Source organism: Natrix helvetica (genome assembly GCF_964273705.1).
Source record: "Natrix helvetica genome assembly, chromosome: 13".
In the NCBI taxonomy this organism is placed as follows: Eukaryota; Metazoa; Chordata; class Lepidosauria; order Squamata; family Natricidae; genus Natrix; species Natrix helvetica.
Window position 1 is genome coordinate 1,921,939 of NC_138557.1, and position 138,506 is coordinate 2,060,444.

The 138,506-nt window shown below is 48.1% G+C and overlaps 6 protein-coding genes and 1 long non-coding RNA gene across 22 annotated transcripts in view; 2 read left to right on the top strand and 5 right to left on the bottom strand.

Annotated features, from left to right (window-relative positions):
• The window catches only part of MICALL2 (MICAL like 2), a 20,082-nt gene extending 18,342 nt beyond the window's left edge, over positions 1-1,740 (bottom strand). Inside the window, exons 1-2 of one of the 2 annotated variants that reach the window (XM_081965862.1) lie at positions 1,464-1,740; positions 1,002-1,145 (exon numbers count right to left, since the gene is read on the bottom strand). In XM_081965862.1, the coding sequence (XP_081821988.1) occupies positions 1,002-1,145; positions 1,464-1,606 (287 nt within the window). In that variant the 5' untranslated portion in view covers positions 1,607-1,740. The remainder of the gene's footprint in view (positions 1-1,001; positions 1,146-1,463) is intronic. The other variant, XM_081965861.1, reaches the window with a different exon arrangement.
• A 7,671-nt stretch (positions 1,741-9,411) lies between these two features.
• On the bottom strand, positions 9,412-43,817 carry INTS1 (integrator complex subunit 1). Its single transcript, XM_081965313.1, has 47 exons — positions 43,591-43,817; positions 42,019-42,303; positions 41,305-41,501; positions 40,693-40,830; positions 40,440-40,599; positions 39,492-39,597; positions 39,117-39,303; positions 38,222-38,367; positions 37,226-37,367; positions 36,282-36,458; positions 36,037-36,145; positions 35,747-35,867; positions 35,539-35,616; positions 34,871-35,028; positions 34,148-34,244; positions 33,618-33,709; positions 33,079-33,139; positions 31,944-32,141; positions 31,729-31,858; positions 31,126-31,305; positions 29,754-29,903; positions 28,625-28,804; positions 27,775-27,879; positions 26,764-26,931; positions 25,959-26,070; positions 25,577-25,738; positions 24,954-25,100; positions 24,727-24,825; positions 23,575-23,699; positions 22,392-22,649; positions 21,890-22,049; positions 21,652-21,792; positions 21,359-21,539; positions 21,142-21,250; positions 20,575-20,693; positions 19,284-19,371; positions 18,200-18,426; positions 17,471-17,594; positions 16,290-16,423; positions 15,222-15,414; positions 13,810-13,937; positions 13,592-13,704; positions 12,606-12,719; positions 12,147-12,217; positions 11,205-11,296; positions 10,939-11,048; positions 9,412-10,087 (listed from the first exon to the last, which is right to left on the bottom strand). The coding sequence occupies exons 1-47, from the start codon at positions 43,646-43,648 to the stop codon at positions 9,972-9,974; spliced, it is 6,546 nt and encodes a 2,181-aa protein (XP_081821439.1). The 5' UTR covers positions 43,649-43,817; the 3' UTR covers positions 9,412-9,971.
• A 796-nt stretch (positions 43,818-44,613) lies between these two features.
• On the bottom strand, positions 44,614-68,585 carry LOC309398667 (lysosomal alpha-glucosidase-like). Of its 3 annotated transcripts, none has more exons than XM_081965764.1 (20): positions 68,425-68,585; positions 61,507-62,039; positions 60,830-60,975; positions 59,658-59,823; positions 59,242-59,338; positions 58,173-58,292; positions 57,312-57,430; positions 56,409-56,540; positions 55,886-55,996; positions 55,461-55,574; positions 54,438-54,522; positions 53,578-53,695; positions 53,055-53,188; positions 51,961-52,112; positions 51,335-51,483; positions 50,163-50,304; positions 49,924-50,022; positions 48,518-48,682; positions 48,144-48,290; positions 44,614-47,207 (listed from the first exon to the last, which is right to left on the bottom strand). In XM_081965764.1, the coding sequence occupies exons 2-20, from the start codon at positions 62,026-62,028 to the stop codon at positions 47,145-47,147; spliced, it is 2,781 nt and encodes a 926-aa protein (XP_081821890.1). In that variant the 5' UTR covers positions 62,029-62,039; positions 68,425-68,585; the 3' UTR covers positions 44,614-47,144. The 3 variants fall into 3 exon arrangements, with proteins under 3 accessions (XP_081821890.1, XP_081821892.1, XP_081821891.1); XM_081965766.1 differs by lacking the exon at positions 68,425-68,585 and adding an exon at positions 63,450-63,589; XM_081965765.1 differs by lacking the exon at positions 68,425-68,585 and adding an exon at positions 63,388-63,589.
• Positions 64,936-80,056, top strand: MAFK (MAF bZIP transcription factor K). Of its 3 annotated transcripts, none has more exons than XM_081965768.1 (3): positions 64,936-65,043; positions 73,685-73,764; positions 75,868-80,056. In XM_081965768.1, the coding sequence occupies exons 2-3, from the start codon at positions 73,729-73,731 to the stop codon at positions 76,300-76,302; spliced, it is 471 nt and encodes a 156-aa protein (XP_081821894.1). In that variant the 5' UTR covers positions 64,936-65,043; positions 73,685-73,728; the 3' UTR covers positions 76,303-80,056. The 3 variants fall into 3 exon arrangements, with proteins under 3 accessions (XP_081821894.1, XP_081821893.1, XP_081821895.1); XM_081965767.1 differs by lacking the exon at positions 64,936-65,043 and adding an exon at positions 70,088-70,389; XM_081965769.1 differs by lacking the exon at positions 64,936-65,043 and adding an exon at positions 72,322-72,345.
• A 1,649-nt stretch (positions 80,057-81,705) lies between these two features.
• On the bottom strand, positions 81,706-96,726 carry TMEM184A (transmembrane protein 184A). 10 transcript variants are annotated; one of them, XM_081965637.1, is made up of 10 exons: positions 96,272-96,726; positions 96,010-96,075; positions 89,109-89,366; positions 87,513-87,678; positions 86,760-86,850; positions 86,565-86,640; positions 85,446-85,537; positions 85,190-85,359; positions 84,213-84,410; positions 81,706-84,000 (listed from the first exon to the last, which is right to left on the bottom strand). In XM_081965637.1, the coding sequence occupies exons 3-10, from the start codon at positions 89,361-89,363 to the stop codon at positions 83,753-83,755; spliced, it is 1,296 nt and encodes a 431-aa protein (XP_081821763.1). In that variant the 5' UTR covers positions 89,364-89,366; positions 96,010-96,075; positions 96,272-96,726; the 3' UTR covers positions 81,706-83,752. The 10 variants fall into 10 exon arrangements, with proteins under 10 accessions (XP_081821763.1, XP_081821771.1, XP_081821766.1 ...); XM_081965645.1 differs by having other exon boundaries at positions 81,706-83,997; positions 96,043-96,075; positions 96,272-96,557; XM_081965640.1 differs by having other exon boundaries at positions 89,109-89,363; positions 96,043-96,075; positions 96,272-96,554.
• A 1,231-nt stretch (positions 96,727-97,957) lies between these two features.
• Positions 97,958-101,423, bottom strand: PSMG3 (proteasome assembly chaperone 3). 2 transcript variants are annotated; one of them, XM_081965661.1, is made up of 4 exons: positions 101,285-101,423; positions 99,957-100,192; positions 99,088-99,286; positions 97,958-98,195 (listed from the first exon to the last, which is right to left on the bottom strand). In XM_081965661.1, the coding sequence occupies exons 2-3, from the start codon at positions 100,170-100,172 to the stop codon at positions 99,134-99,136; spliced, it is 369 nt and encodes a 122-aa protein (XP_081821787.1). In that variant the 5' UTR covers positions 100,173-100,192; positions 101,285-101,423; the 3' UTR covers positions 97,958-98,195; positions 99,088-99,133. The 2 variants fall into 2 exon arrangements, with proteins under 2 accessions (XP_081821787.1, XP_081821786.1); XM_081965660.1 differs by lacking the exon at positions 97,958-98,195 and adding an exon at positions 98,261-98,700.
• Positions 101,424-101,948: 525 nt separating this feature from the next.
• On the top strand, positions 101,949-105,563 carry LOC309398601. Its single transcript, XR_014176422.1, has 3 exons — positions 101,949-102,631; positions 103,820-103,931; positions 104,288-105,563. It is a non-coding gene; the product is annotated as an uncharacterized lncRNA (long non-coding RNA).
• The last annotated feature ends 32,943 nt before the right edge of the window (positions 105,564-138,506 follow it).

Here is a 138,506-nt window from a genome sequence, read left to right on the forward strand (position 1 = left end):
CCATCCATCCATCCATTTATCTATCATATCTCTCTTTCTCACTCTCTCTAACTCTCTCCCTCTCTCTCTTTATCTATCTATCTATCTATCTATCTATCTATCTATCTATCTAACTATCTATCTATCTATCTATCTATCTATCTATCTATCTATCTATCCTATCTATCTATCAAATACAATCTTATTTTATATATCTATAACATCCACATATATAGAGTTCATCGTAGGTTGGGTCCGATAGGCCAATCCCAGTCTGCTTTATTAATTAATTTATTAATTATGTTTTTGCCAGAGAAAATGCTTCCACCGCACAGAGCAAGGTTCAAAGGTCAAGGATCACATGCATAAGGAACATAATTTATATATTGTAATAAACTGTTTATGGGACCTGACTTTTCACACGCAATATCTGAGCAGCTCCTCTCATCCTTGGCCGTCTCAGAAAGCAAAATAAAGCCAACGGAAACATGGATGCCACACATAGAAAGGACACCACCAAAAGTGCTCTGAGAACCCTTTGAGGAAAATGTCCAGGCAAACCTTTTCAATGCATCCTTTTCAAAAAATAATAAAGGCGAGACCCAAATAAAATGGAAGAGATGCATAAATCCAATGCAAACTCCTTCCTAAATACACCCTGCCCCCCCCCCCCCCAGACGGTTCTTTGGTGAAGCTATGTGGCATCAAACCACACCTAAACAAACACACACACACACACACACCTTTCTGCAAAGGTTTATCCCAAACTGGGAGCTCCCCCCACTGAATTCCGCAGGATTCCTCTGGGAGATGCCCAACAGCCTGGACATCGGTCCTGCCAAGACAGAGCATGACAGACCAAGGATCTCCAGCTTTTGAGGTTCTAGGGGTAGACTGCCTCGGGAGCTGGAAGCTCCCCTTAACTTCCACGTAGAAAAAAACGAGCGCTCCTCCTCCCCTCCTTCCCCTCTTCCCACCCTTCCCCTCCCAGGAAGGGGACACCCCCCCCCCGGGTTACTTACATGAGGTCCGGCCTGTGGCGGTGCAGGATGGCGCAAAAGGCCAGCCCGTCCCGGAACGAGGTGGTCATGTTGGTGATGGAGACGCCCTTGTAGCCCTCGCACTGTTGCTTGCACCAGAGTTGCAGCGCTTGGGTGGGCGACATCCTGAATTGCGATGGGGGGGAGGGGGTATTGGAGAGCGGGGGAAGGGGAGGGGTGAAAACGAGCAGGAAAGAGGGATGGGCAGAAAAGCAGGAAGGAAGAGAAGTGAGGGGGTCGAGCAGGAAAAGGGGATGGGGAGAAAAGCAGGAAGGAGGAGTGGGAACGAGGCAGCGAGAGGCGCCGGGCTGAATGGGAAAAGAGAGGAGGGGGCTGCGGCCTTTTCCCGGGGTTTCTCCCCCTTTCCCAAAAAGAAAGAAGAAGGGAAAAGAACAAGAAGAAGAACAAGAAGAAACTTTTCTCCGCGGGCAGCGCCAACTTTACTTTCCGCCCGCCGGGAGCTTCACACCTCCCTCCCGCAAGTCGCCGCCCCCGCCTGGCCTCGCCTCCTGGCCGGAGGGGCCGCCGCGCAGCTGGGAGCCTCCCCCGGGCCGGCCCCGCCCGCCATCCAGCCGCCCAGCGCGCATCTCCCCCGGCGGGAGGATCCCTTGCAGCCCGGGGCAGGAGAAAGCAGCGGCGTTCCACGGACAGCCAGAGCCGCGCGGAGCTCTCCAAACGCCCCGCCGGGCGCTGTCCAAGCCGAGCCCCGCAGGCTCCGGATCTGCGGGGAGGGAAGAGCCGCCAATGGCCGCGGCGGGGCGGGAGCGACCGGGGCCCGGCCGAGCAGCGCCGGCTCCGCCTTCCGACGCGGGGGAAAGGGCGCAGCAGGCGGGCGGGCCGCCTTCGCACTACCCGGACCCGACCTGGGTCAGCTAGAGGGCATCCAGACGAGCCCCGTCTTCTGAAGCCGGGCGGGGGGATGCCCGAGGAGGGACTTGTGGGGAGGGGTCGGGAAGGGCGGGGCAGACCAGTTTGCTGGAGCGCAGCTGTAAAAAAATGGCTTTGAAAAGTCCTGGGGCCAAAAGAGGCGGAGAGCCAGATTGGGGAGGGTCCCCTCGCCTCCACTAAGGGTCCGCCGCAAAGCACCTTGACCCACCACACACACCTCGAACGGAATACTTTGCAAAAAAGGATCCCGGAGCTTGCTTGTTTTCTTGGAGACCTTTCATGACCCAACTAGGGAACATGATCAGTTCTAGAAGGGAATGGGGATTGTGGAGAGAAAGAGGAGGAATAATAATAATATTGTGGGGTCCTTGATGCTCCCTGGGCTGGGTTGTTTTCTTCAAAACATTTCATGACCCAACTAGGTAACACTATCAGGGCTAGAAGGGAAAAGGGATTGTGGGGAGGAGTTAAAAAGATTTGGCCTTTGGATCCATATGCACCCCAATTCTCCGGTGGCTGAGCCCCAAGTGCACAAGGGGCTCCAGAGGAGGAACCGGGAATTTCTGGAAAGAAAGATTTGGGGAAGTTCACGCAAAGCTGCTATTTACTTATTATTTAGGATATATTGCTGGCACAGTCCACATCTTACTATGGGGGAGGAGGGGGGGGGAGAAAGAGGGGAGGAGGGGGGGGAGAAAGAAGGAGGGGTATGTGTGTGTGTGTATAATGTTGCATTTGTGCTGATAAATAAAGGGAGACTAGTATAGATCGATTTCAAGCTATTTAGCTCTCATTCGGCTAGCCATACCCTTGCTGGGATTCGAACCTGGGCTGTTTTTACATGTTAGGCAGTTGTATTAGCCTCTAAGCCACAAGCTCTCCTCCCTTATCAACTGAGCCAAGGAAATATTTGGGCATACCAGGTGCTTTGACGTAACACTTAAATATAAATACACACACACACCCAACATATAAATCAGCCAGCCGGAGTCTCTTGAGAGGCGCCATATAAGTTTAATAAATAAAAAACAATGTATGGAGAATAAGAAAAGGGGGCTCCTCTCCTTGGCTGGGAGCAGACAAGGAGCCAAGAGCCACAGCAATGGATCAAGAGGGGACGGAGACCCTGATTTTTCCCATTCAGAGCAAATGTCCGAAAAAGCCCAGAAGACGGTTGCAGGCCAGCCTCGCCTCCTGCCTGGGCCCTGTCCCCTCTTCCTTCCGAAGAGCGGCTGGCTATAAATTGGGTAGAAAGGATTAATAATACATGCCATATAATATATTCATGATGTTTCTATGGGCATGCTATGGATAATATGCATTAATATATAACCAGCCTTACAAATAATTCACCATCTTCTCTTCCTTCTAATTACTGGACACTGGGCAGCCTATTTACTTTAGGGTAAGGATTAGGAAAGGCCCCATCCCAAACTTCCTCCCTCCCTTCCTCTTCCCTCCCTTTTCTTTTCCTTCCTTCTTTCCCTTTCCTTCCTTCCCCTCTCCGTTTCTATTCCTCCCTTCCTTCCTCTTTCCTTTCTTCTCATATATCTTTTCTCTCTTCTCTCTCCCTTTTTCTCTTCCCACCCTCCTTCTATTTCTTTTCCTTTCTCCCTCCTTTTCCTACCTTCCTTTTTCCTTCCTTCCTCTCTTCGTTTTTCTTGGTTTTTCTTTTTTCTTTCCTCTCTCTTCCTTCCTTCCTTCCTTTTTTCTAGTAAAGCAGCCCCATTCATTGGATTATTAATGGATGCCCAAACAGTCCAGGCGCAAACAATGCGGCATGAATATTTGATAGGCCATCCCGAGCCGGCCCATTCATCATTTATAACAGGCTGCAAAAACACGATAAAACATTTATTATGTGTTTATAGATCACTTCATACCAAAGCAAAGTTGTGTTATAAATGCATTATTAATCCTCCACGCCGTTTATAGGAATCTCTTGTAATAAGGATTTACCATATGTTGCTCTACAACGGGGATAATAAATAGGATGTCGGCAGCTGACGGAAAATAGATGGGCAGCCAAGACTTTTTCCTTCTGGCCGAGGGAAGGAAGCCACTGTCACATCTGCCGGCGCTCAGATAAAACTCGGAAATCCAGAGAGCTGGGCAGAAGACCTGGGAGGAAAGCTCAACAGAGGTTTTAGCTCAGGACTGGCCTTAACCAATAAACCTTTGCAAGTTTTGGGCCGCCTTATAAGGCCAGCTCCAGCCTAGCATCGGCCCATTCGCTTATAAGTAACCTTGACTATTGCTAAGTGTTGTTATCTTATGATTCTTGATGAATGTATTCTATTTTATTTCTCTTTATGTGCACTGAGAGCATATGCACCAGAGACAAATTCCTTGTGTGTCCAATCACACTTGGCCAATAAAGAATTCTATTCTATGTTATGTTATGCTATTCTGTATTCTATTCTGTTCTGTTCAGTATTAAATTCTATTCTGCATTTCTATTCTATTCTATTCTATTATTCTTATTCCATTTTTCTATTCTATTCTCCCTTCTTCAAGATTGCCCCCGTCTCTGAAATTTGCGTTGCAAATCATGATCAAGGAAATGGCAATTAAAAACCTGTGTGTGTGTGTGTGTGTGTGTGTGTGTGTGTGTGTGTGTGTGTGTGTGTAAAATTGTGGGCCAGTAATAAACCAGAATCGTTATTTAGTGGATGCTTGGCTTCAGATCACCCTCAAATATGAACCAATTAACCTCTTCTGCTCTGATGCGGGAGCTAAATTAATATGATGAGGCCAAGCCGACTGGCAGCTGACAGCTTCTGCCAAAGACCAACCAAGGCTTTGTGAAAGGAAAAAGGTTGATTTGGGAGAAAATGTCACCCAGCTTGGCATCCAATTTTGAAAGTGCTACGGACAGGAGATTCTCCTTGGTCCCTTCCTGAGCCTCCAAAATAGACCAGAGTTTAGTTCCATTTGTTTTCTTTTAGCAAGAGAAAACCTCTTTGGGGTAGGTCGTTTAACTTTAAATTGAATTAATTTTTTTAAAAAAATATTTTTTTAAAGGGAATGAAGCCTTTAAAATGAGCAGAAGTCCCACTTGGAAATTGAGCCCCTTTCCCCTCCTAAAAACCAGAATTATTCTTATTAGACCTACTACCAGGGAAATACAATAAAATAATTATATTTTTCAATGTTACACGTAATAACAGCGGCTAGAATCACGTATGCACAAAATTGGGAACACGGAAGCACACCCACAGATGAAATGGTAATAAAGAAATTATTAGAATGTGCCAAAGTGGGCAGGTAAACGATGGGACTTAAAGGAGAAAGGAGAAAACTTACTCAATATGGGACTTATGGTAGAATTGGCGAGACAAACAGATGCAGAGGTTAGAAAATTAATAATGAAAGAAGTTGAACCAACTAGGAACACAGGAAATTGAGCCTCTACCCTTTGCTCCAAAATTCCAAAACTTTTAAAACTGGGCATCTGGTCTTGATTTCTCCAAATCAGTCTCTTTTACAAGGAGAATACGTTCAGCCCAACTTCCTGGTGTAAAGTAGGTGAAGTTTTAAAGCTACATTCATTTAAAAAGAAAAAAGGGAGGCTCCAGACCACAATTCCTAATTTTCTGGGCTTTAATTCTTACTGAGAAGGCTCAGTGTGTTTGGCTCCTTCGATTTTGTGGTTTGTTTTTTTTCTTCATAAGAATGGAGATTTTTTTCCCTTTTTTCTATGTTCTCTCTCCTTTTGGCTACAGTCTTCCTGCGCTCACAAGCCATAGCTGCTTTCATGTCCTATGTACATGTTTCAATACAGGCAGGTCCTTGACTTATTGTCAGGTTTCCGAAAGATGCCCTAATTGATTCATGAGCCTCGAGCCAAGTTTCAAAAGAAAACCAGTCATTTATTAGGAGCACCATTTCAGCAATACCCTAATGCAGCCAGATCTAAGCCTCAGTCTGTGTCAGAGACCACATTCTCCAACCAGAAGCCCCCTCACAAGCCTGCTGTAATAATCTGAGATCCAACTCTAGCTGAAGGTATGCGTGGAAGGTACTCCTCCCGCTTTCCTCACCATGGCAACTCTATGAGTTGACATTTGGCTCCCCTCATTTTCCAAAAGCGACCTGTGCGAAGCAAAAACAATTTGAGTACAGGTGTAGGACACTTATAACTGTTTGGTTCAGTGACCAAAGTTAGAACAGCACTGAGATTTGTGTGACTTGTGGCTTTTTTTTCACACTTAACGAACATTGCAGTATTCCCATGGTCACATGATCCAAATTTGGATGCTTGGCCACTGACTTGTATTTATGATGGCTGCATAAATGTCCTGGGGGGGGTCATGTGATCCCATTTAGCGACTTTCTGACGAGCAAAGACAATGGGGAAGTCACATTCGCCTAACAACCGTGTCCCTCGCTTAACACTGACCGTGATTCACTTAACGACTATGGCAAGAAAGGTAATAAATGGAGGAAAGCTCACTTAACAACGGTCTCGCTTAGCCTCCCTGAGCTCAGTTGTGCCTGTGAGTTGAGGAGTATTATTTAGCTGTGATTCTCAAAAGAGCAAAGCCTTTTCTTCAACTTGCACATGGGTTCAAATGGTGTGTAAGCTCCCTGCCCCTTTGCCCTAGATTTGTGGGCAAAAATCTCCATTCTCTTTCTTAAGGCTGTGGTTTTTCCCCCTCTCCTTCTCACCCCCTTTTTCTCTTCTTCCTCCACTCTCCTTCCTTCTCTTTTTCTCCTGCTCCTCTCCAGGAACCCGAGCCCTGGAAGGAAAAAAAAAAGCTAAATAAATGCCTAGCAACGATTAAGAATTTCATTATGATACAATAGGACAGTTATTACACCGGCATAATTATTAAGCCATAATTGCTAATTGTCTTATTAGCATTTAACAATTATGCAAATAAGGGCAAACAGGCTGTAATAGCAATAAAATGACTCCTTTTATTTTTACACTAATAAAAAGAGATTGCAGATTGCGGCTTGCGATGGCCGTTTTGCTCTTTGGGAGTTTTATTGGAAATTGCTTAGGAGCATCGGGCGGTCCCAGGGGGAAGGGGTGGGGGGCAGGGGGCTTTTGGGGGGATGGGAGAGCCAGGGTAAAAACAGCCACATTAAACCTCAGATGATCATGCGTTCGGGGTTTTCGCGGTGGGCCAGTTATCTGGAGCCTCGCTTCGTGCTCCAAAATCATGCCCAAATAAATGAAGCACCCCCCCACCCCCCCATCATCCTATCATATTCCTCTTCTGGAGGAAGCCAACTGATACCTTCTCCATGTTTTGGACTACAATTCCCATGTTCTTTTGATATCATTGCACCGAGAGAAAGTCACGTGGTGCAAGCATCCCAAAAGTCATGGGTCGTCCACTCTGGTCTTTAAATTATTGGCACTTTTTTTTTTTGGCACTAAGTTGCCTATTTGGAACAGACTTCTGTTCAACCTTTCTGGCTTCCCTGGGATTCCTCTCTTCAGCTTGGAGGCAGATGTTAAGCCTGCAGCCATCTTTTCTCTTGCATCTTTGGCCTGCCACACTTTCTATTATTCTCCTATGCATTTTCTATGGTGGGAAAATGGGAGGGGGGAATTGTACGGAGTTAGATGACATGTAGCCATAACAACATTCTTTCTAGAAAGCCAAGGTCATCATCCTTCGTCTTTGCACTTCTGCACCTGACCGGAACTGGATGGGTATAAGCGGCCAGCATGGCAGTGGATGATTGGACCATGGGATGGACTGGTGGGTGTGTGGGCAAGGTCATGAACTTTCAACTGGGTGGGGAAAACAGGGAAGCTTTCGGATTCAGGTTTTCCCAGATGTGCCAACATGGCTCTCTTCATCAATTGGAACTTTGAGCAATACTTTGCCTCGGACTCCAATTTAATTTTGGATGCTATTTGGAACCCTGACAGCAGAAGGATCTGCCCAAGAGGGTCCAAAAAGTCAAGATGGCTATCCCAAGATCATAACCGAAGCTCTGGCTGTTTTTGTGTGTGTCGCCAACAGTTATGAGTGGGTGAGGCTGCCTTTATGAGTCCCTCCGAATTCACTGTGCGCCCTGTTTCGCTTCAGCAAATAAATCAATACATTTGCAAAATAAATGTGCTAATAAAACCCTCTGAGGAAGCCATCTAATGCAGAGAGAGACTCCTTTCGTGTGGGGTTTCGCAGATGCAAATTCGTGTGAGCTGCAGGGGCCCAACACCCCCCCCAAACAACCCCCCCCATCACAGATGCAATACAAATCCTGGAAGACAAGTTCTGCAATGGGAATAAATTACGCCTGGGGAACTCTTGAAAGCCTTGCTACCTTACTTGAAATTCTACTCTTGATTCTTCTAAAGAATCAAAAATATTATAAATAATAAAGAATATAATAATATTCTAAATAATAAAAATATTCTGTTCCACTTCAGAATTGTGTTCTATTCTGAATTCTATTCCTATTCTATATTTTTCTTTATTCTATTCTATTCCTATTCTATTATTCTATCCTAATTATTCTATTCTATTTCTCTTATTATTCTTTTCTATTCTAGATTCTATTCTATTCCATTCCATATTCTATTCTATTCTATTCTATTTTCTATTCTACTCTCTATTTTCCCTAGGACTTCTGCAAAGAGGGGAGAGAAGATGGAAGGAATTAAATTCAAATTCCAATCCTGAAGAGCCATTTTTGCAATTGGTATCAATTAAGAAAACCCTGAATATATTTTTTTTACCATATTTGGAATTCTTCACCAATGCTTCCAACTTGGAACTATTTTCCCCAGGAATTCTTCAAAGGGGGTGGGGGGAAAGAGAGAGAAATGAAGCAGCTGAATTCCAGCTATTTCCCCCCCCCCCCACCTCCCCAATTTCTCAGAAAGCAAACCAAGCCAGGCGCCAAGAAAGCAGCTCTCACGAATCTGGCCGGTCCTTGGCCCGAGTCAGCGCTTAAAAGCCACTCGGTGGCTGGTAAGCCAAATTCATCATCCTTAAGCTGCCCGGGGAAACCACTCCGTGATTAGCCTCGGATTTCATTTCAGGCCCTCTGTGACCACTAAAGCCATGTGCCGAAGCCGAGGCGGCCGAATATAAACGGTTTGGTTTTTCTCTCCCTCTGGAGGCGGAAGCAATTTCCCAAATGAGGAAGGCTGGTGGCTTGAGGGGGATTTGAACGCACGCTTGGAATACGGCATCCAGTTTTGGTCACTGTGATTAAAAAAAGAAAGATGTGGAGACTGTAGAAAGAGTGCAGAGAAGAGCAACCAAAGAGGATTAGGGGACTGGAGGCTGAAACATACAATGAACTGGGTATGTCTAGTCTGATGAAAAGAAGGACCAGGGGAGACATGATGGAGTGTTCCAATATTTGAGGGGCTTCCCCAAAGAAGAGGGGGTCCCCCTAATGCAATCCTAAGTTGCACGAACAGAACTGAAATTTGGACTCGGCTGCGGTTGAGGAAGTTGAGGAATATCTGTATTATTTGGCCGCGATGAAGCAACCTCCCCCCCTCCCCAAAAAAACCCAACGGAAATCCAAAACGAAGATTTGTATATTTGGAAGGAACATGAAACACGACGTTTTAATTTAAAAAGGCTAAGAAAAACAGCTGAATTCGTTTCTCGGGAGGTGCTTTTTGACGTTCTACAGCCGAAGTGTCCGAGCTTGGCAACTTTAAGACCTTTGGATTTCAATTCCCTGAATTCTGGGAGTTTGAAGCCCAAAAGTCTTTAAAAGTTGCTAAGGTTTGATACCCCTGTTCAACCGGTTGGAATCTGATCCCCAGGAAGACTTTTAGGATACACCCACATTATTATTATTATTATTTTTTAGCTCTGTGTAGCTGAAAATAAAAGGACGGCTCCTGCTTTGCTTGTGCTGCACAGAGGAGGATGGAGAAATGTTTTCCTTCCCAATCAAACCAGGATCCCGGAATGGAATAAATCCCAGGATCCTTCAAGTCTCTTCTTCTATCAGAAATGTTCCGGCAGGTAGACTTTGGTCTCCTCCATCCATTTCTTTTCTTCTCCTCTCAAGAGTTGCTGGCCAGCCACCTTAGACAAGGTCCATCTTCGGATCTGTTGCTGCCACTCTTCACATCATGGCCTCCATGTGCAAAATCTTCAAGGCTTCCGAGATTTGGCTGCTGGTGTCCATCTGCCCGTACATGCCCACCAGGAAAGCTCTCTGCAACAGGGATGCCGCGTGTTCTGCGAGGGTGGGGTGGGGTGGAAAGGAAAGGTTAGGGAAATGCAGTGAAACGAAACACCTTCACGCTCCTCCTTAGTTGAAGAATGGCGCCTTAGGAAGTTTCCAGCTGCCTGGGATGGAAGCACTTCAATCGTTCGCTTCCTTAGATATCAAATTATAATGCATATCCCATTGCAATTCTATGGCTTCGTTTTGTGCTGATTTTATTATAAAGGTAAAGGTTCCCCTTGTACATACATGCTAGTTGTTCCCAACTCTAGGGGGCGGTCCTCATCCCCATTTCAAAGCCGAAGAGCCAGCACTGTCCGAAGACGTCTCCGTGGTCATGTGGCCAGCAGGACTCAATGCCGAAGGAGCACGGAACGCTGTTCCCTTCCCACCAAAGGTGGTTCCTATTTGTCTACTTGCATTTTTTATGTGCTTTCGAACTGCTAGATTGGCAGAAGCTGGGACAAGTCACGGGAGCTCACTCCGTTAGGCGGCACTAGGGATTCGAACCGCCAAACGGCCGACCTTTCTGATCGACAAGCTCAACATCTTAGTCACTGAGCCACAGCTTTTATCTTAATTTAATATTTTATCTCCTATGTTGTATTGCCCACATATTACATGCCTATCTCTCTCTCCTCTCTCTCTCTCTCGTCTGTCTGTCTGTCTATCATTTAATCCATTTTTCTCTCTATCTCTCTATTCACCCGAACAGGCAAGAAAAAAGTGCTTTAAAAAGTGGGGGGAAGTTGGCTGCGCTCACCCAGTCACATGACCCCCCCAAGCCACGCCCACAGAATCGGTGGGGGGGGGGAATGTAGATTTCACCACTGGTGCCAGGTCAGAGGAGTGTGGGACTCACCTTGGCAGAGGAGGGTGTATTCGGGCAGGTTTCTCAGGGCGGTCTGGACGACTTCGAAGTCGCAGCTGCCGAGACAGTACATGAAGGTGGGCAGGAAATCAGCCGCGATGCTGCAGGTTCGAAACAAAGGAAAGGAGGAGAGAAAGAGAAAGAACTGAGGAGGGTAAGAATCAACGGCGACCCAGATGATGTAGGGTTTAGGGGTCCTTCCACCACCCAGCTGGGTCCTGACCTCCTCTTAGCTCCTCCCCTCCGGGCCCCGGTACCTGGGATTATTCTGAATGGAGCGTAGCGCGAGGTTAAAAGCCAGATTCCGGCAAGTCTCCTCTTCAGAGTTCATCAGTTTTTGCAAGTGAGTCTGAGAAGGAGAGAAAGGGAAGGGAGGGGGAAACATCTGGTGAGCATTGCCAGGGACGGCATGTATAGGGAGTATTTGTGCTGAGTTTGATGCTTCGATTGTTTGCAGATGTTTCATGGCCCAACTAGGGAATGTCATCAGTGCTAGAAGGGAGGGAAGTTTGCAGAGAGGAGGAGGAGGAGGAGGAGGAGGAGGAGGAGGAGGAGGAGAAGGAGGAGGAGGAGGAGGAGGAGGAGGAGGAGGAGGAGGAGGAGGAGGAGGAGGAGGAGGAGGAGGAGAAGGACAACGACTGTTGGGGTTTGGGGAGTCTATGAGCTTCGTTGTTTTCTTGCAGACATTTCATTGCCCAGCTGCAGGGAGGAAGAGGAGGAGGAGGAGAAAGGGGAGGGGGAGACTACTGTGGGGTCTTTAGTATTCTTTGAACTTGGCTATTTTGTTACAAACATTTCATCCATCTAGGTGACATCATCAGTACTAAAAGGGAGTGGGCTTTAAGAGTTGGGGTGTGTGTGTGTGGTTTTCTCCATGGTAGTTTGACCAAATTCTGTTGGAAGTCAAGATATTAAACCGTCCCATAAACTACATTTACATGCCACTCAGCAGAGATGATAAAAAGCCAAAAAAGGGAACAAAAAGACCAGAACACATCTTATCCAGCAACCAACAGATAAGCAGGGATTGACCCCAGTCAAACAATCAAGCAGAATACAATCCTCTAATCAAGACGCTACCAAAGGGAAAACAACACCCCTACTTTTGGTAGGGGGGGGGAAATGCCACCGGAGAGACCCCCCACAACAACAACAACAACAACAAAAACAGAAGATGAGAAAGAGGAGAGTTAACCTACAGAAAAAAAAGCAAGGATTTCCGGCCTCCGCCGAGCCATCTCATCGATGTCGGTCAGCACCTCCAAGATATCTGAGAAACGGAAAGAGAGGAGGAGGGAACAATTTAAAACCAATTAAAAATAATGGCAGGGAGGGGGGGGGGCTGTCAATTCATAGACCTCTTTCTGATACTCAAAAAAAAAGTGCCATTTTACCATGGGGCTGCCCCATTAGTTGGCAGCTTTTATTGGCTGCAGATAGACTACATCGAGGCAGCCTTTTTCAACCTTGGCTGCCTTAAGAGGGGAGGGCTTTAACTCCAGAATGCCCAGCTGGCAGGGGAATTCTGGCAGTTGAAGCCCACCCCTCTTAAAGCAGCCCAGGTTGAAAAACACACAACATTAAGGGGGCCTGCAGGATACCCCAAAGATGAAGTGTTTCTGGGTGTACAATTTCCAGTGGGGCTGGCTTTGACTTACCCTCGATGTTCTGACCCCTGGATAGGCTCTTCATGTAGGGGGCCATTTCAGCGGGGGTGAGTGGCGTGAAGAGGGAGACGCTGACCAGGGGCAAAGATCCGGCTGCAGCCTCATCTGAAACCAGACAACGGTGTATAAGTCTAAGTGCTACTCCTATTGCAGGCTGACTCTGCTGACTGCCAGCAGTTCGATCCTGACCAGCTCAAGATTGACTCGGCTTTCCATTCTTCCGCAGTCGGTAAAACGAGGACCCGGATTGTTGGGGGCAAGAGGCTGACTCAGTAAACCGCTTAGAGAGGGCTGTAAAAGCGCTGTGAAGCGGTATATAAGTCTAAGAGCTACGGCTCTCTTTAAGAGCTGTGGTTGCCCAGTAATTAGAATGCAGTATTGCAGGCTAATTCTGCCCATAGCCAGCAGTTCGATTCTGACCAGATCAAGGTCTTACATCCTTCTGAGTCAGTAAAATGAAGACCCAGGTTGTTGGGGGCAAGAGCCTGACTTTGTAAACTGCTCAGAGAGGGCTGTAAAGAACTCTGAAGCGGTATATAAGTCTAAGTGCTATTGCTATTCCTTCCTTCCCTCCTTCCTTCCCTCCCTCCCTTAGAAGGCAATATTGCAGGCTAACTCTGCCCACTGCCAGTAGTTCGATCCTGACCGGCTCAAGGTTGACTCAGCTTTCCATTCTTCCACGGTCGGTAAAATGAGGACCCGGATTGTTGGAGGCAAGAGGCTGACTTTGTAAACTGCTCAGAGAGGGCTGTAAAGAACTCTGAAGCGGTATATAAGTCTAAGTGCTCTTGCTGGTGCTAGATACTTTCCAGAGCAACTAACTTCCACTCCATTGTTCTGTTGAGGGATCTGAATTGTTCACAAACCAAATGTCCTCCGATTATTCAAAAGTTCCACTGGCAAATCCACACCTGCTTTAGGCACCAATGAGGTGACTCACCTCCCAACCGTCTGCCAGCAAAGACACCGAGACTCACCGTTCTTTTCATCTTCAGCTCCCTGATCTGAAGCACCAGCCCGACTGGGCAAGCTGAGACCGGCCAGAAGAGATTTCAGCATCGCCAGGTCATTGCTGTCCGAGGAGAGGTCACTGCAGAGAAGCCAAAGGTGAGCGTGGAGGCCGTGGAAACCCTGACCCAGCTCTTGTGCTCGGCCATCAGCTCCCAACCGGGGGCCGAGACGGTCTGAGACTTACTGGAGGGGATCGGAGTGCTTCTGCAGGAAGGAGACGGCAGCCGGAGCATTGGAGGTGATGTACTTGTGAATGAACTGCACGAATTTGGTGATGAAGCAGGCCAGGTGGCGAGAAGACTTCCGGTAGCTCTGGAGAAAAAGAAGCGAGCACAGGTGAGGCCTCTGAAGCAGCCCAGGTGTCAGGGTTCCAAATAGCGTCCAAAATTAAATTGGAGTCCGAGACAAAGTTCCAATTCATTCATTGCTCAAAGTTCCAATTCATTAAGAGACATATGTTGGCACATCTGGGAAAACCCGAATCTGAAGGCTTCCCGGTTTTCCCCACCCAGTTGAAAGTTCACGATCTTGCCCCTACCCCCACAAGTCCATCCCATGTTCCTATCTCCCACTGCCATGCTGACAGTTCCTCCCATCCAGTTCCGGTCAGGTGCAGAGGTGCAAAAACAAAGGATGACCTTGGCTTCCTAGTAAGAATGTTGTTATGGCTACATAGCATCTAACTCCGTACAATCCCCCCCTCCCATTTTCCCACAATAGAAAACTGCCCAGTGGAATACTAGAAAGTGTGGCAGGCCAAAGATCCAAAAGAAAAGATGGCTGCAGGCCTGACACCGGGGAAAACACAACTTCTAGGCTCTTCCTAAGAGTGACATAGACAGACAACCTGGGTTTGGCCCAGACCACTTGTGAATCGTGGGGGATTTTAGTCGCCTGCAGAATGGGTTAAGGTTGAAACCCGTTTCTGCAAAGAGAGCTGTCGCCAAGTTCTGCTCAGAAGTAACCAGGATTCCCAGCTTCTATGATGGGAGCCTAAGACGTTGGAAGAACGGTGGGAGGCCAGGCCAGGCGTCATTCTGGGGAGCCCCAGGGTGCTCTCTCAGCTTGGTTCATGTCATTTCTATGCTCTACTATGGTGTTGCTTAGTAGGGTCATGAAACGTCTGCAAGAAAACCTCCAAGCTCAGATAGCATTAAGGATCCCACAGTCCTCCTTTTCCCCTTCTCCTCCTATCCTTTTCCTCTTCCTCCTCCTCACTCTTCTTCTTCTCCTTCTCCATCCACAAACCCACTCCCTTCTAGCACTGATGATGTTCCCTAGCTGGGTCACGAAACGTCTGCAAAGAAACCACCCAGCCTGAGAGACCCCCAAGGACCCCACAGTTCGACCTTGAGCACCAGAGCCTCTCTTCCAAACGTCCTTCTAGAATGGCAACCAGATATTCTGCCACTCGACTCTGCTGGAGACGATGCGACCTTCTTGGTGACGTCCTTATCTGAAGTCGACTCCTGGGGATGAACTCTTGGCTATCCTGGTGCGCACGTGTGTGTGTGTGTGTGTGTTGTACGTGTGAGTCTGTCTGTCTGCAGGACACATTTCCCCCCCCCTTCCCCAAAGCCGCAGCCCCTCCCCTACCAGAAGCAACTGAATGAAGGAAAGGAGACAGTCCCACAGCGCCCCCTGGTGCTCGTTCTGGAAAACCTGCGGCTGCAAAAGCTCCAGGATACCCAGCACGTGGAGGAAGAAGGCCAGGTGCTTCTGCTGGCGGAATTCCTGGAAGTTGAGGTGGACCCGGCCGTGCAGCAGAGCGGCGACCATCGGCAGGTGCCTGGGGAGGGACACAGGAGGAAGGGGAGCACCCTTAAGAGGGGTTTCTGGCCAGGAAGGCAGTGGAGTTGGGTGGATAAATAAGTTTGATAATTAAAAAAACAACCCTGCAATCTCAAAATACCAGGAGTGCCACTTGAACCAAAAACCCATCCACGTTTTGTCGGCATTGACAAAAACATCTTGCTTTCTTCTTCTATCTAAACATTTCTCTGTTAGACGTGAACAAATCTAACTAAGTTTCCAGTTTATGCTAACATTGTTAAGGATCTCTATCACATTTATCAAGTTTATATAATCCTCGTTATATTATACACCTTCTCTTTAGGGCTTCAGCTCTTGTCCATTTTAATCCAACTCACAAGAACCTTTTGGATGATCTCTCTGCGATGATACCTTTAGCCCCATCAAAACATCCCTATGGGCCGATCCCAGGCCCTCGGCAAGGACTTCGGGACGGGGATAAAAATATGCAAAATCCAGTCCAAACATCTGGCTGGCTGTGCAGCCACTTATAATAATACAACATGGAAGGGGGTGGGAGGGAGGAGGAGCTCCTTTTTTGAGCTTTGATGCTCTTTCACACCTTCCAAGGTCTGAGAAAAGGGGGAGGAGGGGGGGCTGGAGCAGAAAAGACAAAGTCTCTCTCTCCCTCTCTCTTTCTCTCTCTCTCTTTCTCTCATTCTCTCTCTCACTCTCTCTCTCTTTCTTTCTCTCACTCTCTCTCTCACACACACACACACCATCATCGTGCTAACAAGACTGAGTGATGGGTGTGACTCCAGAAGCAGAGCTAATGCCTCCCGGCCTTTGTGCAGCCAAAAACTCTTGAAACCCACTCTTTCCACCCCCCCAGGGAGCCAAGGGGCCACGCACCTGAGCAGGAGGATGGGGTGAGCCACGGCCAGCTTCCGACATGCCAAATTGGCGTCCCAGAGCCGACCTTCGTTCATCTTCACGTCGCCAGCATCAGCGAGGAGGGTGATGAACCGGTGGATCAGGCTGTCCAGCTGCAGAGAGACACAGACATACCTGAAACAGGTAACTCAGGGAGGTCCAACCTTGGTGACTTTGAAGGCTTGTGAACTTCGGCTCCCAGAATTCCCCAGCCGGCACGGAGAATTCTGGGAGTTGAAGTTTGCCAAGCCTTAAATAGTTGCTAAGGTTGGACGCTCCTCAGCTGACGGGAATTCTTTCTTGCAATTCCCATTAATTTATACATTAAGGGTGTTTTACCCCCACAGTATTTGTTTCCAGAGGGTAAGTCATCTGTGTACCAGGATTGGTTGAAATTGCACGAGGGGTTCCAGAGTTATGCTGGAACACACACAGCCATATATATGTAGGTAGGTCGGTGTGTGTGTGTGTGTGTGTGTGTGTATGTATTTGTGTTACAACCCCTGGTATGACTAAATATGGGAGGAAGGTCACTACTCCCTCCTTCTGTCCCTCGGCTTATCACAGAACACCATGCAGGCAGAAAACCATATTTTTATTTTTAATGTTGTCTTTTTATATTTGTGTTATCCCTTTATTTATTTATCAGTACAAATATAACACACACACACACACACACACACACACACACATATATATATATAAAAATATGCATACACATACAGGAGGAGGAGCAGGAGGAGGAGAAGGAGAGGAGGAGCAGGAGGAGCAGGAGGAGGAGGAGGAGAAGGAGAAGAAGAAGAAGAAGAAGAAGAAGAAGAAGAAGAAGAAGAAGAAGAAGAAGAAGAAGAAGAAGAAGAAGAAGAAGAAGAAGAAGAAGAAGAAGGAGGAGGAAGAAGAAGAAGAAGAAAAAGAAAAAGAAAAAGAAGAAATAATCTTTTGTGTACACCGAGAGCTTATGCACCTAAGACAAATTCCTCGTGCGTCCAATCATACTTGGCCAATAAATAATAAAGAAAGAATCAATAAATAAGAAAAACAGGAAATGGTGAATGAAGACACGAGCAGCTGTGGAGGAAACAGGGACTTCTTAACTTAGGATAGCAACGCAAAGTAGGAATCTGTTATGAACTTCTGGGCCAAGCCAGAGCAATATTCACCTTACAGGGGCTGCTGTCAGTGGCCCCTTCGCAGGACAAGAGAGTCTCGGGCATCGGCACCAAGAGCTCTGGCAGCTGAAGGTACATTTGTAGGAGGAGATCTCGGCAGTGTTTCCCCATGGAGCTGAAACAGAGATGAAGATTTGATGGAGCATTTCCGGCAAATCAAAAAGGAACCTTGCAGATTTTAGGGGTACCAGCATTCCCATCCAAGGTCAAGTTTTGCTACTGGGATTTGCAAAGCGCCACTTATTCCCTTGGATGCCAAAGAAGGGATCCCAGGGATTCTGAACGATGGACCACAGAAGAGTCAGAAAGCAGCTTTGGGATAAATGAGCTGCAGGCCAGAATAGGCCACCCCGGAAAGGATTTCACAGAGACAAGAGTTATGCAGAGAGTCACTAAGTCCAGATAACATTCAGAAGTATTTAGATAATACTAAGAAGAGGAGGACGGAAGGAGAAGGAGAGGGGAAGGAGGAGGAAGAAGGGGAGAAGGGGAGAAAGAGGAGGAAGAAGGGGAGAAGGGGAGAGAAAGAAGAGGAAGAAAGGGAGAGGAGGAAGGAACAACAACAGGAGATTCTTGCAGGAATCTGACTTGCAAGACTCAGTTACTGTTGCCCATCTCAAAAGTTTTCAACTTTCTGCAGGCCCGATTTCCTGTTCTGGTCTGCAAGAGCGTAAAAAATCCCTTTGTGTATTTATCGATCTCCCTTCTAGGCAGGCCCACCTCTTTCCCCACTTCTGGATGGAGGAGATCAGGTGCTCGGTGACCTTTTGGATCCTCTGCATGTTTCCATGGCAGCAGCTCAGGAGAAGAGGCAGCCGGGATTGGGTGACCAAACAGCTGGTCTCCTTGGCGTTGGGGGTCCTGCTTTCGGATTCCGCCAGGATGAGCCCCACCAAGCTCAGCAGCTCGGAGGTCTTCAGGCGCAGGACGAACTCTTCCCGGCGTTTCTGTCAGCGGTCAGAAGAGAGGGGTCAGGCAGGCGCAAAGGGGAAGGGATCTCAAGGGCCGGATCGGTTCGGAAGATCGAAACGGATCCAATGGAGCCTCAGCTCAGATCAAAGCAAGTCACTGAATCGGATCCAAATCTTTCAAAAGTAGGGTTTATGCAAAGAAACATCCGAATTGACTGGAAAAGATCAACTGCACAGATCTAGTTAGTTGGAGTCTTCTTCTGTTGGGGGTGTTACTTGGAACCCTGACATTGTTAGAATATTTATGATTGGCAGAGACATGGGAACGAGGTCAGCCAATGAACTAAGTCAGCCAATGGGAGCTTAAACAGATCTGAGTGTGTGCAGAGAGCTGAAACAGAAACTTAAGAAGAAAGCAGTCTGCTGCTCTGAGAAGTAAACTTAAGCAGTCTGCCGGGGCTTGTCTGCTGAAATGAATCTAACTGCTTGTGTTTGCCTGTAACTCTCCTGCCTTGGGTTCACTTGGAAGAACCAGCTGTTGGTGTTGTACATTTATTCATCTATCCTTATGGATATAAAGAAGTTAGTGAATCCAGCTGCATCAGTTATCTGTGTGTGCTTTCTGGATTTGAATTTATGCAACAAACTCTGACGGACATCTACAGTGTGGAATGGTGAAGAAGAATGTGGGACTGAAATTAGTTCTCCCGACCATACAAGGTTGAGAAGAAACATCACCTTTATTTCAAAATGTGTCTTCTTGTTGACTGGTGCAGTCCTACAACTTCTCCATTCCAACATGAGGGCCCGTCATAGAAAAGTCTCATATACGTGGCTGGGGAGATGCTTTTGAGGAACCCGTGATCCCATGATCTCGACGGGCACACACATACCTGTGGGATCCTTTGGTCCCTCCCTTGCCAGATGCGGGGCATATGAATGCAGGCCCACAAGAAATCCAAGGAAGCCGTTGGGTCAAAACTGTTTGGAGAGATCAAAGTGAGGATGCAGCATCCAAAAGAACCGTCTCTTTTGCCCACCTCCCACTTCCCAGACCCAATGCTGCACCGCCTTCCTCTTGGGAGACTCTTTGCTAAGAAAGAATAGGAGCCAGCTGTGTGCTGCAGCTGCCAAAAAAAGCCAACACAGTCCTAAGCTGCATTAATACAGGGATAGAATCAAGATCACGTGAAGTGATTCTTCCGCTTTATAAGGCCTTGGGAAGGCCACACTTGGAATACGGCATCCCGTTTTGATCGCCACAATACAAAAAAGATGTGGAGACTCTAGAATGAGTGCAGAGAAGAGCAACAAAGAGGATTGGGGGACTGGAGGCTGAAACATACAATGAACAATTGCAGGAACTGGGCATGGCTAGTTTAATGAAAAGGTGGACCAAGGGTGATATGATGGCAGGCTTCCAAAATTTGAAGGGCTGCCACCAAGAAGAGGGGATCAACCTATTCTCCAAAGCATCTCTGGGTAGAAGCAGCAGCAATGGGTAGAAACGAATCAAGGAGAGAGCCAACATAGAACTAATTTACTGACAGTGAGGACAATTAACCGGTGGAACGACTTCCTTTCAGAAATTGTGGCTACTCCAACACTGGAGGCTTTCAAGAAGAGACTGGACAGCCCCTTCTCTGAAATGTATAGTTTCCTGCTTGGGGTTGGACTAGAAGACCTCCAAGGTCCCTTCCAACTCTGTCATTCTGTTTAATAAAACCTCGGAAGGGCAGCTGGGAAGGGAACCCACAACTTCTCGTTTGCTCTCTCATTCATCCTCTTGTTAACCTGTCTTTCCCAAAAGTAGCCGTTGCTACAAATGTCAGTTGCAGAAAACTATCAAAGATCTGCTGGCACCTTCTGGATCAAGGCCTAAAGCGACGTCTATCGCAGGACAGCGAGTCACCCAAGCTTAGGGAGCGGCGCACAAAGTTTTCTCCAAACTTTGAGCTGCTCAGAAATCAAAGGTCAACTTGGAAAATGAAAGGGAAGAACACGGAACGAAGTTCAGAACCTGTCAGCTTTCCAACCTGGAACCAGGCCCTTCTTCGTGGTGACCCCTTCCCACCGGAGAGCAAATGTCAGCTAGAAGGTAGTGGAACTTTCTAAAAGCTCACTGGACCAGAACGTGCGTCGTTGGCTGGGTCTTCTACGAATAGGTGGCCCTGGCAGCCTTACCTGCACTCTTGGCTTCTGCAGAGCAGAGTCCTGATGCAAGAGTGGAGCGTGGACCAGCTGGACTGGTGGGTCAGGAGGGCCAGAAGGTACGGGCGGAAGGAGAGGGGCTCCGATTTACCCTACGGAGGGAAAAGGAGAGGCTGGGAAACGGGCAACAACAAGGCAAAGCAAATATGACATCTCTAGAACGGATCACAACGCAACACTCAAAATTGTTCCTGCACCTTCAGAGGGGTGGTGTGTGTGTGTGTGTGTATGTGCACAGAATGTGCATGCATACTTACCGCCTGCGACACTCCATGACGCCTCCGCAATGCTCCAGCTGCTTGGCGGAGCGTAGCGCAGGCGTCGTACGCTCTCTGCGCGGAAGCCCCGAAGAGCTCAAATACTGGTAAGGGGGGGAGCCCTCCGGAGCACTGTACCGGAACGGTACCCCGTGCTCCCGGCAATCACCAGTACGCCCGTACTGGGACATAGCGGTCGTAACCCACCACTGGTGTAGGGCTTCCCAGCTCTTGGAGGACGTCCCTTTCTCAACCTTGACCGATGTCCCAGGCCAACCCTCACCTTATCCCAGGAGAAGAGCAGTTTCTGCTGGAGATCAGGGCAGCTGCTGACGACTTCTGGGTCCAGCAACTCCAACCAGTCGATGAAGAGGCCCGAGGCGCTTTCGACACTGCAGGGGGAGGAAAAGAGCAGGGGGGGTGGAACCATGGAGCAAAGTTCCCAGAGGAGACGGGAAGGAACGGAAGACCAAGAAGCCAACCGGAAGAGTCAACCCAACCTGGAGGTCTCCGCTTCTTTCTTAATGCGACTTTCCTCTCGGCACTGGAGCAGCAGGGAAGTCACCACCGAGATGGGCCCGGAGGCAGGGAAATGGGGCGTCACCTCGGTGGCCACAGAGAAGAGGGTCGCCAACAACTCCTCCAGGTACGGTGAGCGCGTTTTGGTCAGGCCTTCGAGGACTGGAAGGGGCGGGGGGGGGGGAGAAACAAAACCGTGCTGAGACTCAGAGGAGAAGGACAGGCAGGACGGGAGAAATGGGAGGCGGGTGGGGGGGGAGGGGAACAAACCCACCTTTGCTGACAAGCTCTGGCTCCACATTCCATGTTTTGCTGGACTTCAAGGTGGCCACGATGGCGCGGACGGTGGAGCCGATGACTTCCGAGTTGTGGCAAAAGGCCAGCGCATCCGCCAGGTGCAAGAACCCCGCCTGGGCTGCAGTAACCGAAAGGAGAAAGGGCTGTGAAACGGCACGGAGGGAAGACGGGCTCCGCTTGGGAAGGGCCCCAAATTCTCTCCGCTTTCTTCCTACCATCGCTGATCCTGTGTTGGGATGAAAACTGAACCGCAAAGGACTTGAGCTGGCTCCTGAGGAGACTGTCCTCCACCTCTGGGCTCTCCAGCCACTGCAACATCTGCATGAGGACTTTGAAAAGGAGCGAGGAGAAGGCCTCGTCTTGGGGAGCGTGGCGCTGAGAGGAGGAGGAAGAGGAGGAGGAGGAGGAGTTGGGGTTACGGGCAGAACCGCCGGCCTCCAAAAAGGGGTGTTAAAAAGGCCTTGGAAGGAAGTTCTACCCCAGGGTGAATATGCCAACAGCTGAGGTGCCCCCATGATCAGGAAAGAATCCCCTTTATGACCCAAAGGGCTTTGAAACAGGAGCTTTGGTCACAGAGTTTCTGGGGAGTGAGGTGGGTGGCACAGACATTAAATAAAATAAAAATAAAATAGGTCGATAGATCGAAAACTCTTTATCTCTGGGTCTTCTCCTCCCCTTCCACCCCCCAGGATCTGACTTTGGGCCTGACAGCCTCACCTGGTGCTGCCACAGCAGGCGCAGGAGGGGGCACGACACGGGGTGGTTGTGGTGCATGGCCATCACCAGGGCTCCTCCATGGGGTGAGTTCAAGAGGGCGGCCAGGGCCTTTAGCAGGCGCGCTGCCATCTTGGGAGACGAGGGGCCCCCTCCATGGCGCAGGTGGGCCAACTCCTGGCCGAGGGTCTGCTGCAGCGCCAGGGCAAGGGGCCGTGGGTTTGAGTTTTGCCAGCGGGGGTCTGGAGCCAGTGGGAACAACTGAGCAGGCCGGAAGAAAGGAAGGAAGTCAGAAAGGTGGGACCTGTTTTGGCTCAAAACTGCTAAATTAGGGGTGCTCGTTTTTAAAGATCTATGCGCCTTCTCTGGAGTTCAGACGTAAGATCACTCCAGGGAATCGTTTCTGATGGGCAGTTATGACCATAATGGAGCCTTTATGGCTGTTAAGCAGGTGACCCACATGACTGATCTGACCGAGGCTTCCCAAGAGCCTGAAGAAAACTCCTGGTCCCGACAAAAAAACCCTTTTATTAATTGACTGTGAATTCTGCTCATTCACCTCCAGCAAAGTCTTTCGAGGGAGGATTTATGGTCACAGACCTTCTCTGGTTTGGAGAGCTGCCAGGCCGATCTCTGCAGAACTTGGCAAGGAGCCTCGGAGAGTCACGAACCAATGAAGTGAACTGATTGTCTCCTGCAAACTCCCCTCCCCTTGTGCTCCTCTTTTATTTCCTCTGGGAGGGGCCTTTCATCGTCCACCTGTGGCCTTCCTCCCAAGTCGACCCCTGTTCTTTAGCTCTTCCCTTCGTCTGGCAACTCTGCGCATGCGCACACTGGGAACAGGCTCCAGCTGTTCCTCTGCCTCACTGATGTCTGACTCCGAAGGCAGCTGATAACTGGCATACGTCTCTGGCCCCCTCTCTGCCTCCGACACAGAGCCCTCATCAGAGCCTTCCCCAGACTCCAGGACTGGCCCTTCTTCCTCCCCAACCTCCTCACTGTCTGAATCAGCTGCCAGCTTCACTGGCTGCTGGTGGGCCACAACAATGACCAAACCTCATTTTATTCATTGCTTTTTTTCTTTTGCAGGGATCATTAAGCAAATCACCGTGTCCTTTAAGTGAATCCATGGCCCAAGAAGAGAACTCCCATCACCCCAAAAGGAAAAAAGGCAAAAGCCCGTTACCTGGAGGAGGATACTCGCTAAGTCAGCCTCGGGATCGACAATCGGGAACTGGGCTAAAGTTCGGCTCCTGCCTTGCCCTTCTGGAACCTCAAGGCTGGATTTGATGCATGGGGCATCGTCGCCATCTAAAGAGAGAGAGAGAGAGAGAGAGAGAGAGAGAGATGAAATCTCGTCAGTTTCAAAGATACCCCCCCACTGTTTCCCCCAGAGCAATGTCTATGGAGATTCTCAACCATCCAGTTGTTCCAAAGGTGTTTTTTTCAAAAGGCAACTGGACTTCGTTTTTCTCTGTTTTGCTTGTCACTCAAGAAACTCCTTCAGTTCATGAATGTCCCAACCCTGTTAGGTAAAGGTTCCCCTCGCACAGATGTGCTAGTCGTTCCTAACTCTAGCGGGCGGTGCTTATCTCCATTTCCAACCCGAAGAGCCAGCGCTGTCCGAAGACGTCTCCGTGGTCATGTGGCCGGCATGACTCAGCACCAAAGGTGGACAGACCGCTGCTACCTTCCCACCAAAATGGTTCCTATTTTTCACAGCACATCATTGCCACAGCATATTGCCACCACCTCTGCACATCGCATTTTCGGCCTCCGTGTGTCGCATTTTCGGCCGGTTCCAGGCGGCAACCAAAAATTCTCTGCACAGAGGTCAAAACAGGGCCCTGGGCAGCAATGTGCTGTGGAGATCTCAGCAGCCTGGAACGGGTCTAAAACGGAGCCTGCAGAGGCTGGAAATGCAACATGCGGAGTCGGCGATGGGCTCTGGCGATCCCTGCAGCCTGGAAAAGCCGATTGACGGAATTCCGGGAGGCCGATGCAACCACCACCACTCAGCTGTTGGTGCTGAATCAGACTGCAATAACGTGGTGAAGCTGAGCAGGCTGTTTGCTGCAAGGACTCTAGCCAGATACTGAATACTGATGGAGGCTGGTCAGCAGAGGCAGATTTTTTTCTTCATCTTTTCCTCCCCCCCAAAAGGTAGGTGCGTCTTATAGTCCGAAAAATACAGTACGTAGGGTCTCCTGCTGGAGGTTGGACTAGAAGACCTCCTACGCCCCTTCCAACTCTACTAGTCCACGTTCTAGCTACTGAGATAGGCAGCTGTGGAAGTCAAAGGAGCAAATAAAGGACTGTCAAAAACTAAATACTGAACCTTGGTGAGATGGCAGGGAGGCGGTGAGGAGGGTGTGGAAGGTCTGCCCTCCCGTGGCTCCTCTCTCGTGCTGCACCTCCACAAGGTGGGCCATGTAATCTGTTAAGGGACAACACGGGAGGCCTCCATCAGAGGAGGGTCCTGTAGCTTCACAAGAATCCCAGAACGCCCGGAAGAGACTGGTGGGCGAGGGAGGGAGCAGAAGATCCGATCCGGAAACCTCTTACTCTTGTCCATGATGTTTTGCTCCAGGGTCTGAGGGTCGTGTGAAACAGTTTGATCCAGATACTGCAGGAGTTTGCTCATGCTGGAAACCGGGATGCCGAAGGACTGGACGAAGAGCAGCAGCTGCTGGGGTTCTAGATCTTGCAACGCTGGAATAAAAAGAAACGAGAAATACAAGTTTTAAAAACCATGGATTATAATAGGAAGAAAAATGTGCGTATGTAAAATCTGATTATAGGCGTTATACTATTCTACTACAGTGTAATTATGACATTAGTATTAAAATGGTTAAATTGTCCTTCTATTTTGCCCCATGTATAACGCAGAGAGATCCAAGTCACCGTCTCTTCTTGAAATCGTCCCTTCTAGACCTAATGGCTGCAATTTGTTTGCATATTGCCTTGGAGATGGCTTCTCATACATCACCTCTCAGGTTTCCAAATTTTTCTTAAGAGCTGTAACCATTAGAGAAGAACGCCGTAACTTCCCTTCGTTAACCTTCTGGTGACTGATTGCTATGATGCTACGATCAATTCTCTTATGTCCCTTTGTAGTACTTGTGTTTTTGGTCTGTGACCGTAAATAAATTTATATATATATATACATTCTTATCCTATATTCTTACCTGCATCCACCAACCGCGGCACCTCCGAGCGAATCATGCGCAGCTTCAGCCAATCGGGGAGCAGCAGGGCCTCTTCGGAGGTGTCCACCAGGAAAGCCGTGGGGAGAGACTTCTTCTCGGGGAACCAAATGTCCAGCAGGGCGTAGAAGTCGCTGTCGTCCGCTTGAAAGCAACGTGGAGAGTAGAGATGTCCAACTTTGGCCGCTTTGAAGACTTGGGGGACTTCAACGCCCAGAAGCTGGCTGGGGAATTCTGGGAGCTGAAGTCCACAAGACTTCCGAGTTGATGATGTGGGACGCTGCTGATCTAGAAGCACCTGCGACCCATCGAAACGCCCCCCCCAGCCCCCCCTGGGTCGCTTTCACAGCAAGCTTTCCTTCACCTTGAGGGGGTCCGAGGGTCAGAAGAATCACCATGGCGTGGACCACAAGGATGTGCATTGTGGCGGTTTCTCCACCGCTCCATCGAAGGAAGACTTGGTCCTGAGACTCCGACTAGAAGAGAGACGGGTCAAACGATCAGCAAGGAAGGGCGTTCGTGGCAGAAGCTTCTCCCCACCACTTAGTCCAACTCACTCCTCCTCGGGAAATAAGAATCTCCCTCCATCATGAATTTGTGGGTCGATGTCTACACCAGCTTCTAAAATGCTCCTTTTCTTTCAGATTCCACAGCTATCTTAACAGAATAACAGAGTTGGAAGGGAGCTTGGAGGTCTTCTAGTCCAACCCCTCGCTCAAGACGGAGAGCCTGTACTGTTCCCGACAAATGGCTCTCCAGTCTCTTCTTGAAAGCCTCCAGTGATGGAGCTCCCACAACTTCTGGAGGCAGGTTGTTCCACAGATTCTTGCTTTTAATTTTTTGCGTTCATACACTTCCATTCCAAACAGTTCCCCATTCAACTAAGACGCGCGGACTTCAACTCCCAGAATTCCCCATTCAACTAAGACGCATGGACTTCAACTCCCAGAATTCCCCATTCAACTAAGATGCACGGACTTCAACTCCCAGAATTCCCCATTCAACTAAGATGCATGCACTTTGACTCCCATAAACCCTCAAGCTTGTGTGCTGGGGAATTCTGGGAGTTGAAGTCCACCCTTCTTAAAGTTGCAGAGGTTGCGAAACCCCGGCCTAGAAGGCCAAGGGGGAAAGAGGGCTGAGAGGGAGGGGGAGAGAGGGACACCCACCCAGTTGTAAACCTCGTCGCCGTCTTTGCTCTGGCGCATCCGTTTGATGTAGCGCGAGAAGATGGAGAGCAGAGCCACCAACACGGAGTCGGACTCTGAGCAGTAGGAGAGCTTGGAGAAGAGGTGGGACATGATGGTGGAACGCTCCACAATCAGCCTGGCCACATCCTGCAGAGGAGAAGGGGAAGGAACAAGGAGCAGTTAGTCATGTGACGGGGGTGTGTGTCAATACAGAAACTCACTTTAACAACGTCTTGCTGGAGCAGGGGGCTGGACTAGATGACCTCCATTGTCCCTTCCAGCCCTGGATTGCTGTGCTCTTTCAAGGTATCCCCTGAAGCTACGTCTAGTGCCAGGTTTGTGGTCCTTCCTCCCTCTCCTTTTTCCCTCCCTCCCTTTCTTTCTCTTTCTTTTCTTTTTCTTTCTTTCTTTCTCCCTTCCCTCTTTTTTCTCCCCTCCCTCCTTCTTTCTTTCTTTCCTCCCTTTTTTCTCCCATCCCTCCATTTCTCTTTTCTTTTCTTTCTCCCTTCCCTCCCTTTTATATCCCCTCCCTCCCTTCCTTTCTTTCCCCCTTCCCTCTCTTTTTTTCTCATCCCTCGCTTTCCTTTCTTTTTCCTTTTCTTTTCTTTCTTTCTTTCCCCCTTTCATCCCTTTTTTTCTCCCTCCCTCTTTCTTAGCACCCCCCCCATGCCCCCTTTTTGGCCTAGCAGGAGACGGTGAGTTCCAGTTCTGCCTTAGGCATGAAAGCCTTTTTGGGCAAGTCCCTCTCTCTCAGCCCAACTCACCTCACAGGGTTGCTCTTGGGGGGGGGGAGGGGGAAGAGGAGGAGGAGGAAGGAGTATTCAGTATGTCCGCCACCTTGAGTTATTTATTAAAATTAATAAAGGTAGCATATCAACGAAGAATAAAGCAATTTTGGAGCACCAAGAGGAATGCTCTGCAGTCTGTCGGGAGGCGGAGTTTCCTTTGGCTGCTAAACGGACCCCCACCCAAACCCCTGACTTCTCTCACCAGAGCCAAGTCGTTGTGCTGGCCTTGCTCCTCCACTGGAGCATGCTGGGACAGATACACCAGGTAAGCACTGATGGTTTGAGGGTCCGTCTCCATGTGGATGGCCTGGAAGAGGAAGCCAAGAGAACGCAACGTTACCCAACCCAGGTCCTGGGTCAAAAGAGGCTTCCAGGTCTTGGACAGAAATTAAGACATGGTTGGAAGAGATGATACAACAACGTATTGAGCTCAAGCCAGAAACATTTCTGCTGGGAATTCTACCTGAAATTTATAACAAAGAGAATGTATATCTAATTGTTAAGGTATTAACTGTAGCTAGAATTGGATTTGCACAACATTGGAAAAGTGGAGAGATCCCTGTTGATGAGAAGGTGATCAGGAACATATTAGAATGTGCAGAAGTGAACAGATTAACATTAGCAATCAAGGGGAAAGAGCAAACGGAATATTATACGGTTTGGGAAGCATTTCACCAATGGATGGAGGAAACAAAAAGGAGTTTGGAAATGAAGAAAGCTAAAAAATAAGTAGACAATATCCTTAGATAAAGATATAAAACTGTTAGCATGTGTGTGATGAGAATAATGATGTTTAACGTTGATATATTATTACTAGAAGATGGTAAAAAGAAAAACGGAGAGTTTTATAACGTCTAGATGCTCAATGTATTTTAATACTACATTTAATGTTAATATGAATGTGGCAGATGTGGCAAAAGAGGAACGATGTGGCACAGAGATGTTTGTACCCAGACGACACACTGTTTAAGGAAAGATGGAATGTTTATTTTTGCAACCGAGAAATAATAAAACTTAAAAAAGAGAGGGGGGGGGGGCTTCTAGGGTTTCACCTGCTGCAAAGCCACCGCCGTGGTGGTCCGGACGCTGTCGAACAAGGGCAGCTTGGGGAGGTCCCGCAGGAGCCACTGGTAGCTCCGAAGCAGCTCGAAGTCCCAGGAGTCTTCCTCCATCGGGTGCTCCTTCTCCTCCTTCTCCGGGAGGGCTCCTTCGGAAAGCACCAAGGACAGGCCCTGCAGGGGGGAGGAAGACCCGGGGTGGGGGGTCGCATCCAGCCTGACCTGCTTCTCAGCTGGATGGGCAAAACGGTCGGCTTCTGAGCAATCTGGTGGCTGGGATTTTTTTTTTCCCCTACAAAAAGTTATTACGTTTCAAAAAATAGAATAAAAAATAAAGGAGAATAAAAGCAGAGTAGAGTAGAATAGAAAATAGAATAGAATAGAATAGAAAATAGAATAGAATAGGACAGGACAGGACGGGAAAGGACAGAACAGAATTCTTCAGTGGCCAAGTGTAATTGGACACACAAGGAATTTGTCTGGTGCATATGCTCTCAAAAAGAGACACACGTCACAAACCATAAGATACAGCACTTAATAATATAGTTATCAATAGTATAAAATACAAACAAGCAGAGAGAAAAAAGGAGTTGAAAAGAAAGAAAAAAGGGTAGAAGAAATGGGCAACTGCAAACAAACGAACAAAAAAGAAATAATAGAAAAAAAACACCCTTCTTCTATACAGATAAAAGCCTAAAAACCAGAATAAGCAAGAGTGTTTTGGAGGAGAGAGAGAGGGAGGGTGGGAGAGAGGGGGGGGGGACTTCTGGTGCAGATGGGAGTTTGCAGAAATAACAGGAAAAATACTTTAAAGAGAAACCTCTAGGCCCTCTCTCAAATCTAGCCCGATGAGGCTTAAGAGACGAATATGGATGTTTTCAAGCTTCAGGACTGAAGGAGTTGCAAGCAGGGGGGCAGAAACTCCAGGCTCGGAGCCCCCCAAAGCCCCCCACGCACACCCCTGAACAAAAACTTGATGGACCTCGGGGGGGAAGGACTGACGGTGCACCAAAAACGAGGTTGCATTGCGATATTTTATCCTGTGCTGCCTGGCTAAGAATTTGCCTTGTGCCCTTCCCTGCTCTAAAGCGGGGAGAGACGGAGGAGGCCTGGTCTTCCTTACCTTCATGGCCAGCACCCGAGAGGCCACCTGGGAGGAGCTGAGGCGCCTCAGGAAGTAGTCCAGCACCTCGCATGTGGTCTGCTCGTCGGCGGTGGGTCCGAGAAGCATGTCCTGCAGACGGCCGAGCAGCTGCCTCTGTTTTTGCTGCCTCTGCGGAGAAGCAGCACGAGGTTAGGCGCTTGGGGTACGCTTCCCTACTCGCTGTAAAAATGCACTCAGCAATTTTTTGGGGGGATGTTTGTGTGTTTGTATCTGAGTGCATCCTTCTCGTGGTGGTGGAATGGTTAGAATGTAGCATTGTAGGCAAACTCTGCACACTGTCGGCAGTTCGATCCTGACCAGCTCAAGGCTGACACAGCCTTCCATCTTTCCGAGTTTCATAAAATGAGGACCCGGATAGTTGGGGGAAAGAGGCTGGCTCTGTAAACTGCTTGGAGAGGACTGTAAAAGAACTGTGAAGCGGTATATAAGTCCAAGTGCCAGTGCTAAGGAAGCATTAAGGAAGGAAGGAAGGAAGGAAGGAAGGAAGGAAGGAAGGAAGGAAGGAAGGAAGGAAGGAAGGAAGGAAGGAGAAGGGAAGGAAGAGGAAAGGGAAGGGAAGGGAGGGAGGGAGGAAGAGCGGGCCATGGTGGCTCAGGGGTTTCAATACAGCAGTGCAGGCAAATTCTGCCCACGGCCAGCAGTTCGATCCTGACCAACTCAAGGTTGACTCAGCCTTCCGTCCTTCCGAGGTGGGTAAAGTGAGGAGCCAGATTGTTGGGGGAAAGAGGCTGACGCTGTAAACCGCTTAGAGAGGGCTGTAAAAACACCATGAAGCGGTATATAAATCTAAAGGCCAGGTGCTATCCGTGTAAGAATGATGAAACTCTTGTTCTTCAACATTCAGGTAACTCCTCGACTTACGACCACAATTGAGCCCAAATTTCGTTGCTAAGCAAGACAGTTGTTCGAGTTCTACCCGGTTTTACGACCGTTCTTGCCACAGCTCTGAAGTGAATCCCTGCGGTTGAAATGTTAGTAACATGGTTGTTATGTGAATCTGGCTTCCCCCTTGATTTTGCTTGTCGGAAGGAGATCATGTGACTCAGGGGACACCGCAACCGTCATAAACACGAGTCAGCTGTCTGAATTTTGATCACCTGACCGTGGAGATGTTGCAATGGCCGTAAGTGTGGGGAAACGGCCATAAGTCACTTTTTACAGTTGCCGTTGTAACTTCAGTCACTAAACGAATGGTTGTAAATCAAGAACTACCTGCAATGTTTGGGATGGGATGAAGTTCCCGGCGTGAGAGATATTCCGCCAAACCTCTTCCCAAATTGGCGGTTTTGCTTTGCAAATAATGGGAAACCAGGGGAAAAAAACCGCTTACCTGCCGTTTCTTGGCCCGTTGCTCTTTGCTTTCTCCTTCCTCTTCCTCCTCTCCAGAGGCCGACTCATCGGCCGCGTCGTGCAGGAGGAATTCGCAAAGGCACTGGACCGGGAGGACGTCCAGCGAGCCTTCGCTAGACTGGACGAGGTCCGCCAGCCACGGCATGGACTGCGAAGAAGCCTAGCGGTGACGAAGAGGAAGGAGACAGGAGTCGGTGGAGGAGGAAAGGCTAGGAGCGTAGGCTTTCCAAGCAGAGGGAAGACCTGCGGGAGTGCAAGGCCAGGGACAGGCGCCTGGAGGCTCAGTGGGCTGAGATGGTCAGCCAGTTCCAGGCCATGATGCAGCCCCACCGGAACGAGGCCCTCCGGCTCTTCGACACCAGCGGTGCTTCCCTCCAGCTTTCGCCCAAAGCCCCCCACCAGGAAGCTGAAGCAGACCCCAAGTCGGAATTTCTGCCCCCCTCCGACCCGCACAGAAAGACCCCAAAGGGGGAGACTCTCTGCAGCAACACAAGCGTTCATTGCACGTATCCGTCCCAGGGGTCGTAGCGCTCTAGGCAGAGACTACTCAAGGCAGAGCCTGCCAGCCCTTCGTGCCACTCACCTGCCTCTGGATGATGTTGAGCAGGAAGTCGGGGTGCCGGCTACGGCACAAGAGGTGCCCCAGGCGCAGGGACTGGTTGAGGCTTTTCACCTGATCCAGGACGGGCTGAGGGGGCCTGCGGGGAGGCCCTCTGCGAAAGGAGCAAAAAGGGTGAAGAAGCAAGCCTGCCCCAGCCTCAAGAGTCTCCCCCTCGGAAGGTCCCCAGGGATTCTTACTGGGGATCCAAGCTGGTCAGCTGGGACAGCAGGAGGCTGCTGCTCTCTGTGATGGTCTGCTTGGTGGAGGCCGCGGCCAGGTGGCCCTCAAAGGCCAGGATCTCCTGCTTCTCCCGCTGAGAGATCTGCAGTTCGCGGCTGATCATCTCCGTCCGGGTTTCTTCATCGGTCAGAGTGCAGGGAGGGTAGGAGTAATTGCTGGCAAACGGAAAGGGAAACCGAGGCTGTTTCATTGAGACAAGGGTTTGTGGCTTGACGTCATGCTGGGAGTGCCAGACCTGCAAGCCATCTTTTCCTTTTTAGGTTTCAGGCCTGCCACCCTTCCTACTGTGGGAAAATGGGAAGGGGGAAATTATACGGAGTTGGGTGATGTGTAGCCATAACAACATTCTTCTTAGAAAGCCAAGGTCATCTTTGTCTCTGCAATGGGCCAGGTGTGGATGGGAGGAATTTGTCTCCGTGGCAGTGGCGAATTGGACCGTGGGATGGACTTGTGGGTGTTGGGGCAAAATCTTGAACTTTCAACTGGGTGGGAAAACCTGGAAGCTTTCAGATTTGGGTTTTCCCAGATGTGCCAGCATGACATCTCTAATAAAGTGGGACAAGCCTTGGAGTTTTCTATCATGGGGAGTGTTTTTTGGAACCCTGACATTGAGGGGGAGGGGGAGTTCAAAATAACCTCAATGTCAGCATTCCAAGTAACACACCCATAGCAAACAGAACTCCAAGGCAGACAGATTCTGAGAGAACGGTTTTATTTGGAGATATCATTATTGGCACAGACTGGTGAAAACCGACTCTTGAGAATTCCCACGGTTTTCACCTGCTTAGAAGCAAAAGTTTCCCTTTCCCCCAAACAATCAGTCATATTGTCCAATCGAGGTGCCAGACGGTTGCCTGGTTACTTCTCTCCTCCTCCTCCTCTCTCCAGTCAGCTGTTGGAATGTCCTTGGTTTCCAGGAGAAAGTATTTTGTTTTGGCTACAAAAGCCCAGCTCTCTCTATTCCCCCCTCCCGATCCCTCAACTCCAGTGTGGCAATGATTGGGTCAGGCCAACTTCAGGGTCGTCACTCCCGCCTTTTAAGATGGGAAAGAGGAAGGAATTTGGGATGGACTCTCCCAAGTTTGAGCCTACTTGGTCATCACCATCTCCATCAGCATCTTTAGGGTGGGGTAGTCCTCCCAAGCCGTGAGACCTGCCAATCAAACCAGAGGAGGATGGGGGAGAAAAAAGCCCAATTCAGAAACATGGCATGCAGCAATCAAAGCGCCAACAATACCTTGAACAAAATCTCTGCAGAGTCACTGAAAGATCGTTAGGACAATTTTAAAGTAAAAAACACAGGGAGGGAAAACACGTACCATCAGTCCAATGGCAGGATTCAAAAATCTTCACTACCAGTTCTGTGGGCGTGGCTTGGTGGGTGTGGTTTGGTGGGCGTGGCAGGGGAAGGATACTGCAAAAATCCCCATTCCCTCCCGATCAGCTGGGACTCAGGAGGCAGAGAACAGATGGGGGCGTGGCCAGCCAGAGGTAGTATTTACCGGTTCTCCGAACTACTCAAAATTTCCGCTGCCGGTTCTCCAGAACTGGTCAGAACCTGCTGAATGCCACCTCTGCATCAGTCGTGCCTCCCTCTCCCTGCAGGGAAGGATTCCCGCTGTAAGACTCACCGATGTTTTCCGGATTGAACGCAGCCACCACGAGCAACAGAGGCCACGCCTTCCAGTAGAGGGTTGAAATAGCCAGATTTGGAGGCTGGTACCTGCAGGAGAGCCAAGGATATACAATAAGATCTTGTCATGTTTTCACAAAATAATGCAACATACAAAAACAAAAAACAAATCAGGACAGAGTGGGTGTTATTGTCCCATGTTTGCCGTTCAAAAGAGAAAAAGGAGGAGGAGGAGGAGGAGGAGGAGGAAGAAGAAGAAGGGGAAGGGGAAGAAGGAGAGTGATTATGGGGTCCTTGGTGCCAGTGGTGGGATTCAAATAATTTAACCCCCGGTTCTCTGCCTTAATGATTTCTTCCAACAACCAGTTCACCAAACTGCTCAGAAAGTTAACAACCGGTTCTTGCCAAGTGGGGCGAACTGGCCAAATCCCACCACTGCTTAGTGCTCTCCAACCAAGGAAAGACCCTCCCCGGGAGGAATGAAGGAGGAGGAGAAGAAAAAAGAAGGAAGAATCTCTCCACAATTACCCCGGAGGCAGCTGGATGTTCTCGGGATGGTGGTAGGTACAGAGGTTCAAAACAGCATCGATCAGTTGAATCCTCTCCACTCTCAGGACTTCGAGATCTGAAACCCACAATGGGAGGAGCAGGAAGGCATAAAAACAAATAGCCTGCAGGAGGTTGGGCTGGATTTCTACAGGGGTAGCTAACAGCCAACAGAGATGCTTGATTCAGGCAGCCCAGGGGACCAAGGGTGTGGGGGAGCTGCAGTGGTGAGAATGCAGGAGTGCAGGCTAATTCTGCCCACTGCAGTTCAATCCTGGTAGGCTCTAGGTTGACTCAGCCTTCCATCCTTCCGAGTTGAGTAAAATGAGGAGCCAGATTGTTGGGGGAAAGAGGCTGACTCTGTAAACCGCTTAGAGAGGGCTGTAAAAGCACTATGAAGCGGCATATGAGTCTAAGTGCTAAGTGGGAAGGAAGGAGGGACGGAAGGAAGGAAGGAAGGAAGGAAGGAAGGAAGGAAGGAAGGAAGGAGGGAGGGAGGGACAGAAGGAAGGAGGGAGGAACGGAAGGAAGGAAGGAAGGAAGGAAGGAGGGAGGGAGGGACGGAAGGAAGGACGGAAGGAAGGAAGGAGGGACAGAAGGAAGGAAGGAAGGAAGGAAGGAAGGAAGGAAGGAAGGAAGGAAGGAGGGACGGAAGGAAGGAAGGGCCACAGTGGTACAGTGGTTAGAATGAAGTAGGAGGCTCACCGTCCACCTGCACGGCCGCAGCCCGTTTCACCAGGTGATCGGCCAGCTCCATGGCGTCGGCGGGGCCGAGGGGAAGGTCCCGCGACAGACCAATGACCAGGATGCGCATGAGGGTATCCTCAAGGATGGGCACTTCGGAGCAAAGGCGGAGGAAGAAGCTGGCCAGGAAGAGAAGGAAGGGGGGGGGGGTGTGGAGATGCTTAGTGGATTCACACCCAGAACAACAGATCGATTTTCCCAACAGAAAAATAGACTAAAACTTTATGGTCACTTTGAGTCTACACTAATCAGCAAGATTTCATTGGACTCAGCTCTCAAAGGATAAACCGTTATGCACACAGCCAGATAAATTCTACCCCAAACCAAGGATGAAATCCAGCAGGTTCTGACCGGTTCTGGAGAACCGGTAGCGGAAATTTTGAGTAGTTCGGAGAACTGGCAAATGCCACCTCTGGCTGGCCCCACCCCCATCTATTCTCTGCCTCCCAAGTCCCAGCTGATTGGGAGGGAATGGGGATTTTTGTAGTATTCTTCCCCTGCCACGCCCACCAAGCCACGCCCACAGAACCGGTAGTGAAAAAAAATCGATTTCCACCATTTCCCCAAACCTTTGACGCCCCACCCCCACCACTGCAGGGTTCTAGGTCCAAGTCAGGCTCCAGATTTACTTGCGGTCGCTCTCTGGGGGCCAATTATCCCATTTGTAGTAGGTCTCGGGTTGCTCTGTGAACAGGACTTTGTGGAGGCTGTTTTAAAAAAAAGAGAGAGATGGGGCAGATGTGGATGAGGCAAGTTCTCGGGTCTCCCCCTTGCAAGGAGGGTTTCCCTGACACACACACACACACGCCCAGCCCCCCTCGGAGCCCCTTCCGTTACCAGTGTATGTATTCCTTGGGAGCCAGCTTGGTGATGGAGGGGACCACCGTGTGCAGCCACCAAACGGCGTCTCGCTGGATGGCTGCGATCTGGTTCTGGAAAGCCCGCAGCCCTTCCAAATCTGGGGAGAAACAGGAGGCCCAGCTCTTCTTAGGACTGAATCTGGGTTGGATTAACCCCAAATCGGAGTTCATCTCTCACACAGAAAGACCCCTTTCCATTCCCAAGATCCAGGGGGTGGGACTCTCAAACACCCCCACCCCCAACCCAGCCGTAAAGCGAAGCCTCACTTCTCTTCTCGCCTTTGTCCCAGGCCACGCCGGCTTCCTTCACCTGGGCGGTGATGCTGAGCATCATGGAGACGGCCAGCAGGTCTGTAATGTGGATTACGAAGCGGTCCTGAGACAGCGAGAAGGGGGGGGGGAGAGGGTTAAGACCCTCGTGGAGCCCTGACGGGAGCAGAACAGTGGGAGTGGGCCTCACGGGGACATGAAGCTGGGCGCTCCTCGTCTTAGGACTGTGCCGCGTTCCTCACCTTGAACTCCATGTCGGCGTACTGAGGCTCCTTCCGCTCCTGCATGAGCCCCAGGCAGAAAGCCTGGAAGTTGATCTCGTGCTTGGTCTGCTTGATGATCTCCCGCAGGAGAGCCCTGGAAGCTCTCAGGTAGTCGTCTTTGTTGGTCAGCAAGTCTTGGAAAACCATGGCCAGGAACTGAGGGGAGGGGAATGAGAGGGGAGGAGGGGGAGAGGTGAAGAAAGAAGAGGAAGAAAGAAGAGGGGGGGGAAGGGAAGGGAAGGAAGGGAAGAGAAGTGGAGGAGAAAAGAGAAGAGAAGGAGGGAAGGGAAGAGAAAGGAAGGGAAGGGCAGAGAAGAGAAGGAGGGAAGAGAAGGAGGGAAGGGAAGAGGAAGGAGGAGAGGAGAGAAGGGAAAAGAGAAAAGAGAGAAGGGAAAAGAGAAAAGAGAGAAGGGAAGAGAAGGAGGGAAGGGAAAAGAAAAAAAAGGAGGGAAGAGAAGGAGGCAAGGGAAGAGAAAGAAGGAGAGGAGAAAAATGTTTCATGGCAATCAGTGCCAAGACAAAATGCCCGATCAAGCAAGCGGATTTTCGATCACAGTGAGGGGATCATGCAATGAAAATCATCCAGAAGGGCTTTCAAAAAAAGGTTTCTTGCAAAAACTATAGCTCTCTTTTTATGACCAAGATGGAGAAGTCCTCCAGAGGGGTTGGCTGCTGGGACCCCATGGGACAAACCTGCCCTTTCCTCACAGGAACGCTGGCCCTGAGTTACCGCCAAATTCAACTGAGTGGGAACCCAGCGTGTCCCTCTACAGGCTCTCCCCAAACGCAGCGGTCAAGGGAGACCGGATGAGCGCAAAACCCCAGGAGTGTTGGAAGGGGAAGCCAGGGAGCCCTTCCCTCCCTTGGGGTTTGTCACCCCTCTCTTGGTGCTGGCTGAATCTGGGGCTGGGCATCCCACATACCTTTGGCGCCAGTTCCGGGCTGTGTTGAAGGACCGTATACAGGATCTGCATATTGTTGGGGTTTCTGGCGTTGGACAGTTCGTTGAAGATCACCGATTTGACCACAGTGCCCAAGTTGTCCCGGTGAGCGTTCAGCAGCTCCCTGGAAGATGCTCAGGCTCAGAAGAAGCACCCTACTTCCCCCCGCCCCAATCCCAGTCAGCGGCCTGATGGAAGATGGGCCTCCCTGTCCAACCTTAGCAACCTTTAAGACTTAGAATATAGAATAACAGAGTTGGAAGGGACCTTGGAGGTCTTCTAGCCCAACCCCCTGCTTAGGTAGGAAACCCTACACCACTTCAGACAAAGGGTTGTCCAACCTCTTCTTAAAAACGTCCAGTGTTGGAGCATTCACAACTTTGGTGGCAAGTTGTTCCATTGGTTAATTGTCCTCACTGTCAGGAACTTTCTCCTTAGTTCTAAGTTGCTTTTCTCCTTGATTGGTTAATTGTTCTAAGTTGCTTCTTTCCTTGGTTAGTTTCCACCCATTGCTTCTTGTTCTACCCTCAGGTGCCTTGGAGAATAGTTTGACTCCCTCTTCTTTATGGCAGCCCCTGAGATATTGGAAGGCTGCTATCATGTCTCCCCTAGTCCTTCTTTTCATCAAACTAGACATACCCAGTTCCTGCAACCGTTCTTCATATGTTTTAGCCTCCAGTCCCCTAATCCTCTTTCTTGCTCTTCTCTGCACTCTTTCCAGAGTCTCAGAACCTTTTGTTGTTGTGGACTTCGACTCCCAGAATTCCCCAACCAGCATGGTTTAGCTGGGGAATTCTGGGAACTGAAATCTTCAAAAGTTTCAAGATTGGACCGTCCTAGTGTAGAGAACCATGATGTGGTTCTCTAGCACCACCCATTAGGCCTTCTCCATGACGTAAGGTTCTCCTGCTTTGGCCTTGCCTGGAGCATTCATTCAATGACCCTTCGCGCCCCCCCGTCCCATTTCTGTCTGCCTACCTCACGCAGAGCATGTAGTGATTGAGAAGGACTTTGGGTTTCAGGCGGATCTTGATGAGGTTGGAGACCACTTCCACGTCCTCGGAGCTGTGCGTGTTGCAGTTCATGCAGACAGACATGAGCAGATCCTGGGCGGGTCGAGTGAGCTGCAAAAAAAAAGGCATTTGAGTGGGCTACACGACAACCCCCACCCGGGTAGGAGGGGGAAAAGCCACGTTAGTCCCTGCATGAGAAACCCGTCCGTTATTGAGTCATTTAGCTCAGCATTAATTTCTGAGTGATAATAATGTTCTAGGATCTCGGGAAAGGGAGTGAGATAGAATACAATACAATAGAATAGAAACAGAATAAGAATAAGAATAGAACAGAATACGAATAGAATAATAAATAGAATAGAAATAGGAATAGGAATTCTTTATTGACCAAGTGTGATTGGACACACAAGGAATTTGTCTTTCGTGCAGAGGCTCTCAGTGGACATAAAAAGACAAGATGCATTCTATAGAATAGAATAGAATAGAATAGAATGCAAAATAGAATAGAATAGAGAATGGAATGAAATACAGAGTAGAACAGAATAGAATAGAATTCTTTATTGGCCAAGTGTGGTTGGACACACAAGGAATTTATCTTTGGTGCAGATGCTCTCAGTGGACATAAAAAGACAAGATACATTCATCAAGAATCATAAGGCACAACACTTAATGATAGTTATTGGGTACAAAGAAGCAATCAGGAAACAATATCAATATAAATTGTAAGGACACAAGCAGCAAAGTTACAGTCCTGCAGTCGTAAGTGGGAGGAGACGGAGGATAGGAACGATGAGAAGACGACTAGTAATAGCAATGCAGCCTTAGGGAATAGTTTGAGACTGGTGATGGGCTTAATCTACCTTGGGGTTCTGCAGCCACATTTCCAGTCTCTGCACGGCCATCTGGCGAATCTCTTTGTAGCCACAGGTAGCGGTCAGAAGGCGCAAGAGATTCCGGGAGACGTTGTCCATCGGCTGGCGCCTGTTCAGCTGGTCCCGCAACATGTCCAGGACGTATTCCTCCACACTCTCAGCAAGGTCATCATACCTGGGCCAAAACAGTGGCACTTATTACAAATTCACCTGGTGCTTCTAGGACAGTGTTTCCCAACCTTGGCGACTTTAAGTCCTGTGGACTTCAACTCCCAGAATCCCCCAGCTGGCACCCTTTCTAACATCTGAACGGAGCTTTCCCTGGGGACACATGAAGACAAGCAGCAGAGGGTAAGGTGCTACCTGGGCATCAGGTGCGCCTCCTGCTCAGGGCTCATTTTGTCCTCCGCTATCAGCAATTCGCTCTGACTGTCTTCTTCCTCTGGAACGGAAGGATGAGGGCTGTTTCCTAGAAAGCCACAAGCGAGAAGGAGAGTCATCCCAGGGAAGCCCAGCCTGGAGGCCCACAAGGACCTGCACTTTGCCTGAAAACATGGCTTTCAACCCCTGTCCACCCACTCTCGGCGGGTAGAGTTGTAGGCTCCCGGAGGGCTTTGGCCCTGCCTCTTATTGGCCCCCGTTTAATGCTGCATCTATTCAATCAACTGTAGCAAAACGTTTAGCACCATGGTGTATGTCCCTAATATTGTTAAATCCTAAAGCAGTTGAATCCTCCAATCTTCCTTCCTCCTTTCCTTCCTCTTTTCCTCCCTTCACTCCTCTTTCACTCCTTCATCTCTCTCATTTTTACTTTTTCCTTCCTTCCTTCCTTCCTTCCTTTCACTCTCCTTCCTTTATCTCTCTCTCATTTTTACTTTCTCCTGCCTCCCTCCCCTTCCCCTCTCCTTCCTTCCTTCTCTCTCTGTTCCTCTTACACACTCTCCTTCCTTTATCTCTCTCTCTCATTTTTACTTTCTCCTTCCTCCCTCCCCTTCCCCTCTCCTTCCTTCCTTCTCTCTCTGTTCCTCTTACACACTCTCCTTCCTTTATCTCTCTCTCTCATTTTTACTTTCTCCTTCCTCCCTCCCCTTCCCCTCTCCTTCCTTCCTTCTCTCTCTGTTCCTCTTACACTCTCCTTCCTTTATCTCTCATTTTTACTTTCTCCTTCCTTCCCTTCCTCTTTCCCTCCCTCCCTTTGTTCCTCTTACACACTTTTTTCCTTTATCTCTCTCGTTTTTACTTTCTCCTTCCTCCCTCCCTCCCTTCTCGAAACCTACTGTATCTTCATCTGCTCTCCACAAGGCCTCTTACCAGCACTGAGGTCTCCTCCACCGCGTCCAACCTCCCCGTGAGACAAAATACTTTTGGGGGGCATCTTGGTGCCAAAAGCCGTCTGGATGTTTTCCACGAAGGTCTTGCAGTGGGGGCTGTCCACCCAGATCCGTTCCCCCAGCGAATCCTCCATGTAAACCTAGAGAAGAAGGAGGGCACCGTCACCTCTTCCCCGAAGTCTCCAGCGTTCCCTTCAGCCCTATATAAGAGCATCACCTCCGCATCAGCTCACCTTGACAAATATCTCGGGCCAGTTTTCGTCCTCCTCATAAGCCGCCATGAGAAGGTTGCAGGCCAAAACAGACACCAGGCTGTTCCCTTTGGCCTTGAAGTTGATGGAGGCATCTCGGCGGAGGAGGCTGCACAGCGCCTGGGGAAGCAAAGGGCCTGGACGGTTTAAGCAGTGTTGGGCCATGCTTGAACAGGTCTGGGTAGATTATATTTCCTTTTTTTTTTTTAAAGAATCTGCGTGGGGCTCAGGGATAAGAAACCTCTTGCAAGGTGGGGCTGCCACAGAGAAGAAGGGGGGGGGGGTGTCAACCTATTCTCCAAAGCACCACAGGGCAGGAGAAAGAAGCAACGGATGGAAACTAACCAAGGAGAGAAGCAACTTAGAACTGAGGAGAAACTTCCTGATTAAGTGAGGACAATTAATCAATGGAACGACTTGCCTCCAGAGGTTGTAAATGCCCCAACACTGGAAGTCTTTAAGAAGAGGTTTGGATAACCATTTGTCTGAAGTGTGGTGTAGGGTTTCCTGCCTAGGCAGGGGGCTGGACTAGAAGACCTCCAAGGTCCCTTCCAATGCGGTTATTCTGCCATTCTGGTTCTGCCTGCCCCTCACCTCAATCACTCCTTCTGTGGCGAAGATATTTGGCTTGATTTTTGCCAGGTACATCAAGGTCAGGTAGAGGGTGATGTCGGGCTTGGCCCGATTCATTTTCAGCTGCTTCACGGCTCCGCACAACACCCCTTCAATGCGGTCATCGTTGCCTTCTGCTTCAGCGGCCTCGATCTCATCCAGCAGAGCGTTGGGGGCCACTGTTAGGAAACAGTGTTAGGAAATCACGGACGCTATTTGGCAGCCCAAACTCCCCCCCGAAACACCCACTACAGCACAGTTGGGCACTTTAAACAACTACAAGAAGAACATTTATTGGGTTCCAGACAGAAGGTCCAATATCTTCTTTTTTAAAAAAATTATATTCAGCCAACAGGCACCTCAAAGTATCAGAAAACCATTCAATGCATCATCATCATCTTTTAAAGACCTCATAATCCCTTGAGGGGCGGAGTCTGGGCAACTGAATGCAGCTAGCAGTGTGTTTACTGGCCGGATGCCTTTCCTGTCGCCAATGAGAAGTTTTGTTCAGCAGGGATATTCTCATTGTGCCGAGAGAGAGAAATATCTGCCTCTACCTAGGATCGAACTCACAGCCTCCTGATTATGAGGAGGAGACAATTCAATACGTACCTGGCAAAAGACATCGATAAATATCCTCCCCGCAATTTGGGAAGGGGAAATGCTGCTCCCCTCCCCACTTATAGACTTATTTACCTTCAATAGGAATGACCGACGGTTCTTTGATGGAAGGCGAAATGGCTCGCTTCTCAGCTACCGCGGCCTCGGCCAAACGTCCCAGAGCGCTGAGAGGGGGTGTGGAGGAAAGTTTGGGGCGCTTGGCCAGCCCGGAGGTGCTGGACAAGGCGGACGCTGTCGCCTCGCGCTTCCGCTCGGAGGGCAACCCGGAGGATGTGGGCTTGAGCAAAGTGGCGGCTGTCTTGGACTCTCCCACTTGGCCTTTGGAGCCCAAAGCGATGAAGTCTCCCGGAGGAGGGTGGCCTAAGAGGGGGAAATGGAAGGAGGAGGAGGAGGTGAACAAGGAGGAAGAAGAGAAGAAGGAGAAGAAAAGGAGAGGAGGAGGAGGAGGAGGGGGAGGAGGAAGGAGAAGAACAAGAAGGAGGAGGAGAAGGAAGAGGAAGAAGAGGAGGAGGAGGAGGAGAACAAGGAGACGAGAGGAGGAGAACAAAAAGAAGGAGAAGGAAGAGAAGGAAGAGGAGGAGATCATCAGATGGGGAGCCCCATGAAGCCTCCTTCTGAAGGACGCAGAGAAATCTTCATTGGCCATAACGTAAGTGACTTGGGGACCAAAGACCAGGCTTTGTCGGTGGGGCTGAGGACCCCCCCCCCCGGGATTCAAAGCCCCTCAAGTGGCTGGTTTGATGGTTGTCACTAAGGGAGTGCTGGTTGGGGGGGTGTATAATAATAATAATAATAATAATTTTATTTGATTAGCCGCAACCCTCTCCCGAAGGACTCGGGGCGGCGTACAATCAAAACGGATAAAAAACACATAAGACAAACATATATACAAAAGAACAGAGACATATACATATGTGCATGGAGGAGAGTTGACTTATAAGTGAAAGACAATTAAAAACACAATTTAAAATCCCCTAAATAAAATTATTAAATTAAAAACCCATCAGGAGCGTTACGAAGTTATGGTTGAGCCAGGCCAGCTATTTGGAAAAGGTGGGTCTTGAGCTTAACACGGAAGGAGCGGAGGTCAGTAGTGGTCCTAATATCCGGGGGAAGGTCATTCCACAGGGCTGGGCCCGCCACAGAGAAGGCTCTGCTCCTAGGCGCCGCCCCATGGCACTGTCTGGTGGACGGCACCTGGAGCAGTCCCTCTCTGTGCGAGCGGATGGGTCGTAGGGATGTATGGGGCAGAATACGATCCCGCAGGTATATAGGGGTCTTATTTCTGTAGGCTGCCTGGAGTCACCGTCAATTTGGGGTAGAGAAAACAGCCCTGCGAGGTAGACCAGCCCAAGAATCCAACACTAATGTAGGATCGGCTTTATCTTTTTATTGAAAGGGATGTTTTATGTTTTATTCTCTGAGGGGGAGGGGGTCTTGGAGGCGGCCCTTCCCCCTCCCCTCCCTTTGGAGACCACCCCCCATTTTTTTCCCTTCCATACGTGGCCCCCCGACACGTGCCTTCTAGGGGAAACCCCCCAAACCCTCCTTTCCAGGCCCTTCCCCGCGAGGAGACCCCTCTCCCACGCCCAAACAGGCGGGGAGAGTCGTTGGGGGACCCCTCCCCACTTTCGCCAGCCCCCTTACCGGAGGGCTTGGCGGAGGCGCTGGGGCGGCGCGCGGCCGCGGGCTTCGCCCGGTTCATCCTACGGCGGGGCAGAGGGGCCAGTCCTCCGCCCCCCCCCAAAAGAGGGGGATTTGAGGAGGGGTCCCTGGGAGGGGGAGCGAGCGCGGGACTGCCGCTTTCTCCGCTTCGGGCAGCGGAGATAGGAAGGAAACCGGAAGTCCAGCTCGTTGGCCCGGAAGCGGCCCCTCTAGGAAGGAGTGTTTTATCGGCTGCCATCGGCGGCCAGGATGTTGAACTGCAGCCTCTTGGCTTTTAAACGGAGCCGAGTCGGACAACGAATCTGGCGCCGGGAAAGGGAGGAGCACAGCGACCCCGCCCGGCCGTAAGGGATAACCGCATCTCTAACGATTTGAATAGCACTTAGGTTTATATATCGCTTCATGCTGCTTTTACAGACCTCTTCAAGCTGTTTACAGAGTTGGCCACCAACAATCTGGGTCCTCATTTGACTGACCATGGAAGGCTGAGTCAACCTTGAGCCGGTCAGGATCGAAATCCTGGCGTTGGGCAGAGTCAGCCTGCAAATATTGCATTCTAACCATTGTGCCCCCATGGGAGGGAGGGAGGGAGGGAGGGAAGGAAGGAAGGAAGGAAGGAAGGAAGGAAGGAAGGAAGGAAGGAAGGAAGGAAGGAAGGAAGGAAGGACGTATACAAGTAGTCCTTGAATTACAACCACAATTGAGACCGAAAAATTTTAAGTGAGAAATTTGTTAAGGATCGAACTCCAAACAGTAGGCAGAATTACCCTGTAATTCTGCAGTCTAACCCCTGCGCCACCATAGCTGTTAAAAATCCTGGATGTTTCTGTTGCAAACGTCAAAATGCACATTCAGTTGGCGGAGGGTGCTTCGGAGTCACGGGATTAGAGGAAACGCGGCGCTGGGAACCCTCTGCGCCTGGAAAGGCGCCCATCTTCAGCTGTCATGACTAGGGAATTCGTTTTGGGGTGGGGGAAGGTAAAAACAGCCAGACCACAGACCAAGAACATATCACATTGTATTTTATTTCTTTCTTGGTACAGAAACTGGAGGGGGGGGAGAATCAAGCAGAGTTTAAAAATATATATATATATTCCAAAAATAATAACAATAATAAAGCAACTACCCCCAAAGGGATAAAGCTCACTTTTCTTTTTCCATAGTCTTCCCAACGCACCACAAAATTGCACAGCAGTGTAGGTGAAACTGAACAACTTTGAAACATGGGGACTTCAACTCCCAGAATTCTGGGAGTTGGAAGTCCACATATCTTCAAGTTGTCCCATTTCATCAGCACTGCTATACGTTATATTTGTTGATATTTTTCTGCCTACCCTTGCCATTCTGGTAAAAAAAAAAAAAACAGGACAGCTAAATGAGAAACTGCCCTGGACATTTTGATGGTGATGGTCCCTAAACCCTTTGCTCATACCAAGGTTGACTTCACAGAAAGTGGGTACCCCAAAAGCAGGCTTAGCTAGCCCTATTGTGGTTTTGCTGGCAGTAGCACTACACAGCTGCTGTGGCTCTTGAGCTGGGCTAGGAATTTAGGACAGGTTGGGCAAGGAGGGTACTAAAGGGAAAACAAAATTCCCCAAACCCCAGCAGTTGGGGGGAGAAACGCGGGTGGGAAAACAGTGCAAATTGGATTTTCTGAAGTAGAAATCTATGCATTTTAGCACAGTATATAGACATTCATTCTGAAGGTGAGTGCAGGGCAAGGCGAAGGGCCCTCCCTATTTCGTGGGGGGGGGCACTGCTGAGAAACACACCCCAAGTTCTCACACTAGCGTGCAAAAGAGTTAAACCTGCCCCGTTGGCAATGGTTCTGCAGCAAACCCTTCCGAATCTCAAAATTTTAAAAGCCAAACGTTGTTCCATGCAACAGATCACCCTTGGTAAAATTGCAAACTTGGTGAAATAAACATTATCGGTTAAATTAAGCTTCCATAACTTGGACATCCGAGGGTAGAGAGAAACAAGGTTGGCTAATAATAATAAGAGGTTGTTATGGGTGGGGGGAGGAAGAAACAAATGGAATTTGTAAAGAGTTATACCTTTAAAAGAAAAACTAGCAATATGGAAAATATTTTTTTTCCTTTGGGAATATAATTTTTAATGCCACTGATATTAAATGGGTTTTGCTAAAAGGCGGAAATACACCACATAAATTAGAGAATGGAAGGGAGAGGGAAAGAGAGAGAAAGAAGACAGAAGAGAGGGAAGTAGAAGGGAGGGAAAGAGTAGGAGAGAGGGAAGGTGTGGAAAGAGAGGAGAGGAGAGGGAGAGAGCAAGGGGAAGTAGTGAAGAGAGAGAAGGCAGAGGGAAGAAAGGAGGTAGGGAGGAGGAGAGAGGGAGAGGAGGAGAGTTGAAGATGAAATAGATTATAATATGGTGTATGGAAAGCAGAAGAGCAAATAAAAATTGAAGAGGCTTAATGGCAAGAGGAATTGATATATTATTGAATATTCAAAAAATGTTTGTTAAGATGTGATGGTATACTTTGGATTATACTATATGTATGTTAAAAAATAAAATAACTTTTGGCAATAATAATAATAAGGGCTGGACATTTTGGGCTTGATTCTCGGTGCTGCAGAAGCGTTCATTTACCTGTCAGGAATGAACCAGATTTGTTACAGGGTGAAATATCACCCTTCAACCATGGCAGGTTTTACCAACAGTGGTAGCAAAAATACTTTGATACTGAGGTAGGAATTCAGGGCGTTTCTGGCATTGAGATGGAGACTTAAGCCAGGATGAGAGAACGGGACATATGCATCCACATTTCTGGACTTTCTCTCAGTAAAGCAACCATGGTTTAACCCATGGGAAGAGAACGGGGCCTCTGCACAAGGAACGGAGGCTGTACGATTTCAGTTTTCCGCTCAAAGGTTCTATATTTTCTGCAAAGGTCTGCCTGATCATAAATTGAACCGTCCCATTTAGGCCCCAAAGGTGCTTTTTCCCCCCAAGAAGCAACCAGACGTTCTGTTTTTTTCTTTGAAGATGTTTCGCTTCTCATCCAAGAAGCTTCTTCGGCTCTGACTGGATGGTGGAGGGACTGACCCAGTCAGAGTGGAAGAAGCTTCTTGGATGAGAAGTGAAACGTCTTCAAAGAAAAAAAACCAGACAGTCCAGTTACCTCCTGAAAATAAAAGCACTGACCCATCAGGAACTCAATCCCAGTGACTTTGACTCGAAGTTCTCCTTTCCCTGGAAAGCTGCAAACAAAGCGCCACCCGCGGAGTGGAAGAGACGTTTGGCGACATGCGGCGGAGCGAAACACGGAAGACGACGAGAGGTCTGTGCCGAAAAGCGCAAGAGCAGAAGCTGTAGAAAGAGAAGGTCTCTTCCGAGAAGCAGGAGGAGGAGGCCATTTCCAAGAAGATGCGAGGAGGCCACGGCACGGCTCCGGAGGGACAGCCACGGAGGTACCTGAGGACCCCACGCCGAGGTTCCCCGCAGGCAGCGGCTCCGTCTCCTCGTGGCGTTGGGTTCGTCATGCAACAGGGGCAGAGGAGATTCCCCTGGTCTCACATCCACCGAACGGAGAAACCCTGGCTGAGGGGAAGCTGCAGGTTGGGCACATGGAGGACCTTTGGGGATGAACGCAAAAGGTTGCCAAGTGAGTGGATGGCACCATGGCTTTACAGCAGGGGTCTCCAACCTTGGCCACTTGAAGACTTGCGGACTTCAACTCCCAGAGTTTCAGAGGAGTCTTCAAGTGGCCAAGGTTGGAAGCCCCTGCTTTACAGAGTTGTTCTCATTCCTGGCATTTTCACACTCTGCTTTTCTACTAGGAGAAACGTACGTACCAGTGGTGGGTTGCAGGCGGTACACCCCGGTACGGGCGTACTGGTGCCTGCCGGGAGCACTGGCTACCGTTCCGGTACGCTGCTCCGGAGGGCCCGCCCGCCCTCCTTACCTGTATTTGAGCTCTTCAGCGCTTCCACACTAGCGCACATATGGCGCTGAGCAGCTGGAGCATTGCGGAAGCATCGCAGTAGGTAAGGAAGCATGCATGCGTGCTGCGCGCACTCATGTGGTGGATGCCGGGCCCCGTTGACCATGCCGGTTGCAACGGGATCCATAACCCCCCACTGGTACGTACGCCATGTCTAACCCTTGTCGGAAAGTATAAATGTGCTTCAAAAATGCATCAGGTAAGAAACTGGAAAAAGCAAGAAGCGAAAGAATAAAAATAACAAATCTAACAATAGTCGAAGAATCTTGAAGTGGAGTATCTGAAGAATTGCACAAGACCCTCACTTGACACAGCCACGACGTCTTAGGAGCGCGCTGGCTCTTTGGGTTTGAAACGGAGATGAGCACCGCCCCCTAGAGTCGGGAACAACTAGCACAGATGTGCGAGGGGAACCTTTACCTTTACCCTAAATCAACTTGGGTCAATTTGCATGTTGCAAGAACCAAATAGACGAAGCCTTTCTCCCTGCTGGCTGAGCGATTCTGGGAGTTGAAGTCCACAAGTCAGTTTGGAGACCCCAGGTCTGAATAAGCAATTGGTTAATTACCTGATTGGTCAAATAAGTGAAGGGCCAGTTTTTGCCACCGACGGTGACTGTTTTCGGCTCTTCGCGGACTCCGTAGACACTGAGTTTATCCACTGTGATGTAGGTGGCTTCAGTATTGGAATGCAGGACGGTGGAGACGAAGGTGTTCTAGAAGAAGGAGAAGAAGCAGAAAGAGGAGGAGGAGAGCTCATATTTCCTAAACGGAGAGAGATGATAAATGGCTGCTACAGCGACCTTCCCTCACTGCTAACCTGCGGTTATATAGACAAGTGGATCAGTTTCCAGGTTTAGAAAGGTTTAGATCAGGGGTCAAAAGAGAACCGAGCAAAAGAAGCTCCTTCCTTCCTCGCAGCTCCCAGGTGGGACCTTCTTACCTGCGTGACGTTGAAGACCAGGTAGGAATAGTCTCCCGTTTCAAAGGTGTCCATGCTGTCGCCGTCGTCCCAAAACAGATCTCCCCAGGCGTTGGAGGTCTGGGATAAGGCTGCAATCAGGGTCAGAGGGTTCCGGCGTGTCAGCCAAGTGCTGCCTCCGGGTTTCTGAGAGGCGTCGGCCGAGGGAGGGAAGGAGAGGAGAGGAGGTCACTTGGGACAGTCTTGAGTAAAAGATTTTCATAGATGCAACCGTGTCTTTCCCTTCCACTTGTTAGTCCAGCGGCTGCATTTTGCTGCTAGAGCCTATGACATGATGACCAGGGGGGAAAGCAGCCAAACCGGTAGGGACGATTGTCCCTGGTTCTGCAAACTGGTAGTAAAAAAAAGTTTCCGAGGATCTGCGTGATCGTGGGAAGCTTCCCCCCCCCCTTTTTTTTCCTTAAAGCATTTTTTTCCAGCCGGTTCGGGCAAATAAGCAGGGAAAAAAATGCTTTAAGAAGTGGGGGAAAAGAGCTTCCGAGCTGCGTGATCGTCGGAAGCTTCCCCCCCCCCACACACACACTTTTTAAAGCATTTTTTTTCCTGCCTATTAGGAAAAAAATGCATTCAAAAGTGAAAAAAAGCTGGCCATGCCCACCCAGTCACATGACACCCCACCACCAAGCCACAGAAACAACGGGCAAAAAAATTCCAGTTTCACCACTGATAATGAAGTGTTGTAAATTCAAGACTGATGAAGGAGAAGCTATCCTTCCCTGCCCATCTCAGGGTAGCTTTCCGTTTTATTTTCCAGATCCGCATTTTAACTTTCTAAGTTATTTGTCCTCACTGTTGGGAAGTTTCTCCTTAAATCAAGAAAAGAAGCCAACTGGAATTCAGGAGGACATTCGTAACAGGGAGGACAATTGGAACAGAAGTTGCCTCCAGAAATTGTGGGCGCTTCATCACTGGAGGTTTTCAAGAAGAGACTGCACAGCCACCTATCCGAAATGGTCTAGGGTCTCCTGCTTGAGCAGGGGGCTGGACTAGAAGACCTCCAAGGTCCCTTCCAGCTCAAATTCTGATTCTGAAGTTAGAAGGTTGGGGCTGGGGAATTCTGGGAAATGAAGTCCACCCTCTTAATGTGGCCAAGGTTGAGAAAAAACACCCTTCTAAGCTGTTGTGGGAAATACCTCTGGGCTGAAAAGTCATCGTTATTGACATAACAAATGGCGTTGAAACCTGAGACAAGACAGAAATGAGAGATCTTAAGACTCTCTTTTAGGTCCAAGCTGTGGGATCCTACGGAGGGGGATCGGATCAGGTTGCCCGCATATAGCCTTGCCTAGAGGACCCTGGGCTCTCAGAGGTTTATCCAAAATCAGTGGGGGCAGCGAAGGGCGAGTAAGGGCATCTTCTGGTCTCACCTGAGTTGGCAGGATGGTGCCCTCTCGCACATGGACATTGATGTGATCCAGAGGGGCCGCCATTTTCAAGCTCTCCCCGCTGCTGTTCACCGAAGAACCCTGAAGAGGACGAGGAGAAGACCCCAGGTGGGTGGAAAGCTTTTGGAGGACGAAGGTCCCCCCGGAGTTTCAGAAATGGGGCTCTCCTGGACTCCAGAGAGGTGGGACCATGACAGGAGCTCAAGGGCCCGGGCTCTTACCATGTAGTAGTCGTACCAAACGCCTTTGGGGAAGTAACCGATCACTGAATCTGCGCCAGGTTCCAGAACGGGCGTCACCAGCAGGACTCGGCCCCAAAGGAACTGCTTTTCCACGGCGTAGGTGGCCTCATCCTTTGGGAATCTACCAGAAGGGATAATCGTTGCAATTACCATCTGTGTCACATGAAGAAGACCCACCACCACCCAGGGATCCTTGAAGAGATCTTCCATTCGTAAGCCTAATGCCAAGGATCCGACTGACGGACCCAACCGCCGCAAGCATCATCAAGACGATCCAGTCTCTTCGTGCAAAACTTTATGGAGCACGTCACTTCCGCACAATCGAAGGCAAAGCCAGGGCTGGATTTTTCCCACCCTAAGCCCCATAGTTAAAGTTCACATTCTTCCATCCCCCTCAATTAGCTCAGGTCAGAACAGAACAGAACAGAATAACAGGGTTGGAAGGGACCTTGGAGGTCTTCTAGTCCAACCCCCTCCCTAGGCAGGAAACCCTACACCACACTTCAGACAAATGGTTATCCAAACCTCTTCTTAAAAACTTCTTCTCTCCTTGATTGGTTAATTGTTCTAACTGTTCTAACTGTTCCTCTGAAACAATAGGCTATTGTGCCTTTCCCAGGTCTGGAGATCTGTTGACCTAGAGATCGCGAGAATGAACTAAATTGGCAAAGAACCCTCTTCTGCAGGGCTGAGCCCCCCGGGCAGTAAAGGAAGAAAAGATGGCAGACATTCCCAAAGGAAGAACCTCAGAAGAAAAAGGATGACTGGTGTTAAAAAGTATTCTGTATCTTCTTTATCCTTAATGTTAACCTATCTCATTTCTTCCATTGTTTTATCAATGGTTAGACAATACAGGTAGAAATTAGAAACTGGGAGAAGACTATTTTATACAAGTAAAGAATATTAATGTTACTAGAATTACATATATGTAAAATGACCCAGACAATACGCTGTTTACTAAATACTTATACATGTTAAGAAAAAGGTATAAATAACAATATTTTAAAAGAAAGAAAAAGGATGAATAGTGAATAGTGTTCTTCCTTAAGGCACTTCCCAAACTCCCTCTGAAGTCCTGTTTTTGATATGTTTTGCACTATTGTCTTGCAATTCACCCGAGAATCCTCCCCCGAACGTAGCCAAGGACTTACTCAAAGAATAAGGGGCGGGCGACCGTGTCCCCTTGCAGGTGAGCCCGGTGGAAGAGAGAATAGAGCAAGGGCAGCAGGGTGTAACGGAGTTCTAGCGCTGCCTTCATGGCCGTCCGGGCTGCTGGGCTAAAGGCCGTGGGATCTTGAGCCTGTTGAGAGGGGAAGGGGGAGCGTGAGGGAGGGTCGTAAGTGAAGCTGTGGGGTAGAGTGGAAGAACCAACAGTACAGAAGGCATCAGCAAATCGCTTTCCGATGCTCTCAAAAAGGGGTGGGCTGCTGGGGGTTCGGAACAGAGGTGGCATTAAGCAGGTTCTGACCAGTTCTGGAGAAGCGGTAGCGGAAACTTTGAGTAGTTTGGAGAACCGGCAAATACCATCTCTGGCTGGCCGCGCCCCCATCTATTCTCTGCCTCCCAAGTCGGGAGGAAATGGGGATTTTGCAGTATCCTTCCCCTGCCACGCCCACCAAGCCACGCCACGCCACTCCCGCCAGGCCCATAGAACTTGTAGTAAATTTTTTTGAATCCCACCACTGGTTTGGGAGAACCTCTAAGATTCTGTGCAGTTCGGAGAACCCCCAAATCCCAATGAGCCCCCCCCCCCACCCCCAACCCTACTGTCCCTCACCTTCTCAAGCTGAGTGTTGTGATTGCGGGAAAAGGGATAGAAGGCTCCCAGCTGCATCCAGCGAACGCAGAGCTCTTCCGAGGTGGAGCTGGAGAAGCCACAGATGTCGGCCCCGACCAACGGGACTCCGAAGAGGCTGAAGCTCAGCAGGCCTAAGGGATTCGGACAGAGGCCAAATGAGGTCAACCTCTGGCCACAAGAGGTCACAGAGATCACTAGAGTGCTTAGGGAGGCCTGACCTTCATCCAGGATGAGATCTCCTAACTATGGAAGGAGGTCCCAGGTATTTTGGAGACCCATGTATTTATTGGTCAAAATCTCTCTCTATAAAAACGGCTGTGTGTGTTTGCGTGCGTGTGTGTCCGAGCATAACTCTGGAACGCCTCGAGAAATTTCAACCAAACTTGGTATCCAGATGGCTTACTCTCTGGAAAAAAATACTGTGGGGATAAGACACCCCTAAGGCCCCTTGGGGGGAGGGTATTCTGTTAAGATTCAGCCTGTTGTGCCTTAAAATGGCTTCTACCATACTGTCGTAAAATGGCATCTACTGTACAGCGCAGTGGAGTTGCCATGGGAACAGCTTCACAGTGCCCCACAAGAGGGCTCCCTCTGGTAAGGGGAAAAACCCAACATTAGAAATTACGTTTGGTCTGGGTATGTTCTCCCTATAAATAAATACCCAGGCAACGCTGGGTTATCAGCTAGGTCAGGGGTGTCCAAACTTGGGAACTTTAAGACTTGTGGACTTCAACTCCCAGAATTTCCCAGCCAGCTGGCTGGGGAATTCTGGGAGTTGAAGTCCACAAGTCTTAAACTTCCCAAGTTTGGACACCCCTGAGCTAGGTAAAGGGCTTTGAACTAGGCTTGGAAATAGTCAGAATGCCAGTAGCTCTGATATGTTATTGCTCTGCTGGCAGCTTACTTGCAAGTTTCCCATTTACATGTTTCGGCACCCACTTCCAGCCATGCGTGTGGGACAGCTTTGGATTGACTTTATAAAACGCACATGGATAACGGGGAGTTTAACAGTCTGTGTATGACAGGAGCAGCAGAAATTCAAAAGGACACCCGGAAGCAGGTGAGGGGGGTACCTGGTATGGACCAAAACATATCCTTCCATTCACTCCGGTTGTCTCCCAGCCAGTGTCCGGAATACCTGCCCTGACTTGGGAAAGTGGAACGTGAAATAACGAAGGGTCTCTTCCCCCGGAGTTCAACTAGAGCCCTGCCAGGAAAAAATAAAAAAAACCCAAACACAGTCAAGAATAATGGTCATATTTGCAAGGCTGGTGAATCCTCAGCAGGGCAAAGGAAGGAGGAGGAGGGGAAGCGGGAGGAAGAGGAGAAGGAAGGAGGAGGAGGAGGAAGAAGAAGGAAAAGAAAAAGGAGGAGGAAAAGAAGGAGGAGGAAAGAGAAGAAGAAGAGGAGGAGGAGGAAGAGAAGAGGAGGAAGGAGAAGAAGGAGGAGAAGAAGGAAGAGGAGGAGGAGGAGAAGAAAGAGGAGGGAGGGAGGAGGAAGAAGAACAAGAGGAGGAAGAGGAGAAGGCCCTGCAAACGTCCTATCGCTCTCACCTCCAAAGAAAGCCATTCCCGAAGGCAGGGGAGCCTGGCCTACCTTGAGGTGGCCTTGGCTTCCATCAGCCCGTAGAGGTTGTGGAGATTGTAATGCACGGAGACCCTCTGCTTGGCTGAAGCGCAAATAGTCTTTGCAGAAATAGAACCTCCCAGGATCCCTAGTGGAGATAAAGGGAGGTGAGGAGAAGAAAGGCCCACCATGGATGTCTTCTCCGCAAGCTGTGTCTGCTCAGGGGTTGCCCCTCCAAGTCCAGCCTGGGAGATGCTGAGGCTAACCTTCTCCAGATATTCAGATCTATCATGGACGTCTCTTTATGGGCGCAAGCAATGCTACGCAAAGGAGTAAGAACTGAAAAGGAGGTTCTAGGACCCAGATCAGGAGCTGTGACCTTCTTAGACCCCCAGCATCCTTCACCAAGCGGAACTTGAGTTTTTGCAAACTTCAGAAACTCAGATTCCCATCTCAGCTGCACAATAAGGGCAAGATTTTGGAGCTTTGAAATAACACTTAGGCGGATGACTCCCATCTTCTGGAAGCAGTTTTGGAACCTTCCTGAAGAAGCTCCCTCAGCTTCTGAAGCCCTAGTTGGTGTGTGGTACGTAGCGTCATCTCTAATGAGTTCCTTGCTAGCTTCAGCAGAACTGGATGTTTCTCTGCACTCTTACCTGAGAGGACCTGAAACTAGGAAATGCACAATGATGGTTTTGATAGGAACTTCCTGCATTATATTTGTAATAACTGCTGGTTACCTTCAGGCTCCCACCTGGGCAGAGCTAAAACTCGGGAAACAAGACCATCAACCAGCAGATCTGCTGAAGAAGCTTATGTAGTACGGAGTTTTCATGAAAAGGTTGGTGCCAGCTTTCCTATTGAAGATTTCGAGTGATTGTGTTTCTTACCAGGCATGTAAGGTGGGTTGTCTAGATCTCCTTTGGAGCACCCTTCTGTTGAGCCATCAACAAAGTTGGATGGTTCATTCATGTCCTAAAGCAAAGAAGACCCGTTAAAGTCTGGCTGCTGAACTCAATCTACACTGGCCTTCTACAACCAGGAGTAATCTGTCAGGGATATTCCGTAGGAATTCTCAGTCATCCACGTTGAGGTTGTCCCAAAGGTGTTTTTTTCAGGAGGCAGCTGGACTGAGAGCTTGATGGATGACTGAGAATCTCTACAGATGTTTAAGCTATACAATTTGGGATGAAGACCCTTGGAATGGTGTGGGAGGAGGAGAAAAAAATTGCAGACTATAGGAACCATTTGCACCACTCAGGTGACCCCGAGGACACAGGTAAAGCTCCAAGTGGCCTCAACGACCCTCTCAAAGCAGGCAAATGACCAGCTCTGTCTGCAAGGTATATAAATCCTTCCATTCCTCACCATCCAGTCAGAGCTGAAGAAGCTTCTTGGATGAGAAGCGAAACATCTTCAAGGAAAAAACAAGTCCAGTTGCCTCCTGAAAAAACGTCAGGGATATTCTAAGCTTAACAGTTACCCAGCCCAACAGAAAACGGCCTTCAAGGTCAAACTTGAGTGGAATTAAAATTCAATTCAATGTCTCACTCCCAAACGGTAAATAGAGAATCATATTAGTCTATGTTAGCAAAACAAGAAAACACCTAGGAGTTTAGCATCACTTTTACTAACAATTTTGTTTACAGTTTTCCTGAGCTCCATGGAACCGTGCATCAGATGAAGTAAGCTGCATCTCACAAAAGCCGTTAATAAAATATGTGTCCATCAGCTCAAGAAGACTCTTCTCTTTAATAAAATGTGCTAATCGGGAAATGTGCTGCTATACACACACAGACCCGGTTTCTATATCTATATCTATTATATTTGTTTTCTATTTTTACTAACGCCTCATTTAGAGTCACCCAAGCCTTGCTACCCAGAAACCAAGAGGAGTGGAGGAGGAGACGTACAATCCAAAGGCCATCGAAAGGAACTTGAGCGTAGAGATGTTTCAGGTTTTCCAGCCACCATTCGTCAGTGTCTGGGTTGGAAAAGTCAGGATAAGCAGTGAAGCCGGGCCAGACCTGGTGGAAAAATGAAATTTAAAAAAATACTGACCAGAACTGGATGGGTGGGATCTTCCAGCATAGCAGTGGGAGATTGGACCATGGGATGGACTTGTGGGTGTGGGGGGCAAGACCTTGAACTTTCAACTGGGTGGGGAAAACCGGGAATCTTTCAGATTCGGGTTTTCCCAGATGTGCCGACATGGCTCTGTTAATAAATTGGAACTTTTGAGGAAGCCTTGGACTCTGATTTACTTTCGGATGCTATTTGGAACCCCTGAAACGAGCAGAGCATGGATCCCAACTGAAGGAGGAGAGCAGATACTCACCTTTCCAATCAGAGGTTTCCCTCTGGTGTTGTTGATGAACACGCCGCGTCTCAGGCCTTCGTCGTAAGGCCAGTAAGAGCCAGGATGCTGAGTGCTACTAATTCCGGGATCCTGGGAGGGAAAATAACATGAGAACCAGCTGTTTTATACAGTGGTTTTCCCAGGCTGGGCAGCTTCCAGATGTGTGGCTAGAATTCTCAGAAACATGCAAATCAAAGTCTACACATCTGGGGAACAGACATTATGGCCAGCGTTCCAGGACCGGTTCCAAAGGATCGTTTATTTTTATTTTTATTTTTTTTGAACATATTGAACATTTTGAAAATATTGAACATAAAAATTCAATGTCTAAAAATTCAATGTCTAAAAATTTGCTTATCCATTTGAGTAAATCTTCAATGAAATTAATCATTCTCTTAAAAAAGAGACGTGGAGACGCGTTGGCTGGAAAGAGAAATCCATCGTTACACACACACACACACACACACACACACACACACACACACACGAGAAAGGTTCCTACCAGGATGAGCACGTAGTATTGTCCGTGCTTATGAAGATCTTCCACCATCTGGGGGAGACTGGCAAACTTCTCGGAGTCCACAGCGAAGTCTCGAGTGCTGTTCATATAATCAATGTCGTTCCACTGAGCGTCCTGCAAGCGGAGACGAAGAGAGGACTAAAGGAAAACCTCTCCAAGCTGCTGGGGGAATCCAAATCTGGTACAGAACGAACCAGTTTGGAGATGTTGTGGTGGCCCCTCCAGCAACCGAATCAGAGGAGGAGAAGGAGGAGGCGTGGGAGTCAGGGTCAGCGTCAAGGCAACCTGGGAGCTCCGAGGGGGAAGAGGGAGTGGAGCTGTGGGAGAGAGAGACAGAGCCTAGGCTATCCATCAGCCCCCAGATGGAGAGTCAATAGCCCCCAGATCTGGAGATGGCTGATGAGGAAGAGGAGGAACAGCGGGGTCCCTGACGCAGGGATGCACAGAAGGCAGAGGAGAGGAGAACAGCGGAAATCTATGGGCCGGTTCTTGGGACGGAAGAGTCACAGCTGCTAGAGAAGCCCCAGCCTAGCTCTGGGGATAAAAGGCAGGGGGCGGAGATGAGTAGATGTGGCAGAGAACTTGTTAGCCTGAGAGATAAACCCTTTGCTGGAGCTGCTGGTGCTCCTAATAAAGGAAGATTCGAGTTCACTTCAGGGGGTTTGTTGTGTTTAGAGAGCTGGGTCAGAACAGGAGATGGCTCCTCTCACGGACCATTCCAAGGGCCTCGTTTGTTATCTGGTAGGCTTGAGGGCTCATCACGAGGCAGAGGAGACACAGTCACCCAGTGTTACAGGGCTGCTACTGCCGTCACCCCAAGAGGTCGCAAGGCAGATCAAGGAGAGGGCAGATTGGATTTCTCCTCTCTTCCTTCTTGTTTTTTACCTGAGGGATCTGGAAGTTCCGCATAGCTTTGACTGTCTCCCATGTCTTGTTGCTCGTCCCGTACCCCCAACGGCAGAGGTGGAACCCCAGCCCCCAAAAGGGGGGCATAGCCGGAAAACCTGAAAGTGAAGTGGTGGAAACACAACACATCAGCCTCTCTAGTCAGACCGGATTCAGCTGGGCATAAACCACGAATGAAGTTGAAGCTCGAAGGCAGCGCTAGGCTCCAAGCTTGAGTGAATGAAGTCCTCCTTATGGGCATCGGGTGCTCCTGCGTAAGTCTCTAAGTCACGAGGACACAGACTTCCTGTCAGGCCTGCAGTTTTCTGGCCTACCCCACTTTCTATTATTCTACCCTGCCTTTTTCTATGGTGGGAAAATGGGAGGGGGGATAGTTTGGAATTAGATGATAAGTAGCCATAACAAAATTCTTTCTAGAAAGCCAAGGTCATCCTTTGTCTCTGCACCTGGGCGGAACTGGATAGGTAGAACTGCCAGCATGACAGTGGGAGATTGGACCATGGGATGGGTTTGTGGGTATGAGGACAGGATCTTGAACTTTCAACTGGGTGGGGAAAACAGGGAAGCTTTCAGATTCGTGTTTTCCTAGATGTGCCAACATGGCTCTCTTAATAAATTAAAACTTTGAGCAATACTTTGCCTCGGACTCTGGACTTATTTTTGGATGCTGTCTGGAACCTGACACTTCCCCAACTAGGCAGCCTACATTCTGTATGCTTGCACCACCACCCCTCTCATCCCCTCAGCCAAGCTTTCTTGGCTCCTGTTGGACGTTTCCAGCTGGTTCTGAAGCGATGAAAAAGCTTTTGCCACCGTGCTTCTGGTCCTTGAGATACTCACCGATCACTTGCTGGTATTGCTGGACCACTAAGTTGGGATCCGGTCCTAAAAAGATGTAAAAATCCAAAATTCCCCCAGTGGTTCTCCAGGTGAGGGCAGGAGCAGGCTGAAGGGCCACCTCTGGACCAGGAAGAAAGGAAGAAGAAAAGAAGGGACTGTCACATTACACCTTTCAGTAGACATTCTGGATTGTGGCACCCTAAAGAGCTGATGCTTACACACTTTGAAAGCATCAATATATATATATATATATATATTCTATGACCGTCTGAACTTACGACAGTGCTGGAAAAAAGTAACTCACAACTAATCCTCGCGTGTTGTAGCGCCTGCTGCACAATGGCATAAAATCGGGCACAGCTCACTTAACAACTGCCTTGCTTGGGAATGGATGCTCTGGCCTCAAGTGAGGTCGTAACTCAAGGAACCTGTATGTTTTGTTTTCCAAGGAGGAGAAGTTGATTTTGACTTGGCTTCTTAGGCTGGACGTTAGAAAGCAGCGGTCCAACGGATGCTCAAGAACGGAGTAAATAGCAATAGCCATAGCCCTTAGACTTATATACCGCTTCACAGGGCTTTTTACAGACCTCTCTGCACAGTTTACAGAGTCAGCATATTGCCCCCCAACAATCTGGGTCCTCCTTTTACTGACCTTGGAAAGAGGGAAGGTTGAGATGGTCAGGATCAAACTGCTGGCAGTGGGCAGAATTTGCTTGCAGTGCTGAATTCTAATCACTGCACCACCATGGCCCTTCCTTCCTTCCTTCCTTCCTTCCTTCCTTCCTTCCTTCCTTCCTTCCTTCCTTCCTTCCTTGTAATAGCCCTTATACTTATATACCGCTTTACAGTGCTTTCCAGCCTTCTCTAAGCGGTTTACAGAGTCAGCCTCTTGGCCCCAGCAATCTGGGTCCTCCTTTTACTGACCTTGGAAGGAGGGAAGGATGAGTCAACCCAGAGCTTGTGGGACTTGAACTGTATATGAACATAAAGGAATGACCCAAAATAGGTAGCTACGTGTGTTCACCCAAGGTATTTGGGCTCCGTAAGGGAATAAAGGAAAAACACACACCCATTAAGTTGCTGTTCAGGAGGAAAACCCCGTGGGAAGCTCCACCTTTCTCCATGAGAAGATAGAATGGGTGGACGCCGTAGAGATTGAAGGACTCCTGTACACAATAGAGAGAGAAAACTTCATGTTGATTTTTTTCTTTCCACAGCCAATCATCCGGGTGATTTGAAACTGAGACAGAGACACATTAAGAACAAAGGAAGACTTTTTTGAATCATGTTAAAGTTGCATCCAGCCCCCTGTGATATGATAGCTTTATTGATTATAGACCAGTCATCACTGACCCAGAGTATCTGTTCTGGCACATGGAAATCCAGAGAAGGAGGGAACCAAGGGAGGGGGGAAAAATTGTAACCTCACTGAAAATAAACCAACCCAACTCAAAACCGACTCCTAAACCCAGCATGAAAACCTACCGTAGGAGGGACGTCACGGGCCCAGAGAGGCAGCGTCTTCCACTCCAAGTTATGTAGGAAGTTGCTCTGATGTTCTCCCAGCCCGTAAAGAAACGTAGACGGCAGGAGTGTGGAAATCTGGAGAAACTGATCCGCGAAAAACAGGGGAGCCACTGTTGTGTTCAACCTAAGAGAGGAAACACCCCGAAGAAGATATTTTCTTTTTCCTCTTTTAAACTTTTGTGACTTAAGGAGGGCTTTTCAGGGCGGCAGCAAAAGAAATATTGGAAATCAACAGCGGCACAGATCATTCGGCCAGCAACTGGATCCTCAATCAATCCTGACCGAAGGGGCCGATGAGCCCAGGAAAATAAATGTGTAAATGTGAAGGCTTGTGAAAGGAAAAGTTTCTACTCAATTTGAGTTAGTAAGAAGCGGTGGTGAAATTCCATTTTTTTTACTACCGGTTCTGTGGGCGTGGCTTGGTGGGCGTGGCAGGGGAAAGATACTGCAAAATCCCCATTCCCTCCCCACTCTGGGGCCAGCCAGAGGTGGCATTTGCACCTCTGCAAACTACTCAAACTTTCCGCTACCGGTTCTCCAGAACCTGTCAGAACCTGCTGAGTTTCACCCCTGGTAAGAAACCCGAAATTCTGCCAAGCATCTTGGTCCAGGCTGAGATACAACAAATGGATCCTGAATATCCTACGGTGGCATAAGACCACAAACGGACATTCACCGTCCACCTGTGGCCTTACTCCCAAGTCGACCCTTGTTCCTTAGCTGTTCCCTTCTCCTGGCAGTTCTGCGCATGCGCACATTGGGAACAGGTTCCAGCTGTTCTTCTGCCCCACTGATGTCTGACTTCGAAGGCAGCTGATAACTATCAGATGGCCCTGGCTCCATCTCTGCCTCTGACGCAGAGCCCTCATCAGAGCCTTCCCCAGACTCCAGGACAGGCCCAGGTTCCTCCCCAACCCTCCTCACTGTCTGAATCTGCCCCCAGCTCCACTGGCTGCTGGTGGGCCACAACACTCTTTTTCAAAAACTCTGATTTCAGAGGACGGAGCTGTTGCGCAGTCCCTCTTGGCTATTACTGAGTGGAGAAGGGGTGGGGGGGCATCAGGGGGCCTCCTCTCTCTGGAAAGACAGCAGGGCAAAACCTCCTAACCCAGAGGAGGAAAAATGCTTACAGAACTGTCCCTGAGAGCCTTCGCTTCACGACCAGCCCAAAAGGCTCCTGGCAGAACTCCACGGAATAGAGAGGATTCTGCGCCTTCTTGGTGGCTTGGGGGACGTCCAGAGGCACCTCGTACCGGGGGTTGGTGGCATCGGTGATCTACAAAGGGCAAGAGAAAGACAAACAGGGATCGCATGGAAGCAAAGACAACATGGTGAAGGGGCAGCAAGAACGTTTAACAAGTGTCCTGCCTTTTTTTTCTATTTTTATTCTCTGACGTATAGTTACAGGTACAGATTCACATAGTTATTCTCCTTATTTATCTTTTATCACTTTTACATATTTGTTTTTCCATATAAAAAGTTAAAATATACAATTCTGGGTTGCTTTTCTTACCATCCCATACAGCTATTTTGTATTATCACCACCTTATTTTTTTCTTTTCTTTTCACCCTCCCTCCCTTCTCTACTTTCTATCCCTTCCTCCTCTTTCCCTTTTCCTTCTTCCCTTGCCTGTCCCCTACTCCTCTCTTCCTCTTCCCCCTCCTACCCTCTCTCCTTCTCTTTCTATCCCTTTCCCTCCCTCCTCTCCTTTCCTCTTTCTTCCTTCTCTCCCCTTTCCTCTCTTCTCCTCTCCTTCTCTTCCTTTCCTTTTCTGTTATTGTGGTTATCTCTTTTCAAGTGACTCACCTTGACACGCAACCGAGAATCCGTCTCAAAGTCCACCCTGAGCTGCAGCTTCTCAATATCTTTCGGGTAATAAGTCTTCGTTTCCCTGGTTAGAAAGCCCACCAGCCCCAGCTCAGTCTCGTTCGTGGTCCCCAAGGTGTAGCTGGGGAAATCGGGGGGATAAAAGCACCAGGGAATCCCATTTATCCTATCGAGGGGCGTCTCGCCGTCCACAAAACAGCACCCCCGACCCTCACAAAGTTCTCGCGTCACAATCACGCTTTTCTCCGGGTAACAGTCAAAGCGGAGGTTCTCTGGCACGGAGGTGCATTTGGAGCAGAAGGGAACCACGTGCTGATCCCACCAAATCTGGCCGAGAACCCAAACGGTCACCCCGCTCAGGAGGGCGGCCACCATCAAGAGGCCCCCACCTAGCCACCAAGCCGACAACTTCTGATGGCACAATGGTTTTCCATCGGCGTCTTCCTCCCCTGCCTCGGTGATCCCAGGGACATTCGTGCTCAGCTTCTGATAGGACTTCATGGTGGCAATTGCTGCAGAAGGAAGATAAACAGCTTCACAACGAATTCCCACCACACTTTCAAATGACTTAGTAAGACTGTATTACTATTATTCTTCTCTTCCTTTCTGGTACCTATCTCTTCCCACTTATGACTATTGCTTGCATCTTTCTATTTGTATTGTTTTATTTGTTTCCTAGTACGATTGGATAGCTTATTAGTAACCTATGACTATCACTAAGAGTTGTATCTTATGATTTTTGATGAATATTTTTTATTCTCCTTATGTACACTTAAGAGCATCTGCACCAAAAACAAATTCCTTGTGTGTCCAATCACACTTGGCCAATAAAGAATTCTATTCTATTCTATTCTATTCTATTCTATTCTATTCTATTCTAAACTCCTATTCTATTCCAAACTCCTATTCTATTCTATCCTAAACTCCTATTCTATTCTAAACTCTTATTCTATTCTATTCTAAACTTCTATTCTATTCTATTCTATTCTATTCTAAACTCTTATTCTATTCTAAACTCTTATTCTATTTCCTATTCTATTCTATATTCTATGCTATTCTATTATTTATTCTATTCTATATTCTATTCTAAACTCTTATTCTATTCTCTATTCCATTTTATTCCTTATTCTATTCTATTCTATTCTTAATAAATTTGACTTTATCTGTAGTTCTTGGGATCATAATGACAGGGAGTGAAAACGAGCAAAGTTATTTACACTGCAGGGATCTCCAGATCATAGTCCTGCAAGGAAAGGGGTAAAGGCAGCCTCTGAAGGGGATCTGAAAGCTTCCTCCGATACCAGGGGCTCCAACTGAGTGAACCCAACTGATTGAAGATCCCATCATTGCTTCAGTGCCTCAACTGGCTACTAGTTTGGCTCCAAACCCAACATAAGAACCTGAAAACATTTTAATGCAGGAGCCTGGAGGCTTTGAGGCGCTTGTTGGGTGCATAGCATCACCCGGGGCCTGATTAGTATATCTGAGATCATTGTCAGCTGTCTTCTGCTCTCTGCCCAACCCCGGATTTCTCCTTGACTCCTGCTAGGCAGCAACCGTAGCCATGTTGCTCATGGGGAGGGAGAGAAATCCCAAGGCTCCCAGGGAAATGCAGCCACCGGAATCAGGCTGCGCATGGGTGAACTCAACCACGCACAATCCTCGGAGCGAGCGTCTAAGAAGCCCTTGGGGGGTCACGATGGTTAGAAATCAAGGAAGAGGGGACGGACAGTGGAGAGAACCCTGCGGGTGGGGGAGAGCGGGTGCAGAAAGCAAAGTTTAGTCAAGCCACAAACAAACCGTTTTAAAGGTGTTTTGGACAGGGGGCAAGTCCCCCCCCTGCAGGGCTTCCTAAGTTACCTTGGTGAGGTCAAGAGGAAGGCCAGCCTAGAACTACAAAAACAAAACAAAGCAAGTCATACCTCTGTGCGTGTGTCTGTGTGTGTGTTTGTGTGTGTCTCCTCTTCACAGAGCCACAGCAGGAAGGGGAAGAGAGCCGCCCAGCGTGCGGCACTTGCAACACACACAACAGTAAACCTTCTACAAAAAGCGCCGGCTTAAAACGAAGCCCTCCAAACAGGGCATTGCAAATCATGCTGAAGCTTCATGGGCTGGTTGTTACTGCTGCCTTTGTTGTTTTTAAACAGCATTCTATGCCAACCCTTTGTCTTTCCTGGCCTTATCCAGCATGGACCGATGCATCTTGAGTTTTTTTCCCCTCTCCCAAGACTGACAGAGGCTTCTCTGCATTTCATGTGTCATCAAAGATGTCATCCAAAAAGCACAACAAAGAATTAAAACAATTATGGCCAACCTGCCTTCCAGTGAGGACCTGGACGCTGCACGAGTCAAAAAGAGGGCTGGGAAAAATATTTACAGATCCCTCGCATCCTGGACATAAATTGTTCCAACTCCTACCCTCAAAACGATGTTATAGGGCACTGCACACCAAGACAACTAGACACAAGAACAGTTTTTCCCTGAACATCATCACTTTGCTAAACAAATAATTCCCTCACCACTGTCAAACCATTCACTAAGGCTGCATTTCTATTATTATTAATCTTCTCATCGTTCCTATCACCCATCTCCTCCCACTTATGACTGCAGGACTGTAACTTTGCTGCTTGTGTCCTTACGATTTATATTGATATTGTTTCCGGATTGCTTATTTGTACCCTATGACTATCATTAAGTGTTGTGCCTTATGGTTCTTGATGAATGTATCTTGTCTTTTTATGTACACTGAGCATAACAAATTCCTTGTGCGTCCAATCACACCTGGCCAATAAAGAATTCTATTCCATTCTATTCTATAGAATTCTATGCAGGAAGGAGCAGCGAGAACCCACATGAAAAAGGTACATATAAACGTCATTCGTAACTGGCCTCTGGGAATCTCACAATCTGTATTTTAGAAGGTCAAATATAAGGGAAGCTTGTGGTTCAAAATCTTTGGCCTCGGGTTTTGTGTTCTCTTTGTATGTGGTGCATCTATCAGTTTCCTTACATTTTAATACTGTCACAGTTCAGTCATATGGTAGAGCGTAAAATGATACTTTAAAGATATTTATAACAAAGAGGAAATGAAACATTGAAATAATAGTCACACCACTTCTATGTAGCTCAGAGACATCCCATCCCGGAAACCAGACGGAGAGCCCCCATTGGCTGGAAGCGTTCAAAATCAAAGGCTGGGCGGGAAAGAAAAAAAAAAGATAGAGAGGAGGAGGAGCTTCGCGCGCGCGCGTTCGCGATTGGTTCTTTTCTCACCCTCCCTTTTTTTTTCTTTCCTCTTGTGGTTCCGCCTCCTCCGCTCATTCGCCGCACACGCGCGCCCGGGAAGGCTGCTACCCGAAAGGGAGGGGGGAAAAGGAGGAGGAGGTGGCGCGCGCAGCTCCCCCCTCACTCCTCCCGCCCCCCTCCCCGCTGACTCGCCCGTTGGCGGGGCTTTCCCGCCTCCGTCGCCTCAGAAGCCCCGCCGGGCAACGGCTGGTCGCCGGCTGAGCGCTCCAGGTGAGGCGACGGCGGGGACGGGGGAGGGAAAGCCGTAACGGCGGGAAGAGGAGAGGAAACGGGGGTTGGGTGGAGGTGGGGAAAGGAACGAAAGCGAACACTCCCCGCTGAGGGGAAAGAGCAGTGGCCTGAGCGTCGCCGCCGCCTTTGGCCGCGCGCTTGCACAGACGCGCCAGGGCGGGGCCTAAGGGTGGGCGGGGCGGAGAGGGCGGGGTTTTCTCGTCTCGCACGTGGCGAAAGCGAAGTCGGGGAGGGGGGGAAGCGGCCGGTTTATTTACTTATTTATTTCATATATAGTCATACACATATACATATATATGAATATATATATATATATAAATACCTGCACATGCAACCCTGCTTTGTCTCGGGGCATTGTACATACAGGAAGATGCATCCTTAAGCCCCTAACGATTAATTGCAGGTAGTCCTTGAGGCACTAGTGACGTTTGTGACACTTAGTGAAATTTGAGGTTACGGCGGCATGGAAAAAGGTGACCTGTGACGTTTCCAGACTTGTGACCCTTGCACCATCCCCATCATCATACGATTTGTATTTGGATGCTTGACAGCTGATTCACATTTATGGCGGTGGCCGTGTCACCTACGGCAGTGATTCACTTAGCAAATGTGGCAAGGAAGGTGGTTAAATGGGGCAAAACTAACAAATTTTTCACTTAGCACCATAAATGCTGGGCTCTCTTGTGGTCGTAAGTCGAGGACTACCTGTACTGCTGTAGCCCTGTTCTTTTAGCCAACGGGTGCTTTTAGTGAAGACTATAAACTCCCCTCTTGCTCTAAGCCAGGACATTGATTGAATAAGCCACCAATTTGTGAGATCATAACCTGTCCTACATATCGGTGACCTGCCTTACCAGCCCACCAAGCCATCATCAAGGCACAGGGAAATGCAGCCGGCTTGCAAATTTGGTTGGGCGGAGAGAAGGATTTCCCCTCCAGTAAATGCCTGGCTGGTTTGGGCCAGATCTGAGGTTTTTTTGTAGCAGTCTGTGTTTATCTACAATGATATTCTACACTAATATTACTTTGTGTCAGGATACTACATGCCTCCATAAACAAACACTTTAACTGTGAACTCCTTTCGTAGTAGCAGATAAATCTAGACTGCGGGTATTATTTTCCAGAGCAAGCCTAGACCTGCATTTAAGAGCCATAAACTTAATTGATGCTTTTGGGGCCTTATCTGTTCGCTACTGGAATTTCCCCTTCCTGGGGACAAAATCAGTTAAAACCTGGGAAGCCCCTGGCTTCAGGCCTCACCTCCGTCCTGCAGAAACAGCACCCAATGAAACCACCTTAAGGAACTGCTGTTATATGAATCTTATTTTCACTTTCAAAGGTGGGGGGGGGGAGAATAACCACCTTCCCACAAAGAAGGGGTCCATGTGGCTGGGGTTGCAATGGGGTTTTTCAACCTTTCCATTTTTGTGTGCAAGTAGTCGTTATAAGATAGTGAGGTATCACCATAATTGAGCCTCAAGTTTCTGTGGTTAAGTTTGTTTTGCTCCATTTTACGACCTTTCTTGCCATAGTTGTTAAAGGAATCCCTGACACTGTCATGAAGTGGATCCGGCTTCTTGCAACCGTCATAAATATGAACCAGTTGCTGAGCACCTGAATTTTGATCACATGACCATGGGGAGGCTGCAAAGGTCATAGCAATAAGTCCCTTTTTTTGGTGCTGTTGTCACTTTGAACGGTCATTAAGTGGACTGTTGTAAGCCGAGGGCTACCTGTACTAGCTCCCAGAATCCCTCCATTCCTGAGACTTGTGGGAAGTTGGTCCTCCCCTTCCCAATCTGTAAATGGGGGGGGGGGTAGATTGCATAAGGCCGTGATGGTTGCAACACTGCAAAGGCTGTGTGACCAGTGGCCTGCTGAGGTAAGAAAGGTCGACCTCTAGAGAGACGTAGATAGATCTATTCTAGAAGTTCTTAAATGGGTTGTGTTCTAGTGCATAACTGGCTGGCAAGATTTGAATGATTAGGAGTTGATTTGGAAAGTTTGAGGGGGTTGTCCTCCGAAGGGAATTTTACAGGCATTGAATGAATCACCAGAGCATCCTATGCGAGGTGGGAGATGCTTCTTGAGTCATTGCATTTTTACTTTTCGGTTGGAACGTGCATGCACGGCTCTGTCTTAACTGCTTCAAGAAACCATTCAGTGCATTCTATCTCCATGCTTCCTACCAACATGCATCAGCAGGCATCGGGCATTTGGAGAAGACATGCAGCAGGTATGGGGGGGGGGGGGCGCGTTGCTTGAACTGGATGCTACAATGTGGTGGCCGGTTGCAAAAATAACAGGGACTTTCCAGGACTTTTCAAATGCAGCCTACTCTCAGTATTAGCAACTGGAGGTACTTTCACAAAACAGCTCAACTCTGAATTCTAAAGGAGGAACCGATGCTTACTTCTCGCCTTCTGTGTGACTACCTATGAGGCTATCCAAGTTCTCACAAGGTCTTGATTTCATGATTAATGATGAAAGGTGCTTCACCAGTCTGGGAGATTGGCTCACTGGCTAGACTGGACTAGCGGTGGACATCTTAATGGCCCCCATACGAGACCCATCAGTGTCTAGTTTGCTCGAAGAGAACCTTGCCTGCTTCTTTGGTGTTTATGCAAACCAAGTTACTTCTGGTAACCACCTTACGGGCCAATTAAGCCAAAGGCTTCTATTTTCGCCAGATTGAATGTAAATAAAGTACAGAAAGTCCTCAACGTAGGATCACAATTGAGACCGAGATTGATGTTGCTAAATGAGAAATCTGTGGACTTGTGGACTCAGCTGGCTGGGGAATTCTGGGAGTTGAAGTCCACAAGTCTTAAAGTTCCCAAGTTTGGACACCCCTGCCATAAGGAGACCGTGCATCTGCAGCATAATTTTTTTTTTGAGGTGGGGGGGGGACACTAAACCACGGTGCATAAAAATAATAATGCCATAAATGCTGAGTGATAAGGCACCAGGAGAGGGAGGAATTCCCCAACTTGCAAGAGATGAATCGCTTCCAAAGATGAAATCATTTCACTTCTGTCTTTTCCTTCTCCCTCCTCCTCTGTCCCTCCTTGCAAAGCTAAGAAAGGGGCCAGTAGAGACTGTGTGAATATGTAATCCGCCCACCAAGCAAACTTCTCTATGGCAGGGACAAGCAGCAGATACCAGAGAGCAATGCTGTGTTTTTGCTGCCTTATCAATGGGGGCCCAGAAGAAGAAGATAGAACTATCGGCATTTCATAACCTCTCAAGATGGGAAGTTTGGAACACGAAAAAATAATTTTTTAAGGTCCTCTGCAGTCCCCTTCAAATAACTCACTTCCCCCAGCCAGCCTGCTGGGATGCAATATTGAATTCATTTACCTTTCTGCCTCGGCACTGATGAAAGCCACAGCTCGCTATGTGTGGTTTTTTCCCCCCTTTGTGTCTCCAACGCCCGAGAAATCTTCCTCCTTGCAGTCACTTCCTAAACACGACGGACCGGATGTTACCCAGCGGCAGCTGGCGGTATCAGCAGGGCTTTGCGCAAATTATAATTAACCCTGTTTTGTGCTTTGGAGAGAGACTGAACAGAGAAAAGGGGAGCTCAATAATAACAACAATACAACACGCCAGATATCACGGTTGTCGAGGGCTGAAACATACAGTTCATTGATATCGCAGCACCAGGAGATGCCAGAGTTGAAGAAAAAGAACTGGGGGGGAAAAATTACGAAATACCGCCACCTGGCCATCGAAACTACACGGTTATGGATGAAGCATGTAACAGTGATACCCATTGTCATCAGGGCACTTGGTATCATGTCCAAGAATTTCATAAAACACATCAAGAAATTGCAGCTTCCTGCAATAACACCAGCGGAACTTCAAAAAACTGCCCTACTCAGAACATCGTACATCTTAAGAAGGTCCTTGGTTGAAACCTAGGATGCTGGCAGCAACCCGTATCAACCATTAGCACCAGTCAATGGTATTTGTGATGCGTTTTTAAATTTTCAGTTGGCCAAAAGTCCCTTTCAGTCCGGTGGCCCCTGACTCTCCGTCTGTGGTGGGTTTCTTCCCCTGCTGGCTCTGATCACGGGGAGGACGGCTGTCCGGATGAGTCCTCCACACGCTGCCATTTTCACCCTCTGGGACACTTCTGCTCTTTGAATTGCCCTGCTCCCGTTGATGTGTATACAGACGGTCCTTGGCTTACGACCACAGTTGAACCCAAAGCTTCTGTGGCATGCTTACAATCAGACGCAAACAAGTCAAAGCAGTCTAAAGAAAAGAAGCTCAGGAACAAGAACCCTGTAGAATACTATAGAAGCATTTGTTAAGTGGAATAGAAATAAATAATACAAAGAGATGCTCATGCTTTGTTGTTTTGCGTTCATTCAGACTGGCCTTATTGAATGCCACCTGTAGATATGTCTATTTTGGGGCAAAATTGGAGTAGATTTTGCTAGCAGGAAGGACAGCCAAACAGCAAACATCAACCTCAGTGTGTAAAATTGCAACAGGTGGGACCCAGGACGGGAGACCGTTGTCAGAAGACTCTAGAAATGTGAACAAGTGCTGGGGGGGGGGGGGGAGAGCACAGGAACGCTCTCTGCATTGGTGGCCTCTTTCTCCCGGACGCCGAGTGTGTTTGCACACATCTTTTCCCATTGATTGGTGGTTATGTGTTGTGGGGAGAGCCAGGCCTTTGAAGATTTCCCTGGTCAAAGACCAAGAGGCTTTTGTTTTGTTCTGCTTTAAGGCTTGGAGATGGGGGGGGGCTGAATTTTGCTTCATTTCCCTCCTCCCCCTCCCCCTTTTAACTTATTTATTTTTCAACGTGTTTTTGAAGTTCCCTTTTCTGGCACAACGGCCCTGGAGGTGGAGCAGCAGCAGCAGCAGTGCCTCTCCCTTTGCCTTCTAGGGGTTGGGGAGGGGAGAAGGCCGGGGCGGGCAGGGGGAGGAGAAGGAAGACTTGCTGGCTCTCTGGGAATGCGAGCTGTTCCCCCACTCTGTAAACAGCCGGTGACTCATTGCATAGCTATGGCTCTGGAGCGATGCGTCTGCTAAGCCATGCTGCGTGTGCGCGCCTTCCCCAGGATAGGGAGGAACGGTCTCCACTTGCCTTGCTCTCGGAAAGGATTCCCACAGAGACCCCCGCCCGCCCTCCCCTCCCTGCCCTGCACCCTGGCCTCGGCTGCCTGCAGGTGCCCTCTTCCTCTAAGGAGGGGTCCCAACCTTGAGCGGGCTCCTGGGCCGCCCCGCAACTGCTTCCAAACATGAGGGCAGGAGAGGACAGCTGTAAAGGAATGAACCAGGGTCTGGGAAAAGATTTGCAAGTCCAAGGTAATCCTCCTCTTGACACCCCCCTCCCACTCCTCTTCCTCCTCCTCCTCTGCTTTGCTGAGCCGCCTTTCCCCATTGCGTGGCTGCTTTTGAACTTTTGCACCTGGAGCCGCTGGCCCCAGGGCCCTTGGCTCCTTTGCAGGAAGCCAAGCACGGCATGGCCGCCTCCCCCCACCCCCAGCCCACACTCCCGGCTGTGCTTGTCCTGAATGACACTCTGTCATTCGAGCTGAGGTCCTTCCACGTGTGAAGTTCAGGCTGTTTGCATTCTAGGAAGCATCCAGCCGTGGATCAATCCTGACCGTTTTCGGGGAACAACAACAACAACAACACGCTTCTCTTTTCCTCTTGCTTTGCCTTCCTTTTCTCTCTCTTCTCACAGGGTCCCTGCTCCATTGGCAAGCTCTTCCTGCCTGCTCCAAACCTCAGTTGAGAATCTGGAAGGGGAAAAAAAGAGCCTTCTGCTGTTTCTCTTTCTGTACAATTTCAGCTCTGAAAGTTGAACAAGGCAGGATCTTAGGATGCTGCCCTGAGATTCATTGCTTTGGTTTGGCGTGTGCGGGGAGGGGGTGGGGGGGATGCGTGGGGACCGGTTTCCTTGGCTTGGTAAGCAGAAGGAGGCAAGTTCTCCGAAGGAAGCACCTTCCCTGCTCGGATGGGCTCATGGCTTCTCTGTTCCTTTAAAAACAAAGGAGGGGTGTGTGCGGGCGTTGCAGAGGTGTGGTCTTCAGTGGGGCAGCTGTGAGGGGCCGAGGAAGAAGGGCTGGGCGAGGGGATGTCCAGTGCCTGTTAGGAAACTTGGTTTGGCCCCTCCGCCTCCCAAGGCAAGAGCCACAGACTTCCAGTTTTGCGCCAATCCTTTGAGGATGAGGATGGTGAACGGTGCTGATTGGCACAAGTCAAGCCAGGAGCCACTCGGGCTGAGCCAGCCAACAACAACCCCCCCCAAACCTTCCCACCCATCCTCTCCCTCCCCCGCTTTCTCTTCTGCCCCCCCCCATCCTCTCCCCCTCCCTTCTCTTTCTGCCCCATGCGTCCTGACATGCCTGGATCTGTTGACTTCTTCTGTCACTCCCTCTCCCCCCTCCATGCCTTTGCACAGAGATGACCCAAAGTCATGATTTGCTTTTGGGCTTCTCTTGTTTCCATGGTTACCATCTCAGGGTTGGCTACTTTCCCAAGGTCACCATAGCAACTATCGGAAGGAAATCATGCTTGGGATGCTTTGGCTAGATGTCGTCTTCTCCTCTTTTTTTTTTATTGGGGGGGGGGTAATGATTAGAACTGTGTGACATTCTCTAGACGGCGCATGGAGGACCAGGGTCCCCACGGCCGTCATCCCAGCCTTGCTTGCTTCTTGGATGGACGGACGGGTGGCGGCCAGGGGAGGGAAGACCCTCCGGTCCGACGGTCTCCCATGTCTGGCACTGCAGCCTCCCCGAGCCCCGTGCTTCTTAGGCAGGTCAGATTTTCATGTTGGAGCCCGGCTGGTGTGGCCTAAGCTGGCGGAGGAGAAGGAAGCCACTGTGATGTCACAGCTGCATTGCCCTCTCCATCGGTGGTAGGTAGACGGCTCTCTGAAGCTGCTCCAAGGCTGTCATCCTTCTCCTCCTCCTCCTCCTCCTCCTCCTCCTCCTCCTCCTCCATGCGATGCGATGCAGGTAAAGGAGGTTCTGAGCTGAAGTCTAGACAGTCGGTCTCGGAAGTAGTTGAGAGTACCTGAGGTGAGCGTGAAGGGCAGCTGGAGAGAGCGCAGAGGGGCATCGGCTGCTGGGTTCCCTTCTCCCCTGTGCTGGGAGACCAGAGGGGGCTCTTCCTCCAGCCAGTGGGGGTGAGACGATGGCAGCCCAGTAAAGGAGAGCGGTGCCTTGTTTTCCTCGGCTCATGAGACGTCCCCCTCCCCGCTTCCTCCTCGCCTTCTCATCTGTCGATTCGGACTGGGGAGCAGCTTAACAGGTGGGGGGGCTGGGAAGAGGTGGGGGACTTTCCTGTCTTTTGAGGAGCCAGGAAGAGAAGATCGCTGGGTGGGTTGTTTGTTTTTGTTGTTTTTAACGATGACCGGGGGGGGGGGGGGCATGGGATGAGGGTGAAGTTGGGGTCGGATTTTGGAGGTGGCATTCTCCCGCTTTGGAGGAATAGCACCGAGAGCAAACTTGGGGCTCGCTTGGGAGGCTTGGAAAAAGGGAAACGGGCTTGGGGGGGGCGTTCGGAGCAGAATCTCTGGATGAACCGAATTCTTCTGGATCCAGACATTCCGTCTCTTGAAAACTCGGGTCTGGCGAGGGATCAAGATTCAAACGGCCATCTGTTTCCAAAGCCACGATGAGGAAACTGCCTTTCTGGGTGGCTGCCGGTGGTTGAAATGTGCCGTTAACGCTGGGAAGTCAGCTGAGGATTCAACAGGGTGGAAAGTCTCGCCTGGCTCTTGCAGTGCGAAAGTCGGGAAAAAGCCCATCCGAATCCTTCCGGAGGAGATGGGGAAGCTCGGCAGAAATCTTCATTCAACTCCTGCTGCCACCGTCCCTCGTTTTTTTTCCTCCTTTCATTACAACGTCCCAGGTTGGAAATAACAGAGACCGGGGAGAAGCGTTATTCTCATTCATTTGAAAAAAGAAGAAGAAGAAGAAGAAAGAAATGCTGTCGTTTTCATGAATTGCTTGACGAAGTCTCTTGCTTGTACCACAATTTGTTTAGCAACTGCTCAAAGTCACAGTGTTGCTGGAAAAAGTGACACGCGACTCTTTTTCACACACGCGACCATGGCAGCATCCCCACGTGATCGCAATTCAGACCCTTGGCAAACGTTTCATATTTGCGACGGTCACAGTGTCCCGGGAGTCACGCAATCCCCCGTTTGCGACCTTCGGACAAAGTCGATAGGGAAAGCCAGATTCACTTAACAACTGGGTGACTAACGTAACAACTGCAATGATTTGCTAAACGACGGTGGCAAGAAAAGTCATAAATGGGGCACAACTCACTTAGCAACCTAAATTTGGGGCTCCGCTGTGATCGTAAGTTGAGGACTACTGGTATGGATGGAGGAGAACGTTCCTATGGAAGTCCAGGGATCCTGAGACATTGGGGGTGGATCAAGTGAGGTGGGAGGTAAAGTTTAGAAGGCAGATTTTTTAAAAAGCAACCTCTAAGAAACATGGTGTGAAATAGCGTTGCCAGGATAGATGCCTGTCTCTGACACGCATAAAATGCATCATTCTTTTCTCTGAAGCTGATTCTTAGCCTGTTTTTTTTCTCTCTCTCTCTCCACCCCCCCTTTTTTTTCTTCTTCCTCCAGTTGCAATTTCTGAACAATTCTGTCCAGGTGACTGTATCCAGGTTATGACGACTAATCCAAAGCCAAACAAAACATTTAAGGTAAGGCTCAGTTGGATTTTTTTTTTAAGTGACATCTTCAGTGAACTGTTCAAGATGCCAACTCTTCAGTCTCCACTGCCTTTCTCCACCCCTTTTCCAAAAGCCGGTCTGTGCCCCAAAAGTATAACATGAGGGTGGCTTTATTTGGCCATCAGAAACCTTCTTTACTTTTAACAAAATCAATATGTTTCTAACTCTGGTTTGGTTATACAAATATTTTAAACACAAATTCCTCATCAGAGAGTTGGGGCACTGTAATGTTATGTGGGATTTATCTTGGGGATTGTTGTGGCCCGCCAGCAGCCAGCAGAGCTGGCAGCAGATTCAAGCAGTGAGGAGGTTGGGGAGGAAGCTGGGCCAGTCCTGGAGTCTGGGGAAGGCTCAGATGAGGGCTCTGTGTCGGAGGCAGAGAGGGGGCCAGGGCTGTCTGACAGTTATCAGCTGCCTTCGGAGTCAAACATCAGTGAGGCAGAAGAACATCTGGAGCCTGTTCCCAGTGTGTGCATGCACAGAGTTGCCAGACGAAGGGAACAACTAAGGAACAGGGGCTGACTTGGGAGTAAGGACACAGGTGGACGATGAATGGCCCCTCCCAGAGGAAATAAAAGAGGAGCGCAAGGGGAGGGGAGTTTGCAGGAGACAATCAGTTCACTTAATTGGTTTGTGACTCTCCGAGACTCCTTGCCAAATTTTGCAGATATCAGCCTGGCAGCTCTCCAAGCCAGAGAAGGTATGTGACCGTAAATCCTCCCTCGAAAGACTTTGCTGGAGGTGAAGGAGCAGAATTCACAGTCAATTAATAAAAGGTTTTTTTTTTGTCGGGACAAGGAGCCTGCTTCATGGTCTCGGGAAGCCTCGGTCAGAACAGAGGCCCAAGAAAGGAGAATTGATGCTATCTACAAAAATGATTGGATAAGAGAGCGCAGAGCCCAGAGCTGCATAACGGGCAGAGAAAAAGACTCACAAAAGAATCTTCCTAACTTTTCAGGCTGAAAAAGAGATGGCGGGAGATTCATACTTTCATATTTTCAAGATTCTATTAACGCAGCCTTCCAATAAAGTAAAATTAGCTCATGGGGGTCATGTTTCCTGTGTGGTCTGTCAGAGGGTTGACAGTTGGCTACTGGTGCTAATTACAGAAGCAAGTCAGTTACGGAATAACATTAATTTCTTCAAAATCATCATAACTGTAATGTTGAGCAACATTTTTATAAGTGAGGAGGATACTCCAAACGGAGGCTAAGAGGGGAATTGCAGGCACAAAATAGTAGTTTTAAGTCAAAGACAGTCACTGCATCTCATGGACATAAAAATGTAACTGGCTTTTGTTTCTTTCTCGATTCTTCCTCAAAATTCTAAAAAATAGCTGGATTCCTTCCTAGTGGTGGGTCTTGACAGTGAGCGGGATTTTGAACAATTGGGAGTTTGAGGAGACAGTGAGGAGGTTGGGGAGGAAGATGGGCCAATCCTGGAGTCTGGAGAAGGCTCTGATAAGGGCTCCGTGTCACAGGCAGAGAGCCGTCTGACAGTTATCAGAGTCAGACATCAGTGAGGCAGAAGAACAGCTGGAGCCTCTTCCCAGTGTGTGCATGCGCAGAGTGGCCAGACGAAGGGAAGAGCTAAGGAACAAGGGCTGACTCAGGAGTGAGGCCACAGGTGGACGATGAATGGCCCCTCCCAGAGGGAATAAAAGAGGAGCAAAAGGGGAGGGGAGTTTGCAGGAGACAATCAGTTCGCTTAATTGGTTCGTGACTCTCCGAGACTCCTGGCCAAGTTTTGCAGAGATCGGCCTGGCAGCTCTCCAAGCCAGAGAAGGTCTGTGACTGCAAATCCTCCTTTGAAAGAGTTTACTGGAGGTGAAGGAGCAGAATTCACAGTCAATGAATAAAAGGGTTTTTTGTCGGGACAAGGAGTTTTCGAAGCCTCGGTCAGAACACCTCAAACCTTGGCCACCTTAAGACTTGTAGACTTCAACTCCCAGAATTCCTCAGCCAGCATGTGAATTCTGGGAGTTGAAGTCTACAAGTCTTAAAGTGGCCAAGATTGGAGACCTCTGAGCCAGCGTGACATACTCACGAGCTTTGTCCTGTTGGTGTCCTTTAGGTCAAGGAGGAGTCAGGAGAAAACGCCCCGGTGCTGAGCGACGATGAACTCGTGTCGATGTCCGTGCGGGAGTTGAACCAACACTTGCGAGGTCTCACCAAAGAGGAGGTGATTCGCTTGAAGCAACGGCGGCGGACACTCAAGAACCGAGGCTACGCGGCCAGCTGCCGGATCAAGCGGGTGACCCAGAAGGAGGAACTGGAGAGGCAGCGGGTGGAGCTCCAGCAGGAGGTGGAGAAGCTGGCGCGGGAGAACAGCAGCATGAAACTGGAGCTGGACGCCTTGCGCTCCAAGTACGAAGCCCTGCAGACCTTCGCCCGCACCGTGGCCCGCGGCCCCATCACCCCTACCAAAGTGGCTGCCACCAGCGTCATCACCATCGTCAAGTCCGCCGAAATCTCCTCCAGCTCCGTGCCGTTTTCGGCAGCGTCCTAATGCCCGAGGAGGGGACAGAACCCACTGCCCGGCTAGAAGGGAGGACTTTGCAGAGCCCTCTTCCTCTCTCGAACCAGACCTCCGTCTTTCCCCCCCTCCAAAAAAGGAGCCAGCCAGCCACGTAGCGGCAGACTCTTCGGAAGGGAAATTCAACCGGCTGCTTTAGCTCTCGTTCAAGTAAGCCCTTTCCGGGGCTGAAATTGAAATTGCATATCCAGCTCGAGGAATCCGAAGGAGGCGTCTTGCACAGCTCTTCCTTGTGGCCTCCTTTTAAGTCCCAACCAACACGAGGTATCGAAGGAACGTGTGCTCAGTGAAAAATTTCAAACGGAAAACATGGTAGAATCATCGGGCCGTAGGAAAAAAACAATCTCTCTTCCTCCAGTTAGGAAAAAGAAAAGGAAATGGCAGCCCCGTCGTAGCTGTTCTTTATAGGTTGTGGGTGATCAAGGTTCTGGAACAGTGACTGCATCCAAATTTTCATAGCCCCCGGGTCTTTTCTCTCCAAAGTCAGAAAGCCTCAGCGAGTGAATGTCCACCTCGCCGTCTGGTTCCCTGGTGCTGCTCCGTCCCAGCTGGAGGTCCTTTTAGTCAGGGGGTCCAGCAACATGGAGCAGCATCTGCAATGCAAAAACGTCACTGGAGCTGCTTCCCATGACGTGCCTGTGAATAGGGTCTCCTTTTTGATGTTCTGGTGTGGCTTCCAAACAATACATCTCGGTCTGCATCATCATCATCCAGGTTCTACAGTATCATAGGGGTGGGGAAATGGGAAATATACGGAGGGAGAGCAGGCAGCGAGGGGCTGGATTTGTTGGCTAGGTTGTGAGGAAAAAAAAAGATAATTCACCAGAACTTATGGAAAAGGATAGTGCTATAAAATGATGCCTTTGAATCAGCCTCTTAGAAACATGAAAGCTTTGTAAATCAAAGACACGCCGGGGGGAAAAAGTGAAAGGGTTTTGGGTGTTTTTTTGGACAAGGAAGAGTCAAAAAGATATATGAATTCAACCCACAGCCTTGTCCATACTATTTCTGCTGCTGCGGCCCCCCTTATTTTGGTTCTCTTTAACATCAAGAGATGTCAAAAGGGAAAGCGCAGTAAAAAGCAGAAAGAATTAGGTCTAAACATCTGCAGGGGATTGGGCTCCTTAAGATAACGCTCGAAGATAATGAATTAGGCAGAGGGACACGGGAAGGTTTCAAAAGTGGTGCTTTCGGGGCGGGGGGGGGGCGTTGGAGACAAGTTAATTTGGACGTGGGTCTTGTGGTTCTGAGAAACAGAGAAAACCAGAGCGAGAAGGAGGGATGTAGGCTGCTGTCTGTATGTGTGCAAAGAATGAGAAGTGCAGGTAGACTGAGTTTGCTCACACTTGAGAAAAGAGTGTCGGCATGGAGAGCAGAGAAGAGAGAAAGAAAGCCGGCGTGTGGATTGATGGAAAAGGCAGAGGAATGAAGGATGGTTAGAGTTGGGTTGTCAGTGAGGGATGACAGAGAGAAGGGAAAGAAGGCTGGGGAACATGGAGTTGCGAGACGAGTAAGTTGCCCTTTCAAAGTCCTTTTGTACCTTTTTGTAAGGTTTCTAGAGGAAAGAAAGGTTCAATGTGAGAACCGAAGCCTCAGAGAAAGGTCTCTTCAGATGGGTCGGTAATGAAATCCCCCCTCCCCCGCCCTTTCTGCTTGGCTGAAGTCAACCCACCAGAGAGAAATTTCAAATTTTCTACTGGGGAGGCAACATTGACATGGTTTTTTGCCTCACCCATGTCCTGTGGCGATCCAGGACTGATCCTTGTTGCCCAGCCGTCTTACATATTTGCATCCCTCGACTTGTCAAACGTGTCCCCTCTTTTGGGGCTGGATTTGAACAGAAGACCTTGTTTCCCCAAATGCTACTAGTTCCTGTGGTGTTTTCTTGGGGTGTCTTAAAACTCCCACTTACGTTCCCTTGCAGATAATACCGGTAGATTGTAACCTCTCTTCTGTGGGTGCGTTCATTAATTGAAAGCAAATAAAGAAGAGTAGCTGGCCCATAACCTTGGCGTAGGTGTTGGCGGTAGGTGCATCCTGGGTGGAGTTACTAACACTGTGAATATAGCACTGGTGGTAGTTGGGTGCATGGACAGCACAGATTTTGTACCACATCTTCAGCACAGGGAGACTTCTTGGCACTTAATGCCCTTCAGTGCCATTCAGTAGTTTAGTGACGAGGAGGGGGCTAATTTTGACTGCCAGATCAGGAAGAACGAGCAAAGCTAATGGCTATGTGTCCACTTTGTTGGCTTCAGATTAACTCACATGGGAGGGGGGTGTCTCCCTCCGGCCTCCCCCTACCCCTCTTGAAGACCAGTTAACGTCTGGTGTTTATCCTTGCTGCTTTGGACTCCCTCACAAAAAGTTTGAGGAAGAAAACGAACTGAGTTGCTTTTTGTTGTTTTTCTCTGAAAACGTCCTTTGGAACCCCCCGGGGTCTCTGCAAGCTTCCCGAATCCTTCAAAGCAGAGGAAGGGGTTAGATTGCACTGTCTGAGTTTCAGAAAATAAATGCCAGTGGCCCAAGTGGGCATAAGAATGTCGGAAATGTCCTATCCTCTTCTCTCCCTCGGGGGCCACCTGGAAGCTGAACTCTGGAAAACGAGGGGCGAGTTAAATGGGCTCCACAAAGAGGGAATAAATGCTTAGAGGTGCCTTCCCTGACCTGGTGTCCCCCAAATGCGTCTCGCTACAGCTCTCCTTGGCCCCTAGTCAACAATGGCCATGATGTTCCTAGCTCCTGGTTGAAAGCTTCTACCTCCGAGGAAGACAAGGGCTCTTCATGAAGAAAACTGCCCCGTCCATCCTAAATTATAGTGGTGCTCTTTCTGGATTGGCTGAGTGTCGATTGCCCTGCAGCTCCTGAATCTAGCTTGGGCCTCCCTTTGCTACGCCAAGTTGAGGCTCTCCTTATTTCTGGTGTTGGATGGGCAACCCTTGGTCAGCTCCAGAAGAGGTCCCCATTTTTGTGTGATGCTTCCTCGTAACTGAGAAGTCTTCCCCTCGCCCATAATTTTAGGAGGTGGTCAAGCAATAACGGACTTAGGAATAATGTGATGGGAGGTGCTTTGGCAACTGTAGACCCACTGAAATTCTTGAGTGCATCCAAGGGAGCTCCAACCACAGCATCCGCTAACACCATCGTGGTGGCTTTGAGTTGGTAAAAGCTGCAGGTGGGTTTATCCCTAGAGAGTTGCACCAGGTTTTTTTTCTCCTGCTGTGGTCACGCCCTCTCACACTGTCCATTGACCAATCTCTGTGCACTTTCTTCCTAGCAGCTGCGAGCCCCTCGGCCACCCCTGTCACATGTGGGTGCCCCATTGAAGGGGAAGCCAATGGCTGATTAGACGATAAGGCCGTTGCACAGGACGAGAGGGTAGTTGGACTAACCCTCTGGCAGGGGAAAACATCTCTAAGGGAAAGAGTCCTCTTGACCTCCAAATGTGGTCATCTTTGCTGATTTTTGGAGAACGGGGAGTCGCTTCTGTGGGGTAAAAGCATCTCCCCCACCCCCCAGGTTGCTGTCCATTTCCCTTGCAATCAGGCGTCGAAAAAGCTTAAATCAGAATTAAAAGCTGTTGATACCATAGTCATGGTAGGTAATCCATATTGGATGTCAATTTAAGGGCCACTTGGAAATATTTGAGAGACATATGCATATAGATACAGATATATGTGTGTGTGAGTGTGCTTGTATATATATATGATTATATATATATATATATATATATGATTATATATATATATATATATATGATTATATATATATATATATATATATATATATATATGATTATATATATATATATATATATATATATATATATATATATATATATATATATATATATATATATATATATATATATATATATATATATATATATATATATATATATATATATATATATGAATAAAATATATACATTTTACCATACAGGTTCTTTTTGTAAGAGATACGTGTAATATTGTTGGTTATCTTATTTAAATCTAGCTATATACCAGTTTCCAAAATAATAAAAAAAAAGGATAGGAGGGATCTAAGAATTGGGGTCTGCCTGCTTTCTATGCAGGGGTCTCCAACCGTCTACGCTTTAAGACTTGTGGACTTCTGGGAGTTGAAGTCCACAAATCCTAAACTGGCTCAAGGTTGGAGATCCTTGCGTTGATGGAAGCTCGGAGCCTGGAAGTGTTTTTCTCTCCCCAATCCTCCTTCCAGAAGGACCAGGAGGGGAGCAGAACACCCCAAGAGAGCCAGAGAGCAGATCATCCCCTTTCTTTCGCCCTCTTCCTTTTTGCCCCCTGTCTTTACAGACTCTGCTCACCACAAAGCTTTGGAAATGAAACACAGTCCCGCGTTGTGTGCAAAACCACTGCCGCCTGTTACACATGCACATTTTTCTTTTTCTTCCTTTTCTTTTTAAATGCCATTTTCCATCAGCTTCCACTTCTCCCTTTCCTGCTTCTTAAATCCCTGGGAAGTTTTTTGGGGGTGGGGTGAGGGAATCCCGCTACTGGGAAGACCAGCGTACTGTGGCTTCAAATTAGCGTTTTTTCAAAGTTGACTGCTTTAAGATGGGGGGGGGGCAGGGATGGGACTTCAACTCCCAGAATCCCCCAATCAGTTATGCTATGCTGGGGAATTCTGGGAGTTAAAGTCCCCACCCCCCAATCTTAAAGCAGCCGAATTTGAAAAACCCTGATTTAAACAATGCTAACGTGGTGGGGATAAAGGAAAGCTTCCTGGCGTACCATAAACTAGCGTATTAGATGCAAATAACGCTTGGCACTTCTCTTAGATGCTAGTTTTTTTTATATATGTATATAAGTAGAGATTTTTTTTTTTTTTTTAAATCTCTCCCATGGATGATACGGCTGAAAATTCTTGGGTTGGTTCAGCCTCTTGTCACCCAAGACACGTGATCATCCTTGGACAATTGAAAGCTGATTAACTCGGCTTACCCATTAGCCTGGAAGGATGCGTTTGGATACCAAAAAGGCACAGCACACAACAGATTGACTCTCCCCAACGGAGGGAATTTTTCTCTGTATTTATTCCAATTGTATTTTTTTGGCTTTAAGTTGCAAAGCTGCCCAGAGTCGATTTGGAATTGGGCCTCTGTCAAATCAAATAAGGGATTGCATCTTAATGGTGTGTGTGAAACCAAAGCACTCATCCATAGAAAAATCAGAGGAATTTAATTTATTTTAAGCAAAGAGGTTTTCTTATAAGATGGCTTTCTTTCCCCTACCACCCCTCTTCTCTCTCTCTCTTTTTGCGTTACTACATGCTTTGGAAATTTAGCATGTTTTTGTTGCTGTTGACTGACCTAGTATTTCTCTCCTTGCATCATAAAATTATATTTTTAAAAAAATGGATGGCAGAAAAAGAGTTTTATTTATCTCTCTTTTTTTCCTCCTCTGGATTTTTGCAGCTCAGATCCAAAAGCTTTCATCACGAGATCATTCTACTCTGGTTTCTGCAAACTTAATTTTGTTTCGGTATTTATTTTTGTGTTGCTTTTTTATTATGAAATAAATTATTGACATACCAATTAATGTGGGTGCCTGTCCCACGAGGCCTGTGATGTCTGTCCGTCCGTCTGTGTGTGCGTGTGTCCAGTCCATTTTCATTTGACACCCTCTTCCCCCCCCCCCATGTTAATTTATTGCTGTAAATTTGAAGCTGCAACCGTTGTGGCTTTTTGGTAACCTTTCCAATAAAGCATCTTCTGGTTTCAGATTGGATCTTGTCTGTGATCAGAGTCTTTGATAGTCAGGGGGCATATAAGTTCAATGTATTATTATTAGTAGTAGTATTTCAAAGCTTTATCTATTACGGGGGTTTCCAAACTTGGCAACTTTTAAGACTTCTTGTCTTCAGCTCCCAGAATTCCTCAGCCAGTATAGCCCACAAAGTTTTCAGGTTTGGAGACCGCTGATCTAGTACAGTTGGTTCTTTTTTCTAACTTGGCAGATTTTAAGAGGACTCCAATTCCCAGCATTCCCCAGCCCACATGCTTTATGATGAGCAAACCTCATGGTAGCAAGGGAATTCTGGGAGCTGAAGTCCACACCTTCTTAAGGTTGCCCAAATCTAGCAGTGGTTTACATCCTCTCTGGATTTTAAAATAATTTTTCAGGCAGCAATAAGTGTCACATTACTATATCTGCCAATAAAAAAATATAGAGGAATTATCAAACTCTGGTCAACATCCAGACAACCATTTGCAGAAGTGAAGTAAAACTTTTGCTGTCTGTCTGAAGATGGGAAGACAGCCACAAATTCTGGGTTGTGCCAAACAAATCTCAAGATTGCAGAAGGCGAGAGGAACATGACATTCCTGACATCAAGAAGGCTGGAGTACAAGTAGGAGCTGCACTGCAACTGCAGCATAGGCCAGAGTTCGTCATTGCTATTTTGCATTTGACAAGCCATAAAAATCCTCTACCTTACATCAACGGAGTGCTGCTTCCCTTGTTTTCAATTATGAACTACAGCACCAGTGAGGAACCATACAGGCCATCCCAGATTCAACCCAAATGACCACTGGATCAGTGCCTTCTCTGACTCTTGGAATACTCTCAAAAAGTAAATTTGTCAGCATTAGACTGTATTACAAATGTTTTTATAATTATTATTTTTTTGAAATGTACAGATTGACATGAGATTCATCGGGATCCTCCAGATAGAAAGAAGTACGTCATATCGACACATTCACACTTTCAATGTAGTGCAATGCCTCTTTTTCCAAGATGAGGTCACAATTCCTCTGACATCCAAGGTGCGTTCTAGGATTAGAAACTTCGAAAGCCTCCGTGCCACTTCATAAAGGAATCTGGCGCTATAATTCCTCACCCTGCTGCAGCACCTTACGTTGGAAAGAAGAAAAGTGTGCTTTTATTTCTCTGGGGCTCTGAGCTATTGATTCCCAATCCCGGTGGATTGGATCCACAAAACAAAAAATTTAAAAAAGGAGGACAATGGGAATCCGCTTTCAGTGGGATGGAGCTGCAATTGCTGAATGAAAATGTTGATTTCATCCAATTTCGTCCATTTCTTACATTGCCTTGTTCCTTCTCTGCCAATCATCAGTATTATCTCCATGCATTGGGAATGGGAGGAGCTGCGTCCCTCGAGAAATTCTGTGTTGCCCCTCGGGCTGCCCCAGGACCAACAACCAGTGCATCAAAAACTCCTGGGAGTTTCTGCCACCCACCACAACAAATAAGGGCAGATCTGGCTGTATTTAGGAAGGTCGACCCTACGTCTGGGGAGGGGTCTTCCCTCAATAGCTCATTGAGAACAAGAACGAGACACCTCGGTTGCTTCGTTCAACAAGGCCGTCTGATTCGGTTGGCTGGAGCGAGGCAGGAAGCCCTCTTGAATCCATGAACTCTCCTTCCTTCCAGGCGCCTCTTCACAGCTTGTCTTCGGAGACGATGAGCATCCGTTTCTCAAGACTCTTCGTCTTCTTGCTCTGCGAGGTCTCTGCTGGAGGACTCGCGTGGCCGTTCTGTCCGAGCCCTCCTCCCGTGTCCTGCATGGATTGCTGCGTGTATTGTTGGTAGGTCGGGGAGAAATTGTGGATGGCGTCTTGGACGATATCTTGAGGGCTCATCGTTTCCTTCAGCCCGCTAGAAATGCTTTGCAATGGGGCCAGGCCTGCTAGAAGAAAAAGGGAAGAGAACCGATAAGCAGGGGTTTTTTTTCCCCTTCAAACATGCCAACTGTTCTGATCGAGGCTTCCCAAGAGCCTGAAGCAAACTCCTTGTCCCGACAAAAAAAGCCCTTTTATTAATTGACTGTGAATTCTGCTCATTCGCATCCAGCACATCCTGCCTACCTTCTGTATAACTGGCTCCCTTGAGTCAAGTTACCTGTGGTGCTTTCCTTTTTCTCTCGGTACACCTGGCAGGTAAAAGCGTAACGGAGAGCAATGGAAGCGAACAGCATTTCAATACAGATGATGAAGTTCTGGTAGCCAGCCGCAACGGTGCCAGCTCCCACCGTCTTCCCGTCAATGATCTGAACTTCTGGGATGACCCCACATTTCTCCAAGATAGCCAGGAGCATCCCTGAAAAAGAGGAATGGTTGCAAAGCATGAGCAAGGGTTCGGAAGTGCATTTTCCACAGGTCCAGGAAAATGTCTGAAGGAACCTAGGTCATTGTCCCATACCAGAATTCCTCAAAATTGCAAGATTCCACCGAGAGGCTTTTTTAAAAAAAAATACAGACAAATTGACAAAACACACTAGCAACATCTACACACAGGGCTTGCTCCAACCTAGTTTTCCTCTACTTTGGGAGTGGGAAGGATCCACAAAAAAATAAAGAGAGTCTTCCTAGAACTAGCTAACATTTCTTGCAAGCTGATACTTCATTTAATATTTATTTCCCAAGGGATAGAGACTTCTCAAGGCTTTTTGCCCTGCAGGTGTGAGTCTTTCAAAATCTGGAGCTCACCCTAGAGTCCTAGACCTTCGGCATCGCTACCAATGAATTAGCTCCCTCAACTGAAATATCAGCTCAAGGGAGTTAGATTTCCTCAACTTTGCTTTTTCCCTCCAACCACGGAAGGAGCACCTTCTTGTCTCTCTCCCTGTGAAATGATAGCCAAAACACATTAAATTGACAGAGCCGTGTTTCTCAACCTTAGCTGTGTTAAGAATGGGTGGGCTTCAACTCCCAGGATTGCTGGGGGATTCCAAGAGTCCCTCTCTCTGAATGAACAATGGCTAAGATTGAGAAAGACTGGAGTTCGCCCAGGAGAGCAAAAGGGTTAATAGAGAACTGAGGTCTCCTAGTCCAGGACTTCCGCCCTCTCCACCCATGACAGGAAGTAGAGCCACTCGCCTTGCCAAAAGGAGAGGAAGATGACCGCCTTGATGGTGAGAAACTTCAGGACTGGCTCAAAAGGCCTCAGGAGATCCATGGTGGCGAAGTAGAAGAGGAAGAGGGCGTAGAGGGCCAGGCTGACCGAGAAGTTGTAGATGATGCTGATGTAGAGGTATCCACTGTGGATGCTGGGGAGCAGAGTGTTGACAGAGGCAGAATTCCTCCCTTCCCAAGCCTGTTTCCCCCTTTTCCTCCCCATCCCCTCCATTCTCACTTGAAATCGCCATCGTGGTACTTCCCAAACGCTTGGAGAACGATGGTGAGGATGGCCATGACTGGTTTGACGATGCAGAACTGCAGGGTGGCCTAGGAGGAAGCCAAGAAACGGCTCCAGTGAAACCACCCAGCCTCTGTGCCTCTGTTGTCACCTAACCCCTTAATCCAGACCTCACATTTTGGGTCCAATCTAGGATGGGCAATCTGAGATCCTCCACAAATGCCCCCATCACCCGTGGCTGTCACTAGGAGCGATGGAAGCTGGTGGGTGTCCAGCTTTCCAGGAAAGCAACAGATTCTCCATGCTAAGATCCCATCCCCAAAGTCTGAGTGTCTTTGGGCAACAACTGTCACTGTTCTGACCGAGGCTTCCCAAGAGCATGAAGCAAACTCCCGGTCCCGACAAAAGCCCCGTTTATTCATGGACTGTGAATTCTGCTCATTGACATCCAGCAAAATCTTTCAAGGGAGGATTTACAGTCACAGACCTCATCTGGCTTGCAGAGCTGCCAGGCCGATATCTGCAGAACTTGGCCAGGAATCTCAGAGAATCACGAACCAATGAAGCGAACTAATGGTCTCCTGCAAACTCCACTCCCCTGTCTCTCCTCTTTTATTTTCTTTGAGAGGGGCCATTCATCGTCCACCTGTGGCCTTACTCCCAAGTGGACCCTTGTTCTTTAGCTGCTCCCTTTGTCTGGCCACTCTGCGCATGCGCACACTGGGAACAGGCTCCAGCTATTCTTCTGCCTTTCTGATGTCTGACTCCGAAGGCAGCTGATAGCTGTCAGATGGCCCTGGCCCCCTCTCTGCCTCCAACACAGAGCCCTCATCAGAGACTCCAGGACTGGCCCATCTTCCTCCCCAACCTTCTCACCGCCTGAATCTGCTGCCAGCTCTGCTGGCTACTGGCGGGCCACAACAGCCTCCCAATTTCCCTCTACACCTATAAAGGCAGGAGAAATGCAAATATTTCACACAAAACAGGCAAAATTTTTCCTTGGAAAAAATGAACTGAAATTGAGACAGGTTTTGCGGGGGAAATAAATGAAGGCAATGGCTTCCTTGGAAGCACCATGGATGACAGAGAACCGATCATGTATGAGATGTTCCTCACCTGCTTGCAGAACCGGAGAAACCCAATGGAGTAAGACATCCCTCGTAGACAGCAAGTCCCGTAGAGACAACTAGAACTAAGAAAAAGCGGAGCCATACATCAGCCCAAGCGTGGGACCTTAAGGCTCTATGCTGGGTGTGAAATACTGCCAACTGTAAGCAAGAGCTAGAGATACCTCAGCGATGGTCAACTTACACAATGGGCTTCCCTCGGATTTCCGCCATGATGGTACTTTCTCCTCCAAGATATTCAAAGCAGAGGCTCAGGAAGCTGTAAATGACAAATGCTGCACACATAGCAAAAAGGGAGAGAGGGATTATTTATTACATGTTCATCCCACCTTTATTACTTGGTAAGTAACTCAGGACAGCAAAATATATATAATCCTCCTCCTCCCTCTTTTTCCTGCAACAACTCTGTAAGAGTGTAAGGTGTGCTCAGCTGAAAGAGGGACTGGCCCAAAGTCACCCAGCCGACTTTCATGCCTAAGGCAGAACTAGAACTCACTGTCTCCTAGTGATTGGCCCAGAGTCACCCAGCTGGCTTCCATATCTTAGATGGAACTAGAACTCACTGTCTCCTAGTGATTGGCTCAGAGTCACCCAGCTGACTTCCATACCTAGGGCAGGACTAGAACTCACAGCCTCCTGGTTTCTAAACCAGCACCTTAACCACCACACCAAACTGGCTCTCAAACATACGCAGAACTCAACATGATGGCAGAAATTGTGACCAATTTCCACTCGATTTTAAATAGGACTGCCTTTAATCTGTGCATGTCTAAATCCATACAAATTGGGCTGCCCTTCCTGGCCACACTCTGGAAGGATTGCGTAAAACTTTGCCTTGGAACCTGGGACCCTTCAGCTCAGTTAATGACCGAATGGCAGCCTCCACGCCCACCTGTCTGGGCCGTTCTCCAGGGGCAGCCGTGAATCCCAGCCTCACCTTCGTAGCAGTCCCGCACCGAGTCGAAGTAAACGTAGTACTGGTGGCTGCCGATGAGCAGGAGGCTAAGCCAGGAATCGAAGGCATAAATGGGGACGATAAAGAGAATCCGGATGATGTAACGCTGCTCGTTGGGAATGGTGTAATTTTTCAGGTGCAAGAAGATCTGAGAGAAGAGAAGAAGAAGGGAAGACACACAGAGCCAGTAAGGATCAATGTGCTGTAGCTAAGTTTCGTGATGATGTAGTTGCTTGTATTTGTCACATCCGAAGACAGTCTTAAGACCAACCCAAAAGAGCTTCAGGAGCTGGAGGACACAAATACCACACATATCTGCTTGTGTGGCCTTCAACCTGGTGTTGGTCCCAAATATGCTTTTTCAAGAGGCAACTGGACTTTCTGGTTTTTCTTCGGAGATGTTTGCTTTCATCCAAGAAACTTCTTCAGCTCTTGAGCCGAAGCAGAGCTGAAGAAGCTTGTTGGATGAGAAGCGAAACGTCTTCAAAGAAAAACCAGAAAATCCAGTTGCCTCTTGAAGAAGCACCTTTACAACCAATGTGTCCTGGAGGACGGAGAATCTCCATAGACCTTGAAGAAGAAGTTCTGAAGAAGCTTCTTGGATGAGAAGCCAAACGTCTTCAAAGCAAAAACCAGAAAGTCCAGTTGCCTCCTGAAAAAGCACCTTTAGGACAACCATGGACTGGAGGACGGAGGCCCTCCATAGACACAGCCTGGCATTAGCTAAAGCTTCAGGTCTCCCAAACCTTCTGGCTTCTAAGCAGCCATGGGAAATCTGGCCTTCCAAAAATGCTTCAGCCAGCATGGTTGGTGGTGCAATACTAAGAGAGAGACTTCTGTAACTTCCTTCTTCTAAAGGAGACACACTCTGGGTAGAAACCACAAGCGAACAAGCAGCCAGCAATGAAAAGAGGGTTAGATCTTGCCGGGGTGGGGGTGATGGACATGACTTCCATCGTTTTTCTATAAAATAATCAGAATTGAAATAGAATATCCTAGTCCAGGGCTCAGCAACCTGTGGCTCTTTCGTCACTCTGCTGCGGCTCCCAGTTGCTCAAAATACACGTCACAAGCGCCAGTGTGCGAGACCTGCTGGCACCTGATTTATTGAGCTTTTCAACCTCCCGGTAGGCCAACCATGGATGAATCCAAGACAAGAAAAGTTCCAGAAGAAAATAGAACATTTAATTCAACTACATATGCTAGTTTTGTGGCTGCTCAGGAAATAGTCAGCAACGGGAAGGTTTTTGTGTCTCCAGGTGTTTTCTGTGGGAAATGGGCCCAAAGGTTGCCGACCCCTGTCCTAGGCTAATATTGGCAGGCTATAAAGACTTATCTCCAGAGAAAACCCTATGAAGCACGATTCAAGTCCTCCGTGGCCACTAGAAGCTACGAGGACTTCTACCCCTATAGCCTTGTCTGATGGCACATGAAGCATGACCTGATCCAACAGCCATAACTTTTGACAACCTTTCCCCAAGGTGATGCCTTGCACATGTGGACTACCCCCTCTCCCATCTTACACAGCCACCTGGAAAGATGGGAGTCCCCACAGGCCCATGCAGCGCTACCGCCCACCTGGTGGAAAGTAAGGATCAGGGCCGTCCAGACGAAGAGTCCTGAGATGGCTTTTGCCGTGGATGTGGTCAAAAAGAGGGATTGCGTCTCCTGGGAGTGATTCTGATCAGCCCTTAGCTGGGAACTGTCCTCCACAATTACATGGCCGGAGACCATCGGCGGAGAGAATAACTGGAACGAGGTAGCCACCATGCTGGAGGTCAGGAGCTTTTCCGGGGCGGGAGAAGACTGGTTGGCGTGTATCGTGGTATTCATCTGCTGGAGACGAGAGAGCAAAGGTGAAAGTGTTAGGGAGGAGCGTTGCACGAGGAAAATTGCCCTGATTGGGAGGAAAGATCAAGGTGAACTGCTGAAGAGAAGCAGATTATTCATCACATCCTCGTACAGTTCTTCCATCAGGCTCAAGTGATCAGTGACAGGAGCTGAACTCTTCTGGCTGCGGAAGAACGCTAAACTGATGACGTGTTTTACCCAGCCCCCTCATCTCCTACGTTCTCTTTTTCATCTCTTTTGTCCCTACCTGCTAGTGTTCTCTCCCTTCCCCAAAGAGTTCTATGGGGCAGTTCCAACCTATGGGGTAAGGTAAAGATAAAAATTCCCCTCGCACATATGTGCTTGTTGTTCCCGACTCTATGGGGCGATGCGCATCTCCATTTCAAAGCCGAAGAGCCAGCGCTGTCCGAAGACGTCTCCGTGGTCATGTGGCCGGCATGACTCAATACTGAAGGCGCACAGAACGCTGTTATCTTCCCACAAAGGCAATTCCTATTTTTCTATTGCATTTTTAAGTGCTTTTGAACTGCTAGGTTGACAGAAGCTGGGACAAGTAATGGGAGCCCACTCTGTTAAGCAGCGCTAGGGATTTGAACCGCCAAATGCCGAGTCGACCTGTCTGATCAGCAAACTCAGTGTCTTAGCCACTGAGCTACCGTGTCCCTACTAGTCTATGGGGTAGGCCAGTCCAAAAGAGATTCAACAAGCAAACTTCCCCAGCAAGGGAGAATTGCAATTCACATCCAACAAGTGAAATCCTACTCAAACTAAATGCTAGGTGACTTTGGTCACCCTCCTACATATTGCAAATTTCTTGGCTTTGAGTTACAGAAATGGATAGTCCTCACGATTACAGGAGTAACAGCTGGAAGCTTAAAATTATCCCATCATCCAAAAAAAAAACCCCATGTCTGGCCAAGATTTGAAGCATCCGACATCTTTGCCTTGTTAGAATACTTTGCCCATCTGATTAGCAAGTGCAGGATTATATTTGCTTTAGCTGAAACGCTCCTATTTGAACAGACCACTGCATCCTGTTTTTCTCACTGTGGAGAGGGTTTTTGCATGCCTACCTTTAATACTCTGAGCAAAACAGCAGATATTTTACACACAGCCTACTGTAGCTGCCGATGATGCAGCTGCTTTAAAGAGCCATGGACATGGGCACCATAGCGTTGCAGACGGAGGTGGCATTCAGCAGGTTCTGATCGGTTCTGGAGAACCGGCAGCGGAAATTTTGAGTAGTTTGGAGAACCAGTAAATACCACCTCTGACTGCCCCTGCCCCCATCTATTCTCTGCCTCCCGAGTCCCAGCTGACTGGGAGGGAATGGGGATTTTGTAGCATCCTTCCCCTGCCACACCCACCAAGCCATGCCAGGAGAACCAGTAGTAAAAAAAATTTTTGAATCCCACCACTGGTTGCAGAGCCTTGACAGTTACATTAACAGTATACCTTGTATTTTAAATTAGAAAGTCATATGTTGCTCAAAAGTTTAGTAATTGTTATATTTCCTAATTGTTGAGGTTAAAAGGTGGGGGGGGGAGAGGGAAACCTCCTCTTCCTCATTTCTATTCGACAGAATAGAAACTACAATTTCTTTTTTTTTTTTTTGACTTGAAAGAACCCAGAAGGATAAACCAATGGTTACTAGAAGCACAAAGGTCTTTTCAATTCTGCACCTCCCATTTCTCTTCTTAATGCCAGGAACTCCTTGTTTGCAAAGTCCAAGCAAAGCTTTGCTTGCAAACTCCAAGAAAGCAAAGTAATGTGTCCAAGCTTCCAGGACTAAATGGGGGTGGAGTTTTGTACATCTGGGATATTCTGACTTCTCTTTCCTAGCATCAAACTAATAATATACTTGTATTTTTAGGGAGCTGTTCAGAGAGAGAGCCCTGAACTGACACATTAGCTAGCCATATCTTACATTTCTCCCACCTTCTATTCTAGGCATTAAGACATACATATGCGTGCACTCCATTTCTTTTTTCCCCAAGAAAGGCATTCATTACAAAAATAACTTTATGACAGACAAGAAACTAAGGATAAAGACCAACTGCTCCATTTTATCAATCTTTGCTTAGTTGAGCCGTAGTAAATTCTGCCCCCCCTATCTTAGCTGGCCAAATGATATCAGCCTCCTATATTGAAATTCTGTAAATCTGAATAAATCTTTTCGCAAGAGGCTTAGGGCGACCACGCCATCTGCCTTTTTCAGCCCAAAGACAGCTCCGAGGTGTCATTCCTTCTCCCCTAACAAACAATCCTAATTTTTCTAAGCTTTCCCATTGTCAACTGCCCCTACCATTCACTTTAGGGGAGCATTAGAATAGAATGGCTTTTTATAGCGATTCTGTAAGCAAAGCAACTGGATCACTTGAGCTTTAAGGCTGCCTTCTTGCACAGAATCTAGAAAAAGTTGCACCATTATGATGTTTCCTCATCTAGTGACTGCACTATAAATCTGGAAAGTTTCGTGTGACTAAAACAAAGTCTTTTGAAAAGAAAAGGACATTACGCTATGATATTCCCTTGGAAAACCTCAACCTAATTTTCTTCCTGTTGTTGCAAGGATGGCAAATTTCTTTCTGAAAAGACGCACTAGTGCTTCTACTATTTTAAGTCACCTGCCCCATTTTAAGGGCTTCTATTAAAAATAATTACATTTTTAATAAAGGGGCAAAGGCAAACTTTTTAATTAAAAAGGGTGCCCATTTCCCTACAGCGTAAGAGTGATGAACAGATCAAGCTGTTAGGAGCCAATTACAGCGTATCTGTAATTAAGAAATGCTTTGGCTAAGATTCATTTATTCATCCTAGGATTTAAAAGACAAAAGGCGCCCCATTCTAAACTCAAGGCAGGAAACAATTAAAATATCCTAGTTCAGCTTCTGTCTGAATATATACTATAAAGATGGACCAGCCCATGACTGGGTAAGGGGCCATTTATTTAAGCTGGTGACATCACCACTACTCAAATCTCTTCACAGTTCCTTAATTAAGATTATCATAATATATAAATGAAGAGAAAGACAGAGAAAGAAAGAAGAGAAAAAGAAAGAAGAAAAGGAAAAAGAAATGTAGGATAAAGGGGAGGAAAGAAAAAAGCATTGACTTCCAACTTTTCAGTGCAGTAAAGTACAAAAAATTACAGCTTCAACTTTTACAACCTTAGTATTTCTATGCCAATGTATTAATCAGCAGATCATAGAGACAAGATTTTTTATGTCTCACTAATTTCACCCAAATTTCAAAGTGATTTCCAGGTAGAAACAAAAGCAGATAGATTTTCTCCAATTAAAACAGTTCGTTTTGCCATCTCTGCTAAACATCCTTTTTATTCTTTCCGTGTTCTTTTTCTTTTTTAAATCGAATTCCCAACATTTAATTTGGCTTCAACGCAAGGGACACGATGAGCCTAGAAAACTTACCATTTCAACCGTTGAAAGCAAAGAGGAAAACCTTTCCTGTGCCAGTTGAAATGTCCACCCCCTCCCCTAACTTACGACTTCATCCCCTGGTTTTGCCAATTAACCGAAGTTTTTAGATGTTCCGTTACCTATTTGATGGATCCAGTTCTTTCCAAGCCAAAGGACCGGCTGACAAACGGCTCCTCTCGTGAGCTTTCCAGACACACAAATCTTTGTTATAGTTCCACCTGCTTTATTTATGCCCTTTTCAGCTACTGGGAGACTCCAGGGCAAGACACATGCTTCCTCACCCCCGTGGGGTAGACGATGCAAGCGTGGTCTTAGGCTTACAAGTACACGAGAGCCTAAAAATATGTCTCTCCCTACTCCTAGGAGGGGGGAAGGAAGGTAGAGGGATTCAAGGATCTGAGGAGCAACCCCTGCTGATGTTGATTGGTTGGTTGAGCAGTTCCTCAGACAGAAGCTTTGAGCTCAACCCCAGTAACCACAACATTGGACGATGCAATGAAGTTATGCAGATTATTCCAGCCATCAGCTGACCACCAGGATTCTTCCCAAGCTCAGTTGTCCTGTTCAGTCAACATTTGGCTCTTCTCTGACCACTGGAGCCAAGGAAGGAGTTTCGGAGGAGGGAAGGAAGGTAGAGAGATTCAAGGATCTGAGGAGCAACCCCAGCTGACGGGTACACACTGGTACTATCACAACATCAAACATTAACCAGCCTGCGAAGAAGGTCAAACTGGTAGGCAGGGAAAGGAAGTTTGCCAAGGACCCGGATAGCATTCCCTTCTTCCTTGTTGGTTTTCCAAGAACACAAAGTAGTTCTACCAGCTAGGAAAGAGACGAAAGCTACTTTAAAAGAATAAATAACCCAAACAGACCCTCCACGCTAGAAGAAGTGGATGGAGATATGTTGGAAGCTTCTGTGAAAAAAAAAAGTTTTGAAAGTCCCAGAAGTTCTCTGCCTTTTCTCCTCTTAAAATGGATTCTTATCTGTTCCCCTAAATCTACTTTCGGAGTGGCAGGAGTTTCTAAGGGAGCCTAGACCACGAAACCCAACTGGATAAAGAGAATTTATCAAATTTGCCTGCTTGAAACACGAGCAATTCTTGAACAGGTCAACTGTATCTCCAGAGATATTTTGGAAGGACAAAAAAAAAAATGGTCCAATAAGATTCAGCCTAGCTCAAAACAGCCTCTACCAACTCCCCTGCAATGATTCTTCTCTTTTTTTAAAAAATAGCTTATATTAAACATTTTTACCTTTAAAAACAGGGAGGGGGAACACAACAACAACAACAAAAGAAAAACCAAGACAACCATAACAATAAAAAATAGTTTTACAGCCTTCTGTATTGGCATTGTAGTTCCACCATTCTACATTGCCTTCCTATCGATTTAACTTCTGTAATAACAGTTGCACCAACACTTGTAATAATACGAATTGTTCATATCCCCATTAAATTTCCATTGTGGTCAACGCTTTTTTGATAGTAATTAGTAACTTTGATTCATTTTTATTCAATACTAGTTTAGAGATGTAACGTTTCTTAAGCACAACCAGGCGCCGGCTCCCTCGTTCACAACCGCCTCGCTTACCCACGGTCTCAGCTGTGGCCGTAAACCGAGGACTTCCTGTATCCTGGACGTTATTCGCGCTGCCGAGGGAAGCGCCCTTCCGTGCCAAGGTGGGGAGGTATTTCGGAGGAGCGTGCATCGCTCACCTTGGCCCAACGCAAACCTGTTGCGTTGCTTTACTGGTGGTCTGTGGCACCAGAGCCCGCTGAGCCGGTGCTGGGAGCCTCGGAAGCCCAAGCAGCCGCTTCTCACCTACTGTCAGCCGGATTCTTCCCCTGTGAGCAAAGCAGGTGGGGCGGAGCTCCACCCAGGGGCCTCTGTTTATTCGGAGCGAAGGGCTGAGCTTAGTGGCTCACTGGCTAAACAAGCCAGTTTAGCTCAACTTGCTCCTTTAACCGCCTGGGGCAGGACTGGGCCTTTAGCACCTCCTTGCTTAATCAGCAGCAAGCAAACACCTCAAGGGTTTTATGGGGGGGGTGGAGGAGGCAAGGGGACTGGCCTCTTGGGGCCCTGAACACACACACACACACACACACACACACACAGACACACACCGATTCCTGAAGGCTGCTATAAGATCCCTCCTTCCGGTTGGCTCAAGTGGGACCTGTGGTTTGCTTGAATCAACATCAGCAACAATATAATTTGCAGAGACTGTTGCTAGGAATCTGTATTTCCCATCCTAGATACCAGGAGAGGGTGAGTCCTACTTCCCTCCCTTAGGCAAAGAAGCCAGCTAGATGACCTTAGACCAGGGGTGTCCAAACTTGGCAACTTTAAGACTTGTGGACTTCAACTGTAAATGTACAAGAATGCAGAGGTGGAGAGACATCACTTAATCTAAATATTTGCTCTGGTGTCCAGGGGCCACAGAATCAACAGTCTGAGTTCAGAATATTGGGCTTCCGTCTAATGCCATCATAATCCTCAGTCCTTGTTTGGGACGTCCGAGGAATCGACTTTACTCAAAGTCTATTGTGTGAAGACAGACTGTGGGATTACCGTATTTTATCTTTCGGTCTGATCTGCTGCTAGATTCATTCCGTAGGCCATTCTTTCATTGTAAAAACATGGCCAGGGTCCTCAACACCAGATTTTATTTTTAATCTTGGGGCATTTTATTTTATTTAAATGTTTTTATTAAACAGTTTTCCCCTCCATTTTTTAATATCATCTTTGCAACATTTCCACATCGGTAAGCCTCCATTATATTCTTTTTATCCGTACATGTATATCTGTATATCTATATCTATATATCTATTCTATATCTATATTCTATATATCTAATCTCTCCATCTAATCTCTCACACCCACCCTTGTATCGTCTGTCTGTCTGTCGTCTGTCAATCAATCAATCATCTATCTATCACAATCACACCCACCCACCCACCCACCTTTCTATCATCCCTCCACCCACCCACCCACCTACCTACCATCTATATTCTCTCTTCACTCTCTCCTCTCTCCTTTCTCCCTTAAAGAGTGTGCAGTACTTTTTCAAATAGCCTCATTCTGTCCTCCCTGTTAAGAAGACTCGTTTCCCTTCACAGTCAACGCTTACCCTCTGGAAATAAATCAACCAAAGTAAAAATAAAGAAGGTCCATTAAAACTTTCAAACCTTGGAAAGCCGGGCCACGTAGACCTGCCTTACCTCGGTCCTGGAGCTCGGTTTACCTTCGTGGTTCTGAAAAGCAGAGAAGACGGTGTGAGTCTCCTCCGGGTGGGCGAATGTACCCTTACCCTTCCTACGCGGTTGCTCCCAGACCGATACAAAAAATCGATTTAAGGCTCTGAGCCAACCCGCCGCCAACTTCACCCCGTTTCACGTCTTCGCTCCCTCCACCGACTCGTCTCGGTCCCAAACCAAGCCTGGAACTCACCTGCCCGGCATCCCGAAAGTTGCGGCCGCCGATTCCTCTTCTCCCCTGGAGGGGACCCCGATATTTGCGCTGAGAAGGGCAGCCTGCGAGTTTGCGCGAGTTCCCGTGCTTTCCTCGGGCCGGAGCGCCTGGGGACGCCAACTTCTCTCCCTCCTCCGCCCGGCCGTCCCCTTGCCTACCTGTGCTACCTGCCCGTTCTCCGGCCCAGGAAGCGGCTGTCCCACCTGGCGCGCCTTCCCGGCCGCTTCTTCCTTGCTTTCTCAGCCGGCTGCCCGGCAGCACCTTCCCCGGAGACTCCTCCTCTTCCCGCTCCCTGCCCAGCTCAGTGGGGTGGGGAGGCGGCAGGCTTACCTTTACCGCCCTCCCTTTACCGTGCTCCTCTGGGCACCGGGACTCGTGCCAAGTGATCTCTGGCCAGGGCGGGGAGGATTTGCGCGCCGCTCGCTTGCTGAATCTGCGCTCCGTGGCTCCGCTCTAAGCAGGAACGGGCGCTTGGAGGGCTTCCCCCACGCGTGAATCCAACCCATCTCGTTGGCAAGCGGGAGTTTGTTCTCAGGACAAGAGTTGGAAGGGGCCTTAGAGGTCTTCTAGTCCAACCCCCTGCTTAGGCAGGAAACCCTACACCACTTCAGACAAATGGCTGTTCAACCTCTTCTTAAAAACGTCCAGTGTTGGAGCATTCACAACTCCTGGTGGCAAGTTGTTCTCACTGTCCGGAAATTTCCACCCATTGCTTCTTATTCTACCCCTAGGTGCTTTGCAGAATAGCTTGACTCCCTCTTCTTTGGGGCAGCCCCTCAAAAGTTATCCTGTCACTCATAACCAAAAAAGCCATGCATTCTTCCGCAGGGCAAGGGGTTGGAATAGAACAGGGCACAGCAACTGTGGCAGTGATGGTGAACCTTTTCGGCACCGAGTGCCCAAACTGCAACCCTCGCGCATGCGCCGAAAACCCAAAGACCAGCTGCCCGTTGCGCATGCAAGTGCCAGCCATCTGGTCTTCCAGTTGGTCTTCGCGCACCCTGGAGCCCCATAAACCCAGGTGGCCAACATGGGCATGCGCACCAGAAACCAGAAGAGCAGCTGGCGATGCCCATGCCCACAGAGAGCGCTCTGCCTGCCACCACATGCCATAGGTTTAGCCATCACGGAACTATGGCCACTTTACAACCTGTGGACTTCAACTCCCAGAATTCCTGAGCCAGGCTCAGGAATTCTGGGAGTTGAAGTCCACAGGTCATCAAATTGCCACGATTGGCTGCCCCAGGAATAGAAGCTTACAGGACTCAAAAGATTCAATCCTAGAAAACCAGTTTAGGGTAGCTGTTAAGGCCAGAGGTTAGAAATTAACTAGGTGACTTTGGCCAGTCCCTCTCTCAGGCCTAGGAAGCAGGCAAGGGCCAAACGTTTTGGGAATCTTGCCAAGAAAACCTGCAGGGATTTCCCCAGCTAAGTCACTTCCCCTTCTCATGTTAATTTCTGGAACCAAAGCCATTTAAGTTTGTTACGTTTTCCATCTTTCATGGTCCGATCCAGACTTTTTTTTTTAGTCTTGGCCCCTTTAAGATGTACGGACTTCAGCTCCCAAAATTCCCCAACTAGACATGCTCATCATCAGGATAGGGTTGGAAGAAAAGTCCTTCTGGGTTCAGCTCCAAGTGGGGAAAAAACACTGGAAACATGGAGGCTGCTGAAAAAAATGGTTTAATGGTGGACAGGATCACATGGCTTGAGCTCCTGAACAGAAAAGCTTCCAGATGTTAGGTGAAGAAGAAGAAAGAGAGACCGAGATGCTGAAAGTCCTTGGTTTTATGCCCTCTCTGGCCTTTGATCTTGAATTCTGATTGGTTGTCAGACTCCCATGGGGCCATGTCTCTAGGCTGTGAGTCCAAGTTTGGTTGAGCATTGCTTCTTCCCAAGTGCCCTGTGGTGAGATGGGTAAAGAGCTAATTCTATCATGCCTTGATCCCATCATCCTAGAATTGAAGGGGGAGATTTTTGTTATGTAGAATAGACTAGCCCAGGTCTTTTAATGGCCCGTTGACAAAGGTGGGGGCTATTAAGAGTGAGTCTGCTTCCTGCCTAAAAACATGTTTCTCCATTTCTTATCCAGGGAAATATAATATTCTGCCTTTTCAATATTTCCCAGGATATTTCATTCTTCTAGGAGAGGTTTTTTTTAAAACTTCCTACACTTTTAAGTAGTCAGTTAGACAGACCAACATTACCGTAAACATATTGCAAGTCCTTTATTGTTTTACTCCAGCAAGAACAAAATATGGTAACTGTAGTTTCAGAAGATGGCAGCAAAGTTATTCTGAACTGATTCTGGTTGCTTTCGGAATGAGAAGGAATGGAGAGGAAACCCTCAATAGGAAGATAGTAGAATACTACTATGTGAGTTGAACTACTTCCAATATGCTATAACACTGAAATGTAAGAGGGGGGGGGGAGAAGTGTGTGTGTTAAACATTACAGCTGGGAAAAACCTGCCCCTTTTTCAACTCTTGAAGCTTCTATAGGTTTCTTTCCGCAGGGGAAAAAAAATCCAAGTTACTACTAGGAAAATGGGATGTAAAATCTGCTGGGGCTAACTTGTAGGTAGGTGCAAACTTTTTCAAGGTTGTAACAGGCTTCGGAACAGGGATTTGTGAATGTTTATGTAACACGAATTGACACCTGTTTATATCAAGGTTCAAAACAAGAAAAAAAAGCCAGCCTGTGCACCAGGGGAGTCCAAACATGGCAACTTTAAGACCCATGGACTTCAACTCCCAGAATTCTCCAGCCAACACTGCATCCAAACCAACATTAACCTCAGCCAGACGTCTCTGGCATCCAAAGAGTTCTGCCGGCCTGTCATCACCACACTTGGCACCGGTGGATGAGTTCCTTCAACGTCCGGATGCCTTCAACGCTTTTGTCCTTCAGAGCCATAGCCAGTAGAACGGTCTTGTTGCCAGCTTCCTGAGACACCGAAGTCACCAGATGCTTGGCGGAGATGTGGATGAGGGGCTGAAAGCAAGCCAAGAAGATCTTAAGGGAACATTTCTCCCCCCCCAAACCTCACCTTCCCCACCTCTTCCCTCCATGGTGTGGCCATCTGGCTAAGCCAGGAATCGGCAACCTTCAACACTCAGAGAGACACTGGGACCCGTTTCCCACAGAAAAGAAAACACCTGGAGACACAAAAACTTTCCCGTTCCCTGGCTATCTCCCAAGCGGCCACAAAATGAGTATATGTAGTTCAGGGGTGTCCAAACTTGGGAACTTTAAGACTTGTGGACTTCAACTCCCAGAATTCCCCAGCCAGCATGCTGGCTGGGGAATTCTGGGAGTTGAAGTCCACAAGTCTTAAAGTTCTCAAGTTTGGACACCCCTGATGTAGTTGAATTAAATGTTCTGTGTTCTTCTGAAACTTTTCTTTTCTTGGATTTATCCATGGTTGGCCACCCGGGGGTCAAAAAACTCAATAAATCGCATGCCAGCGGGTGTCGCACATTGGCGGTTGTAAAGCGTATTTTGAGTGACAGGAAGCCGCAGCAGAGGGATGAAAGGGCCACGGGTTTGCTGACCCTTGGGCTAAGCCATCAAGAGAGCTGGTGGGCTCCCAAGAAAACAAAGGAGAAAGGAAGTCAAGAAAGATACTTGGAGGTAACGGAGATAGGGATGGGAGGAAGACTACCTCATCTTTGCCAAGGAGAACTTTGGTGGTCCACAAAGGTCTGTTGACCCCGTCAGGAACTGCCTCAGGCTCCACAGAGACCAGAGTCCCCATCTTTCCATACTGGGTCACCACCACCAGGATCGTGGCGCCAAAGGCGGTGCACACCACCTCCGTCGGGATGCCACACACAACTTCTCTGGTTTGCTTTGAGACCGGGATGGGCTGGGTCGCCATCGCAGGAATCGGTCCTTGCCCTAAAGGAAACCATCAGTAAGGAGGATGCAACATCTCAAGAGGCTTTCAAGCCAACTTCTCCGTAAGAGAAGGCTTGAGCTCCTGCTTCGTGGGCAGACGGTCCTTGATGTGGTTCTTCCCAGTCAACTTGTCAGTAAGCAGGCAATGAGAAAGTCTGCTTGGCAAGGAAATCTTAACCTTAAGCCTGAACTGTTTCAAGTATCCCTCTCTAAGTGGCATGGTGGGTCTGTCTGGATTTCCTTCCTTCCTGTTTCCACCTTTCACCTACCTCTCCTTCCTTCCTTCCCTCCCTCCCTCATACTTTCCATCTCTCCTTCATTCTTTCATCCATCTCTCCTTCCTCCCTCCTACTCCCCTTCCTTCCTCCCTCCCTCACACTCTCCATCTCTCCTTCTTTCATCCCTCCTTCCCTCCCTCTTTCCTCCCTCCCTCCTACTCTTCCTTCCTCCCTCCTACTCTCCATCTCTCCTTCCTTCTTTCATCCCTCCTTCCCTCCATTCATTCTCCCTCCTTCTCTCAACAAAGCAAAAAGCAATGAATAGGTGAAACCGCTTTCACTATCGCCTTAAACCTTGTGTCGCCCTGGCCTGGTTCCTAAATATCCGCCTTCCCTTTGTCTCCTGCAAGGCTTTGACAACACTCGGGCTCACCCTGGCTCGGGTCGCCCCCCCCCCCAGCCCCAAACCACGAACGGAGCCGCGTGCCAACCCGGAACCCGCGCGCGCGGCGAGCCTTGCCAAGCCTGGGGGTGGGGAGGGGGAAGGGGCGCCTTAGATTGCAGGCTGCCCTCTCCGGGGGAAGTGGCGGAGGCGCGCCAGAAGGGCGGGAAGCCAAGCCCTCCCAAGCCGCGGGGTCCAAGGGGTGCGGCGTTCGAGCCCCCTTCCACGGGGGAGAAGAAGGGAAGGCGCAGCGCCCGCCCGCCTCCGCCTTCTCCAGCCAGCCCGGCTTGCGCGCAGGATGCGGCTGGGGGCAGCTGCGGCTCTCCAATGCGCGCGGTTCGGCTCGGTTCGGCTCTCCGCGGCCGGCCCGGCCCTCGACCTTCGCCTCCCCCTGCAGCCCTGCTGCGCTCGCTCACTCGCTCGCTTACTCACCCAAGCGGCCGTTTCTCTCCGCCTCCGCCGGTCTGGGCTGCTCCTGCACGCGTGTCTCCTCCCGGGCGGAGCCTCAAGCTGGGCGGAGCGCTTCCCCGAAGCCAGGAGCCTCTGGGCGTGTGCAGAGTGACTGCCCTGCTTGATGGAAGTGGGCGCTGGGTCCAAGCAAAGCGGGGCAAATGGGCCGCTTGGCTGCCCCGGGGAAGTGGCATTGCAAAACAGGGATGGCGAAGGAAAAACAGGGGCAGCGGGCTGGAGAAGGGCAGGGGGGCAGCTGCAGTAAGGAGCAGGAAGATCTTAGCCATGGTTTATTGACTAAGCCAGCATCACACCACATGCTAAACTCTAAACCAGAATGGCTGGATTGGATTGATATATTATGCCCATGTTTCTCAACCTTGGCAATTTAAAGATGTGGACTTCAATTCCCAGAATTCTCCAGCAAGGCTGGCTGGGGAATTCTGGGAGTTGAAGTCCAGCTATGCTGGCTAGGGAGTTCTGGGAGTTGACATCTACAAACTTTCAAGTTGTCAAAGCTGAGAGACACTGTTCTAAATTTTAAAAAAAAACACCACCCAGTCGTACATTAAAGGGGGGCTTTTAATACGTGGCCCCAGTGATTAATTGGCAACATTTTTTTATAGTTGATCAAAATGTTCCTAATGAATACAGCCGATTCACCCAATATAGCAAATGTTAATTTAAACCTCATTGATTTAAGCAGCACTGATTCCTACTTGGAGGCATGTCGCTGAGATTAACGGCCCTTATTTTCTTTCCTGAAAACCTTTAATTTCGATATGATTTATTTGCAGGGCTGATGGACTTGGTGGACTTAATGCAAAATCGAGACGAAGTGCTTTCAAACAGAAATAAGTCGGGCGAGAAGGAAACCCAAAAGCCACACAGCTCTTCAGGGGGAAAACAATTCTCAACTCAGAAATTATTATACAGAAAATCTCTGAAAAGCTTTCCCCTCCAGCCGAGAAAATGCTTGCAAACTATTCCACGGTTGCATTGAATTTTTTTTTTTTAAAAAAATCTTAGCCAACTTGTACAAGACGAAAATGGGAAAAAAAGCATGATCAGGTGAAATTCCTCATCTGCTGCCTTCAAGGGCTGTTTGGACTGCGTCTCCCAGAGATCCAGGCGAGGCTGGCTAGGAATTCTGGGAGTTGAAGTCCCTGCACATCTGGTGGGTGTGCTATTGAGGAAACTGGGCCGGGAGAGTGTTGGCACAGTCATTCCTCTAGAGGGCAGCAGAATTCCATAGAAAAGCTCGCCATTCCGGAATGCCTTGTCTGTTAGCATCTTCCTGCTGGCTGTGGATTATGGTTCTGAATCTCGGTTAGCAATCTTGGTTTATCTTCAAACTTTCTGGAAGGGGGCTAAGGATTCCATATCTCTTCTTTCTCCACCATTAAAGCCTTCCCTACTGCAGTGTTGCTCAACCTTGGGCCCCTAAGAGATGGGTGGATTTCAAATCCCAGAATTCCCCAGCCAGCCATGTTGGCTGGGGAATTCTGGGAGTCGAAGTCCACCCATCTGCAAGGAGCCAAGGTTGAGAAACACTGCCATAATGTTTCTTTCACCAGGGATGGTAACCCATGGTAATGTGGCTTGTCGTTCACAAATTATGATCAAACCCATGTTGGTTTCTTTGATAAACCACAGCTAAGCGTAGTTGCAGAGATGCAACGGTTGGGATGAAAGTCCCCCCACCCCCTCCTCTTACAACAGAAAAATTATTATTATTATTGTAAGGTTCCAGCAGTTTCTCGGAGCCACCGAAATGCCCAAAGGGAGTGAGACTCAAGACGAGGTTTCAAAAAAATATCAGCTTTTATTTATGGCCATAGCAAAAGCTGGGTGACAAAACTATCTCCAAAACATACAAACAAATGCATGTAAGGAATAGCCACCCCCTGCAAGAGGGGCTCAGAGTATTATATACCTTTTAGGCAGATAGAAGCAAAGTTTATCCAATCAGAGACAAAGATTCGTTACCGACGTGATCTTTAAAGCGTCCTTTGGTTCAAGCTCCTGTCTCTGTCTACCTGATCTATGGAGTATCCCTATAGCCTTGTGTAGGGGGTAGCTGCCCCACTTTGCCAAGTTGTTTTTCAGCAGAATGCTTTAAGGATTTATGACTCCCTAGTTTGGTCCCTTTATCTATGGGGCCTGATATTCCCCTGTAACAATTTCTTCTGTGTTTTCAAGAATGTGCCTAGCTTGGAAGCCAAGAATAGAAGCATAGTGAGATAACATCTGTAGTAATGCCATCCAGTGTTAAGATTACAATTTGCTAGGCTAAAAAACAACTAATTTCTGACACTATACAATAATACAAGCAGAAGCCAATAACAAAGCTTAATTCTTAATAAATGGTTTCTAGCAGTATATCATATCAGAAGCAAAGTGCAAATATTGGTTTAATCAGTGACCATTATATAGTAACACAAGCAATTCATAATAAAAGCAAATAGCCAATATTGACTGATATTGATTCATATACTCCTTCATTATTTTTTTAAGGTGGGGGAGAAAACTCAGCTACCTCTTTCTGAGCTCCAGCTAAAACAGAGGGCTCCTCTCTCTCGCATTCAGGAAGGCCAGATCTGGGGAGGGGGTCTTCCTCCCTGAATTGGTGAGTCATGCTTCTTTTAATACAAACCCCTCTCTTCTCTCCTCCCTCCTTTCTTTAGCCCTGGTTAGGCTGAGATGATCACAGAGGAGGGGAAAAATATGTGCTAATGGGAAATTGATCCTTCAGTGGCATCCAGATTGAGTCACCCTGTGGGAGGGGGAATGGGGGGAGGAGGGGGGGGAAGACACAGACTGATTTTATTTTGCAAAAGCTTGGACAGTTATGGAATACCATTGTGGGGGGGGGGGAAACTTGGAGTTCTTCTGGTCCAGGGGTCCCCAACCTTTCGGACCTCAGCAACCACTAAATTCATAATTTTAAATCCCACAGACCACTAATATGATCTGCCTCCTTAGGACCCCAACAGCAAGCAGTGGTTGGAGCTAAGAAGCCCCCAGGAGAAAGAGTTGGCAAAATAGCTCAGTTCAAATTGGATCTGACTGAGAAGGAGGCTCAGCAGAAGCACTTCACTGAGGACTAGGAGCATGGGCTTCCCAAGCAGAGAGAAGACCTGCAGGAGTGCAAGGTCAGGTGCCGGCACCTGGAGGCTCAGCGGGCTGAGATGGTCAGCCAGTTCCAGGCCATGATGCAATCCCACTGGAACGAGGCCCTCCGGCTCTTCGTCACCAGCGGCTCTTCCCTCCAGCCTTTGCCCAAAGCCCCCCACCAGGAGGCTGAAGCAGACCCCAAGTGGGAATTTCTGTCCCCACCTCCGACCAGCACAAAAAGACCCCAAAGGAGGAGACTCCCTGCAGCCACACAAGCAAATTCCCTGCAGCCAGGTCTGAACAAAGGTAGGCTTAGCTCTGAGGCACAATAAGGAATTACCCAACAAGCCCCTTTGTTGCATCAGCCAAACTTCAATCAAACTTAGCTCAGACAATCGTGACCCTTACATCTGGGAGCATGACAACAGTTAATAGAATGCATATTCTTGCATAGGAACAGGAAGCTCAAGTGCAAAGCCCAAGAGAAGGTATAAATACTCCTCATTCTCCACTCCTTGTGGTCTGCTGCCCAAGACCTTCAACCCATGTGCTTCTGCTTCATCATTAAACCATCTTTCCAATCAGCCTCCATCTTCCCAGTGTCTTTCTCCCTGCTTGGAATTGAACCGGATGGATATTTCTTCCAAGACCCTCCCGTTTCCAAGATAAAAGGAGAACACCTTCCCTGCTGCGCCCACGGAGACCGAAATGTTGGCAGAGGTGGGCATCTGTTCAACGGCCTCCTTCTTCTCCCCTTCTTCCTTCTCCCCAAATTGCTGGGACCCACCAGGATTGTTGGTTAGCCTGGCTAGGCTTCTCTGCTCAGCATTGTTTCAGGGCCCAGCGTGGTGTTGCTGCTGAGTGCTGGGTGATTAATGACGGCATTCATCATCCTCCCAGTTCTCGCCTGCCATATTTCAATTAAATTGTAAACTGGTGCTGGAGATCCGTCATTAACTTCCCAGGCGTGAGAAATGCTTCTTCTTCTTCTTCAGAACATCCTGTCACAGCTGCATGTTGGAAACACGGCTTTTTCACTTACCTGAAGCAAATATTGCAAAGGGGGTTAAACATCCCCGGGGCTGTTCAAACAGGAGTTGTTTTTTTCCCTCTACGAAAGAGGTATTTGCTGTTAAAAATAAGAATTAAAGCTGTAATTGTTTGTTTGAGATCACTTCTTTTCCAAACTTTAAGATGGGTGGACTTCAAATTGTGGTGCTGGAGAACACTCTTGAGAGAGAATAGAATAGAATAGAGGATAGGATAGGATAGAAGAAAAGTTGAGTTGAGTTGAGTTTAGAATAGAATAGAATAGAATAAAGAGTTGAGTTTAGAATAGAATAGAATAGAATAGAAAAGAGTTTAGTTTAGAATAAAATAGAAAAGAATAGAATAAAGAGTTTAGTTTAGTTTATAATAGAATAGAATAAAGAGTTTAGTTTAGAATAGAATAGAAATAGAATAGAAAAGAATTGAATAGAATAAAGAGTTTAGTTTAGTTTATTTAGAATAGAACAGAATAGAATAGAATAAAGAGTTTAGAATAGAATAAAGAGTATAGCATAGAGGGGTGGAGTGGAGTAGAGTAGAGTAGAGTAGAATAGAATAGAATGTTGGAAGGGACCTGTTAGGTCATCTAGTCCCCAGGTCTGGAGGTGGCTGATGAGGAAGAGGAGGAGCAGCTGGGTCCAGTGCCTGACACTCAGATGCGCAGAAGGCAGAGGAGAGGAGAGCAGTGGAAATCTGTGGGCCGGTCCTTGGGACGGAAGAGCCGCTTTTTCCGGGGCTGCCGGGGCTCCTAATAAAGGAATCATTGACTTAACTACGGAGGGTTTGCGTGTTCAGGGAGCTGTGTCAGAACACCAGTGTCAGGAATTAAACCACGGCTGGCTCTTTGGTTAAATAAAAATGGCATAAACCATTTGGGCTGGACATTTGGATTCCTTCCTCTCCAGCCGTTGCCATTTCCAGAAGCCCCTCGTGCTTCTCTGCCCCCTTCTTTGCTTCTATGTTGAAAATAGGTTTATGCCATTTTTATTTAATCAAATGTTCATTAAAAGAGAATCAAAGCATGGAAGAACAACAACAACAACAACAAAAAGAACCTCCAGAGGAAGAAAGTATGAAATTGTGGTTAGATACATCAGTCAAAGGCCTGCAGGAGACCAAGCCTCACCGCTTTCCCGATTAAAGGAGGGGAGAGAAATAAAAGCGAGCGAATAGCAAACATCTCTCTTTTTGTGTGTTTCTTCTGCAGTCCCTCTGGAACTGCACAACATCGCACACATGAGGGACCCAATGAACTTGTTTAATGCGTCTTTGCCTCTCTTCCGCCCGCAACGGTTGTCTAAATTGCCATAATTTCATTTCCCAGCGTTGTACAGAGACTTAAGGCATCGCCCCTCTCCGCCCGCCAAAAAGGAAGATAAAGAACGTTAATATTCTTCATGGTGGTTCTTAACTCGTCCAAATCCCAAATTGTTTTCCCTCCCAAGTGCCAGGCAAGTTTGCAAGTTTGCACAGTCCTGAGGCTCTGAAGCAAACTTTTCTAATGATTCCTCGGGAGGGAGGGAGGGAAGAAGCGTGGACCTGATAGAAAACATCACTCTACCCTGTTTTCCCAAAAATAAAACCTCCCCGGATAATAAACCCAATTGGGCTTTTGAGCTCATGCACTAAAATAAGTCCTTCCCCGAAAATATTGCAACACAGCACTATTTTGAAGTGATAAAAAGGCATTGAGACAAGCTCAGAGGTTTCACTAATGATTTGGGCAGGAGGGATGGGAAGGGAAGGGATGGGAAGGGAAGGGAAGGGAAGGGGGAGAGCAGGATGGATAAGCTTCAATAGGACATTCTTAGAGTAATGGTGAAGATGGATGGATAGATGGATGGATGGATGGATGGATGGATGGATGGATAGATAGAAAGAAGATATAGATGATAGATGATAGATAGGTAGGTAGATAGGTAGGTAGGTAGGTAGACAGGCCATGAAGTGGTCTTTGAGATTGGGCTACAACTGGATTTTGACATCGCAACAGACCCTGGCTCCTTTGCCTCTACCAAATAAACCACAATTGGCTGGGTTCACACCACACCTAAATGACCCTAGATAGATGATAGATGGATGGATGGATGGATAGATAGATAGATGATAGACAGATAGAAGATATAGATGATATATAGATAGAAGATAGATGATAGATAGATACAAGATATAGATGATAGATAGATAGTTAGATAGCTAGATAGCTAGAAAGAAGATAGATGATAGATAGATGATAGATAGCTAGATAGCTAGATAGAAGATAGCTAGATAGATGATAGATAGATGATAGATAGATAGATGATAGATAGATAGATAGATAGATAGATGATAGCTAGATAGATAGATAGATAGATAGATAGATAGATGATAGCTAGATAGATAGATAGATGATAGATAGATGATAGATAGATAGATGATAGATAGATAGATAGATAGATGATAGATAGATAGATAGATGATAGATAGATAGATAGATAGATAGATAGATAGATAGATAGATAGATAGATAGATAGATAGATAGACAGACGATAGGTAAGTAGTTAGGTAGGTAGACAGGCCATGAAGTGGTCTTTGAGATTGGGCTACAACTGGATTTTGACATCGCAACAGACCCTGGCTCCTTTGCCTCTACCAAATAAACCACAATTGGCTAAGTTCACACCACCCCCACGATGACACAAAACCCCTGGCTGTGGTTTGTGGGCTGCCTGAAGCAAGCCGACTACACAACATTGGGTGAAACCAACCGTTCTTCTAAAGGGTGGTTTACGGAGCCTCCTAATGTGCAGACCCATTGGTTTAGCTTGCCGGAAGCCATCTGGGAAGTTCACAAACATGATCACATGACCCAGGGCTGCCGCAATCATCATAACCATTCCCCGGTGGCTGGCTGGGGAATTCTGGGAATTGAAGTCCATGTGCCTTAAAAGTAGCCCAAGTTGTGAAACCCAGAAATTGCTCACCCCACAACCATGGTAACAATAACTCCTCCCAAATTGGATCTTGAAACACAGAGTGGAATCAAGTGTTCCCCCCCCCCATTTTGTTCCCTGCTCATCCATGAGGTCCAGAAACTTGATCCTTCGAAATCAACTCAAATCCTCCAGCTTTCTATTCTCGTGGCACCTTCCGATGCAGAAGAAAACTGTTTTATAAGGAAGGATAAACCCGGGCCTGGACTCGCGGGTATTTGCATTCACCCAGCGGGCATCAACTATCCATCAACGTGATGGGCAAGTCGGTGGTGAGAGAGACCAAAAGTTGTGTCCTGCTTGCTAAGGACGCCGCTTGCTCTTCTCTGCCGCTCTTCCTTCTAAACTACTTACATTTCTGCACGGCACAACTCGCTTATCGCTGCCAGAGCCAGGTGCTCTCCTATGTACCTTATCCGGTTTTTGCATGCTGGCTTAACCGGGCCCAGAAAGGAATGTCTCACTTGCAAACCTAATTAATAGTAATAAGCCGTGCTTGGCGCGTGATGATAATAATATCCACGATGGCACAAAACGGGGAGGTGATGGGAGGTTTGCATCTGCAGCCTGAGCTCTGCTTTCTCCCCTGTGTGGAGTTGGAAGCCTTTTTATGGCCCGATCGACAGAGACAAGGTTATGGGAGGCCACAAAATTGCCCCAAAATGGCCTAAAATGGTTCAAAAGAAGCCATCGGTTTTGCTAAGGAAGGACTGTCTTCCCGTATCTGGAATGGGCACCTTCTGGGCCCTGACAAGGAGACGGTCAACGGCTTGTAGAAATGTCGATGTACAAATAAAAACGTAATTTTTTCGTGGAATGGATTTATTGATCTTCTGCTGGAGATCCTTGGCTGCTCTCGGAACAGGGAACTCGGAACGGGAGTGTCTCTTCTTCTGGCCATCATTCCTTCCCGCCTCGCAACAGGGAAATGGGCGGGCTGCTTCTTCCCTTCCTTCTTGTTAGACTCCACCGAGCACCTCTTAGACCCCCCCCCCCGCACAATAAATAAGGATAAATAAAGATAATGCCAGCAGCGGAGAGCAATTAGCCAAAGTATGTTTGGTTAAGCAACGTGAGTCAGCCCAGGAATCCTCTTTGGGATGTGCAATTATTTTGACTCACATCACAGGCCTGGAAGGGAGATTTTGTTTTTCCATTTCTAGATGGCCCCCTAATTGCTCAGACTGGTGGTGGGCTGGGTGTCGGGAGAAGAAAGGAAGGAAGGAAGAAGCTCCGAAGAGTATCTGGAGGAAAGAAGACTAGGGTGAAAATATTTGGAGGAGGAGGAGGAGGAGGAAGAAATAATGGTGATTGAAAGGAGAGGGGGGAAGGAAAAGAAGAAGAAGATGAAATAATACTAATTGAGAGGAGGAGGAGGAGGAGGAGGGAGGAAGAAGGGGAAGGGGGAGGGAGGAAAAAGGAAGAGGAGGAGAAGAAGAAGAGGAGGAAGAAGAAAGAAGAAGAAAAAGAAAGAAAGAAAAAAGGAAAGGAAAGAAAGAAAGAAATGTAGGAGGTTAGCACCCATCTCTCTCCTAGAGAAATGAAATATTTTAGGAAATATTAAAGGGCAAAATATTTCCTCTAAAAGGAAGGCAGAAACTCAGCTCCCCTCCACCTTTGTCAATGGGCTATTAAAAGGCCTGAATCAGTCTATTCTACATAACAAAGATATCTCCCTTCAGCTCCAGGGTGATGGGATTAAGGCATGATAGTATTAGCCCTTTACCCATCTCACCACAGGGCACCTAGGAAAATTATATCACCCACAGCAAATCAAGCAAGCCTGGGGGACAGCCTAGAGAGTTGCCCCTGCATTTCCCCATGGGAGTCTGACAACCAATCAGAATACAAGCTCAAGATCAAAATCCAGAAAGGGCATAAAACCAGGGACTTTCAGCGTCTCTGCCTCTTTTTTCTTCTTCACCCAACATCTGGAAGCATCTGATGATCCCCCTTTTCTGTACAGGAGCTCAAGCCATGTGATCCTGTCCACCATTAAACCATCTTTCCAAGCAGCCTCCATGTTTCCAGTGTCTTTTTCCCCACTTGGAACTGAACCCAGAAGGACATTTCCTCCAACAGAAAGAAAGAAGAAAGAAAGAAAAGGAAGGAAGGAAAGAAGGTAGGAAAGAAATAAATAAAGAAAGAAAGAAAGAAAGAAAGAAAAAGAAAGAAAGAAAGAAAAGGTAGGTGTGGCCCCCATTTGCAAGAAATCTTCTCCTTGCCTGCAGGGCTGAAGGCACCGAGCCAGGAAAACAACAACAACAACAGTGTGAGGAAACCAGAGGAAACGTCTCTCTCCTTCGCTCCTTGCAGGAGAAATCTTTCACCGAGAGCAGCAAGTGAGAGAGAGGAAGAAAGACGGAGCAATGGCAGTTGACCTGAGCACCAGGCTAAGTGCCAGCTCGGCATGGGAGCTCTTTGCAAGTCAGCGCTTGATTCAATAGCCAGCCCCTGAAATTGACTTTACGGGAGTCCTGGGCAGCTGGGGTCGAGGTGGCTGTTCTCTCCAACGACCGCTGCAGCTTCCCTGAATGAGGAAGTCCCGTCGCTCCTAGGGCCATCGTTTATTTATTGGGAATTATTCCTCCCAAGCTCTTCTTTCTCCCTTGTTTGCTTTTCTTCTGGCAGAGAGAGAGAGAGAGAGAGAGAGAGAGGGAGGGAGGGAGGGAGGGAGGGAGGGAGGGAGGGAGAGAGAGAGAGAGAGAGAGAGAGAGAGAGAGAGCAGCAAAAGTCGTCACTTGAAAAGGAGGGATAACACCGGATGCTGGCTAAATCGCCTGGCCACCAGGAGACCATCTTTGATCATGGCCTGCGCCCGGGGAGGCAGCTCGCCGACGGTCAGGAGATCTGCCAGCACCTTCCAAGGCCGACCCATTTAAACCGGCACGACTCCGGCTCAGGGTCGGCCTCTTCGGAGGCACACCGTGTTATTCCCTGCGCATGTTGATGAATGCCCCTCCGGTGCTGGCGTCGATGCATGCGTGTGGTGGCAGGAGGGAAGACGGGAAAAACAAGCCGTTAAAATCAGAAGCCATAAACCGCAGGCTGGAGAATCGGAAAAAGCTGAACTGGATGCGCAGTGAAATAATTAAGAGAAAACAGGCTGGGAGCGACTGGGGAATGTCTGGGGAATTTGCAGTTGACCTGCAAAGATTTCTGCCTCTTCGCCATTCCCGGTTGACGATAATGAAGTCCTCACCCCAGAATGAGACTTAAGCATAAAATAAACCAAGATGGGAAAGGAAGATAACCTGCTTTTGCAACGGAAGAGTCAGTGTCCATGGAGATTCTCAGTCCTCCAGGCCATGGTTGTCCCAAAGGTCCTTCCCCCCCCCCCCCCCCAAGAGGCAACTGGACTCTCTGGTTTTTCTTTGAAGGCTTTTCACTTCCCATCCAAGAAGCTTCTTCAGCTTCAGCTTTTCCTTCAGAGTTAAAGAAGCTTCTTGGATGGGAAGTGAAACGTCTTCAAAGAAAAACCAGAAAGTCCAGTTGCCTCTTGGGGAAAAAAGCACCTTTGGGACAACTGAAGAACGATGCATCCCCATTTTAAAAAATCCTTGGGGTCTTCCTTCTCCCCTCCTCTCCACAAACTCCCCTCCCTTCCAGCACTGATGATGTCACCTAGCTGGGTTATGAAACATCTGCAAGAAAATCACCAAGCTCAGAGAGCACCTGGGACCCCACGGTTCAATCCTGAGCTACAACTATTCCCTTCCCTTGCTAAGATCTTGGAGCCCCTGCCAGGCCTGCAACCATCTTTCCTTTTGGGTCTTTGGCCTGCCACACTTTTCTATGGTGGGAAAATGGGAGGGGGGAATTGTACAGAGTTAGATGATATGTAGCCATAACAACATTCTTTCTAGAAAGCCATGGTCATCCTTTGTCTCTGCGCGTCTGCACCTGACCGGAGCTGGATGGGTGGAAGCTGTGGCAGTGGGAGATTGGACCATGTGATGGACTTGTGGGTGTGGGGGCAAGATCTTGAACTTTCAAGTGGGTGGGGAAAACTGGGAAGCTTTCAAATTCGGGTTTTCCCAGATGTGCCAACATGGCTCTCACCATCAATTGGAACTTTGAGCAATACTTTGCCTTGGACTCTGATTTAATTTTGGATGCTATTTGGAACCCTGACCGCCCCTGCTTACAAAATCCCTGGGGTACCTTTCCATGCGGTCGGCTCCTGTAGCATGTTTCTTCTCTTCTGCGGGACAAATCCACGGGGCAGGAGAAGAACGTTTGTAGAAGACATTTGTGGCTATTGTGGGACTCTTGGTTCCACGAGGAAGTCTATGACAGAGCTCTGGTGCTCAGCAACCTGAAGAAGAAGGCGTTTGGTTCAACCGATCCATGATCTCCCCGGCGCGCAAGGCCTTTTTTAGCCTTTGAAAGGATGCTGGGTAAAGGCTCATTAGTTTTAAGACAAGCTCTTTTCTACGGCTATCATTTTTAATTAGGGAAGCCGTTGAGCTGGCAAAGCTCTCATCTTCTGCTGGAGGCTAAGGACAGAAACGGAGGCCGTCTCTTCGCTGGCATCGCCTGCCGTGTCCTGCCGAGGACGGGGGCCTCTGATTTGATGAAAGGAGCAGCCGTCGTGGTCTGAGTCTGGAGGTGGGAATGGACCTCTGCAAAACGTTGCAAGTTCAGGGCAGACGTCTGTCCCTCTTCCCTGGTCAGGCAGGTGGGTCACAGGTCTCCCCAATATCTGGGCACAGTCAGAAAACGAATCAAGGGAGGCTCCAATCAAGACCACATAAAGAGTTAATACCACTTTATAAGGCCTTGGTAAGGCCACACTTGGAATATTTGCATTCAGTTTTGGTCGCCACGATGTAGAAAAGATGTGGAGACTCTAGAAAGAGTGCAGAGAAGAGCAACAAAGATGATTAGGGGACTGGAGACTAAAACATATGATGAATGGTTGCAGGAACTGGGTATGTCTAGTTCAATAGAAAGAAGGACTAGGGGAGACACCATAGCAGTCTTCCAATATCTCAGGGGCTGCCACAAAGAAGAGGGAGTCAAGATATTCTCCAAAGCCCCTGAGGGCAGGACAAGAAGCAACGGGTGGAAACTTGTCAAGGAGAGAAGCAACTTAGAACTGAGGAGAAATTTCCTGACAGTGAGAACAATGAATCAGTGGAACAGCTTGCCTCCAGAAGTTGGGAATGCCCCAACACTGGAAGCTTTCAAGAAGAGATTGGGACAACCATTTGTCTGAAATAGTACTGTTTTTCCTGACTGAGCAGGGGGTTGGACTAGAAGACCTCCAAGGTCCCTTCCAACTCTGTTAATCTGTTATTCCACCTTAACATTGATGGATGGATGATGCGCCATTAAGTCCCTGTCAACACTGAGAAGCCACATCAATAAATCTCTCCGCCTTTACCGGTTGTTGATCATCGCCGGACTAGATTGCCCAGTTCCGAGCTTCCCTTTTTCCTGACTAAGGAGAACTGGGCCTCCTTGGCTGGGAGCAGCAGATGTTGGGGCTCATCAACTGGAATGCTGAGACAAGCAAGCCGGTTTCTGGGTTCTTTCCAGAAGGAAGAAGGTGAAAAGCACTGCAGAAACCATCGCAAGGGGGAAGGGCCGCTCTGGAGACCCCCCGCTTAATGGCCAAGCTGCACCGGGTGTTCAGGAAGGGAAGAACTGGTCAGTTGGTGTATGGTAGATGGAGAAAGGGAAGGAAGGAAAGAAGGAAGAATGGAAAGAAAGAAGGAAGGATGGAAAGAAAGAAAGAGGAAAGAGAGAAAGAGGGAAGGAAGGATGGAAAGAAGGAAGGAAAGAGGGAAGGACAGAATGAAAGAAGGAAGGATGGATGGAAAGGAAGAAAGGATAGAAAGAAGGAAGAAAGAGAGTGAAAGAGGGAGGGAGGGAAGGAAAAAGAGAAAAGAGGAGGGAAAGGGAGGGGGAGGGGAGAGGAATAATAAAGGTGAGAGAAAGATGAAAGAAGAAGGAAGGAAGTAATAAAAGCAGGAAAAGAAAGGAAGAAAAAGAAAGGAAGGAAAAGAAAAAGGGAGAGAGAGAGAGAGGAAGGATGGAAAGAAGAAAAGGAAGAAGGAGAAAGTGGGAGGGAAGGAAAAAGAAAGAAAAGAGAGGGGGGAAAGGGAGAGGAAAGGAAAGGAAAGGAAAGAGAGTATGGATATAAGATATCTACAAACTCGTTCTGTTAAAAATGACTAAGGGCCCTTTTCAGGTCCAGCTTGAGTTTGGATGACTTCTGGAAGGCCAGCACACTGTTTTCTTGTCCTCTCTAGCACCATTCATTGGCCGCCATTTCCTTCCAAGACGTTGTCCAAGCTCCCCTTCCAACCCAGAGCTCCGATTTCGCTGCCTCCCCTCCAAAGCACCCATCCGCTCCCACCCAACCTTCATGTTTCCTCTGGGACCAACCGAAGTCAACCAAAGGTGATGGGTCCTTCATGATCATTTCCTTCTGATAAAAGATCTCCCTCTCCCACCATTTGGGTACGAAGCCCTCGCCCCTCTCGGTCCTCTCTGCTGAAGCTTCCAGATGGGACCCCTGTTGTGGGGAAACATCTGGAGATGGGAGGAGCTCCCTGCCCCGGCCAAAACCAATGAAGACTCATGAGCTCCTGGAAGACATCTGAGAGGATTGAGTAGGGAAGACCAGGGAAAACTGCTTCGTCCAGCAGAGTCAGGGGGTTGACTGCCAAGGGTATATTTAGAAGGCCTGCAATCAATATTAACTTAATGCAGTTTATTCTCCCAATAGCATCCTTGATCCGTAAAAGGCTGGCCTGGATCCCAAATTTGAGCCGCGTGGGCCTGGGACTCATTAGAAGCCCACCCCCATCCACCACTGGATGTCATCCTTGCTCTAAACAAATGGCTTTCTCCATTCCCAGCCTCAGACCGTAGCAACTTTGAAATCCTTCGTGACGAGACGGTTGAAGCCCGTTTGATTCCCCCGCCGATCCGTTCTCCTCTTCCTCCTTTTGAAGTTGGCATCCAAGCCGAGAGGATTCCAGGAAAATTAAACCAAAGAAAAAAAGCAGAATGTCAGGAACCCGTATCTCTTTCTTTGCTACCTTCAGTTAGAAAACAAGGGAAGGGGGGGATGCGTTATAATGGGGAGGAGGGGTCTTCATAAACCATCAAGGGCTCACGGAGTTTCGGTAAGCCGGGAGCTGGAAGAGGCAAGATCAAGGCGGACTATTAGAATGATTGAAATCGCTCAAGCAAGTCAGCCAAGGAGCAGGCTACAAAACCTGCTAGAAGAAGGGAAGGCATGGTTAAAAAGAAGTAAGCAAGCAGAGGTCCTTCTAGGTTGGCCACCCCCAACCCCTCCATTGATCGCTGTGGCAGCAGGGGTGGGTTGCTCCCGGCGTTACTGCCAATTTGGTGCGTGCAAAAATGTGCTGCACATTTGCACAAAAATAGGTCTGCGCATGCGCAAAATGTTTTAAAAAGGGAAAAAATGTGCAATTACAACTGTTCTGTGCATGCGCAGAACCGAAAATCAAGATGGCGGCCCCGTAGGAGAACCGGTTCGGGGGCGTGGCGGGCCTGGGTGGCTGCCGGTTCCAGTGACCCAGGCGCCAAATCATTACCGGTTCGGCTGAATGGGTAGGAACCCACAAACGGTTTGAAAAATGGTGGAGATGGAAGTGGGAAAGTCCCGTGATTCCTCCAGCCGTCTCACTTCCATCTTCGCTTCCTTTTTAAATGGAACTGGGTGGCTCCAATTGTTGCTGAGATACTTCCTTCTCTTTCTCCTCCCCCCAATCATTATTATTATTATTATTATTATTATTATTATTATTATTATTATCTCTTATTTATTAAACATGCAACTCGGTCAACTGAACATTTAAAAATGTGTCACAAATAGCATTGACTGATGCTAATGGCTTGATACGGGTTGCTGCCAGCGTCCTGGTATCAACCATTATTATTGTTATTGTTATTATTATTTCTTCCTCCTCCTTCCCCTTCTCCTAATTCCCCTTCTTTCCTCTTCCTCCTCCTCCTCCTCTTCTTCTTCTTCCCCTTCCCCTCCTTCCCCTTCCTCTTCTTCCTTCTTCCTCTTCTTCCTTCTTCCGCTTCTTCCTCTTCTTCTTCCTCCTCCTCCTCCTCCCAACATTTTCTGCTTCTGAATTAAAGCACTGGTCTTTCTCCCCCCCCCTCCTCCTTCAAACGTGCTTGGATTTTGGACCATTTCATACCATCGCCCGTCCACCCAGCCGCCCACCCTTCACTCGCTCAGAAAATTTGCTGGGGCTTAAATGCTGACCCCCCAACTCCAACCCTTTTGCAAAGAGCTCCTCTTTCTCTCCCTCCTTCCTCCCCTTCCTTTGTCCATCTCCTCTGTCTTTCATAAACTTCAAAGAGGCCCCGAAATGCCTAAGGCTGCTTGAAGGGGTCAAAAGTAATTTAATATCAGAGGACAGAGGGAAGGTGGGTGATTGGAGATGACAAAAGCAAGAAATCTGGCCTGAACCTTGGTCAGAGAAAAATCTTTCCACCTTCCCTTTCATCTCTATGTGCTCACCGCCAAATTACTCTCTCTCTCTGTTATGTCTCATTGGTTGTTTTTCGCTGTTCCAGAAGAGCCATAAAATATCCAGGAGAGGTTGCCTGTTTCTGCAATCGGAATGTAAAACAAAATGGGGGGAAAATGTGTGTTTGTGTGTGAGAAAGCGAGAGAGAGGCAAGGAAAATAAACGATCTTTTGAATGCCACGGCTGGGTTTTGCTGAGCAACAACTCACACGTGGGACCGCCTGGGGTCCCACAAATATTGCAGGCCGGTGCTTTGAGGTCCCCTCTGCATCCATTGTACCCCGTTTTCATTGTGTAACATGGAAAAGAAATTGCTCCAGCCCAAATTTCCCTCGCTTACAACTTGTTTGCCTGAATTTCACAGGAGGGATTAGAGGCAGGGAGATGGGAAGGAGAAGAGAGCAGGACTTCGGCTGTGGTTGCTCAACCAAGCTCCAAGCCTACACCTCGGTCCTTTTTGCATTTGGGACCTCCTCCTCCCTTCAAACTCCACTCTCTTCTAGCACTGATGATGTTACCTAGTTGGGTCATGAAACATTTGCAAGGAAACATCCAAGCTCAGAGGGCACAAAGGACTCCACAGTTGTTGTTGTTCTTCTTCTTCTCTTCCTCCTCTTCCTCCTCCTCCTCCTCCTCCTCCCCCTCCTTCTCCTCCTCCCCCCTCCTCCTCCTCCTCCTCCTCCTCCTCCTCCTCCTCCTCCTCCTCCTCCTCCTCCTCCTCCTCCCTGCAAACTCCACTCTCTTCTAGCACTGATGATGTTACCTAGCTTGGGTCATGAAACGTCTGCAAGAAAACAGCCAAGCTCAGAAAGCACCAAGGGCCTCTCCTTACAACGCTTGAGCTGAACATATTTTTTCTTTCAGCACTTTTTTTCCCATCCCAAGTCGGCTGATGGCTTAAATTTCCGCTTGGAAACCTAAAGATTTCTGAATGAAACCTACACTAGTTGTCATGGTTTCGTTTGGCTTGGCTGATAGGGGAGAAACAACCACCTGGGATAAATGTTTTTATTTATATATCAAGCTTGTTTGTTGGCAACATCCAGTAATGAATTTCTGCCCGGTTATAAACTCTTAGGGACCTTCAAAGGCTTCATCGTAGGCTTAACTAAGAAGGTAACCCAGCCAACACGTGTTTATAGTTTCTTCCAGTTTCTGCATCCTTCAACCTCCAGGAACAAAAGGACGACGTCCCCTCAGGTCTCCTGCATTGAGTCTCCAAGAATTAACTACAATACTGTTCTCGGAGCAGGTGGTAAAGTAGGTGGCATTGGGGACAACTCTCTGGCTTTGGATGATAAAGGTCCATAATTGGTGGCAGAGATGCTTCCCTCTGCTACATTGAAATGCTTTCAAATCTTTCCGCCCGTTCTTTCCCAAAATTTCCATTTGCAAACTCTCTTTCTCAACCAGATCACAAAGCCAAACTTAGACCATCTGGATCAGAGATCTGCTTTTTTGCCTTTTTCAAATTGATTCGGGTAACATAACCCAACCCAACCGGAGTCTTCTAGTCTCAAAGGCTGAGGGACATCCTTCGGTTTCTGGTTGGTCCACAGAAACCTGAAGAGCCAAGGAAGGAAGGATCACACAAGCTGCTCGTGTGAATGCTGGTCCAGAGTCTTTACAAATCGAGACAGGAAACCCTCTCCTCCCCAGCCATCTCTTATCGTTGATGTTATTAAGATGAAGTCTCTTTGAAGGTTCTGAATCTCTTCTTCACTTCTTTCCATCTTTGCCCACTTTTGGGCAAAGAGAATTAGGTCTTGGCCCAATGTCCCTGAAGGATAATTTGAGCAGGGTCCTTTGTTCCTTGAGCGAGAACTTTGGGTTGTTTGTTTAATGGCCCATCAGTTGGTTTTCTTGGCTATTCATAGTCTTCTCCAGACTGTTCTCCAACCTCAAAGATGTTGTGACTAGAAAGAGTGCAGAGAAGAGCAACCAGGATGCTTGGGGGACTGGAGGCTAAAGCATACGAAGAACGGTTGCAGGAACTGGGCATGGATAGTCTAGTGAAGAGAAGAGAAGGACATCATAGCAGTCTTCCAATATTTGAGGGGCTGCCACAGGGGGGAATGGGGTCTAGCTATTTTCCAAAGCCCCTGAAGGCCAGACAAGGAACAATGGATGGAAACTGAACAAGGAGAGATTCAACCTGGAAATAAGGAGAATTTTTTGACAGTGAGAATAATCAACCCATGGAACAGAAGTTGTGGGAGCTTCATCCCTGGAGGCTTTCAAGAAGAGACTGGACTGCCATCGGTCAGAAGTGGAGTAGGGTCTCCTGCTTGGGTGGGGGGTGGGGTTGGACCAGATGACCTAAAAGGTCCCTTCCAACTCTGTTAACCTGTTAAAGTCAAAAGCCTCCACCCTCAAATTCAGCAGTTATGTTCCCCATTCCCACCTTAGATAGGGTACTAATGAACACAAGAAAGCTCAAATTACAGGCTCCTCAGACCATCCTTACGTCAGGCAGGAGACGGATATTTTTATTCTCCTGTTGCAGGTGGGAATCCATCCAAGGAGGTTGTAGATGGACTAGAATCAGGAAATTCTGCAGCTGATATACCCAGCCTTCGCTACGGGGCTGCAGGGAAAGATTCCAGTTGAACACTGGGCTTAGCTGAGGATGTTATTTTGACCTCAGAAAGCAGCAGGTTGTCAAATAAGATGGAGCAAGATGGATCCCAGAGGCAAACGCGGAGGCAAACAAAGAGAAAGGCCATCCCTGAGACCTCCAGATTTCAGCAATTCCCATACATGGACGCCGAAGCATGTCGCTAATAACATTTTCAGCATTATCCGGGGTGCCCGGTGGAACCTGTGTCTGTGGTGCCAGCATTCATGCGGATAAGGTAATTATCCACTTATTTCAATCAAAAAGAGGTGGGAATTAAAGTGATGAGATGCTGGCCGAAGCAGGCTAACAATTTGCCTCTTGCTTTTTGCCTGATGGATTTGAGTAATTTCGCTCTGTTTTTAATCTTTCGGTCCCTGCTGTTTTTTTATCAGCTTTGACTTAGCGACAGAGAGGTGTGAAATCCAGTATTTTCCTGCAAGATATTTTTTTTTCTGTTTCGCTTTGAGAGGTGGGGGGCTGTGTAGTTTCCCCTACAACAGGCTCAACTCACCAAGGAGAAATCCTGAAGTGTGGCCTTGGTATAAGATCACCCTTGGAATACGGCATCCAGTTGTGGCCACCACGATATAAAAAAAGGCGTGGAGATTCTGGAAAGGGTGCAGAGAAGAGCAACAAAGATGATCAGAGGCGTGAAGGCTAAAACATAGGAAGAACGGTTGCAAGAATTGGGGGTGTCTAGTTTAGTGAAGAGAAGGACCAGGGGTGACATGATAGCAGTCTTCCAATATTTGAGGGGCTGCCCCAGAGAAGAGGGGGTCAGGCTATTCTCCCAAGCATTTGAAGACAGGACATGAAGCAACGGGTGGAAACTAATCAAGGAGAGAAGCAACCTGGAATTAAGAAGAAACTTCCTGACAGTGAGAACAATAAACCAGTGGAACAGCTTGCCACTCAGAAGTTGTGGGTCAGTGGTGGGTTTCAAAGTTTTTTAGAACCTATTCTTTAGGTGTGGCCTGTTTTGTGGGAGTGGCTCGGCGGTCATGTGACTGGGTGGGCATGGTTTGGTGGGCGTGTGACCGGGTGGGCATGGCCAATTTGCGATTCAGAAGAAAAGTGAAGTTTCTGAAGCTGCCAAAATTCTTTTTTTTATAGTTTTGGTGGCATTTGTGGATCAAGGTCTGAAAATGCCTCAGTTTCCCTCTTTCGCTTTCCGTCTCCTTCCTCTTTTAATGGAAGGAGCTTTGGGGGCTCCAAAGTGCCTTGAAACTCCCGCCTCTCTTGCCCCTCGACCCCTTTCCCAAAATCACCAGAGGCTTTTAAGAAGAGACTGGACAGCAATTTACCTGGAATATTATAGGGTCTTAAATTTAGATTCCCGCAAGGTAACCCAATGCAGAGACGAGGTCCCCAAGCATAATATAAAGATGGCTTTTATTTTTATGCACACCCACAGATTCACGAAAGATTCAATTATCTTCGGCTATGGCGTAACACTTTACCCGTGGGCTCCCAGCCAAAGGAAACACATGGCAGAAAAACATGAGGTTCGCCTTAGAAAGTGTCACAACACATCTTGCCATTTCTTCTGTCATCAACTTGGCTCCGTTTTGCGGTAGAACACAAATGAGAGACAACTCGAAAGACACACGAAAGCTGGGCTGCCGTTATGCGCCAGACAACACCGGCTTCACCGGCAGGATTCAAATTGCAAATTCATTTTTAAAAGATGCATTTCCTTTCTAAATATTAGTTGTGGTTTCCCGGCTGCTATGAAGGATGGAGTTTGCTCATCCCAAGGCATTTGGAGTTTCCCAAAGAGTTAGATCCAGGAAGAAGATGCAGCTTGGAGGAATTTCTTGATGGTGAGAACTATGAGGCAGTGGAACAGGTGGCCTTCTGGTTGAGTTGATGGTGCTCCATTGCTGGAGGTTGTCAAGAAGAAGATTGGACAGACTTTTGTCCAGAATAGCAATAGCACTTAGACTTACAGTATATACACCTTTATAGTGCTTTACAGCCCTCTCTAAGTGGTTTACAGAGTCAGCCTCTTTCCCCCAACAATCTGGGTTCTCGTTTTACCCACCTCAGAAGGATGGAAGGCTGAGTCAACCTGGAGCCAGTAAGAATCGAACGCCTGGCAGTGGGCAGAGATAGCCTGCAACACTGCATTGTAACAACTGCACCACTATGCCCTCCTGCCTTCCTCCCTTCCTCCCTTCCATCCATCCATCCATCCATAAAGCTAGATTCCTTCCTTCCTTCCTTCCCAAGCTATAACAGACTTATATACCACTTCACAGTGCTTTTACAGCCCCCTCTAAGCAGTTTAGAGAGTCAGCCTCTTGCCTCCAACAATCTGGGTCCTCATTTTACCCACCTCGGAAGGACGGAAGGCTGAGTGAAGTTTAAGCTTTCCACCTCCGTTTTCCTGTTTAGGGCAAGAGAAGAAGATCAGCTGGGAGGCTAGGAGGCAGTTGGGGCGGGGCCAGCCTATTTGCCGGTTCTCTGAACTACTCAAAATTTCCGCTACTGGTTGTCCGGAACCTGCCAGAACTGGCTGAATAACTCCTTTGGATATAGCCATGACCTTGCAATTAAAGCTCATCCTGGTTTTTACATGCATTAAAAAACAATGTTTCTATCACACCCTTCTGGCTGCCATTTTGACTTTTTTGACCTGGGGTTACCCCTGCACGGGGAAAAAAAAACCCAGACAAATATACCCATTGGCTGTACAAATCACCTTACTGGAAAACACATCAATCTTCTTTTATTTATTATCTCTTTCCCCCACCCCCTCTATCCTGGAATGAGATCACAAAATTTTTCATGTTTTCCCTCTTCCTTATTACGGCCATCTGTCTGCTTGGGCTGCTAGCACGTTGCAGGAATTTTTTTTATTTTATTTTTTCACAGAAAGCAAAACGGCCCTTGATTTGCATACTGTGATCTATAAAACCAAGGCTGCGCAAATTCTTTCAGAGTATCGTGGCTGTCACTCACTGGGATAATGGTCTCCGTAGTGTGTGTGTGTGGGGGGGGTTGCACCCTGGGTGTGTGTAAGATTATGCCCTAGGAGCCAGGGAGAAAATAGTACAGCGTCTAAAATATTTTATTTTTCAGTCTAAAAATGTAAGACAGAAGTTAAACTGCGCTACCTCCCTACCCCCCAAAGAGAGACAAAACGGGGAGAATATTATGCATATGCTCCCCGTTTTGTCTCTCTTTGGGGGTAGGCTTTGCAATGTGCATAATATATTAGCACCAGAGTGCATGCATGCAATTTATCAATAAACGTACATAAACGGGGGTAAGGTTGTTGATACAATAATACAATACAATAGCAGAGTTGGAAGGGACCCTGGAGGTTTTCTAGTCCAACCCCCTGCCTAGGCAGGAAACCCTACACCACTTCAGACAAATGGTTGTCCAACCTCTTCTTAAAAACTTCCAGTGTTGGAGCATTCACAACTTCTGGTGGCAATTTGTTCCATAGATTAATTGTCCTCACTGTCAGGAAATACCTCCGTAGTTCCAAGTTGCTTCTCTCCTTGATTAGTTTCTACCCATTGCTTCTTGTTCTACCCTCAGGTGCTTTGGAGAATAGTTTGACTCCCTCTTCTTTGTGGCAACCCCTGAGATATTGGAATTCTGCTATCATGTCTTCCCTAGTCCTTCTTTTCATTAAACTAGACATATCCAGTTCCAGCAACCGTTCTTCATATGTTTTAGCCTCCAGTCCCCTAATCCTCTTTGTTGCTCTTCTCTGCACTCTTTCTAGAGTCTCAACATCTTTTTTAGAGTGTGGGGACCAACACCTGGATGCAGGATTGTAGGTGTGGTCTTACTAGGTCTCAATCTTGACTTCCCGTCCTCGTTTTCCTGGTGCTTTGACCCCTTCAAGCCTTCCAACCTCAGATAAATAACTCCCAGGGGTTGATTAAAATGTCTTTTCATGATGGGAACTTGTCATTGCCACAAAAAAAAAAAAAAAAAACCACAACCCACCTAGAGGTAATTAGCAAATTAAAAAAAAAACCTGCCACCCTTTTGATTAGTACTCAGCATAATAATTCCCTCCAATTATTCAAAGTTCAGAACTGCAGGGGGTGAGAGATCTCCGGGAATATTTTATTTATATCCGTATATTTGTCTTTCTTCCCAATCAAGTTTGTGAATCTAGTTAATCATCAAGGCTAGGAATTTGTTATCTTGCAGAAGAGCCGAACTGTCAGGGTGCTTGATTATTGCTAGCGGCGGTAGGTTTTTTTTTTCTGGGTTCGGAAGAGAAAGAGAAGGAAAAGAAAGACCAAAGCAAATGAACCAGGAGATGTTCCAGAGTGACCTTCAGGAAGGTCAGGAAGACAAATCCGGAGAGAGATTGGAACTCAGCACCAGAAAAAGGTGAACTAAGAAGACCACCAACAAAGATTTTGCTTGACATTTCATTGACAATTCATTTCATTTAATGTACATGGATGTACCTAATTTGGTAATTTAATGTCTGCAAAAACCCCACCAAGCTCAAAGAGCATCAGGGACCCCACAGTCCACCTCCTCCTCCTCCTCCTCCTCCTCCTCCTCCTCCTCCTCCTCCTCCTCCTCCTCCTCCTCCTCCTCCTCCTCCTCTCTTACAAACCCTTCTAGTACTGATGATATGACCTAGTTGGGTAATAAAACCATCTGCAAGAAAACAACCAAGCTTAGAGAGCACCAAAGACTCCTCCAGTTCTTCTTCCCCACTCCTGAAACCTCACTCCTTTTACCACTGATGACGTTACGTAGTTGGGTGGTGAAATGCCTGCAAGAAAACGACCTAACTCAGAGAGCACCAAGGACACCCCCCCACACACAAATAAATGCTTGACTCAAACCAGAGCGGCCCCTTCATCTCCAAAAGGCTTCCCGAGACAGAGGAGCAAAGCAAAAGAAATAAAAGTTAGGAAATGGTGTTGAGATTTGAAAAGGACAACTTCTGCAGATGGTTTCAACCATGGGGGTGACTCGGTGGTATTGGCTGGTGGATAGATCTACCCGATCCAGCCGAAGCTTCACCAGACACATCTGCAGGTCCCTGGTTGGTGGAAGTCAGGCGTAAATCTTGAAGAAGGAGGTGCAGTCTTAGCTTAGCTTTGATGGAGCCTTTTCCAGATTGAGACTTTCTTAGAAGTGGTCCTTTGTTGATGACTTAACATTGTTGGAAAAAGACAAGGAATGAAATTGATGGAAAGCCATTTTAAATGCCTCGTAGACATTCAATTGCACCGCATCATGTTCATTTTGCATTGCGCTCTTCCTCACCTCTTCCCTTAACTCTACCTGGTGTATGAATTTCTGGTCTCGGGACAGGTTGCAAGTTGAACTCCTGCCCCTCCTTCAAATTTGCTCAGAGGTCTCCAAGGAGAATCGTGGGTGAGATCAAAGCAACGTTTCACCCACAGGCGTAGTGTTCGGTTTACTCTTCAGGAATGCGATCCAAAGCCGTCTTAAGCTGCTGTTTGCAGATGTTGCCAACCACTTCTTGCTCACCAGAGTGAATCTGTTTCTTTCCCTAACCAGATGGACTAAAATCAGACAATGATCTACGAGAGAAGAGGGAGAATTTTCTAAATTCTGCTCGTCTTCCCTCAATGTTTTCTCTCTTCAGCCAAGCCCTGTACTTAAGCTGAAAGCAAGGTAGTGTGTAATTTTCCCCCAACAGACAACACACCCGCATGGCTTCATAATTACAATAGCCAGATTTCCCCCCTTTTCTGAGAAAAAAAAGAATGTTTTTCTTTCCCGTGGCAAATTTCCAACCAAGGGCCAATTTTAAAAAGTGGACAAAAGTGGGTTTGTTATTTTTTTCCTGCCCACGGACGGCACCGAGTTCCCACCGTTTCACCTCAAGAGGGGCAGCTCATTCCCATGTAGGGTTTTTGAGGGTTTCTGGTTGGATGCCAACCGGGATGAATGAATTCTTGAGGGGCCTCTGCAAACCACCAAGAGTCCTGTGAGGTTGAGGGTTGCAATGGTTGAGTGGGAAAAGAATAACCATCCATTATCTATCCATCCACCCATCCATCCAATTAATAAATCTTCTGTGGAACGCTTACTGCAATGTTTCTCAACCTTGACAATTTTAAGACTTGCAAATTACAACTCCCAGAAATCCCCAGCCCACATGGCTGCCTGAGGAATTCTGGGAGTTGAAGTCCACATATCTCAAAGTTGTCACAGTTGAGATACAGTCTTACAGGAATCATTTGCCCCCCAACATCTAAAGATGGTTAAATGCATATGATCACAAGTTTGTGGACAGCTTCCCTATCAATGTGCATTATTCCCCATCTACTTCCCTTCCCTTTCCTGTGTCCCTTCCCTTCTTTTTCTTCTTTCCTTCCCTTCTTTTTCTTCCTTTCCTCCTCCCTCCCTCCCTTCCATATGTCCCTCTTCCCTGCTCTTCCTTGTATCTCTTCCCTGCTTTTCCTTCCTTTCCTCCTCCCTTCTTTTCCTTCTTTCCTCCCTCTCTTCCTTCCCTGTGTCCATTCCCTTCTCTGTATCTCTTCCTTTCCCTCCCCTTTCCTGTGTCCCTTCCCTTCTTTTCCTCCTCCCTTCCTCCTTTTCCTTCTTATCTCCCTCCCTCCCTTCCCTGTCTCCCTACCCTTCCCTTCTCTGTATCTCTTCCCTTCCCCCCTATCAAAAGTTCAATGACTCCATCCACTTTACATTCCTCTTCTCATTTCATTATCTCTCTCTCTCACTCTCTTTCTTTCCCTGGACCTCTTCCCAGTCCATTCACTCAATCTTCCTTCTATTTAATTCAGGGCTATTTATAGACCTGGCTGATCTTCATCATTGTACAGGGCATTTTTCAAGCTGAATTCTGCAATTTTCTTAGAAATAATATCGGTCGGGTGGAATGTAATGTTTGGTACAAAGTTTGAATTCAAAATCCTTACCGTGGAGGGACAGCCTGCTGTTGGGCAAGGGCATCTTAACGGCAAGGAGTCATTTGGCCCTGGGATTGGAGGGTATTTCCACCACCACCCTTTTTCAAGGTGGGCTTGTTCTTATTTTCATTATTGTTTTATCCTTGTTGCTGTAGGTGTACAGGTTTCTTTCATCCCGTGGGAATCTAAGTTACAGTCCTTTAAGTGTCTGCTTGGAAGCAAGTGAATTCAATGGGGCAGATTCTTCCCCCAATATGAGACCATATCTGGTGGAAGGAAGGAAGGAAGGAAGGAAGGAAGGAAGGAAGGAAGGAAGGAAGGAAGGGGAGAGAGGGAGAGAGAGGAAAGAAGGAGATGAAAGTGAGGGGAGGAAGGGAGGGAGAAGGGAGGAAGGGAGGGATAAGGTTGGAAGGAAGGAGGGAAGGAGAGAGAGAGAGGAAGGAAGGAGATAAAAGAGAGGGAAGGAAGGGAGGAGGAAGGGAGGAAAGAAGGAGGGAAGGGGAGTGATAGAGGAAAGAAGCAGAAGGAGGGAGGGAGGGAGGAAAGAAGAAAGGAAGATGGGTGGGGAGCAGGGGTGGGTTCCTGCCAGTTCTAACCTCTTCTATAGAAGAGGTTCCACAAATCTACTGTGCCGTACGGGTTCCAGCTCCCTCCCTCCCCCCCGCCTGTCTGCACCACGCTTGCCCCGCCTGCCGCTCACTGATTGGCTGGCTCACCAATCACCCTACCCACCTCTAAGAGTCCTATCTAAACCTTAAAGTCTTAAAGCTGTCAAGTTTGAACACCCCTGGGGTTTTTTTTCTAAAGGATTAGGGGTGCAAGGGTCTTGTAACTTGACAGCTTTAAGACTTGCACGCTTCAATGCCAGAGTTCCTGAGCCAACATGACTGAAGGTGAATTCTGGGAGTTGAAGTCCACAAGTCTTAAAGCTGTCAAGTTTGAATACCCCTGGGTTTTTTTCTAAAGGGTTAGGGGTGAAAGGGTCTTGTAACTTGACAGCTTTAAGACTTGCACGCTTCAGTGCCAGAGTTCCTCAGCCAACATTTTGGTTGGGGAGAGAGAGAGGGGGGGGGATTCCTTCTTCCTTTCTTTCCTTCTTTCTTTCTTTCCTTTTTTCTTTCTTTCTCTTCCTCCCTCTCTCCTCCCTCTCTTCCTTCCTCTAATTTTTCCTTCCTTCCTTCCTTCCTTCCTTCCTTCCTTCCTTCCTTCCTTCCTTCCTTGTAGCCATCCCTCCTTCCCTCCCTCCCTTCTTCCTTCCTTCCTTCCTTCCTTCCTTCCTTCCTTCCTTCCTTCCTACCTTTCTGCCTTCCTTTCTCTTCCTCCCTCCCACCCTGTCTGTCTTCTGTGTGGCTGGGGAGATGCCCTCTATGGGAGATGGGTGTGCGTGTGTGTGGGGGGGTGCCCTCCTTGCAGCTGGCTGCCCCAGACTTCAAGGAAGCTGCAACTCATTTTGCTTCCTTTCACTTCCTGCACCCGAGAAGGCTTTCCGAGACAGATGTTACTGGTGGAATTTGTGTGTGTGCAAGAATCCCGTCTTCCTATGTACTCCGCTGAGACTGCACATTCAAAGCAAATCTGTCCCTTTGTTTCTGCTCGCTTTTTAAGTCTTAATTTATTCCCTTTGTTTTGCTCTCTCTGCAAAAAAAAATATATATGTCCCCATTGTCCCTTCGGTTTTCCTCTCCTTCATAGGTCCTTCTTTTCAAGAGTCCAGTAAAACCAGGCTCTATGTCAATGCCTCTCAACCTTAATAACTTTAAGATGGATGGATGGACTTCAACTCCCAGAACTCCACTCTTGGTGCTGCCACACCTTAAATAGCGCAACTATATTGGGCCCGTTGATAACGGTCATGGGGTCTCTGCAAGGTGAAGATCAGCTCCCCACATCAACTCCTGCTGGTTGCATCGTGGTTTGATGTGTTTGAAGAATTAAATGTAAAAAAAGGAGAAGGAGGAGAAGAAGAAGAGGAGGAGGAGGAGGAGGGGGGGAGGAGGAGGAGGAGAAGAAGAAGAAGAAGAAGAAGTAGAAGAAGAAGAAGAAGAAGAAGAAGAAGAAGAAGGAGGAGGAGGAGGAGGAGGAGAAGTAGTAGTAGTAGTAGTAGTAGTAGTAGTAGTAGTAGTAGTGATATGTTGGAGTCCTTGGTACTTTTGAGCTTGAGGGTTTTCTTGCAGACGTTTTGCAACCCGCCTAGGTAATCTCATCAGTGCCAGAAGGGAGAGGGATTTGCAGAGTGGTAATGGTGAAGGAGGAAGCCCCTCCCATAGGGAATAAAAGAGGAGTGAAAGGGGAGTGGGCTTTTGTAGGAAACAATTCACTCATTCAGTCGTTAAATTCGTTTCAGGAGTGTGAAGATCTGTCCGTGAATCTCAGAGACTCTGTGCCTAGTCTTTCCTTGCACAGCGCCTCATTTGGACAATATTTCGATGGCAGCTTTCCAAGATAGATAAGATCTGTGGTCATAAATATTCCTTTGAAAGTCTGTTCGCCAGTCTTTCACATTCGTTTCATAAAAAGGGGTCTTTTTTTTCGGGACCAGGAGTCTGCTTCATACTTTTTGGGGAAGCTGAGGTCAGAAGTGTGACATCAGAGCAGATCCACCAATGGTAGCCTCCCCTGTCAACACATGCAACGACATCACGGCAGTTCAACCAATGGCTTCAAGGCCTCTCCCAGCGCTGTCCCCTTCCTTGCCCCTCCCTTTGCTTGCCTTTCATTAAGTTGGGACGCAAAGCCCCAGGTGGGGACGTATGGGAGCTGTAGTCCAACCCATCAAGGGAAGGTACCTGGCTGAACGCCGGATCTCATTCGGAAGACTGGAGACCATTTAAATCACACATTTCTCCTATCTAGGGCAAGTTTTCTTCTCCTTCTTCCCCCTGTCTGCTTTTCAGCAGTGACAGGCGTTGTTAGTCAGTGGCAGGAATGACACCTGCCTGTATCGGGTGCAGAGAGCAAGGTTCCTGGCTAATTTATCAGCTGATAAGATCAATGTCACTTCTGGGGCCCGCAAAGGCTCCCGTGACAACTGATGAGGAAATATCCCCTTCCTCAAATTACTCCCCTTCGCTTGTCTTCCCACCCGCGACTCCTGCACGAATACATTTCTCAAGGCTTGCCTGTTAATGGCATGGAAATTTCCTCATTACTGCAAAAGATAAAACCCAGGCGAACGGTCTGGGAATTGATCGATTGAAGGTGGATGTTTCCTCCGTCTTTCTTATTTGATTCCTCTCCTTCTTTCGAAATTTCTTTGCCTTGCTCTCCTCCTCCTTCTCCTCCTCCTCTAAGTCTTTCCTTGCCCGTCTCCTTTCTTTTTTATATATATAAAGTTTTTTTATTTTTTCATTTTCATAACAAATAACCACATGTATACTATTACATAACCAACATTATATTACATCATGTTTTCATCGATTCGTCTTACCACCAACTCCCCAAAAACAATTATTCGCTCTTCTGCTCTCCATACACCGTATTTGTACCTTATCCGTCACTTTCTTCTCCCTCTCTCCTCCCTCTCCGTACCTCCTTTCTTCCCTCTTTCATCCTTCTCTACCTCCCCTTCCTCTCTCCTTCTCCTCTCCCCCCTTTCCACTCCTTCTTTCTCTCCTCCTCTTTCCCCCCATCTCCTATCCGTCTCTTTTTCTCCTTTCTTAAGACGCTTCTCGTTTTTTAACATGATCTTTTGGTGATTGTTCTTGGAACTGGTGACATCCACCCCTTTCTTGGCAACGTGGAGAAGGTCATGTCCAGTGGTGGGATTCAACATTTTTTTTACTACCGGTTCTGTGGGTGTCGCTTGGTGGACAGGCTGACTCTGCCCACTGCCAGCAGTTCGATTCTGACTGATTCAAACTTGACTCAGCCTTCCATCCTTCTGAGGTGGGTAAAATGAGGACCCAGATTGTTGTCACCCCAGGATGACAACACCGTCATAAATGTGAACCAGTGGTCAAGCATCCGAATGGAAGTCACGTGACCACGGGGAGGCCGCAACGGTGTGGAAAACGGTCCTTTTTTTCAGCGGCGTTGTAACTTCAGTCACAAGACAAACTGTTGTAAGTCTAAGACTACCCCTAGATCCGTTCCGGCTGGGATGGAGGCTACTGTTCCAAGCTCAGAAGACTGAAAGTTATGAAGTTGTGCCCGTCCTACCATCTCTGGAATGTGGAAACGAAGCCAACTCACGCAAAGCCATGGAGGTGGACTCCGCGGCAGCCGAGAGCGCCGGGACTTAAACGTGACAGCTAATCTTTAGCTCGACGGGGAAGGCGCCCGTTTGTTTGTCACCCCAGGCTGAGCTTTTCGCACCTTCCTCCTCCTCCTCCACCCTCCCTTCCCCTCGGTCGATACGGCTGTAAACTCCAATTACCGGCCGCAGATGAGTGGCCACTGCGTGCCCGTCTCCGTTGGCATTGTCATTGCACGGAGTCCCTCCCCGCGGCCTATGAAGAGGCCTTCTGCACCAGGGCGAATTCGTATCTGTCTCCAGAATCCGTTGGGGGTTTGCCACCTTGAACATCTGGAGAGGTTCCGAAGGTAAATGGCTAATCAGGACCGGAAGGGAGTCTTGCACCAGAGAAGAGGCAGGGTGTCCAGATGGTCGATCATTACCTGCTTTTTATGAATGGCTGCCTCTGCAGCCTTTGATGAGCCCATCTGGGCAGCTCTCCTCCTACGACGACGTGGAGGTTTGTTCTCCTCGCCTTGATCCGGGGGAAAGCGAGACGAAAGGGGAGAAAACAAGGAGAACAACAACAACAACAACACAGGGAAGGGGACGTTGCCAGATGTTGTCCAAGGCAACAAGGATCTTCTCTTGGCTGCTTAATTACAACTTTCGGAATTTCTCCCTGGATAAACATTTCTTGTTGTGCGGCTCAGTTTGCTTGGAGTCACAGTTTGTGGTAGGCAAAAGCAAGACATGGAGAACCTCTCCCCCCTCCCTTCCTCCCTCCCTCCCTCCCTCCCACTCTCCTGCTCCCCCTCTCTCCCCCTCCCTCCCTCTCTCTCCCCCACCCTCTCTCTCTCCCCCTCCCTCTGTCCCCCTTCCCCCTCCCTCTCCCTCTCCTTCTCTCCTCCCCCTCCCTCCCCCCCTCTCTTTATCCCTCCTTTTCTCTCCCCCCCTCTCCTCCCTTCCCCCTCCCTCTTTCTTCCCTCTCCCTCCCTCCCTCCCTTTGTCTCTTGGCCCATCCTCTCCAATTTTCTCTTTCTCATAGTGGCCAACAAGCTGTCTTTTAGAAACCGGATTACGACAGATTCACTTCTCAGCCTCAACCTTCACTTAACAACTGCTGTGGTTTGCTTAATGACCACAGCAGAAACAGGCTGTAAAATTGGACATAACCCACTTCGACCACCTTGGTGCATTTTCTCGCTCCGCACCAAAACTGCCGTTTCCCCCCCTTCTCTTCTCGGTCTTTGTTCCCTCCCCAAAGCACCCCCTCCCCTCAACCCTCCCCCCACAACCTCAGGTTTGCATTCAGTTGCAATGGGTTACTCTGAAGGAGGATGGCATGTAAATTCCTTTCTTTCTTTCTTTCTTTCTTTTTTGAAACTCCAACCCTGCTCATCAATGCGAGGAAACTGCGACGGCTTTTAAGGCCTTCTGGCTGTCATCCTTGTTTGAGATTTTAATAATAGGCCACTTGACAGCCAACTGTTTTATACAAGCGCAAAGAAGCAAACAAGCCTCCGCTTCTATTTGCGCCTCATCCTTCCCGTTGACTGACAGGACTGAATGAAAAGCATGAAAACGTTCCAGAGAGATTTCTCTGTGTCAGGGGTGTCCAACCTTGGCGACTTGAGGTCTTGTTGACTTCAGTTCCCAGAATTCCCCACTCAGGAAAGGCCTACACCAGGGATGCCCAACCTTAGTGACTTGAAGACTTGCGGACTGGCTGGGGAATTCTGGGAGCGGAAGTCCATCAGGTCTTAAAGTTGACACGGCTGGTGTAGGCCTTTGCATCTCAGCAGTGTTCCAATATCTAACAGGATGCCACAAAGAAGAGGGGGGGTCAACCTCTTCTCCGAAGCCCCTGAAGGCAGGAGAAGAAGCGATGGATGGAAAGGAATCAAGGAGAGAAGCAACCTAGAAGTAGAGAGAAATTTCCTGACCAGTGAGGACAATTAATCAATTGTCTCCAGAATTTGTGGAACACTCCAACATTGGACGTTTTTAAGAAGAGATTGGACAGACACGTGTCTGAAGTGCTATAGGGTCACCTGCTTGAGCAGGGGGCTGGATTAGAAGACCTCCACGGTCCCTTCACACTCTGTTATTCTGTTCATTAACACCCTGATCTTTTAAAGAACCATAATAATAATAATAATAATAATAATAATAATAATAATAATAATAATAATAATAATAATAATAACAACAACAACAACGGTTGCACCGCTTGGTCTTCGCTTCCTGCTGACAAGGCAGCTCCAAACTTTGGAGAAATCTCACTAGCTTTGTGACGGAGCCTCACAGACCATCCCTGATCCCCCAGAAACCCTCCGATTGTCCTTCTTCTTCCATCACCAGGGCCGTTTTCCTTTAAAAGCTTCTGTTTCTCTCCCTCTCTCTCTGTTGTGATCCCACCTCCCCCTTGCAACCCAACAAAGATCAGCCTGCTTCCCCTGTGAAGGATGCGATGGTTTTGTCTCACCTTGCCGGCAGGCATCCAGTGCCCTTAACGCAAGGATTGCAGTGGCTGACGTCACAACACCACCTCCGTCACTGCGGGTTGGAATTCAAGGTTGTGCCGGCCAGGAGTCAGAGAGTGAGGGGGGGGGGAGAGATGAGAGAGGCTTTTGTGTGGTGGGGGGTTCACTGGGGAGAGAGGGGCAGTTTGGCAAGAAGGCTGGGCATTCTCAGAGGGGCTGGGCCGGTTCTCCCTTGAGGTCCCTCACCTATCCTGAGGCCTTCAGGATAGGGATGGCGGAGGATGAGGAGAGCTGCCATCTCAGGACTTCTGGAGGGAGGGCAGGCAGGCTTTTTCCCCCCATCTGGGCTCTGCTATGTCTCTGGCCTTGGAGCTTGGCCTGCCTGCCCTGCTTTGCTTCTCCTTCTGCAGAATGTTACCTAGTTGGGTCATGAAACGTCTGCAAGAAAATAAGCAAGCTTAGAGAGCATCAAGGGCCCCATAGTCATTGTCATCATCGTTATCTTCCTCCTCCTCCTCACTCCTTTCTAGCACTGATGATGTTACCTAGCTGGGTAATGAAACGTCTGCAAGAAAATACACAAGCACAGAGAGAATCAAGGGTCCCACAGTCATTGTCCTTCTTGTTGTCCTCCTCCGCTTCCTCCTCCTCCTCCTCCTCCCTGCAAACTATGTTTCCTATTTGGGTAACGAAATGTCTGCAAGAAAACTTCAGAAAGCACCAAAGACCCCACAGTCCTCCCCCCCCCCCTTCGCTCTACAAGCCTAACTTCTTTCTGGCACTGAAGATGTTTCCTAGTTGGATGATGAAACGCCTACAAGAAACCAACCAAGCTCAGAGAGCACCAAGGAACTCCCAGCCCTCCTATTATTCCTTCTGGATACTGTTTCTCTGACTGCTCCTGAAAGCAGACTCTTCCAAGACCCACATTTCCTTTTGGAGTCCTTTTTCACCATTTAGAAGGACAGGATCAGAGGTGGTATTCCGCCTGTTCCAGCCAGTTCTGGAGAACCGGTAGCGGAAACTTTGAGTAGTTTTGGAGAACCGGCAAATACTATCTCTGGCTGGCCATGCCCCCTTCTATACTCTGCCTCCCAAGCCCAGCTGATCGGGAGGGAATGGAGATTTTGCAGTACCCTTCCCCTGCCATGCCCAACAAGCCATGCCACGCCCACCAAGCCACACCCACAGAACCGGTAGTAAAATATTTTGAATCCCACCATTGGACAGGATGTTTATCTCAACTCTTTGAGTCTTCAAACATAGTTTTTCTACCCATGGCCTCCCTTTTCCCAGGCATTTCTCCCATTGGAAAGCCGGACACCTCCCCCCTCTCTTCACTATGCAGAGAACGTTCTCTATAATGAACTTGGGACGTGGTCCGATCCTGCTTATAGGCCATTTGGAAGTAACTGTTAAGATTTATTAAAAGAGAGGCCATGATACCGAGAGCGGCAGATATCATAATGCTATTGAATAAATCAATGGTGCAGCCATTTGCAGAATACCTTATTCGGTTCTAGGCACTTAATCTTCTAAATGAGAGCGCAGCCGGGGAAGGAGGAGAAAAGAAAAGAAAAAACAAATGGAGGGACTTCCTTAGAAAGAAAAACTAAAAAAAAATATTTTTAATACAATCTGAATATTGCATTCAGTTCTGGTTGCCACGATGTAGAAAAGATGTTGAGACTTTGGAAAAAGTGCAGAGAAGAGCAACCAAGAGGATGAGGGGACTGGAGGCTAAAACATATGAAGAACGGTTGCAGGAACTGGGTAGGTCTAGTTTGATGAAAAGAAGGACTAGGGGAGACATGAGAGCAGCCTTCCAATATCTCAGGGGTTGCCACAAAGAAGTGGGAGTCAAGCTATTCTCCAAAGCCCCGAGGGCAGGATAAGAAGCAATGGATGGGAATTAATCAAGGAGAGAAGCAACTTAGAACTAAGGAGAAATTTCCTGCCAGAACAATTAATCAGTGGAACAACTTGCCTCAATTGTCAATTGTCCTCGCTGTTAGAAACTTTCTCCTTAGTTCCAGGTTGCTTCTCTTCTTCATTAGTTTCCATCTGTTGCTTCTTGTCCTTATCAACCGTGACATTAATTTAAGAACTGCAGTGATTCACTTAACAAATGTGGCGAGAAAAGTTGTAAAAAAAAGTCACTTAACAAATGTTTCACTTAGCGACAGAAATTGGGGGCTCTGTTGTGGCTGCATGTCGAGGGCTACTTGTACTCCTTTCTCCCCTTATTCTTCCCCCACCACAGCAACCCTGTGAGGAGGGTTGGGCTGAGCGAGGAGGACTGGCCCAAAGTCACTCAGCGGGCGTTCATGCCTAAAACAGGATTAGAACTCACTGTTGCCTGGTTCAGAGGTCAGCACCTTAGCGGTTGATTCGTTCTGTGCCAAGTGACTCCCAGATGCCTTCATGCAAACCAAGGGGGTGGAGCTATGCAAATGCCACCAGCCTTTCTATCCAGAGGGGACCCTCGTCTGCTTCTACTACACAGAGCAAACCAGACGCAACCTGCCAGGAGGAACATTGCAGTTATTAAACCTCATAAGAGACCAGTTGTGTCCGTGAAGTCTGAGGATCCGATCTCAGCAAACCTTATGATTCATTGCTCCAGCCTCGGGCAATTGAGGTCCTTTTATTTGAGTTTCTGGGAAATACAGTGGTGGGGGAGAGAGACACAGAGGGGAGGGGGAGAGCAAGAAAGCATGGAACAAGCCACACTGGGGTAAATCAACAGCAGACACCATGAAGGAGAAGTTTAATGCACTACAATGTTCTCAGCCTTCCGCTTCCACCAATTATTAATGTAACCCAGCTCCAGCAGCGTCCGTGGAGACAGGAGGCTGACATTTCCAGTCGTCTCCCAGTTTTGCAGTTTCTTCTCTTCCCACCCCCCCACCCCCCCGCCCCCACATTGCACAATGTGGCTCCACCAGCACACCGCAGGTGAAGCCATCTGTGATGGGATGTGGCAAGGAGGTAGATTTTCCAAAAAGAGGGGCTGCAACTCCAGAGCAGGAAGAGACAACACAGTTTAGATGAGTTTGTGTGAGAGAAAGAGGGTGAAGGCAGCCCCTCCTCAACAGTTCCCAGAGTGTATCGTAAATGCAGATTGTAGAGTCTGGCAAGATTCTGTCTAAGAGGCATGAAACAATTAAATAGCTCAGCTTGGAAGAATCACCATGTGGCGTCCTTGGTTTGGGTATGCGACCCATAGTGGCTGAGGGATTCTGGGAATTGAAGTCCACACAGGGTTTGTGGAGTGGAGAAGAAGAAGAAAAAAGGAGGAGGAGGAGGAGGAGTTTGGGGGGTGGTTGTCCTTGGTGCTCTCTGAACTGGGTGGCCGCCTTACAGACGTTTCATGACCCAGCTAGGAAGCATCATCAGGGCTAGATGTTTGTGGAGTGGAGAAAAAGAAGAAAGAGGAGGAGGTGGAGGAAGAGAAGGAGGATGTCATCCTTGGTACTCTCTGAGGTTTGTGGCTTTCTTACAGACGTTTCATGACCCAGCTAGGTAACATCATCAGTGCTCAAGGGAGTGAGGCTTGCTCTCTGTTTATATACAAGTGGCTCGCCCCGTCAGTGTTCCTTGAGGTCCCTTGATTAGGCTGTGGCTTACCGTTCTTTTGTTTGTCTTACGCCAGATCCTCTGGCTTTGCCTCCCATGGGCTCTGGCTTTGCCCCTTTCCAAATCGGGAGGCCAAGACATTTCCAGCAGCTCAACAAAGCCATTGCCCACAAAGACCAAGCTATTTTCCTTCGGAACAAACCTTCCCCCCCCCCCGCCATCATTAATTGATCAGCCCCAGGGGCCTGAGCTGAGCAACATGCCTCAAACGAGGGGAATACCGACCCCATGAATTGCGGGGCTGCGTTGAACCTGGTTGCGTAAGAGACTGCTCTGCCGCTCCTGTATTTTTCAAGCCGCTTTGCTCTCCGTCACGAAGGCTGGGAAATCCAGGAGTGGAGGAGCTGGTGACTCAGAGGCTCCTAAACCCGAGCTCCCCAGCTCTACGTCCAGCCCAAGTGCCCCCCCCCGAATCCTCTACGTACATTTCCAGCACTTTAACCTTTCCTGCTCACCTAATTCTCATTCATTCTCTCCCTCTCCCTCTCTTTCTATGTATCTCTCTCTCTTTCTCTCTCTCTCTCCCCCCCCCCCTTGGTCTCCCTCTGGAAGGCAGTGTGGGCACTGACAGCCAACTTCCCGGCTGTGCTTCCAGATAATTGGGTAAAACAGCAAATGTTTTATTAACTGATTTCTCTCTGTTTTCCCTTGTTAGACTCCTCTGAACCTGCTGTGTCAACAGTGCAATCTGCAGTGGGCCCCAGAAGGCTGTGGGCTTGAAATCTCCTGCTTCCAAGGTATCTTCTGCGCGAACGAGACGGATGGGAAAGCATCTTCCAATAAATCTGGGCTACTGGTTTCATGTCCCCCACTCCCTTCTGTGGTTTTTCCTTGGCTCCTTCTTGACTTTAACCCAATTATCAAGGTCTGTTTTGGATTTGGCTAAATATAGGGCTCAAAGGCCATGCAGGCTGCGTCCCTGCCAGATGGATGTGATTGCAGAAGGAGTCAGAGAAGCATTTATTCATTGGTGCTGCTGTCATTTCGTTGCTTAAACTAGAAGTTGCTCCTGTTGTTGTCCTTGCTTGGGGAGGAAGGAGGGACAGAAGGAAGGAAGGATGGAAGAGAGGGAGGGAGAGGGAAGAAAGGAAGGAATAGAAGGAAAGAAAGAGAATAGAAGGAAAGAAAGAGAATAGAAGGAAGAGAGGGAGGGAGGAGGGGAAGGAAAGAAAGAAAGAAAGAAAGAAAGAAAGAAAGAAAGAAAGAAAGAAAGAAAAGAGAATAGAAGGAAAGAAAGATAATACGAAGAAAGAAGGAAGAGTAGGAGGTAAGCAGAGGGAAGGCAGGAATGGAATAGGAGGAAAGAAAGAGGAGAATGGAATGGAGGGAGGTTAGAAGGAAGGAAGGAAGGAAAGAAACAAGTTCAAGAGTTAATATCATGATTTTTTTCATTATTTCTCAAGATTACTGAAATCAGGGACAAAAAAAATATCTTTTACTTCTCAATAAAAATGCCCACTTACTCCATTTCTGCTTATGTTTTATGTGTTCGTCATACATCTGATCATACGTGAAGGGGAATCCAGCACGGCACACGATCAAACTACCAAATTCCACTACGGAAAAAACAAATAGATGTCTCGTCATTTAGCCCCTGTCTGTTAAAGTCAACCAAGAAAATATCTGTGATACAATCTCGGGGCGAGCTAATCAGTAACTTTATACTCCTGTATTGCTTTAGGATTTTTTTTAAAAAAGGCAAGGAAAGAAGAAAGAGAGGCAAA

What these genes read in the sequence shown, in the direction of transcription:
- INTS1 (XM_081965313.1), bottom strand. Translation starts at nt 43,648, where the DNA reads ATGAACCGGGCGAAGCCCGCGGCCGCGCGCCGCCCCAGCGCCTCCGCC. An exon ending in GCAAAACATCATGGACAAGA is followed by an intron (nt 24,826 to 24,953) that starts GTAAGAGGTTTC and finishes GTCCCTTAACAG; the next exon opens with ATTACATGGCCCACCTTGTG. An exon ending in ATCCAGAAGTGGGGAAAGAG is followed by an intron (nt 17,595 to 18,199) that starts GTGGGCCTGCCT and finishes TCTCTGTTTCAG; the next exon opens with CTCCATGGGGAAACACTGCC.
- PSMG3 (XM_081965661.1), bottom strand. Translation starts at nt 100,172, where the DNA reads ATGGCGACCCAGCCCATCCCGGTCTCAAAGCAAACCAGAGAAGTTGTG. An exon ending in TTCTCCTTGGCAAAGATGAG is followed by an intron (nt 99,287 to 99,956) that starts GTAGTCTTCCTC and finishes GCTTGCTTTCAG; the next exon opens with CCCCTCATCCACATCTCCGC.
- MAFK (XM_081965767.1), top strand. Translation starts at nt 70,323, where the DNA reads ATGAGGGCAGGAGAGGACAGCTGTAAAGGAATGAACCAGGGTCTGGGA. An exon ending in AAAAGATTTGCAAGTCCAAG is followed by an intron (nt 70,390 to 73,684) that starts GTAATCCTCCTC and finishes TTCTTCCTCCAG; the next exon opens with TTGCAATTTCTGAACAATTC. An exon ending in AGCCAAACAAAACATTTAAG is followed by an intron (nt 73,765 to 75,867) that starts GTAAGGCTCAGT and finishes GGTGTCCTTTAG; the next exon opens with GTCAAGGAGGAGTCAGGAGA.
- TMEM184A (XM_081965637.1), bottom strand. Translation starts at nt 89,363, where the DNA reads ATGAATACCACGATACACGCCAACCAGTCTTCTCCCGCCCCGGAAAAG. An exon ending in TGATCCTTACTTTCCACCAG is followed by an intron (nt 87,679 to 89,108) that starts GTGGGCGGTAGC and finishes CTCTTCTCTCAG; the next exon opens with ATCTTCTTGCACCTGAAAAA. An exon ending in GAAAAAGGAAAGCACCACAG is followed by an intron (nt 84,001 to 84,212) that starts GTAACTTGACTC and finishes TTTTTCTTCTAG; the next exon opens with CAGGCCTGGCCCCATTGCAA.
- LOC309398667 (XM_081965764.1), bottom strand. Translation starts at nt 62,028, where the DNA reads ATGAAGTCCTATCAGAAGCTGAGCACGAATGTCCCTGGGATCACCGAG. An exon ending in AATACTACGTGCTCATCCTG is followed by an intron (nt 55,997 to 56,408) that starts GTAGGAACCTTT and finishes TTTCCCTCCCAG; the next exon opens with GATCCCGGAATTAGTAGCAC. An exon ending in TCACTTATTTGACCAATCAG is followed by an intron (nt 47,208 to 48,143) that starts GTAATTAACCAA and finishes TCATCCCCAAAG; the next exon opens with GTCCTCCATGTGCCCAACCT.